Source organism: Physella acuta, unplaced genomic scaffold (assembly GCF_028476545.2).
Source record: "Physella acuta isolate Inbredline_101_S28 unplaced genomic scaffold, ASM2847654v3 ptg000698l, whole genome shotgun sequence".
Lineage (NCBI taxonomy): Eukaryota > Metazoa > Mollusca > Gastropoda > Physidae > Physella > Physella acuta.
In genome coordinates this window covers 155001-297500 of record NW_026732217.1, presented here as the reverse complement: position 1 = coordinate 297500, position 142500 = coordinate 155001, and the positions used below count along the sequence as shown (strand labels likewise).

General features: G+C 34.8%; 8 protein-coding genes and 3 long non-coding RNA genes across 13 annotated transcripts; 2 read left to right on the top strand and 9 right to left on the bottom strand.

Annotated features, from left to right (window-relative positions):
- Positions 1-22362: 22362 nt before the first annotated feature.
- Positions 22363-28703, bottom strand: LOC131949473 (uncharacterized). Its single transcript, XR_009388167.1, has 4 exons — positions 28552-28703; positions 24691-24793; positions 23137-23205; positions 22363-22432 (listed from the first exon to the last, which is right to left on the bottom strand). It is a non-coding gene; the product is annotated as an uncharacterized LOC131949473 (long non-coding RNA).
- A 2991-nt stretch (positions 28704-31694) lies between these two features.
- Positions 31695-38414, bottom strand: LOC131949474 (uncharacterized). Its single transcript, XR_009388168.1, has 4 exons — positions 38055-38414; positions 34442-34543; positions 31973-32041; positions 31695-31772 (listed from the first exon to the last, which is right to left on the bottom strand). It is a non-coding gene; the product is annotated as an uncharacterized LOC131949474 (long non-coding RNA).
- A 10157-nt stretch (positions 38415-48571) lies between these two features.
- Positions 48572-59354, bottom strand: LOC131949468 (mucin-2). Of its 3 annotated transcripts, none has more exons than XM_059311373.1 (6): positions 59097-59354; positions 54074-56070; positions 50786-53824; positions 50612-50693; positions 49389-49922; positions 48572-49158 (listed from the first exon to the last, which is right to left on the bottom strand). In XM_059311373.1, the coding sequence occupies exons 2-6, from the start codon at positions 55473-55475 to the stop codon at positions 49041-49043; spliced, it is 5175 nt and encodes a 1724-aa protein (XP_059167356.1). In that variant the 5' UTR covers positions 55476-56070; positions 59097-59354; the 3' UTR covers positions 48572-49040. The 3 variants fall into 3 exon arrangements, with proteins under 3 accessions (XP_059167356.1, XP_059167357.1, XP_059167355.1); XM_059311374.1 differs by having other exon boundaries at positions 59149-59354; XM_059311372.1 differs by lacking the exon at positions 59097-59354 and adding an exon at positions 56950-57260.
- A 1691-nt stretch (positions 59355-61045) lies between these two features.
- Positions 61046-68584, bottom strand: LOC131949470 (uncharacterized). Its single transcript, XM_059311376.1, has 7 exons — positions 68430-68584; positions 66329-66592; positions 65000-65248; positions 62890-63138; positions 62165-62413; positions 61864-62016; positions 61046-61333 (listed from the first exon to the last, which is right to left on the bottom strand). Exons 1-7 carry the CDS (start codon positions 68488-68490, stop codon positions 61077-61079), a joined length of 1482 nt encoding a protein of 493 aa, XP_059167359.1. The 5' UTR covers positions 68491-68584; the 3' UTR covers positions 61046-61076.
- A 1142-nt stretch (positions 68585-69726) lies between these two features.
- On the bottom strand, positions 69727-73826 carry LOC131949475 (uncharacterized). Its single transcript, XR_009388169.1, has 3 exons — positions 72489-73826; positions 70039-70569; positions 69727-69839 (listed from the first exon to the last, which is right to left on the bottom strand). It is a non-coding gene; the product is annotated as an uncharacterized LOC131949475 (long non-coding RNA).
- Positions 73827-74504: 678 nt separating this feature from the next.
- LOC131949472 (uncharacterized) lies at positions 74505-81553 on the bottom strand. The gene is made up of 5 exons (XM_059311377.1): positions 81399-81553; positions 79340-79603; positions 78414-78662; positions 76097-76240; positions 74505-75669 (listed from the first exon to the last, which is right to left on the bottom strand). The coding sequence occupies exons 1-5, from the start codon at positions 81457-81459 to the stop codon at positions 75425-75427; spliced, it is 963 nt and encodes a 320-aa protein (XP_059167360.1). The 5' UTR covers positions 81460-81553; the 3' UTR covers positions 74505-75424.
- A 2911-nt stretch (positions 81554-84464) lies between these two features.
- Positions 84465-93938, bottom strand: LOC131949469 (uncharacterized). The gene is made up of 7 exons (XM_059311375.1): positions 93785-93938; positions 90485-90748; positions 89593-89841; positions 88199-88447; positions 87471-87719; positions 87179-87328; positions 84465-86661 (listed from the first exon to the last, which is right to left on the bottom strand). The coding sequence occupies exons 1-7, from the start codon at positions 93843-93845 to the stop codon at positions 86396-86398; spliced, it is 1488 nt and encodes a 495-aa protein (XP_059167358.1). The 5' UTR covers positions 93846-93938; the 3' UTR covers positions 84465-86395.
- Positions 93939-95072: 1134 nt separating this feature from the next.
- LOC131949448 (uncharacterized) lies at positions 95073-99805 on the bottom strand. The gene is made up of 6 exons (XM_059311354.1): positions 98452-99805; positions 97496-98169; positions 96754-96940; positions 96578-96659; positions 95436-95939; positions 95073-95190 (listed from the first exon to the last, which is right to left on the bottom strand). The coding sequence occupies exons 1-6, from the start codon at positions 99803-99805 to the stop codon at positions 95073-95075; spliced, it is 2919 nt and encodes a 972-aa protein (XP_059167337.1).
- Positions 99806-114826: 15021 nt separating this feature from the next.
- LOC131949447 (uncharacterized) lies at positions 114827-118870 on the top strand. The gene is made up of 5 exons (XM_059311353.1): positions 114827-114923; positions 115320-115583; positions 117824-117967; positions 118131-118291; positions 118751-118870. Exons 1-5 carry the CDS (start codon positions 114854-114856, stop codon positions 118868-118870), a joined length of 759 nt encoding a protein of 252 aa, XP_059167336.1. The 5' UTR covers positions 114827-114853.
- A 3023-nt stretch (positions 118871-121893) lies between these two features.
- LOC131949487 (uncharacterized) lies at positions 121894-131440 on the bottom strand. The gene is made up of 6 exons (XM_059311390.1): positions 131222-131440; positions 127770-129504; positions 126193-127131; positions 125261-125423; positions 123305-123775; positions 121894-122703 (listed from the first exon to the last, which is right to left on the bottom strand). Exons 2-6 carry the CDS (start codon positions 128998-129000, stop codon positions 122586-122588), a joined length of 2922 nt encoding a protein of 973 aa, XP_059167373.1. The 5' UTR covers positions 129001-129504; positions 131222-131440; the 3' UTR covers positions 121894-122585.
- A 4457-nt stretch (positions 131441-135897) lies between these two features.
- On the top strand, positions 135898-138141 carry LOC131949446 (uncharacterized). The gene is made up of 2 exons (XM_059311352.1): positions 135898-137040; positions 138018-138141. Exons 1-2 carry the CDS (start codon positions 135898-135900, stop codon positions 138033-138035), a joined length of 1161 nt encoding a protein of 386 aa, XP_059167335.1. The 3' UTR covers positions 138036-138141.
- Positions 138142-142500: the final 4359 nt, after the last annotated feature.

The following is a 142500-nucleotide window of genomic DNA, read 5'->3' as shown; positions in this document are numbered from 1 at the left end:
TTGATTTCCTGACTGATTTAACTATTTTCTATATAACTTTTGACATTTTAATAAAAGCTGTAAAGAAACAATGATAAGTAAAAGGCGTCCCCACCCTTTACCAGTAGACAAACAGACAGACAGACATTCCCATATACAACTTTTTTTCCAAAAACATAGCTTCGCCTACTCTGGTTCTAATTTGTGGAACAATCTTCCTAATAAAATAAAGCTATCTAGATCTGAAAATATTATTCAAATCTAAACTAAAACTACAATTATTTAATGACCTCTCAAACTGACTCATTGTAACATTTCTCATTCATCTATTATATTCTCTTTTTTATCTCATTTTGTATTATAACTATGTAACCTTATTTCTTTATTCCACATTTTTAGTGCTATGTTACCGCTATGTGTTATTGAATTGTTTTATTTGTTTAAACGGCCAATGTGAAAAAAGACAGACAGACAGACAGACAGACAGACAGACAGACAGACAGACAGACAGACAGACAGACAGACAGACAGACAGACAGACAGACAGACAGACAGACAGACAGACAGACAGACAGACAGACAGACAGACAGACAGACAGACAGACAGACAGACAGACAGACAGACAGACAGACAGACAGACAGACAGACAGACAGACAGACAGACAGACAGACAGACAGACAGACAGACAGACAGACAGACAGACAGACAGACAGACAGACAGACAGACAGACAGACAGACAGACAGACAGACAGACAGACAGACAGACAGACAGACAGACAGACAGACAGACAGACAGACAGACAGACAGACAGACAGACAGACAGACAGACAGACAGACAGACAGACAGACAGACAGACAGACAGACAGACAGACAGACAGACAGACAGACAGACAGACAGACAGACAGACAGACAGACAGACAGACAGACAGACAGACAGACAGACAGACAGACAGACAGACAGACAGACAGACAGACAGACAGACAGACAGACAGACAGACAGACAGACAGACAGACAGACAGACAGACAGACAGACAGACAGACAGACAGACAGACAGACAGACAGACAGACAGACAGACAGACAGACAGACAGACAGACAGACAGACAGACAGACAGACAGACAGACAGACAGACAGACAGACAGACAGACAGACAGACAGACAGACAGACAGACAGACAGACAGACAGACAGACAGACAGACAGACAGACAGACAGACAGACAGACAGACAGACAGACAGACAGACAGACAGACAGACAGACAGACAGACAGACAGACAGACAGACAGACAGACAGACAGACAGACAGACAGACAGACAGACAGACAGACAGACAGACAGACAGACAGACAGACAGACAGACAGACAGACAGACAGACAGACAGACAGACAGACAGACAGACAGACAGACAGACAGACAGACAGACAGACAGACAGACAGACAGACAGACAGACAGACAGACAGACAGACAGACAGACAGACAGACAGACAGACAGACAGACAGACAGACAGACAGACAGACAGACAGACAGACAGACAGACAGACAGACAGACAGACAGACAGACAGACAGACAGACAGACAGACAGACAGACAGACAGACAGACAGACAGACAGACAGACAGACAGACAGACAGACAGACAGACAGACAGACAGACAGACAGACAGACAGACAGACAGACAGACAGACAGACAGACAGACATGTGGTTCTCATGTGGTTATTAGGTGCAGGCAACTCAATTTTCGAGATAACAAACTACTAGACGGAGTTAAACACAAACGTTTTTTTGTCAAAGTCTTGAGTTCGTGTGTGACGAAGGGGTGGAGTAGAGTTAGACATGGTGACAGAATGGTTTATGTGGCGTAGTGCAGCACATATAATCGGTTAAGTTCGTCTTCCAGTAAACTATATCAAATGAAAAAACATAAAAACGAGAATGACAATCGGTGAAAAATTATTGTCGGCACTCATTATACCTACAAGAGTTTAATGAAAGGTATTGATGAATGAATGGTTGATTGAATAGATGGACGCATGGAAGGATGGATTGATGGATGAATGGATGCATCGACGGATAGACGGATGGACTGAAAACAACAACAGAAACTATTATGTAATATAATTCGTTTTAATTCGAATGTAAGAAAAAAAATAAAGCTGCTTAATCACTGTTTTGCTTTATTGGAACGGCAAAGCTTCAATTCATTATATAATTCAACGCACACAATAGCCTCCTCTAAAATTAAAATACAATAAATTATATATATATATATATATATATATATATATATATATATATATATATATATATATATATATTTATATATTTATATATATATATAATATATATAAATAAATAAATAAATTTAAAAAAAATTATATATGTGTATATATATATATATATATATATATATATATATATATATATATATATATATATATATATATATATATACATACATACATATGTATATATATACATACATACATATGTATATATATATATATATATATATATATATATATATATATATATATATATATATATATATATATACGGCGAGAGAGAGAGAGAGAGAGAGAGAGAGAGAGAGAGAGAGAGAGAAAAAGAGAAAGATTTCAATCAATTATCACCCATGACCACCCTGTACAAAAAGCCGGATCGAGGACTCAGGGCGCGAAATTACACCCTGAAGGGTCACCATCTCTCCTTTCCTCTCATTTGACGTTTTATGAGTGTCAAGGCAATCAGATTATAGGTTTTTAAAATGCACTCACTCACGCTCTCTTTCACACACAACCAACACACATACACACACACATACACACACACACATATCTATATATATAAAAAGCAATGTATGTGTGTGTGTGTCCTTTATGCATTACTACACCTCTCATCACATCGCCGAAAAAAAAAAATTCAAATTCGCAGTGCTATGTTACCGCTATGTGTTATTGAATTGTTTTATTTGTTTAAACGGCCAATGTGAAAAAAGACAGACGGTATATAAAAATAAAAGTCGATTTTGGTTTAGCATCGTTCATCCGATAGCCATGAGACTTTGGGGAGTTCGTTATACCACTCTAGGGAAGGGTTCTGTAAAAAAATAATTTTTAATTTCGCAAGGGCGGCGCCACGGGAGGGTCCGATTTTTCTCTATATTCGGTTTATAAAAATAATAAAAGTGAATTGCAGTGACACCGTTCATCCGATAGGCATGAAACTTTGGGGAGTTCATTATAAAACTCTAGGGAAGGGTTCTGTAAAAAAATCATTTTTAATTTCGCAAGGGCGGCGCCACGGGAGGGTGCGATTTTTCTCTATATACGGTATAATTTTTAAAAAGTCGATTTTGGTGTGACACCGTTATCCGATAGCCATGAGACTTTGGGGGAGTTGATTAGAACAATTCAGGGAAGGGTTCTGTAAAAAAAAAAATCCTTTTTTAATTTCGCAAGGGCGGCGCCACGGGAGGCTGCAATTTTTCTCTATATACGGTTTATAAAAATAAAAGTCTATTTCGGTTTCACATCGTTCATCCGTGTACCATGAAACTTTGGGGAGATGATTAGATCACTTAATGGTAGGGTTCTGCAAAAAAAAAAAATTGTTTAATATTGCAAGGGCGGCGCCCCCAGGGGGGGGGGGGGGCGATTTTTTTTCTCTATACACGGTATATAAAAAATAAAACTCAGATGCGGTTCATCCGAGTGCGATGAAACTTTAGGAAGTAGAATATTTCTGCGAAAAAGAAAACTAAAGTTTCTTATGGGCGGCGCCATATAGGGTACAACTTTCGTCAATACACGGTTTGGCGCCCAGAGTTTTAGAGCGACTATGTTGGCACTTGGCATCAGTTAATCGAGCGTCCTGCATAGCGAGTAAGGGGTACTACTATATTCAGCGGTAAAACTACAACAGTCTTATAAAAATAACTTTGTAACGCGAGGAAATCCTTCTGTACAGTTTCGTCACCTTGCCAAAGATGAAAAACTAACTTTTTGAATATGAGGAGCCTACTGTAGAGTTTCGTCACTTTGCGAATGATGCAATAAGCATCTACTATTAGACAATCCAGTCAGAAATTGAGATCGAGCATCTAATAATAGACCATTAGTAACGCTAGCATATTGCATCAGTCACACTGATGTTTAAATGTCAAATACTTTTTTACGTGTTAAAGAAAAAAGCCTGTTCATTTGTGGCACTTTAGCGAATGTTGAAATCTGCATCATTATTAACAGGATACTATTTGGCACGATGGCGCCTATTACTTTTAAGGAGCCAGTGGTCGTACGCCACGCCTATGCGGTAGTGTAATCGGGGGGTGGGGGCCCTGAGAGCGCCCCTGTACGTCTCTGACACATGGGCGGTCACCGAAGTGTGTTCTAACATATTGTTTCGGTGAGTGATTAATGTACACTCAAAGTTTTCATGCGGTAGTGTAGGTAAACCCGTGTCCCGATATTTATGATCCAAGCGCAGGCATTGTTTACATTTAAATAACTCACTTTCGAAAAGACGGTCACGCGTCTAAGAACATATGATTGGTAACGCGTTGGTGAAATTTCTTCTAATACATTTCGTCAAACTTTCTTCTATCCCCGCGGCAACGCGCGGGGGACGGGTACGCTAGTATATATATATATATATATATATATATATATATATATATATATATATATATATATATATATATATATATAGGGTCAGCCGAGGTATTTCCACACACGGGGTAATTCCACGCACTATATACTAAATACTCTCTATTTTTAATGAGAGTAAAGTTTAATTAAAAGTTACTATTCCCTGTTTCTAAGAGGTCATTTCTTGTACTTTTTGATACTGTTAGAGAAGCGTTCATTTACAATCAGAGCAAGAATTTTAATTTTATCTGCATCTATCTTCAAACATCCTTGCGTAAGTACAACCCCTGCACTTTTTAAAAATAGTTTATTTTGTCTTATTTTTAATTGTTGTCAATTGAAGACCTTAGTGCTAAAAGTACTTAAGTCACAAAAACAACATTTTGAGATAAATGAGTTCAAAAATTAAAATTTACTATGAAACATTACGTTTTTATATTGTTTGTTTGTTTGGAAGAGAAATTTAAATAAATTCTTCAGTACCACTATTTGTTTATGAGAAAAAGTTAAACTAGAGGAATAAGGATCAATGCTTGGTTAGATTTTCACAAAAATGTGACTTAAGTACTTTTAGCACTGGGCTCTTCAATTATGTATTGATTTTATGAAAGCTTAATCATTTTTGTTAATAGTAACAGTTAATGATGCTAGATTCAGCCTTTAATTTAGAACAGGAAAGCATATTTTTTTCAATAGTAGGTGTGGGGCAATTCCACACACATGGTGTGGGGAAATTCCATACACTATAGTTTGGAATGTCCCATGTTGCTTTTGTAACGTTAACCTATCTATCAGCCAAATAGAAGGAGAACGTCCCCGGATTCTTTTTTCGGGGTCATATGCAAATGCCTTACGGCCTAAGTGGATGAACACTTAACACAACGACCACTAGGGCTCGAAATTTAATGTCTAGGGAAGCTAGTGATACTATTGTAATTAACACTCATCCAATCTACATACGACCTTTTAATCAGCGAACTCAGAAGTGGCAGAACACAAGGTTGAACTAAATAAAATATTTAATGTATAAAATATCAAAAACCCAACTTACACAATGTAGGAAAAAACACTATCACAGATTTCTACACTGTCAAATAATACAGCTACAGGCCACACAACACTGCTGTAGCTTCTAGACTTACTTAGCGACAAGTAATATTAAACTAGAAGACTAAATCAACTGAAGAAAGCAAGGCACACACAGGTCTTAAGTACTCTCACGCTCAAATGGTCAGAGTCTATAGCCGGACAATATGGACGGCTGCCTGATCGAGGTAAAACGGCCTCGTAGACTGCCAGGTCAAGATAAACTGCCTCGTATTGCGAGTGTGCAGTGCAATTAAAGACTTCTGTGACAGGGGAGGTTATCCTCAACTCATGTCGCCATTGGTTGGGATAATCATCTGATCAGAATCATTCAATCAGATTTTAATGGAAATTTTCTATGTCTCAAACACCTTAATAGTCAATGGAAAAACCCCAGGTGTTACACCATCATTCCATATAAGGAATTATACAATGTCAAAATAAAAATGACTCGACCTAAGTAGGTCACATCCCCTCCCTTTTTGGAAGTGACAGATAGGTTCCACAAAAACATACATAGGGAACCAATCTGGCAATGAAATAACAAAAATGTTTTACAAATGTAGGCAATCAAAATCATAACACCAGATGAAAATATCCCTGAACATAAAAGGGGAGTAACTCCTACTTTTACAATTGGTGAAAGGGGAGTAACCCTTCAAAAAGTAATTATACATGAAAATCCCTCAAAAAAGGGTATTACAATATTCCCATGTGGATATTAAAAGTGGTAAACCCGCCAGGGTATGACCTTTATTTCAATGACTAGCTACAATATCAATTGAGTCATATGAGACATATTATTATAAAAAATTACATATAATCAAAAACCACCTTTAATTAAGGTTCACCTGAAAATAAACAAAATATTCAACAGGATTGGAATTTTGAAAAAAAATTCAAAACTCACACCACTCATTTTCATATGAGTGACACTCAAACAAAACCTGTTTATGGTCCTAATGAACCACAAAGCATGTCACATGATCAATGTGTACAACAAGATTTTACATCCTTGACAAACAATCAGCCACAACATTATCACTACCCTTAATGTGTGAAATTTCCAGATTAAAATTTTGGAAGTATAAGCACCATCTCAATATTCTTTGATTTGTCTGTCCTAACTTAGAGGTAAATTTCAGGGGATCATGGTCAGAAAACACTCTGACTGGATTGGTTGAAGAAGAGACATAGACTTCAAAATGTTGTAATGATAAAACCAAAGCTAAAGCTTCTTTTTCAATAGTAGAATAATTCTTTTGGTTTTCATTTAACTTCCTGGAAAAAAAGGCAATGGGATGGTCAATTCCCATGTTGTCTTCTTGAAATAGGACTGAGCCAATGGCTAAGTTGCTAGCATCAATGGCAAGTTTAAAGGGCTTGCTAAAATTTGGTGCAGCCATAACAGGAGCATTTGATAAAAATGACTTAATGGTTAAAAAGGCCTCTTGACATTTATTTGACCATTCAAACTCAACACCCTTTTTCAATAATGCAGTAAGAGGTTCAGCAATAGCTGAAAAGTTTTGACAGAACCGCCTATAGTAACCAGCCATCCCAAGGAACTTTTTGATCTCTTTACAATTTGTGGGAGGTGGCAACTTTACAATAGCATCTACTTTAGCTTCAATGGGCCGAACTTGGTTCGTTCCCACTTGATAACCCAAATAGGTAATTGAAGCTTTACAGAAATCACTTTTATGTAAGTTTACAGTAAAATTAACTTCAGACAATTTTCTAAAAAGGTGAGTCAATTGAACAATATGTTCTTCAAAAGTATTAGAAAATACAACTATATCATCTATGTAGGCCTCACATTGGTCTATGTCAGCAATGACAGAGTTAATGACCCTCTGGAAAGTTTGACCAGCATTTCGCATACCGAAGGGCATGCGTTTGTATCTATAAAAACCATTAGGGGTTACAAAAGCAGATATTTCTTTTGCACGGTCAGATAAGGGGACTTGCCAGTATCCTGAAAGTAAATCAATTTTGGAAATTATCTTAGCTTGACCAACTTTATCAATAACGTCCTCTATCCGAGGTAAGGGATAGGAATCAGCTTTGGTGAGCGCATTCACCTTCCTAAAGTCGGTCACAAACCTGAAAGATCCACCGTCTTTCGGGACTAGGAGACATGGGGAACTCCAGTTGCTGAAACTGGGCTCAATGATATCATTCTTGAGCATATAATCAATTTCATCTTTTGTCAAAGCAGCTTTTTCCGGGTTAACTCTATAGGGGTGTTGTTTAATGGGTTTTGCGTCACCAACGTCTACATCATGAGGTGGAACCTTCGCTTCTTTGGGGATGTCCCCAAAGATAGAGGGAAATGTTTCAAATAACTGAGACAATCTATGGCTTTCCTCTGTGGACAAATGCATAAGGTGGACATTCAAATTATCTAAAAAGGAAGAATTTACCAATTTTGGGGGTTTCAATTTATCATGTATCACATCATCAGAAACATTTGAACATACAGGTAAAGTAATTTTAGCTGTGGAATGAAAATTGTTACAATTATCATAATACTTTTTCAGTGAGTTGACATGATACACTGTCTGTTTCTTTCTTCTGTCGGGCGTATTGACAACATAGTTCAAATCACTTAATTTTGAATGCACAATAAAGGGTCCACAATATCTCAAGGATAACGCATTGTTCAGATTAGGCACTAACACAAGAACTTTGTCGCCTGGATTGAATGTTCGTTTACAAGAACTCTTATCATACAGTTCTTTCATTCTAACTTGGGCCTTTCTTAAGTTCTTGTGAGCCATTTCGCACACGGCTTTCAGTCGAACGTGAAAATCGTCAAAGTTTTCCACTGGATGATCACTGGTACCTGTCCAACGTTCGTGTATCAGCTTCAGGGGGCCACGGACAGAATGTCCAAACACAAGTTGAAAAGGCGAGTAGCCTAAAGAGTCCTGGACACAGTCCCTCGCGGCGAAAATAATCCAAGGAACAGACTCATCCCATTGGGTGTTACTATTAGCGAATGTCCTTAGCATGGTTTTGAGGGTTTGGTGGAACCTCTCAAGTACGCCTTGAGACTGAGGGTGGTAGGCTGAGCTGGTGATGTGGGTAACGCCTAGCTTGGCTAGCGCTTCCTGAAAATGGTGACTGGTGAAGTTGCTGCCTTGATCTGTTTGCACAATTCTAGGTAATCCAAAGGTAGTGAAGAACCGGGTCATGGCTCTGACTACAGTCTTTGCCTTAATGTTCCGTAAGGGAATCGCCTCGGGAAAACGGGTACTTGAACACATAAAGGTAAGTAGGTACTCGTTGCCCGCCTTGGTTTTAGGCAAGGGACCTACACAGTCCATGACGATTTTAGAAAAAGGTTCTTCTAATACAGGAATCGGACTCAAAGGGGCTTTAGGAATTGTCTGGTTTGGCTTTCCGGCCAACTGACAGTTCGTGCAACTTCTACAGTAACGCGACACATCTTTTCTCATTTTGGGCCAAAAGAACAGTTCTTTGATCTTCGCCGTCGTTTTAGTGACACCTGGGTGCGCTGACATTGGATGGTCATGTGCCAGCTTAAGTATTTCGTGCCGATAAGGTGGAGGGACCCACAGCTGGTTTTTACCCAACCATGGTTCGGCTGGTGAGGCAATCACTGGTATAGCGCGACGAAAGAAGAGGCCGTTCTCGGAGAAATATTCTCCATCGTCAGATGATAGAGATTTTTCGACCGTTGCTTTGAGTTCCGCGTCGACTTGTTGAGCTTTAATGATGTCTTCCTGAGATATTCTCAGGGGTAAGCCCAGGCTTGTGTTTTCTGGAAGCATAGACTCCAGTTTGGGAGTCGAATTTCTTGACGATGATGGCGGGTGTGGTTCAGACGTTGTGTCAGCCAATTGTTTGGTCTGGCTTCTTGTCACCGCACATGCAGGATACAGTTCATAATCATTATCTGGAACTGTTGACAAAGGGTCTGAAACCGTACAGGGGTATACTTTGCTTCCCGCAAGGTCATTCCCTAGAAGTAGGTGTACTCCTGGGACTGGAATACTATCTATTACACCTAAAATGACCTCACCTTCGACGAGATGATGTTTCAGGGCAAACTTGTGTAGAGGGACGACAGTAGATTTTGTCCCCACTCCCTGGATAATGGAAATCTTTCCGGTGTTCGTCTCTGGTGTAATGTCCATTGAACTTTTCAAAAGGAGTGATTGTGACGCTCCTGTGTCTCTTAGAACGGTGATATTCTTCTGAGACAACGGATCACCTGGTTTGCTAATGATGGCTTCGGCAATAAAAGATGAAAAGTCAACTTTTCTCGATCCCTCGAGATCGGTAGACTCGGAAGAAACTGGATGGTGGCGAGAACAGTCAAAATGTGACTGCACATAATGTGTGGAGACTTGACTACCTTCTTGCGGACACTTAGGGTTAGAGTCCTTTTGAATTCTAGAGTTCATAGTTGAACTGGCTGCTTGAGGGGATAGAGCATAGTGCGCAGAAGTACGCACCACCTCTCTGTTATATTGACGACGTTTGTAACAGTCCTTGACAAGATGACCAGGCCTTTTGCAGAACTGGCATACTGCTCGACGATTGAGAGTCGATCTTGGTTTCTCTCTGGACTGTAATGCCTTCACGTGTTGGCCAACAGGAGGATTGCTGCCAAAAAGGGGAAGCACGGGGTTGAGGCGGTTTCCTGACACTGGTGGTTTCTTATGCACCAACATATATGTGTCAGCCGACTCAGCAGCCTTCTGGATGTCAATTATCTTGTTATCCAGTATGTGTAGTCGTATCTCTTCAGGTAGGGACGATAGGAATTCTTCCCTTAGGATAAGTGACCTGAGTTTCTCAAACTCAGAAACTTCCTCAGAGTGTAGCCACCTTGAGAATATTTTCTCCTTTTCAAAGAGAAATTCCACATATGATTGTGTGGGTAACTTGCGGAGTGTTCGGAATTTTGTCCGATAGGCCTCGGGCGTCAGTGCGTAGGCCTTTAAAATGGCAGTCTTGACCAAACTATAGTTATTTTGAACGTCGTGAGAGAGTGCCTGGTATGTTTTTGCAGCTTTCCCAGTAAGGACAGAGCTCAATAAAGCAGTAATGGAGGTTTCGGGCCATTCACATGTCTTCGCTAAACTCTCAAACGAGTTAAAGAAAACGACCAAATCTGTTTCATCAAATTTAGGAACTAATTTCCCAAATTTGGCAATCACTTGCCCTACCGACACCTTTTTTGGATCTACCGGAGAAGTGACATCACTAACTTGACCAAACTCTAATTCCAACCTCCTCTTATCTAAAGCAATTTTAGCCTCTAACTCCTGTTTCTCTAGAGCACTTTTAGTTTCAAACTCCTTTTCTTTTAATAGAAGCTCCCTCTCTTCTATAGATTTCTCCTCGCGGAGCAACACACTAGCTAACAAACTTTCGTCAAATACTCCTTCATTAATGAAATGAACAACAATTTTATCTCTCAACACCTCTGACTTCTGCGTAACAGAATAATCCAATTTCAATTCCTTAACAACACTAACCAAAACTTTTCTACTCAACTTTTCTACATCTTCAACAGTAGGATTAGCCAAAAACGACTCCATAACACTAACTTTCAAATCACAACAAGCCTAGGTTCACTAACTTAACACGGTGAGTTGGGCCGTGTACTTGACCTCTAAATGTAGGACGTGACACGTCTGCTTATTTGACCTAGATACTCTAGCCTGAGCGCGCGTTGTAAGACCACGGCGCTACACTGGATAAAAAAACAACTAGACCAGACTAAACTTAGTATTCAACTGATATAACCACCAACTGGAACGACAGATTAAATCCCGGACGGGCCCCCACTTTGTAACGTTAACCTATCTATCAGCCAAATAGAAGGAGAACGTCCCCGGATTCTTTTTTCGGGGTCATATGCAAATGCCTTACGGCCTAAGTGGATGAACACTTAACACAACGACCACTAGGGCTCGAAATTTAATGTCTAGGGAAGCTAGTGATACTATTGTAATTAACACTCATCCAATCTACATACGACCTTTTAATCAGCGAACTCAGAAGTGGCAGAACACAAGGTTGAACTAAATAAAATATTTAATGTATAAAATATCAAAAACCCAACTTACACAATGTAGGAAAAAACACTATCACAGATTTCTACACTGTCAAATAATACAGCTACAGGCCACACAACACTGCTGTAGCTTCTAGACTTACTTAGCGACAAGTAATATTAAACTAGAAGACTAAATCAACTGAAGAAAGCAAGGCACACACAGGTCTTAAGTACTCTCACGCTCAAATGGTCAGAGTCTATAGCCGGACAATATGGACGGCTGCCTGATCGAGGTAAAACGGCCTCGTAGACTGCCAGGTCAAGATAAACTGCCTCGTATTGCGAGTGTGCAGTGCAATTAAAGACTTCTGTGACAGGGGAGGTTATCCTCAACTCATGTCGCCATTGGTTGGGATAATCATCTGATCAGAATCATTCAATCAGATTTTAATGGAAATTTTCTATGTCTCAAACACCTTAATAGTCAATGGAAAAACCCCAGGTGTTACACCATCATTCCATATAAGGAATTATACAATGTCAAAATAAAAATGACTCGACCTAAGTAGGTCACACTTTTTATACTTTAGAGGGTTTAGCTATTATTTTAAACCATTTAAACTGGCTGTGGCTAATTCTGTATTTCACAACTCATGATTTAATCTTAAAAAGTACTTAAATAGTACTAGATCTAGAACTATTTATTTTTAAAAAGACTCTGCTATTAAAGTTAAGTAAAATTGCCACTGACTTATTTTATTTCTTTATCTATTATTATTTTTACTGTACCTATATTATTCATTATAATTTATGCAATATTTAGAGCTAAACATCCCCATACACACATTAGTAGTTAGACTTTCTAACATTTAATTTTGTTTTTATTTCAGAATGGTCCACAATTATAAACGAAAAACGTCGGCCTATGACAGATGAGAGCAGAATTCAGGAGGAAGAAATTGAGGATTTCTCTTCATCCAGTGATGAAGAGTGGTTGCCACCATGCAAAATTGTTTCCAAGGAGAAAAATGTTTTTTACAAATTTTTAAATACATGAATTTTGAAATGTTAATAATGTGTGTGGAATTGCCCCATTTGCCATGTTTTTACAATAAAAGTGAGATATTTAAAAATTGTATTTTATTTTGTGAATTATCTCTATATTTGTTTGCCATCATAAAAGTAATGCATGTCTCATTACACCCTCAATATTATATTGTGGTATTGTTAATTTTAGATTTTTTACAAATTTTTAAGAAAATTAGTGTATGGAATTACCCCGGGTTACCCTATATATATATATATATATATATATATATATATATATATATATATATATATATATATATATATATATATATATATATATAAATATATATATATATATATATATATATAAATATATATATATATATATATATATATATATATATATATATATATATATATATATATATATAAATATATATATATATATATATATATATATATATATATATATATATAAAGCAAAGTGGTCGGGTGCCCGATAGGGAACTTCCCGGCGCCGCAGGCGCGTCAAATTTGGCACGATGCTGCATTGGGGCGATAGAACACGAGGATCGGTGACGGTTGGCCGAAAAGTTCACGGAGAGGGGGTCAAAACTGACCTCCACTGACAGGCGCCTTATATAGGCTATATTACGAAATTTTTTTCCTCCGATGACCCCCCTTGAAATTTTGTGAGGTGGTAGGAGGACGCCTTGAGGTGTCACGAAAACTTCGTAAAGGGGTCAAAACTGACCAGTTGTATTTCCCAATCTAATCTTTGTATTTTATGGGAAAACCGAGGGTTATTTCAACGCGAATTTAAGGGTACTTTAACTCAGTATATCTGGCTAATTTTTTGCATATTCTTAGTTAAATGGCTTGTCCTTTAGGGAAAACTGTCGGTTTGACTCAAAGCCCTCGACGAGGACTAAAAAGTGACCGCGAGTAAAATTCTCTTTATATGAGCACTATTACGAAAAAAAATTTCTTCCGACGACCCCCCTTGGAATTTTGTGAGATGGTAGGAGAACGCCTTGGGGTGTCACAAAAAACTCGGCATATCTGGGAAAACTTCGTAAAGGGGTCAAAACTGACCAGTTCTATTTCCCTATATAATTTTTGTATTTTATGGGAAAACATAGGGTCATTTCATCGCGGATTTTAGGGTACTTAAACTCAGTATATCTGGCTAATTGTTTGAATACTCTTAGGTAAATGGCTTGACCTTTAGGAAAAACTGTCGGTTTGACTCAAAGCCCTCGGCGAGGGCTAAAAAGTGACCGCGAGTGAAATTCTCTTTAAATGAGCCACATTAGGAAAAAAAAATTTCCTCCGACGAACCCCGTTGATATTTTGTGAGGTGATAGGAGAACACCTTGGGGTGTCACAAAAAACTCGCCATGTCCGAGAAAAATCGGAAAATGGGTCAAAACTGACCAGTCGTATTTCCCTATATAAACTTTGTATTCTATGGGGAAAACAGGGTAATTTCTACACACATTTTAGGGTACTTACTCTTTGTATAACTGGCTAATTTTTTGCATACACCTCTATAGATGACTGGGCCGTATGGAAAAACAGCTGGACAGCATTAAAGCCCTCGAAGAGGGCTAAAAATCTCTGCGAGTGAAATTCTTATTATACGGGATTTGGTCATTTGGTCTATGAACACGGGAGGTAACTTTTTAATGTAACAATTTTTTAATATTTTGTATTCTCTTTTTAAGAAAAAACAAAAATCATAAAGTATAGCATTGTTTTAAATGGATATTTTGTTATAAATTAAGTTTTGTATTGTATTGAAATTGTAAAATTAATTGCAAAAGTAATTTAATATAATATTTGATTGATAATTTTTATGAAAGCCCTTTCAGTTCTGATAACCTTGCGAGTAATAAGTTTGCGAATATTCCATCAATTTATGGGCATATTAAAAGTACCCCACTGTATAAATTTAAGCCCCAAGCATATAAGATAACAGCCAATCACCTATTACTTAATCATTCAATTTTTCAACTTTTTTTGAAAACCTAAGCGAAGCTAGGCAGTATGCCTAGTATATATATATATATATATATATATATATATATATATATATATATATATATATATATATATATATATATATATATATATATATATGTATATATATATATATGTATATATATATATATATATATATATATATATATATATATATATATATATATATATATATATATATATATATATATATATATATATACCTATATCTATATGTATTTGTGTGTATGTGTATTTTGAAAAAAAATTGCAACCAAAAAGAATATTTACGTGCATCTTAGAAATGTGCAGCATGCTCCGTTTTTTGCACCACACCTTCTTAGGGCTTGTTTGCATCTGAAAGTAAAACAAATTGATTGAAAATGTTAGCTACTAATTAGGGCTGGTTTGCGTCTGAAAGTAAAAAGAAAATGGAATGAATATGTTAGCCACTAATTAGGGCTTGTTTGCATCTGAAAGTAAAAAAAAATGGATTGAATATGTTAACCACTAATTAGGGTTTATTTGCATCTGAAAGTAAAACAAATTGATTGAATATGTTAGCCACTTGTAATTCAAATCAAATAGACATTTAGGCTCCTGCTAATACGGCAGATTGTAGAACGGTGTGGTATGGCAGTAGAGAGCTAACCCGTAAGTCTCGAGTTCGAATCCGGGTTCAATTCAGTAGACCGTCCCTGAGACCACCCAGTTCTAATAATTACCTAGGGAAAGTAAAGGCGGCTGGGCATAGTGCTGACCACACTATCTCTTCATATGCCGAGATCACAGAAACAAGTGAACTCTACTTCACTAGCGCCATAGACCGTCAGGTTTGAATGAGGAATTTAACTTTACTTATAGTAAGTCACTATCACAAAATTTTACGTTCTTTACGCAAATATTAGCGGCCGCTTAATAAGTTGTTAATTTTATTAAGCATAGTAACGTTTACTTTTAAAAAATCGTAATGTAATTTTTCATTATTTGGGCTGAAAAGCTGTCGATTAAGAAACCGGGAGCGATTTCCCCTAAACTTTCTCAAATATTCTTATATAAAACAACAGAGGATGGCAACTGGGGATATAGACATGATTTTTAATCCATTTACTTAAACTTTTTAAAAATAGAATAAAATCTCGTAGAAAAAAGAATAGCGCACTAAGTAAACGCAAAACAAAATGTGTATAATAGTGCGGAATATTATTAGTACTTAATAAAATCACATAAGGTTTTTGAGACATCGGAAATAGTAAAAATTACTACTTCCGATCAACACACACACACACACACACCCAGACAGAAATACGGACAGAATTGCAAAGTCAATTTTTTTCCGACTGGATTAGGCATAAAACGCCAAAATTTTGTTACATTTCGACTTATAAGATTTGCCCGATTAAAGAAAGTCCTCCATACTCCGGATGTGATGAAGGACTGAGGTGTAAAGCGGTGAAAACTGTCAACATTTCATGTGATCTTTGTGCACGATTACAATACTTTCTATATACGCTCTATACAGGGCATCTAGTTGTAAACAAACAGAATATTTTTAGTGTTAAAATGTTTGAAACACAAATTTGAAAATAAAGTTTATTAGTGAAAGAAAAATTCACTTACGTGCCCTGAATGCCCAGGGTTGATGGCCGCCGAGGATAAAAAAAATATTTGACATCCTTGTATTGGGTATCGGGTAGGAATCAGTGTTGGATACATATAAAGCTATATGAAAACACGAACAATTGTTAGCACTTTCAATTTATTTTAACCGCTATAGCCACACTATTAACTGCTGTATCATACAAAAAAAGAGTCTGCATGGTTATGGTTCCAAAACCGAAAAGTCTCGAGTTCGAACCCTCGTGAAGATGAGGCTTACTAGCTGGGGACAGCCACTCTTCTAGGAGAGATAACATTATAGGTCTATTTTTTTTTGGTAGGGCAGTTTCATTGTTTTTTTACAAGCTGTTTAATTAATCGAAACGCCTGAGCGAAACTACCGGCACTTCTAACTGACAATTACGGTTCGTAGTTGGCACGTGGGTCAAAACGTGAAGACAATGCAGCATGACATTATATTTGACTTAATTGGAGGCTAATTAATTTTTTATGAAATTATTAATATTATTATGAAATTATTAATATTATTAATATTACTATTATTAATAGTACTTTAAATTTTAAAAATTTACAATTGAGTTTCATAACTAAAACCATTGCGCACCTAATGAACGTGATGACGCGCCTATAATAGTGCTGAATAGTTGATTAAAAATTATAAGTAATAAACAGTAGGGCCTACATTCAGTGAATAAAATAAATAAAAGATTGCCTTTTATCAATCCATGCTAATTATAATTTTCTAACAATAATTTCCTCTTACACATCCGAATAATTTGCATTCACATTTTGCTAATTATATTATTGCAACACTAATTCCTTCTATGACGAACGTATATTTGCATTCACATTTTTTATTAGCGTGAGTTTAATGTATTTTTAAATTACCTCCTTTGTCAAAATTAGAAAAGAGTTAAATTAATTTGATTTTTCTACCCTACTGTTATTATGTTATTAAAATGTATCCACTTTTTCTGATAGGCTAAACGAAAATGATATTTGACATTAATCTTTTTAATACGTTTTAGCAGTTTGCGTGTATTTAATATTTTCTTGACGTTATGCGAAAGAGTAAAAACCGTGGCATTTATAAAATAGCTCTATGCCGCTATATAAACAAACCCTACTCTATTACTTATAATAAGACACTGTGGTGCACTGAAAAGCACAGCATGGTGCGAATGTTTACTTTTATAGTCCCAAAATCTATAGCGATGACGGACGGACGGAAGGAAGGAAGGACAGACACAGCCCGCTTATATTATAGATTTTTAATAATAAGCTTTTTTAAGTTGATTTAAATTTTGACCAAATTAGTAGGCAGTAGTTCGGTTACAGGAGAGAATCTGCACTATATGTAGAGCTGTAAAATAGTATTTAGGCGGGTGGGGGCGCCTTTTCACAGACAGGAATAACTATATATAGAATTGGGAGAGAGTGGGGACAAAGTTGATAGTCAACGCCGGGCGCCGGTTTAGGTCGCTACGTCTCTGGCTAAACATCTAAGTAATGAGATTAGGGCTGCTAAAAATAACTATTAACTTAAAAGTAGTGAGGTAAAGGGTCGATAAACATTATATTGCCTTGATAGTCGTGAGTTTAAGTAGTTGACCTGTGAATTCATCAAACATAAATTAAAAAACGATTTAAAATTTAAACGTTTAGAAATAAAGTCTACAAAATTATTTTTGCTTTAGAATAAACACTGTGAAAAAACGAAGAGGCATTTTATAAAATCTTAACAATATAATGTTTCTATTTAATTTTAGTCGAATAACCATCATTTAGTGTTTTTACTTTTCATATTTAAATATAGAGGAAATTTTATTAAAATGGAATAATTTTTTATAACATTCAGGCTGCTTATAATATTTAAAATATTATTTTTCTTTAATCTCATATTTTTTCAGCTCTACTCCAAAGCCCAAGCCCCCTCAACCCATTAGCCATTGGAAAAGAATCCCTTGAATCACCATTTAATTACTCATTTGCATTTTCAGGTTTAAAATAAATTTGTGAAGTATTACTATTGTAAATTTGTATCAGTCCTCACAAGCCGATGAAAAAAACTGTAATACTAAGTAAACACGTCTTATATGTCTGAGGCAAACAAAATATAAAGGAAGTGTTGTAATAGTTTATATAAATTAAATGAAATTTTGATATATTTTTCGTTTCACACCTTCCTACTTTTTTAGTAAACGGAATACAAAGGATGTATTGTAATTGTGCAAAAATCTGAATCGAGATCTTGACAAATTTTGACGTTTAATAACCTTTCGGAGAAGGACAATATAATTGTATATAATCATGTGTGTGTGTGTGTGTGTGTGTCTACAAAAAGGATAAGTGCCGTTTTATTTATGTCAACGAAATTTCATAAGCAAGCATTATATCAACTTTTTTGTTTTCTCTCATCTTTAGAGCGGTTTTCGGTAAACCGCTATTGATCATTACTCTACTTTCTTTTTTCCAAAAGCACATAATTTGATTACCATATAGTTAAGTGGACCAAACTTTACATATATAATTATTTGACTGTATGTGCATGTCTCTATCAATGTTTGAATGGTTTCGTATAACCGGAAGTGGTATTTTACCCTATTTATGTAAGGAACACGATAACTTAAGTACACTTTCAGTATGGTTGACGAAATTTTAGGGCCTACAAAATCAGAAAACGAATTAGTAAACACAATGAAGTTTTCAATTTAAGAAGTATTGAGATTTTTTTTCCCCCTTAAATCAAATACAATCATCACAATTTTTATTGGTTTAAACATTACACATTCTGGTGTACGTATTACGGCCGCAATTTTCTGATAGGCATACGAATGCAAAAAGTGCATAGGCCATAAAAAGATAATGAAACGACCCTGCACCCCACCCCATTAATTACTTTCAAGATCAATTTCCCACCTGTACTTATCCCCGCAGAGTTGCAGTAGGACATTACCTCCAATCAATTACACACCCATCAATTTTAGAGAGATCGGGGGGGGGGGGGGGTCGTTCAAGAAATAGGTTACGTATAGATTATATGTATAGGTATTTGAATATGTTATCTTATGTTTATGGCATTGCTTATGCTCATGTTTATGTTTCTTGTATGTTTCTATTTATGTTTTGAGGTTGTAGGGAGGATTATGGTATATGTTTGTGTTTATGTTCGAGTTTAAGGTTATGTTTTTCTGGTTTTTTAGGCGTAGAAGTGTGAGGAGTGGAAAAGATTTATGTCTATGTCTGTTTGTTTATGTTTGTGGTTGTGGTTGGTTGTGATAGAGTTAGTCTTAGAGTTAGGTTTAGGATCATATATGTTTCCTAAAATGTCGTTATTTGCATTTAGATATTAAATAGAAATTTAATATAGTACTAAAAACCCGGAAAGCTCCGGGTTTATGCTGCTAAAAAACACACAATTCACGTTTCTTTACAGATTTTTTTTTACAAAAGCCACTGCTGTATCGGACCGGGACAGCTAATTCTAGTTTATGCATTGCATTATTAAAAAAATTAATAAAAACATTTCATTTATCCGACTGCATCCCAGATACTGTTTGAGGAGCTATTGTCAATATTTTAAATTGGTAGAATCTATTTTGAAAAAAACCCATCAAAACAAACACCATCACAATATTATTTTCTAACGTTAGTAGTAGGTAAAAAAAAAATATATATATATTTCTCACCTTCAGACCCGATGGTAAAAGCGACTACCAAAATCAGAAATAAGCTTGTAGATAATTTCATCTTGTCAACTGTTTTCCTTACTGTAATCACGACCGACCTCCTTCAGTGTGATCTAATGTTCAACAGGTGTCCACGCTAAGAACTCTATTTCAAGGTAATCCTCACAACTAGACGTGCGTGTTAAGTGACGCTAGTGCTATTTTTTAGGACGAGGTTCGTCTTTCTGACTCAGTGTCTTTCCGTCAGTGCTTCAGTCGGTTTCTTTAGCGGTACGACTGTCCGTTGTTCCATGTGTTTGTCTGTCTTTTCGTGTGTCTGTCTGTTTATCTATCAAACTATCTTTCTTTCTTTCTGTATGTTTGTCTACTTGTATGTGTGTCTCTTTGTATTTTTGTCTGTTTTTATGTCTGTTTCTCTGTTTACCTGTTTGTCTCTATTTTTCTCTATCTCTCCGTTTGTTTTTCAATGTTAAACTGATCGATCTAGAACTTAATTTAAAATTTAATTTAATTTCAATTCTTTTCTTAATCTCCTAGATATAATTGGTTTTAAAATAAATGGTATTAGAAAGCATTTACCGTAGAAATGTTTTCAAACACCTTGGTAATTTCAAACACAATTTGTAGTTGACAAACTAAAAGTTCGAATGCGGAAACGGACAGACAGACAGACAGACAGACAGACAGACAGACAGACAGACAGACAGACAGACAGACAGACAGACAGACAGACAGACAGACAGACAGACAGACAGACAGACAGACAGACAGACAGACAGACAGACAGACAGACAGACAGACAGACAGACAGACAGACAGACAGACAGACAGACAGACAGACAGACAGACAGACAGACAGACAGACAGACAGACAGACAGACAGACAGACAGACAGACAGACAGACAGACAGACAGACAGACAGACAGACAGACAGACAGACAGACAGACAGACAGACAGACAGACAGACAGACAGACAGACAGACAGACAGACAGACAGACAGACAGACAGACAGACAGACAGACAGACAGACAGACAGACAGACAGACAGTCAGACAGACGGACGGACAGACGGACGGACGGACGGACGGACGGACGGACGGACAGGCAGACAGACAAACAGACAGACAGTTAACAAAAATGAGTTCCATAAATCGTGTACTTTACCTGTTTTACGTAAGCAGCAACAAAGTAGAACAAAGTAGAACCAGCAGCCAGACGCCCAGCCCATAGACGTGATATAAAACAAGCTTGCTCAGTATGTTGGTGTGTGTAGGTGTTTGTGTGTTTGTCAGTGTCTGTGCTGCTCAGCAAATATTGGAATCTAAATTTAACCCATAACCATTGTCCGATGGAGCTGCAATTTGGCAGTGTTAGAACCAGTGTTTCTTAGAGAAGTTTTTTTTTTTCGAGGGGGTGGGTCTTGAAATTTCTTTTTTTGGTAAGGGGGGGGGGGGGATAAAATTTCGGGGGGTGGGAGGGCTTGGATGGGGAGCGGACGCTGTTAAAACTTTAATTTTCTATATATATTCCATTTTGTTCGGGGAGGGGGGAGCGGTAGACTTCCTTCCTTCGTAAGGGATCTCTCCTCCGATAATATGCCTGGAAGAAACTCTGATTAGATCTAGGATGAAATTCATGAATATCAATTTTTAATCATTAAAATTGTATCTAAAAATTAATTACTGATTTCAATAATAAAGAGGAGATAACTAGATTAAATCAAAATCGATCGCTTGATCAGAGGACCGTCGAAGCTGAACTCTATTCATTATACAGTCGGTTGTTTTCGTTATGTGGTTATAAGGGGCAGACAACTCAATTTTAGAGATCGCAAGCTACTGGATTGATTTTATGGCAAATAATTTTGGGTCAAAGTCGGGAGTTCGTGTGTGAAGAAAGGGTGGAGTAATGTTAGACATGGTGACAGAATGGTGGCGTAGTGCAGCTTATAAAATCGGCTAAGTTCGTCTTCAAGTAAACACTATCAAATGAAAAAAACAAAAAACGAGAATGACAATCGGTGAAAAATTATTGTCGGCACTCATAATACCTACAAGGGTTTAATGAAAGGTATTGATGAATGAATGGATGATTGAATTGATGGATGCTTGGAAGGATGGATTGATGGATGAATGGATGCATGGACGGATAGACGGATGGACTGAAAACAACAACAGAAACTATGATGTATTATAATTCGTTTTAATTCGAATGTAAGAAAAAAAAATAAAGCTGCCTAATCACTGTTTAGCTTTATTGGAACGGCAAAGCTTCAATTCATTAGCCTCGCTCACAATAGCCTCGTCTAAATTAAAAATACAATAAATTATATATATATATATATATATATATATATATATATATATATATATATATATATATATATATATATATATATATATACATATACATATATATATATATATATATATAATTATATATATATATATATATATATATATATATATATATATATATATATATATATATATATATATATATATATATATATACATATACATACACACACACATATATATATATATATATATATATATATATATATATATATATATATATATATATATATATATATATATATAAAGATGGCGAGCGGGAGAGAAAGAGAAAGATTTCATTCAATTATCACCCATGACCACCATGTACAAGAAGCCGGGTCGAGGACTCAGGGCGCGAAATTACACCCTGAAGGATCACCATCTATCCTTTCCTCTCATTTGATGTTTTATGAGTGTCAAGGCAATCAGATTAGAGGTTTTTAAAATGCACTCACTCACGCTCTCTCTCACACACACACCCACCCACCACACACACATACACACACACACACACACATATATATATATATATATATATATATATATATATATATATATATATATATATATATATATATATATATATATATATATATATATATATGTGTGTGTGTGTGTATTTGTGTGTATGTGTATTTTGAGTAAAAAATTGCAAAAAAAAAAAATTTACACGCATTTTAGATTTGTATTGCAGCATAGTCCGTATCTACCACCACACCTTGTTAGGGCTGCTTTGCATCTGAAAGTTAAAAAAAATGGATTGAATATGTTAGCCACTAATTATGGTTTGTTTGCAACAGAAAGTAAAAAAAATGATTGAATATGCTAGCCACTAATTATGGCTTGTTTGCATCAGAAAGTAAAAAAAAAATTCAATATGTTAGCCACTAATTAGGGCTTGTTTGCATTTGAAAATAAAGAAATTTGATTGCATATGTTAGCCACTGGTAAGTCAAATCAAATAAACATTTAGGCTCCTGCTAGTATGGCAGATTGTAGAACCGTGTGGTCTGGCAGTAGAGAGCTAACCCGTAAGTCTCGAGTTCGAATCCGGGTTCAATTCAGTAGACCATCCCTGAGACCACCCAGCTCTGATAATTACCTTGGGAAAGTAAAGGCGGCTGCGCATAGTGCTAACTTTATATGCCGAGATTACAGAAACAAGCGAACTCTACTTCACTTGCCCCAAATACCGTCAGGTTTGGAAGGGGAATATTACTTTACTTCTAGTAAGGCACTATCTAATTTTACTTTCTTTACTCAAACATTAGCGGCCGCTTAATAGGTTGTTAATTTTATTAAGCAAAGTAACGTTTACTTTTAAAAAAATCGTAATTTAATTTTTCATTATTTGGGCTGAAAAGTGTCGATTAATAAACCGAGAGCGATCTCCCCTAAACTTTCTCGAATATTCTTGTATAAAACAACAGATGATGGCAACTGGGGATATAAACAGGATTTTTAATCCATTTTTAATTACTTAAACTTTAAAAAAAAAAAATAGAATCTCGTAGAAAAAAAAAATAGCGCACCAAGTAAACGCAAAAAAATGTGTATAATAGTGCGGAATATTATTAGTACTTTATAAAATCACATAAGGTTTTTGAGACATCGGAAATAGTAAAAAATTACTACTTCCAATCAACGGAAATTACTTAAAGTTTGCCAGATGACATAGAATTAGATCTTTCACTTACGTGTGAAATTTCATTTATCTTTCTGAAATATTACTCCAGTTTAGGTTTTTGAAAAATTGAAAGTAGAAAAAGTTCCACTTCCGGTTATCGGAAATCACTCAAAAGTTGATATGGATCTACGATCTTTATATAATACTTATATATGACATTTTATCAACCTAGCTGTAACGGTACTAAGTATATCGTGTTTACACACACACACACACACACAAATACGGACAGAATGGCAAAGTCAAGTTTTTTCCGACTGGATTAGGCATAAAACGCCAAAATTTTGATACATAAGAAGTTATAAGTTTTGCCCAATTAGAATAAGTCCTCTATAGTCCGGATGTGATGAAGGACTGAGGTGTAAAGCGGTGAAAACTGTCAACATTTCATGTGATCTTTGTGCACAATTACAATACTTTCTATATACCCTGTATACAAGGCATCTAGTTGTAAACAAACAGAATATTTTTGCTATTAAAATGTTTGAAACACAAATTTAAAAATGAAGTTTATTAATTAAAGAAGAATACACTTACGGTCCCTGAATGTCCCAGGGTTGATGGCCACCGAGTTTCAAAAAATTATTTGACATCCATTTATTGAGGGTCGGGTAGGAATCAGTGTTGGATACATATAAAGCTATATGAAAACACGAACAATTGTTAACACTTTCAATTTATTTTAACCGCTATAAACAGCCACACTAAAAACTGAAACTGCTGTATCAGACAAAAAAGAGTGTGCATGGTCATGGTTCCAAAACCAAAAAGTCTCGAGTTCGAACCCTCGTGAAATTGAGGCTTGCTAGCTGGGGACAGCCACTCTTCTAGGAGAGACAACATTACAGGTTTATTTATTTGGTAGGGCGGTGGCATTGTTTTTACAAGTTTTTTTTTAATTCACTTACTCTGTCTGTCGTCAGTCGTCAGTCTGTCTAGATCGAAGCGCCCGAGCAAAATTACCGGCCCTAATAACTGACAGATACGGTTCGTTTTTGGCACGTGGGTAAAGACATGAAAACAATGCAACAAGACATTAAATTTGACTTAATTGGATGCCTAATTAATTTTTTTATGAAAAAATTAATATTTTGACCAAATTAGTAGATAGTTCTATCCAACTAATCTACACGCATCATCACGTTCAATAGCGCGTCATCACGTTCAATAGGTGCGCAATGTTTTTTTAGTCATGTAACTCTATTGTAAATAAAAACATGTAAAGTACTAAACTATTTTTCATAAAAACACGTTTCAATAATAAGCTTTTATGTAATAATGCACTAAAAAAGAGAATGGAAATTATAGACTACTATTTAAAGAACTATGAAGAAAAGCGTGTGTCTCTTCCTAAATATTAGTAAAGGTATCCAACAGATGCTAAAGTGACCCACGCTTTTCTTTATAGTTATTTATATAGTAGTGTAAAATTTATTTCTCTCGTTTTTAGTGTATTATTACATAAAAGCTTGTTATCAAAACGTTTTTTATGATTTTTTTTACAAACTTTTATTTAACTCACTTCCTCTCTCTGTCGTCAGTAGTCAGTCTATCTAGATCGAAACGCCAAAGCGAAATTACTGGCACTTCTAAGTGACAAATACGGTTCGTAGTTGGCACGTGGGTCAAGACGTGAAGACAATGCAGCATGACAATAAATTTGACTTAATTGGATGCGTAATTTTTATGAGTTATTTTAAATTTTGACGAAATTAGTAGGCAGTTCGTTTGGTTTCCTATTAGAGAATCTGCACTATGTGTAGAGCTGTAAAATAGTATTTAGGTAGAGAACAATTTTCGTTTTTAGACTGACTGTTAATTACAAATTTTTCAAACTGGGTTTGGATGGGGGGGGGGGGGGCTTTTCACGGACAGGAATATCTATATATAGAATTGGGAGAATGGGGCTCCAAGTCGATAGTCAACCCCGGGCGCCGGAATAGGTCGCTACGCCTCTGGCTAATCATTTAAGTAATGAGATTAGGGGCTGCTAAAAATAACTGCCTTGAAAGTCGTGAGTTTAAGTAGCTGACCTGTGAATTCATCAACATAAATTACAAAACGATTTAAAATTTAAACGTTTAGAAATAAAGTCTACAACCTTATTTTTGCTTTAGAATAAACACTGTGAAAAAAACGAAGAGGAATTTTATATAATCTTAACAATATAATGTTTCTATTTAATTTTAGTCGAATAACCATCATTAGGTGTTTTTACTTTTCATATTTAAATATAGAGGAAATGTTATTAAAATGGAATAATTTTTTTATAACATTCAGGCTGCTTATAATATTTAAAATATTATTTTTCTTTAACCTCAAATTTTTTCAGCTCTACTTTTAAGCCCAAACCCTCTCAACCCATTAGCCATTGGAAAAGAATTCCTTGAATCACCATTTAATTACACATTTGCATTTTCAGGTTTAAAAATACATTTATGAAGTATTACTATTGTAAATTTGTATCAGTCCTCACAAGCCGATGATGAAAACTGTAATACTAAGTAAACACGTCTAATATGTCTGAGGCAAACAAAATATAAAGGAAGTGTTGTAATAGTTTATATAAATTAAATGAAATTTTGATATATTTTTCGTTTCACACCTTCCTACTTTTTTTTGTAAACGAAATACAAAGGATGTATTGTAATGGTGCAAAAATCTAAATCGAGATCTTGACAAATTTTGACGTTTAATAACCTTTCGGAGACGGAAAATATAATTTTTATACAATCCTATGTGTGTGTGTGTCTCTCTCTCTCTCTCTATAAAAAGGATAAGTACCGTTTTATTTATGTCAACGAAATTTCATAAGCAAGCTTTTTTTTTTCTCTCATCTTTTGAGCGATTTCCGGAAAACCGTTATTGATCATTATTGTACTTTCGGTATTCCAAAAGCCCATAATTTGATTACCATTTACGTTAAGTGGACCAAACTTTACATATATAATTATTCGATTGTATGTGCATGCCTCTATCAATGTTTGAATGGTTTCGTATAACCGGAAGTGCCATTTAACCCTATTTATGTAAGGAACACGATAACTTAAGTACACTTTCAGTGTGGTTGGCGAAATTTTAGGGCTTACAAAATCAGTAAACAAATTAGTAAACACAATGACGTTTTAATTTAAGAGGTTTTGATATTTTTTTCCCTTAAATTAAATACAACCATCACCATTTTTATTGGTTTAAACATTACACAATCTTGTGTGGGTATCACGGCCGCAATTTTCTGATAGGCCTACGAATGCAAAAAGTGCCTAGGCCAAACAAAGATCATGAAACGACCCTGCACCCCACCCAATTAATTACTTCCTAAGATCAATTTCCCACCTGTACTTATCCTCGCCGAGTTGCAGTAGGACATCACCTCAAATCAATTACTCACCCATCAATTTTAGAGAGATGGGGGGGGGGGGTAGTTCAAGAAATAGGTTACGTATAGATTATAGATTATAGGTATAGGTATTTGAATATGTTAGTTTATGTTTATGTTTATGGTTATGCTTATGCTCATGTTTATGTTTCTTGTATGTTTGTATTTATGTTTTTAAGTTGTAGTGAGGATTATGGTATATGTTTGTGTTTATGTTTGAGTTTGAGGCTATGTTTTTCTGAATGTGGTTTTTTAAGCGTAGAAGTGTGAGGAGTGGAAAGATTTATGCCTATATCTGTTTGTTTATGTTTGTGGTTGAGGTTGGTTGTGATAGAGTTAGGCTTAGAGTTAGGTTTAGGATCATATATGTTTTCTAAAATGTCGTTATTTGCATTTAGATATTAATTACTACCATAATCCTTGGCAGCGCCCGGTTTATGCTGCTTAAAAAGCATACAATTAGCGGTTCTTTAGAGATTTTTTTTTACTAAAGCCACTGCTGATTCGGACCGGGAAAGCTAATTCTAGTTTAAGAATTAGATAATGAAAACATTTCATTTATCCGACTGCATCCCCGATACTGTTTGGGGAGATTACAGCCAAGTTATTATATTATGTTATTCTTTGTATGTAAGTAAAGTAAACTTTCCCTTTGAGACCTGACGGTCTATAAGGCAAGTGAAGTAGAGTTTACTTGTTTCTGTGACCTCGGCATATGAAGAGATAGTGTGGTCAGCACTATGCCCAGCCGCCTTTACTTTCCCTAACGTGAGTTAGGTACCCAGCAGAGTTGGGTGGACTCAGGGACAGTCTGCTGACTTGAACCCGGATTCGAACTCGAGACCTACGGGTTAGTAGTCCAGCTCTTCACCGCTAAACCACTCCGTCCCATTTTTTTGTGTGTAACTATTTTCAATTTTTTTAATTGGTAGAATTTATTGCAAAAAAAAAAGAAAACAAAAAACATCACAATGTTATTTTCTAACGTTAGTAGTAGGTAAAAAAATTATATTTCTCACCTTCAGACACGAAGGTAAAAGCGACTACCAAAATCAGAAACAAGCTTGCAGATAATTTCATCTTTTTCAACTGTTGTTCTTACTGTAATCTCGACCGACCTCCTTGAGTGTGATCTAATGTTCAACAGGTGTCGACCTTCAGTACTCTATCTCAAGGTAATCCTCACAACAGGACGTGCGTGTTTGGAAAGGCTAGTGCTATTTTTAGGACACGGATTACATGGATCGGGGATGTTTTGAATGTTATTAAAATTCTAAAGACATTCAATTTTTTAAAAATCTGTCAGTGTGTGTATGTGTGTGTGTGTGTGTGTGTGTGAGGCATTCAGTCAGTTAGTCTTTCTGACTGTCTGTCTGTCCGTCAGTGCTCTCTATTTTTCTTTCTCTCCGTTTGTTTTTCAATGTTAAACCTATCGACCTAGAACCTAATTTAAAATTTAATGTCAATTCTTAATCTCTTGGATATAATTGGTTTAAAAATGGATTTAGAAATCATTCACCTTGGTAATTTCAAACACAATTTGTAGTTGACAAACTAAAAGTTCGATTGTGCAGGGGCGCTAGGTACGGTTTAACTTGATTTCTCGTGCTTAACACTTCTTTGTGTATTGTTTATGGGTCGATATGAAGCTTTCATTGATATATATATATATATATATATATATATATATATATATATATATATATATATATATATATATATACTTTTAGTATAACTAATTAAATGTGTTAAAGCCAACATATATCTTTGAGGTTTTTAAAAATCTTTTTATTAATCTAATAAAACATCACATATACAAGAATATTTGTGAAAACTTTGAGTATATTTAATTTGGTCTTGATTCTAGTGTAGCGTAATATAACTCTTACACGATCCATAATTTTATGGGGAAGGCGTGGTCGAATGGTAGAGAATACGACTGCTAGCCCGAAAGTCTCAAGCCCGAATTCGGGTTCATATCTATTAGTCCACCCATCCCACGTTTGACTCACTTAGGGAAAGTAAAGGCAGCTAAGTAGTGCTGACCACACTAGCTCATATGCAGAGGTTACATAAAACAGGTGAACTCTTCTTTACTTACCACATGGATCGTCAAGTTCTAATGAAGCCTAATCCCTAAAACAAATGTCATTTAAGTAAAAAAAAACGTTTTTTTAAAAAACTCAGTCTATCACATTTACTTTTATTTTTACAAATGTACATACTAATCTATTTACATACAACTAAACATGTTAACAATGACAATTTTCTGCCTTTCATAAGTAATGACATTATGACTTCCTGAATAAAAGTTCCGGTTTCCATTTGTTGTCAGATAGTCGATTTTGTTAATGCTCATTTGCCTGCAGTGGTAAGTATAGTTCTTTACAATATTGCTGAAAATTTAAACAAATTACATTGTTTTCATTGTAACAAGTGAGTACTATAAATATAAACACTACAATGATATCTTTATTTTAGAGTGTAGCGAAGGGTGGGTGGGTGGGGTGGCCGAAGAAAGGGGTGGGGCATCTCATTCTGAGCTATATTACTAAATTTTAATCAAAGTTAAGAATATACACTACTGCTTTGCTTTCCTGACTGATTTAACTATTTTCTATATAACTTTTGACATTTTAATAAAAGCTGTAAAGGGACAATGATAAGTAAAAGGCGTCCCCACCCTTTACCAGTAGACAAACAGACAGACAGACAGACATTCCCATATACAACTTTTTTTCCAAAAACATAGCTTCGCCTACTCTGGTTCTAATTTGTGGAACAATCTTCCTAATAAAATAAAGCTATCTAGATCTGAAAATATATTCAAATCTAAACTAAAACTACAATTATTTAATGACCTCTCTAACTGACTCATTGTAACATTTCTCATCCATCTATTATATTCTCTTTTTTATCTCATTTTGTATTATAACTATGTAACATTACTTCTTTATTTCACATTTTTAGTGCTATGTTACCGCTATGTGTTATTGAATTGTTTTATTTGTTTAAACGGCCAATGTGAAAAAAGACAGACAGACAGACAGACAGACAGACAGACAGACAGACAGACAGACAGACAGACAGACAGACAGACAGACAGACAGACAGACAGACAGACAGACAGACAGACAGACAGACCGACAGACCGACAGACCGACAGACAGACAGACAGACAGACAGACAGACAGACAGACAGACAGACAGACAGACAGACAGACAGACAGACAGACAGACAGACAGACAGACAGACAGACAGACAGACAGACAGACAGACAGACAGACAGACAGACAGACAGACAGACAGACAGACAGACAGACAGACAGACAGACAGACAGACAGACAGACAGACAGACAGACAGACAGACAGACAGACAGACAGACAGACAGACAGACAGACAGACAGACAGACAGACAGACAGACAGACAGACAGACAGAAAGACAGACAGACAGACAGACAGACAGACAGACAGACAGACAGACAGACAGACAGAAAGACAGACAGACAGACAGACAGACAGACAGACAGACAGACAGACAGACAGACAGACAGACAGACAGACAGACAGACAGACAGACAGACAGACAGACAGACAGACAGACAGACAGACAGACAGACAGACAGAAAGACAGAAAGACAGAAAGACAGAAAGACAGAAAGACAGAAAGACAGAAAGACAGAAAGACAGAAAGACAGAAAGACAGAAAGACAGAAAGACAGAAAGACAGAAAGACAGAAAGACAGAAAGACAGATAGACATGTGGTTATTAGGTGCAGGCAACTCAATGTTCGAGATAACAAGCTTCTAGACGGAGTTAAACACAAACGTTTTTGATCGGGAGTTCGTGTGGTTTATGTGGCGTAGTGCAGCACATATAATCGGTTAAGTTCGTCTTCCAGTAAGCAATATCAAATAAAAAAACAAAAAACGAGAATGACAATCGGTCAAAAATTATTGTCGGCACTCATTATAGCTACAAGAATTTAATGAAAGGTATTGATGAATGAATGGATGATTGAATTGATGGACGCATGAAAGGATGGATCGATGGACGAATGGATGCATGGACGAATGGATGGATGGACTGTAAACAAAACAAAAGAAACTATGATGTATTATAATTAGTTTTAATTAGAATGTAAGAACAAAATAAATGAAGCCGCTTAATTACTGTTTTATCGGAACGGCAAAGCTTCAATTCATTCTAAAATTCAACGCTGACAATAGTTTGCTCTAAAATAAAAATAAAAACACAATAAATTATATATGTATATAATATATACATATATATATATATATATATATATATATATATATATATATATATATATATATATATATATATATATATATATATATGTGTGTGTGTGTGTGTGTGTGTGTGTGTTTTGTGTATTTTGAGTAAAAAAATTGCAACAAAAAAGAAAATTTACATGCATCTTAGATTTGGTTTGCAGCATGTTCCGTATTTACCACCACAAGATGCTAGGGCTGGTTTGCAGCTGAAAGTAAAATAAACCGGGAGTAATCTCCCCTAAACTTTCTCGAATAATTTTATATAAAAAGCAGGGAATGGGAACTCGGGATATAGACATGAATTTTAATCCATTTTAAATACTTAAACTTTTTAAAGTAGAATAAAATCTCGAAGAAAAAATAATTGCACACCAGTGAACGCCAAATAACTTGTGCATAATAATACTTCATAAATTTACATGCGATTTTTGAGAAATTGGAAATAGCGTAAATTACTACTTCCGTTCAAGTTATAGGCTTTTGAAAATTTCAAAGTAAAAAAAGAACCACTTCCGGTTATCGGAAATCGCTCAAAAGTTGGTACTGATGTACGATAATAATAAAATACTTATATTTGAAATTTAATCAACCTAGCTGTTACGGTAAATAAACCGGGAGTGATTTCCCCTAAACTTTCTCGGAAATTCTAATATAACACTACGTGGGATGGCAACTCGGAATATAGACATGATTTTTATTTACTTAAACTTTTAAAAGTAGAAAAAAATCTAGGAGAAAAAAGAATTGCGCACCAAGCGAACGCCAAAACAAAATGTGCATAATAGTGCGCAATATTATTAGTACTTTATAAATTTACATGCGCTTTTTGAGAAATCGGAAATAGCGTAAATTAGTACTTCCGGTCAACGGAAATTACTCAAAATTTTACAGAAGGTAGAGGATTAGATCTTTTACTTACATGTGAAATTTTATTTATCTATTTGAAATAGTACTCAAGTTATAGGCTTTTGAAAAATTCAAAATAGAAAAAGTATCGGAAATTGCTCAAAAGTTGATACAGATCTACGATTTTAATAAAATACTTATATATGAAATTTCATCAACCCAGCTGTATCGGTACTCAATTTATCGTGTTTACAGACAGACAGACAGACAGACACACACACAGACATACGGACAAGACTGCAAAATTATGTTTTTCCGTATTAATGAGGTGTAAAACGTCGAGATTTGTAAAAATCTCGATCTTTTTTGCACGATTACAAGACTTTCTCTATACCGCGTATATACGAGTAAGTAACAAAAAATGATTGAATCTGTTAGCCACTAACTAGGGACATTTGATTGAATATGTTAGCCACTGGTAATTCAAATCAGATAGACATTTATGCTCCTGTTAGTATGGCAGATTGTAGAACGGTGTGGTCTGGCCACCCAGCTCTGATAATTACCTTGGAAAAGTAAAGGCGGCTGCGCATAGTGCTAACCACACCATCTCTTTATATGCCGAGATCACAGAAACAAGTGAACTCTACTTCACTGCCCCAAATACCGTCAGGTTTGGAAGAGGAATTTTACTTTACTTCTAGTAAGGGACTATCTAATTTTACTTTCTTTAAGCAAACATTAGCGGCCGCTTAATAAGTTGTTAATTTTATAAAGTTTAGTAACGTATACTTTTTAAAAAGTCGTAATTTAATTTTTCATTATTTGGCTTAGAAGTGTCAATTAATAAACCGGGAGCGATCTCCCCTAAACTTTCTCGAATATTCTTATATAAAACAACACCAACAGGGGATGGCAACTGGGGATATAGACATGATTTTTAATCAATTTTTAATGACTTAAAATTTTAAAAATAGAATAGAATCTCGTAGAAAAAAGAATAGCGCACCAAGTAAACGCAAAACAAAATGTGTATAATAGTGCGGAATATTATTAGTACTTAATAAAATCACATAAGGTTTTTGAGACATCGGAAATAGTAAAAATTACTACTTCCGATCAACGGAAATTACTTAAAATTTGACAGATGGCATAGAATTAGATCTTTCACTTATGTGTGAAATTTAATTTATCTTTCTGAAATATTACTCCAGTTATAGGCTTTTGAAAAATTGAAAGTAGAAAAAGTTCCACGTCCGGTTATCGGAAATCACTCAAAAGTTGATATGGATCTACGATTATTATATAATACTTATAAATGACATTTGTATCAATCTAGCTGTATCGGTACTCAAGTTATCGTGTTTACAGACACACACAGACACACACACACACACACACACACACACACACACACACACACACACAGAGAAATACGGACAGAATTGCAAAGTCATTTTTTTTCCGACTGTCCGACTGGATTAGGCATAAAACGCCAAAATTTTGTTACATTTCGACTTATAAGATTTGCCCGATTAAAATAAGTCCTCTATACTCCGGATGTGATGAAGGACTGAGGTGTAAAGCGGTGAAAACTGTCAACATTTCATGTGATTTTTTTGCACGATTACAATACTTTCTATATACGCTGTATACACGGCATCTAATTGTAAACAAACAGAACATTTTTACTATTAAAATCAATCTTTGAAACACAAATTTAAAAGTGAAGTTTATTAATTAAAGAAGAATACACTTACGTGCCCTGAATGCCCCAGGGTCGATGGCCGCCGAGGATAAAAAAAAATTTGACATCATTGTATTGAGGGTCGGGTAGGAATCAGTGTTGGATACATATAAAGCTATATGAAAACACGAACAATTGTTAGCACTTTCAATTTATTTTAACCGCTATAAACAGCCACACTAAAAACTGCTGTATCATACAAAAAAGAGTCTGCATGGTCATGGTTCCAAAACCGAAAAATCTCGAGTTCGAACCGTCGTGAAGGTGAGGCTTGTTAGCTGGGGTCAGCCACTCTTCTAGGAGAGACAACGTTACAGGTCTATTTATTTGGCAGGGCGTTGGCATTGGTTACTTTTTACAAGCTTTTATTTAACTCGCTTCCTCTGTCTGTCGTCAGCCGTTAGTCTGTCTAGATCGAAACGCCCGAGCGAAATTACTGGCAATTCTTACTGATAGATACGGTTCGTAGTTGGCACGTGGGTAAAGACATAAAGACAATGCAACATGACATAAAATTTGACTAAATAGATGCCTAATTAATTTTTTTATGAATAAATAAAAATTTTGACCAAATTTGTAGGCAGTTTTATCCAACTGCTCCACACGCGTCATCACGTTCAATAGATGAGCAATGGTTTTTAGTCATGTAACTCTATTGTAAATAAAAACATCTAAAGTCCTAAAAAAAAAAAACGTTTTATTTTAAAGAAAAGCGTGGGTCTCTTCCTAAATATTAGTAAAGGTATCCAATAGATACTAAAGTGACCCACGATTTTCTTTATAGTTATTTAAATAGTAGTGTATAATTTATTTTCTCCTTTTTAGTGCATTATTTCATAAAATCTTGTTATTAAAACGTTTCTTTATGAAAAAAAATTTCTTCCATTTCTGAGATCTTTTACTTTTATGAAATTTCACATCATAAAATATTTTAAATAAACAAATGTTCCCTCTTTATTTTAAGTTTTGCTAAAACAAATGATTTAAGAACAATAACATAACAATACTCAGTGAAATGTAGTAGTAAGCCAACGAGCTAGTACATAGTGAGATATAGATAATAGACATATAAGCAGTGAGGTAAGTGACTAATGAATTATTACAACAGTGGCGTAGCTAAGGGAGTGTTGGGCAGGCGCCCCGGGCGACGATCTAAAGGGTGCGCCAAAGGAGTGTAAAAAATAATTTAAAAGTTATTTTAAGCTGAAGTATTGAAACATACACATCTAAAGTTAAGAAAATAAACGACTACAAGGCTTTACAAACATTTCAAACTGGAGGGGGGGGGGGGAGGGGGGCGCTTTTTCACAGACAGGAATAACTATATATAAAAATGGGAGAGAGGGGGCGCAAAGTTGATAGTCAACCCCGGGCGCCGGAGTAGGTCGCTAAGCCTCTGGCTAATTATTTTATAAGTAATGAGATTAGGGGTTGCTAAAAAAATTTATTGATTTAACAGTAGTGAGGGAAAGGGTTGTCAAACATTCTATTGCCTTGAATGTCGTGAGTTTAAGTAGCTCACCTGTGAATTCATCAAACAAAAATTACAAAGCGATTTAAAATTTGAACGTTTAGAAATAACGTCTACAAACTTATTTTCTTTTTAGAATAAACGGTGTGAAAAAAACGAAGAGGCATTTTATATAATCTGAACAATACAATGTTTCTATTTAATTTTAGTCGAATAAACATCAGTTAGTGTTTTGTTTTACTTTTCATATACAAATATAGAGGAAATGTTATTAACATGGAATAATTGTGTATTTGATATGTTTCATTGTGCTCATCATAACATTCCGCTTGCTTATAATATTTATAATATTATTTTTATTTAATCTCAAATTTACTTCAGCTCTACTCCAAAGCCCAAACCCCTCAACCCATTAGCCATTGGAAAAGAATCCCTTGAATCACCATTTAATTACACATTTGCATTTTCAGGTTAAAAAAAAATTGTGAGGTATTACTATTGTAAATTTGTACCAGTCTTCACAAGCCGATAATGATAACTGTAATACTAAAGTAAACACGTCTTATATGTCTGAGGCATACAAAATATAAAGGAAGTGTTGTAATAGTTTATATAAAATAAATGAAATTTTGAAATATTTTTTGTTTCACACCTTCTAACTTTTTTGTGTACATGGAATACAAATGATGTATAATAATTGTGCAAAAATCTAAATCGAGATCTTGACAAATTTTGACGTTTAATAACATTTCGGAGACGGACAATCTAATTTTAATACAAACATGTGTCTGTGTGTGTTTGTCTATAGAAAGGATAAGTGCCGTTTTATTTATGTCAACGAAATTTCATAAACAAGCATTATATCAACTTTTTTGTTTTCTCTCATCTTTTGAGCGATTTTCGGTAAACCGCTATTGATCATTACTCTACTTTCGGTTTTCAAAAGGCCCATAATTTGATTACCATTTACGTTAAGTGGACCAAACTTAACATATATTATTATTCGATTGTATGTGCATGTATCTATCAATGTTTGAATGGTTTCGTATAACCGCAAGTGGCATTTTACCCTATTTATGTGAGGAACACGATAACTTAAGTACACTTTCAGTGTGGTTGGCGAAATTTTAGGGCTTACAAAATCAGTAAACAAATTAGTAAACACAATGACGTTTTCAATTTAAAAAGTATTGAGATTTTTCCCCCTTAAATTAAATACAACCATCACCATTTTTATTGGTTTAAACATTACACAATCTGATTTACGTATCACGGCCGCAATTTTCTGATAGGCCTACGAATGCAAAAAGTGCCTAGGCCGTACAAAGATCATGAAACGACCCTGCACCCCACCCAATTAATTACTCCCTAAGATCAATTTCCCACCTGTACTTATCCTCGCCGAGTTGCAGTAGGACATCACCTCCAATCAATTACTCACCCATCAATAGAGGATCGGGGGGGGGGGTAGTTGAAGAAATAGGTTACGTATAGATTATAGGTATAGGTATTTGAATATGTTAGTTTATGTTTATTGTTATGCTTATACTCAGGTTTATGTTTCTTGTATGTTTGTATTTATGTTTTGAGTCTGTAGTGAGGATTATGGTATATGTTAATGTGTTTATGTTTGAGGTTATGTTTTTCTGTATGTGGTTTTTTAAGCGTAGAAGTGTGAGGAGTGGAAAATATTTATGTCTATGTCTGTTTGTTTATGTTTGTGGTTGTGGTTGGTTGTGATAGAGGTAGTCTTAGAGTTAGGTTTAGGATCATATATGTTTCCTAAAATGTCGTTATTTGCATTTAGATATTAATTAGAAATTTAATATAGTACCAAAAACCCGGAAAGCGCCGGGTTTATGCTGCTAAAAAACACACAATTCACGTTTCTTTACAGATTTTTTTTTACAAAAGCCACTGCTGATTCGGACCGGGAAAGCTAATTCTATTTTAAGAATTACAATATTAAAAAAAATTAATAAAAACATTTCATTTATCCGACTGCATCCCAGATACTGTTTGAGGAGCAATTGTCAATATTTTAAATTGGTAGAATCTATTTTGAAAAAAACCCATCAAAACAAACACCATCACAATATTATTTTCTAACGTTAGTAGTAGGTAAAAAAAATATATATATATATATATTTCTCACCTTCAGACCCGATGGTAAAAGCGACTACCAAACTCAGAAAAAAGCTTGTAGATAATTTCATCTTGTCAACTGTTTTCCTTACTGTAATCACGACCGACCTCCTTCAGTGTGATCTAATGTTCAACAGGTGTCCACACTAAGAACTATATTTCAAGGTAATCCTCACAACTAGACGTGCGTGTTAAGTTACGCTAGTGCTATTTTTTAGGACGCGGTTAGTCTTTCTGACTCTTTGTCTTTCCGTCAGTGCTTCAGTCGGTTTCTTCAGCTGTAAGTCTGTCCGTCGTTCCATGTGTTTGTCTGTCTGTTCGTGTGTCTGTCTGTTTATCTATCAAACTATCTTTCTTTCTTTCTGTATGTTTGTCTGCTTGTATGTGTGTCTCTTTGTTTTTTTGTCTGTTTTTCTGTCTGTCTCTCTGTTTTCCTGTTTGTCTCTATTTTTTCAATCTCTCAGTTTGTTTTTCAATGTTAAACTGATCGATCTAGAACCTAATTTAAAATTTAATTTAATTTCAATTATTTTCTTAATCTCTTAGATATAATGTTTTCAAAGACCTTGGTAATTTCAAACACAGTTTGTAGTTGACAAACTAAAAGTTCGATTGCGGAAACAAACAGACAGACAGACAGAAAGACAAACAGATAGACAGACAGACAGACAGACAGACAGACAGACAGACAGACAGACAGACAGACAGACAGACAGACAGACAGACAGACAGACAGACAGACAGACAGACAGACAGACAGACAGACAGACAGACAGACAGACAGACAGACAGACAGACAGACAGACAGACAGACAGACAGACAGACAGACAGACAGACAGACAGACAGACAGACAGACAGACAGACAGACAGACAGACAGACAGACAGACAGACAGACAGACAGACAGACAGACAGACAGACAGACAGACAGACAGACAGACAGACAGACAGACAGACAGACAGACAGACAGACAGACAGACAGACAGACAGACAGACAGACAGACAGACAGACAGACAGACAGACAGACAGACAGACAGACAGACAGACAGTTAACGAAAATGAGTTACATAAATCGTACTTTTCTCTGGTTCTATATATAGCACACATCCACCAGGTAATACAAAAATCAATTCAACATCCGTGGGGATTCCTCTTATCGTTTTATTGGCTTTTATTTGGCTGCTTTCTAAGTATGTATTGTGTGTGTGTGTTTGTGTGTTTGTGAGTGTCTGTGCTGCTCCGAAAATATTGGAATTTTAATTTAACCCACACCCATTGTCCGATGGAGCTGCAATTTGGCAGTGGTAGATCCAGTGTTTCTTACCGACGTTGTTTTTTCGAGGGGGTGGGTCTTGAAATTTCTTTTTTTTTTTTGAGGGGTGGGGGAAACTAAAATTTTCGGGGGGGGGGGGGGGGGGGAGAGAGCGGACGCTGTTAAAAATTTATATTTTCTATATATATATTCCATTTTGTTTTGGGAGGGGGGGGGGGGGCAAGCGGTAGACTTCCTTCCTTCGAAAGGGAACCCCCTCCGATAATATGCCTGGAAGAAACTCTGATTAGATCTTGAATGTAATTCATGAATCTAAATTTTTTAATTCAACTAGATATACAATTAACTATTAAATTTTATTTAAAAATTAATTACTAAATTCAATAATAAAGAGGAGATAAAGAGGAGTTTACAGTCGACTGATTTCGTCATTAATAAGGTTATACGGGGCAGACAACTCAATTTTTGAGATCACAAGCTACTAGACGGAGTTAAACACAAACGTTTTTGGTCAAAATCGGGAGTTCGTGTGTGACAAAGGGGTGGAGTAGAGTTAGACATAGTGACAGAATGGTCTTTGTGGCGTAGTGCAGCACATATAATCGGTTAAGTTCGTCTTCCAGTAAACACTATCAAATGAAAAAACAAAAAACGAGAATGACAATCGGCCAAAAATTATTATCGGCACTCATTATACCTACAAGAGTTTAATGAAAGGTATTGATAAATGAATGGTTGATTGAATAGATGGACGCATGGAAGGATGGATTGATGGATAAATTTACATGCGTTTTTGAGAAATCAAATAGCGTAATTAGTAATTCCGGTCAACGGCATTACTCAAAATTTAATAGAAGGTAGAGAATTAGATCTTCTACTTACAGGTGAAATTTCGTTTATCTATTTGAAATGGTTCCATGACAAATGATCTCAGGACAAATGATCTCAGACAAAATATCTCAGACAAAATATCTCACGGACAAATGATCTCAGGACAAATGATCTCAGGACAAATGATCTCAAGGACAAATGATCTCACGGACAAAAGATACCAGGACAAAATATATCAGGACAAATGATTTGTTCTGAGATCATTTGTCCTGAGATCATTTGTCCGTGAGATATTTTGTCTGAGATATTTTGTCTGAGATCATTTGTCCTGAGATCATTTGTCCTGTCACCATTTGAAATAGTACTCAAGGTATAGGCTTTTGAAAAATTCAAAGTAAAAAAAAACCCACTTCCGGTTATCGGAAATCGCTCAAAAGTTTATACGGATCTACGATTTTTATAAAATACTTATATATGAAATTTCATCAACCTAGCTGTATTGGTACTCAAGTTCTCGTGTTTACAGACACACAGAAATACGGACAAGAATGCAAAATTATGTTTTTCCGTATCAGTGAGGTGTAAAACGTCGAGATTTGCAAAAATATCGATTTTTTTGCACGATTACAAGACTTTCTCTATACTTCGTAAATACGAGAAAGTAAAAAAAAAATGTACAAATGGCAAGTTTGCATCAAATACTTATCGTCCATTGTTAAAACTAGACCGGTATCGTAATACGCAAACGATTTTAAGTACAATGTATATATTTCTGAAATGACCACGAAACATCGTTAAATAAACGCAATCACGGTGTCGTCCTTTTCGGCAACCATCATTACCATGACGACGTTAAAAAAAAAAGGTCAAGCGACAGGCTACACACAGTTTTCTCCCTTATACACATTGTTTACGTCACGGCACAGTTTGATCAATCGAGTGCACTATTTAGGTCACTGGGAAACCCCGATTTTATCTTAGCTGTTCAAAAACGAAGAAAATATTTATGAAAATAGATGCAAAATAATATACAGAACCCAAAACCTAACTGAGTTGAACCAACACTTTAGTAATCATCCTAACCAATATATAGTGCACAGTTATATAAAAACGTTATTGTCTTTTTATAACAATGCTTAATGTCAGTCATTCGACGACCTCTGAGGCTCTCGACGTTGGGGCTAAGGCTTGCATCAAAACAAGAACTATTATTGAGACACTAGTTCAGACACTAGTTCGTTTACGGGGATTAACACATTTACTAACAGTCATGAAATAAATTAAACTTGTAACAAAAACTATGTAGCTAAAAAGAAAATCAAAACAAAGCAATAAAGATCCATTTGCTGTTGCCCAAGAAACAACATTTCATGTGATTATTTTTAAAAGATGGCTGGGAAAATCACCCTAACAAACTGTCGCGAAGATTTCATTATGACAAAACTTTTTAAGTTAAACCTGCAACATCGGATATATACTAACATGGATGTTTATGTGGTTTAAGACATTAATAGTCGTTATGTCGAGGTAATTAGTCCTATAACTCTAGTCCTAAAGCCTAGGGGACAATATCTTGTCAACCAAACAGCAAGTCGTAGACACTGAATTAAATAACAATTTCAGAAAGAATAAAAAGTGAGTTATAATTTATGTTTATTCTTAGCATTGAGCGTCATAGTCCAGCAAAAGAACTCTTGTCTTGTAAACATAAAGCCACAAGCTTTGTATAGGTTTGGAAGCTGAAGGTCTTTTCAAGAGCTTTAAGTTGACTTGATCTTGGTACCTACACTAGGAGCTGATTTTCTTCTTTTTATAACGCCAATATCAACATGCAATTTTTTAATGCAGCAGTTTAAGACACATTTTTGGATGCTAATGCACAATAAATGTCTACATAGATTTACATGTAATCATGCTGTCAATCAACAAGATACCACTGAAAAAATATATCAGCACTAGTTTTAAAAATAATGCATTATTTTAGCTTAATTAAAATACAGTGGGCCCCTACATCTCAGCTTTGATCACAAAGTCAAATGAAGGGTTAAGTTTTTTCTTCCTTAATAATAATACTTTACCTCTAGCTCTGCTTTAACCCAAACAATAACTCTGATAGTATTTACGGCTCTTTCGCTAACCATAACAGCCTATAGTAATATCAAAACAAAAGTCGATGCGCTGCTATTTTGGGCTTCAGTGTTTCTTCCAGACTGATTTTTCAGGGCCGGGGGAACGGGGGGGGGGGGGGGGGGGGAACTTGAAATTTTCGGGGGTAGGGGGGGCGGACTAAATTTTCCAGGGGGGGGGGGTGGCGGGCACTGTTAAAAGTATGTGTTTTCGATATAAATTCCTTTTCGAAGTCATACTTGGAAGAAACTCTGTTAAGCTTTAAGCGATCATGATATACAAGCATTCCCAAATTCATACAAAAAATCTAAAGCTTATTTAGATCTATTAAAACAATCCTCACCTTTTCCTTCTTGACTTTGCAGACAACATAAAACAACACTTTCGATTCGTCTCAATATAAAGATGTAAATAACCTTCTTTTAACCGAATGATATAGCCTCAGACTGCACACACCATTGCCACAAAACATTGCGTAAACAGCAGCGATTTAAAGCAGACACAAAGCTACGTTGAGACCAGCCAATCAAAACTAAACACATCTAGATCTAAATCCTTTAGTACACACTCCATCTTAGGTTACAGGTAGGCCTAATTCCCCCCCCCCCTCTTGCTCTAGACAAATCTCCATGGGGAATTCCCGATCTATTACTAAACGTTGAAACTAAGTCTGCGTTACACAACAGTCTTTGTGTTAGCCACAAGAAACGATAAAAACAAATGTGAAACTTGCTTGCTTCATATTTAACAATAATTTATTTCATTGTCAACAATAATTTATTTCATTGTCAACATTAATTTATTTCACTGTCAACATTAATTTATTTCATTGTCAACATTAATTTATTTCATTGTCAACATTAATTTATTTCATTGTCAACATTAATTTAATTTATTGTCAACATTAATTTATTTCATTGTCAACATTAATTTATTTCATTGTCAACATTAATTTATTTCATTGTCAACATTAATTTATTTCACTGTCAACATTAATTTATTTCATTGTCAACAATAATTTATTTCATTGTCAACATTAAGTTATTTCATTGTCAACATTAATTTACTTTACTGTCAACATTAATTTATTTCATTGTCAACATTAATTTATTTCATTGTGTGTGATCAATGCTTGTGAATCCTCATTTAGTTTTTTTTGTGTGTGTGCCCGCTAATAGTTCAAATAACTTTAAGGTGGGTCTCAAAATGTGCCGCTATACTCATTGTTGTGCACACAAAACTAAGATAATTCTACTATGGTTTAAAGCTGACTAGCGTTGTTAAAGTACCCAAATAAGTTTCCTGACCCTAGCCCTGATCATTTTAACTTAATTCATAACATCTTATAGAGAGGATAAAATGAGATTCCCCTCATAACTTTTCATATACTAAGTAAATCTGAAGAGGATAAAATGAGATTTACATCATAGCTTGTAAATACATGAATTAACACGCAGTAGTATTTATCACAGGTAAAAAATTATAATCGTCTACCGTTTTACCAATCAGTGATTCTTCGAGACTATTATCTCCCGAGCGGGGGTGGGGCGCATTTTATATTTTCAGGGGGGCGGGGGGGGGGTGGACTTATTTTCAGGAAGGTGGGCGTACACTGGTAAAAGTATATATTTTCTGTATAAATTCCATTTCGTTTGTGGGAAGCGGTGGACTTTCTGTCGGGAAGAAACTGCGTTTTACTGATAATAATTTATGAAATATTCCACTTTAACCAGTAGGGTGGTTCTGCGTCACTTCCTGCTGGGAATAAAGTAGGTCAAATACGTCACATACTGCCTCGTGAACTGAGTCACAGGCAGGGAAAGCAGTTAATAAAATTGTAGTAGCTGGTAGAGCGCTAGACTACCCACCCGAAAGTCTCGAGTTCGAATCCGGATCAAAGTCAGTATAACGTCAGCAGTCCACCCTGCTGTGATGGTGCATAACTCATTATACAGAAAGTAAAGGCGGCTGCGCAATGTGATGACCACACCATCTCTTCAAGAGGTCAAGAAACATATGAACTCTACTTCATCTAGGTCTAGAGACGATTCTTTATTTAAGTAGTAACAATGCTGACAGCCCAGTCTGATGACCACTTGTCTTGCAAGGGTTTTCAGCCGGCAAGTAAACTTAATTAACAAGTTTGCGGCCCGTGTAAAAAATAGTATAAGTTGCTTATATTATCACAAAGTGAACTGCGATATGTGCATTTATTAGAGTAAACAAATATTGGATAACATTTGTAATTACTTTATGAGTTACAAAAAAAATGCTGTAAATAAAAATATAGGTAACAGAACCAAGAGCACGTTGCGTGCGAAAATCAGGTGAGCGTAAATATTTTTAACTGATAAAAATGAATGTGTGAACCAGTGTCGAATTATAGTACTCTCCCAATTATTCTTTATTAATGAAATGCCGCAATATAATAAATAGCGGAGCTTTATACCTTTCAACCCCATATAATACAATACACAATATTGATCCGCAACCCTCCTAAATTTCGAGTCATATTATGTTCGATCTCTTATGATAGTTTGGGAGTTGGTCGTTTTTGTGTTTACGCGCTTTTACTGATATCAAAATAGATGTCGTTTTTTCTTTTAATTTTTAGTGCACTTGAAAGCTTGTCTTTTATAGCTATCTGCAAGTTTTTTCAATACACTTAAAAGTGACACGACGTTTCGTTGCCTCCGGATTTCTGTACATCCTTTTCTTCTAAATATAGTTTGAAGACTTTTGAGTTGCGTATTTTGTCAACGGTACTTTTGAATTCATTTACACAAAACTTCTTCACCCACCATTTCTAAGGTTATTGTGATTTATTATATTGCGATAAATATAACAGCTCTGATGGTATATACATACGATCAAAATTAAAACACATTAATGTTTCCATCTATCATCTAATACAACAAAAAAAAATAATTTTCTTTATTAACCTTCATTTCATATTGTATCAATTTTGCTACAAAGTGAAATAACCCCAAATGAATCTACACAAATGTTAATGTCTGAGTTTTTAATATACCATACTCTAGCTTGATAACTTTTGACCCAAATTCATACCCGAAACAGACTATGTGTGTGTTTCGTTTCACACATTAGAGTTTGATTCCGATTTTTACACTGGTCGGACAGCTGTGATCGAGGTGGTTTTTTTTTTTGATAAAATAATAAAAATTTACAGACCGTGATTTTCTTCTTGAAAAAAAATATACCAATCTCAGGTGAGTAAATTTACCTAAAAATAAGTTTTTTTGTTATATTTGTGCTAATAATATCCAATTACTGTATGTAGCAAATTTAATACACCATGCATCGGTATGACAATGGCATCAGCTGGGACTAACGTATATTGACTTTTATGTAGTATAATTATTAGTTGATTGAACAATTCCTAACGTCTAGTAGGTAGACTCTAGTCAACTGTTGGTTCTTACACTAGCTTTGTTTTGTTTTTCTTTCATATTTTTATAATACTATGTAAATCAAAGTAGAAAAATAGTGTCAAAATCTGTAACAATAATAATATAGTCAATCATGAGGCTATTATATACTAATTTACTTAGATTTAGCACTTACTTAGTACTATATACATCCAGATGATTAGTGTTCTACTATAATAAGCTTATAATAAAGGGTGTACAGTGTAGTGCTACTATTAAAAAAAAATAAAGTGTCATATTGTATAACAATAGTAATATAGTATTAGACTGATATTCACTACCTGCTGCTTAGAATAACTTGCATATAATTCTCTAATCATACTAATTCATACATGTATAGACACTGTTTGGGTCTAATAAGCTTAGAAAGTTGTAGCCTATAGTAATTATTGATGATGAAAAATAATAATAATATTAGGCATAGACCTACATACTTAGTCTACTTATTATTTACTACATACCAGTACACAAACAATAATATTACTATCGGCAGTGGTGGTTTACTTATTTTTATAATAGTAATTAAAACTTAATTTATAAATCATGAAGTTCATGAATGATTAGAGATTGTTTTAGTGCTGACATTCTATTATTTTTTTTTACTGGATCTTTTTTGTCTAGAGTTTGTGATAAATTTTGTCAAGAATCAGTTCTGACTGAAATAGATGATAGACTTCAAGGAGAATGTAAATGAAAGGGAAATTGGTGTAATATTTGATTATTTATCTTATGAAGTTACAATCTAATAACTAGGCCTATGGTAAATATTTTAATGGTAATTATTGTTTAAAAAAATGGCATAATAATATTTGATTGACATTCTTACATATAGTACTTATACTTGCAAATAAAATAATAATCCTCCAGTATATAAAAAGCAGCAGTGTTACATTATTTTTATTTGAATTATAATTTAATTTGTGCATGTATGAAGATAAAATAAATCAATCTGGAAACAATATAGTTTGTTTTAGTAGTGACATTATTTTTTTTTACAGGATGAGTAAAGATTCTCACAAAAGAATTCTGTCTGAAATAGATACTGCATATTTCTTTGGTCACTAATGTCTAATTATTCATCTGTTTATTCACCTGATATTTAAGGTGTTACTGTAACTGAAATAGAACACTTAGAAAGTGATATAGAGAAAATAAAGGGATTGGTTCAGAGCAAGTAAAGCGGTAGACTTTATTCTGATATACATTCATAAGCTGTAGGCCTAGGGTTAAAAGATGTACATTTATAAGATGTAAGCAGATGCTAGTCTAGCAAATGGTTAACTAAAACACATGAATGCTCTCTAGTATTTGTGAGGAATAGGAATTGACCAACTTAGTTTTTAGTGCAAGGCCTTTCGGCTGTTCAAGATTATTTTATTTCACACCATGGATAAAGACTATGTTAGTATACTGGGTGAATATATTTTCTAGATCTACATTGTACAGAGGAATCCAGATAAAGCTTGAAGTCTTTGATATAGCAAATATAAATCAATTCATTGGCTTCTAACAGTCATGTCTCTGGTTTCATTGCAAAGGAAAAAGTTCTAATAATGGCCAAATATCAGCATTGTAGATATATTCTAATTTCTTTCCTATCAACAAGTTTGAGTAATTGAAAACCACTTTGCATTTTCAAACAATAACAATTTCAAATTATACTAGATAGACGTCCTGCTGAGAAAACTGTGGCTAATTATTGACTGACACAATAAAAAGATGCAGCATTACTAAGAAAGAGGACACAACTGGTGATAGCAATATTGTGCAAAAAATGTAAATTGCTATCTAGTAAATGAATTTCTGATGCTCCAGATTTGGGATGAATAAGTGTTTTACTCAAATCAATAATTACTCAATAAATTTTCAATGATAACTGATTAATCATTTTTTTTTCTATTTAAACATATTTTTACAAACAGCTGCATACTGTAGAACAATTGCTACGTACTGTTATTTTGCAAAATAAACATTAACTGATAAAATAATTCAATTTCCTCATTATTTGTGCTCTCTACACACCACAGCCCACTTTGTAAGATTTTTTTTTCTCAAAAAGCTTTAGCAAAACTAATTCATGAAATGAAGTGACAGTAGGCTATTCCACACAAATTAGTCATAGCTCATTATATATTTTAAACCATGTTGCGCATTCTCATTGTTTTAAAATCAGATACATCTTCACAAAATACATGTGTTCGTATATTAAAAATATTTTATAATTATTATTTCAGTGTTACATGAAACTACGTTTCAGTTAGCGGTTTAGTTAATATTTATAAAAAAAATATTCATTGGTAGTATTTACAAGTAGAATAATTGACATGAAAACAAGTTAATTTTCTTTTCTATTATAAAATATTGAGAACAAGTACGCTTACTAACTGGTGGCAAAGAATAACACAATGGACACCAATGAGTTGACGAAAATCCTTCCGTAATGTTGTTGACATGGAATAAAAATGTGATTTGTTTTAGATTTAGGACCGTAAAAATAATAAAAGATAAAATTTTATTAAAAACTTAAGCCTAAAATTAATTCAGAAATTTAATATTTTTAGAATCAATGCTATACAAGTTGCAGATCCAGAGAACTTGAAAATAGTTTGTTGAGTTTAAGGCTACATCTCTATTTATTTTCATCAAGCCTAAGTTCTAACTTGATGTTTCACTTTCGTAAGACAAAAATTGATTGGCTGTACATGAACTCCGTGGTCGATTTCTGACAGCTCCACTTTATAGTTTTTTTTTACAAAACTTTGCAGATCTATATTTAAATAACAATGAAAATTTAAACCCCATGACATAGTTTTTCTTTTTTTAGCTTACAATGTGTACAATAAAATTTATGGCAGCCTATCGAATAGCAGGATGTCATTGTTTATGTCCTTATTACACGTGAAAACCAAATTGTTTTTGCTTTTGTTTTTTTATTTTTATTTAGTTACCGAAAATATTAAAAACATCAGATACATCCAATCTTTATTAAAGTCCGAAAAAACCAGACAGGCAGGATTTTATAACCATATTAATTGTAACTACGCAGTGCATGATTTAAATTTAATTTATGGACCTCTCAAATACCTTTGAGACTTTTCTCGCTGGCGTCCATTAACCCAATTAATCGACGGACGTGTTTTAAAACGAAGGGAAGCAAAAGTATGCATCCTGTCTTCACTCTATGGTAGACGTGAAGATGTCAAAATATAGATGTCATATGTGACAGAAATGGTGTCACCAATCTGACTCTAGACATGCCCACTGAAGATGTCACCTTTTAGGTGTCACTATAAGTGGTGTCATCAGTCTGACTCTAGACGTGCCCAATGAAGATGTTCTGATTGCTGTCAGTAGCCAGGTATTTCACATTCTCGACATTCAACTGATTGCAATGGTGTATGATGTTTGGGGAGTATTTTAGATGGAAAGTTCTGAAACACAATAATTTAAACTAAAAAATCAAATGCATATCAATAAAAATAATTACTACACTATATATATATATATATATATATATATATATATATATATATATATATATATATATATATATATATATATATATATATATATATATATATATATATATATATATATATGTATATATATATATATATATATATATATGGTTATGTAAGTAAAACAATGCAGTATAACTCACACGACCCTCTTGCCAATCCCACTTGCTTTTCGTTTTTTAGATTTTATTTTCGTTGTTTCGGTACTTAGAGCACGCTCAATCAAATTCTGTACTGCCAACACTGGTAAAGGACCATCCATATCCGTCACAGATTTTAATCTGGCTTGTTTCGGTTCTCTGGGGTACCGGATATAATTGACATCCAATTCTTTAGCTTTTGTCAATATTTTCATTTTAACATTCATATCCTTTTTATTTGTTTTCTTCGTTTTTTTCTTGACATATTTTGATGAAATATTCACTTTATATTTCCAGAAGTATTTTCTCCTGGAGGCGTAGGCATGAGGCCCCACATTACTGTAATAATGCTTGTGAAGTTTATTCTTTGGGGCCTGTTTCTTGAAATATCTTGTAGTAGATTTTGGTGAGTCATTTTTTGTCCGACTATTTAAAAGTTGATATCCGCCATTTTCTGTGTTCTCAACGTCCATACTGTTTCTCATGCTGTTTGTCTCGTTTAATCGATCGTCACTAGTGCGGGTTCTAATCCATTTGCTGGAATGGAAAATTTTTCAATGTAATAAATATTAATTTTTTTTTTAATTCAAGAGTAAGACACTTCATCATTCCTACATTTTTTAATTAGTGAATTTAGAGGAGAGATCCTTAATTAGCGAAATGTAATTTACCTGTACAATTTTAAGAGCGTATGTGAATTGATTTCTTAAATTCAGTAACACACACTCTAGCGCCAATTCTTCTCTATATTTTCGTTTTTTTTAAATATTCCACTGATATTGATGTTCCCTATCCAGTGATTGTGAAATGATAGACCAGTTCAAGGATAATCCAAATAATTACCTAATTAAGACGTAGCTTCACATTTTGGCTTTTATAACCAACTACCACTTTTTGTGGGATAGGACGCACAACTCATACAGATCTCCAAAGAACAATATACGGCGCTAGAATATATATCTGCTGATTTGTCCCAGCATAGTTGCATCGTATGTATCTTTTGTTCTAAGAAACCCTTATTGAAACTGAATTTAACTTGTTATTTTAAGGATAAAATTAAAACTTTGACCATCAAAACGGATTGACAAACATAGAAATGAAAACAAGCGTTTTCATAAAAAATTAATGCCCCAATGAATACTACATTTAATTTAAAAAAAATAAAGAAATTACAGTTTAATAGCAAATATCAGATCGATGAAAAGTAATTTACATAGTTAACAAACCTGAGCATTGGTTTTCGTTTCGTTTCTTCCATTTTGCTATTTATGCTATTCTTTTCTTGTATGACCTTCACACTTTGCTTATCTAAACAGAAACAAGTTTCATCACTTAACTAATCAACAACTAAAACTCTTACGACTTAAGATAGTTTCAGATTGAAAGAAAGTCTACCATACCGTTCGTTTGACTTTCTCCATCTGAGCTTTCTTGGATAACGTCTGAGTTGTCCAACATATCCTTGTGTTTTTCAAAGAATGTCTGACCATTCTCCCCAAACGTTTCAAGGTTTGGTTGTGTTAAGTTTTCTTGAAGGTGTAGTGGTCTAAAATTATCTGGTGCGTTTTTCTGACTTGGTTGGCCCATTTCCGATGATTGTATGTGTGTACATTTATTATGTGCAATGTTTTGGTCGAGCTTAGTTTGAATTGTTTGCTTAACCGAGTTCTTAGTTGCTGTAGCATTGGTCAATTTGGTATTTTTTGTTGTTGTTGTGGTACTGGCTATTGGTGTTGAAGATCTATCATTCCTTGTGTTGCTATTAACATTTGGATCTGATGTGGATGTGCTAAAGGCTTTTGCTGCCGAAATTGTTGTAGTATTAGTGGTTGGTGGTATATCAGAAGTTAGTGGTATATCAGACGTTGGTGGGATATTAGTAGTTGGTGGGATATCAGTAGTTGATGGGATATCAGTAGTTGGTGGTAGATAAGTAGTTGGTGGGATATCAGTAGTTGGTGGGATATCAGTAGTTGGCGGGATATCAGTAGTTGGTGGGATATTAGTAGTTGGTGCTAGATCAGTAGTTGGTGGGATATCAGTAGTTGGTGGGATATCAGTAGTTGGTGGGATATCAGTAGCTGGTGGGATATCAGTAGTTGGTGCTAGATCAGTAGTTGGTGGGATATCAGTAGTTGGTGGGATATCAGTAGCTGGTGGGATATCAGTAGTTGGTGCTAGATCAGTAGTTGGTGGGATATCAGTAGTTGGTGGGATATCAGTAGTTGGTGGGATATCAGTAGTTGGTGGGATATCAGTAGCTGGTGGGATATCAGTAGTTGGTGGGATATCAGAAGTTGGTGGGATATCAGTAGTTGTTGGAATAGCATAAGTTGATGAAATATCGGTAGTTGGGGATGTATCCGTAGTTGGTGTTATATAAGTAGTTGGCGTCGTAATTTGAGTTGTATCAGTAGTTTGTGGTATAACAGATGTTAGTGTTATATCAGCATTTGGTGTTTTATCAGTAGTTGTTAGTATATCAGCAGTCGATAATTTATCAGTAATTGATGTTGTAGATGGCGTTGTATTAGTAGTTGTTGTCGTATCAGTGGTTGCTGTTATATCAGTACTTGATGTTGTATCAACAGTTGGCGGCACATAAGAAGTTGGCGTTATATGATTAGTTGATGTTGTAGTTGGTGTTTTATCAGTAGTTTGTGTTATATGAGTATTTGGCATTGTAGATGGTGTTGTATTCGTAGTTTTTAGTGTATCAGTAGTTCGACTTGTAGTAGTTTTATCAGTAGTTTGTGTTATATGAGTATTTGGCATTGTAGATGGTGTTGTATTCGTAGTTTTTAGTGTATCAGTAGTTCGACTTGTAGTAGTTGTTAGTGTCGTATCGCGATTAATATAATTAGTCGATGGTTTGATTGTTGTTGTTAGAGAAAGCAGTTGTATAGAAGTAATTGGTATTGTATCAGAAGTGTGGGGTATATCAGAAGCTGGTGTTGTATTTGGCGTGATTTCAATATTTGGTGTAGTTTCAATATTTGGTGTAGTATGAGAAGTTTGTGGTACATCATTAGTTGGTGTTGTATTTGGTGTATTTTCAATATTTGGTGTATTTTCAATATTTGGTGTAGTATTAGAAGTTTGTGGTATATCAAAAGTTGGTGTTGTATTTGGTGTATTTTCAATATTTGGTGTATTTTCAATATTTGGTGTAGTATGAGAAGTTTGTGGTACATCATTAGTTGGTGTTGTATTTGGTGTATTTTCAATATTTGGTGTATTTTCAATATTTGGTGTAGTATTAGAAGTTTGTGGTATATCAAAAGTTGGTGTTGTATTTGGTGTATTTTCAATATTTGGTGTATTTTCAATATTTGGTGTAGTATTAGAAGTTTGTGGTATATCAAAAGTTGGTGTTGTATTTGGTGTATTTTCAATATTTGGTGTATTTTCAATATTTGGTGTAGTATGAGAAGTTTGTGGTACATCATTAGTTGGTGTTGTATTTGGTGTATTTTCAATATTTGGTGTATTTTCAATATTTGGTGTAGTATGAGAAGTTTGTGGTACATCATTAGTTGGTGTTGTATTTGGTGTATTTTCAATATTTGGTGTATTTTCAATATTTGGTGTAGTATTAGAAGTTTGTGGTATATCAAAAGTTGGTGTTGTATTTGGTGTATTTTCAATATTTGGTGTATTTTCAATATTTGGTGTAGTATTAGAAGTTTGTGGTATATCAAAAGTTGGTGTTGTATTTGGTGTATTTTCAATATTTGGTGTATTTTCAATATTTGGTGTAGTATGAGAAGTTTGTGGTACATCATTAGTTGGTGTTGTATTTGGTGTATTTTCAATATTTGGTGTATTTTCAATATTTGGTGTAGTATGAGAAGTTTGTGGTACATCATTAGTTGGTGTTGTATTTGGTGTATTTTCAATATTTGGTGTATTTTCAATATTTGGTGTAGTATGAGAAGTTTGTGGTACATCATTAGTTGGTGTTGTATTTGATGTATTTTCAATATTTGGTGTATTTTCAATATTTGGTGTAGTATGAGAAGTTTGTGGTACATCATTAGTTGGTGTTGTATTTGGTGTATTTTCAATATTTGGTGTATTTTCAATATTTGGTGTAGTATGAGAAGTTTGTGGTACATCATTAGTTGGTGTTGTATTTGGTGTGGCTTTAGTATTTGGTGTAATATAAGACGTTGGTTGTATCTCACTACTAAAAGCAGTTGCTGTTGTAACAGGTGCATTATTAGTGGTTGGTGCTGTATCAGTATTTGATGGTATGTTAATAGGTGTTGTAGATGTTGTATCAATATCAAGTATTTTATCTTCAGAAGCTGAAACTTCTGATCCAGTAGCATTCAAATTAAGCTGTGTTTTGACTTCTGTATTTGTAGAGGATGTTGTCGATCTTGGAGAATTTGATTTCAAACTGTTTGCTAGATATGAATATCCTGTCTGTATAGCTGAAAAAAATATCAGTGTACTATTAAGACGATATTTTCTTTAGGTATTTACATTTTACTTTAAAATTAAAAGCATGAAATGGTTGAATGTGAGTCGCGAAAAATGATACGATCTACCTACTTTTCGTTTTATAGTTAAGAATCGCATATAAATAATCGCAACACTATTGTTTTAATATTTCATTTACAATAATCTGAAAAAAAAATAGAAGGGTACAAGACAAAAATGACAGATGAAAATAAACTTACCCCAAGTGGATGGAATTACTAGACTTCTGGTACAACTCCACGCTGCCATGAATTTATTTCTCTTTTGTTTCAACACCTTAGCGCCGTGTTTTCTCAGAACTGCAACAGCGTCATCGTTTGATTTTTCCGTGGCCACATCCAAGGCTGTCTGACCGGAAGTGTCAACAATGTCAAGGTTAGCGTCCTTCTGGGCGAGTACTCTGATTACGTTAAGATAGTTTGCTTCAGCGCTGTAGTGCAATGGGGTTTTCCCGTAATGGTCAGTGACGTCAACACCAGCTCCGGCTTCCACTAACGTCTTCACGACTTCCGTGAGGCCTCTCTGGGAGCTGTAGTGTAAAGCCGTTTTGCCGCAGTTGTCAGTCGTATCGAGAAAGTCTGTAAATTTCACCAGCGTTAAAGCTGTTTCTGTACGCCCTTTGATGGCAGCATAGTGTAAAGGTATTTTACCTTCGTTGTCTTTTAAGTTTGCTGAGGCTCCAGCTTTTTGTAAAATATTTGTCATGACGCTATTTGCTGTTTCTGCACAGTAGTGTAACGCAGTCTTTCCATGCTCGTTTCTACTATTAATAACAGCACCTCTTTCTAAAAGCAGCTTTACGATTTTATCACATCCACGACTAGCAGCATAATGGAAAGCTGTCTTACCTTGCCTATCAACCAGATTTACATCAGCTCCTGCACGCAACAACGCATCAGCAACATCTTCATGTCCATTTTCGAGAGACAAATGTAAAGCGGTTTTTCTTGACCAAAAAGTACGCTCATTGACATTCGCTTTCTTTTGTATCAATAGATCAACAAAACTTTTGTGACCTTTTTCAACGCTTATTTGTAAAGCTGTTTTCCCAATTCCAAAAAACCAGGTTTTTGTATTTAAATTTGCTCCCTCTTTAAGAAGCAACGCTCCCAGCTCTGTATTCCCGTTCTTTGCACACACATGTAAAGGTGTCCAACCCCAGGAGTCCTTACAATCTTTATACCTGTTTGACCCCTTAACACAGTCTTCTAAAAGAGTGTTGCTATTTTTCTCAGCTAACTGGTGCATGGGGGATCTCATATACAGAAAAAAAGAAACAAAACCCCTGAGGTAAGAACTATAAAAAATGTTGACCCTAGTTTGAATATGATACAAGAATACCAAAGAGGGGATACCAACCCAATACATTAAAGATTCCAGATAAATTGCTACGTATTCAGGAACCACAGATGTGATGAAACTTGTAACAACGTAGAATATACATTGCCAAAAAAATGCTTGCTTTTTAGGAAAGCCCAGAAATTGGAAAATGAATGAGAACAGCCATATCACTAAAGAGCTCTGGGTACTAATCTTGTTGTTTAACATTTTTAAAACTACAACTACTAGCTGGCTGTTGTCTACTTGATTTCCCAGTGACATCTTTGGTTTATTTCTTTATTTGCACACTTGATTCTTTTGTAACTTTATTTGTTTGTTTGTTGAAGTTATTTCTTTATTTGTTTTCTTGATTCCTTTGCTTGTTGAAGTTATTGCTTTATATATTCTCATTATTACTTTGTTTTTTAAGTTATTTCTTTATTTGTTCACTTTATTTGTTCACTTTATTTGTTCACTTTATTTGTTCACTTTATTTGTTCACTTTATTTGTTCACTTTATTTGTTCACTTTATTTGTTCACTTTATTTCTTTACTTTATTTCTTCACTTTATTTCTTCACTTTATTTCTTCAATTTATTTCTTCATGTTATTTCTTCACTTTATTTCTTCACTTTATTTCTTCACTTTATTTCTTCACTTTATTTCTTCACTTTATTTCTTCACGTTATTTCTTCATGTTATTTCTTCACTTTATTTCTTCACTTTATTTCTTCACTTTATTTCTCCTCTTTATTTCTTCACTATATTTCTTCACTTTATTTCTTCACTTTATTTCTTCACTTTATTTCTTCACTTTATTTCTTCACTTTAATTCTTCACTTTATTTCTTCACTTTATTTCTTTCATTCTGTATGACCTGAAGTTAAATAGGGAAAGTGAATGTATAAAAATGGAATTTTAAATTATCTATCTATAAATTTAAAAAGCTAGTATGTGGATGTATATCCTGTATGCATTACTAAACTATTAATCCGACCGCCATAAAACTTTGGGAATGTTTCTGAGAAAACAAATGTTTAAAATTCCGAGGGGCGTCGCAGGATCGATGCAGGGGGTCTGTACTGCACTTTCTTAATGCATGCAACGTCAATTTTTTTTTATTACTTGAACGATAACTAAGTCAATTAACTAAGATGAAAAACATTTGCTTTCTGATGTATAATTTTGTATCTATTTAAATAAAGGGAAGTAATTTGTATAATTTCTAAAAGATATAATTATAAATTCTGTGAAAAATGATTAGTTTTGGCTAATTTTGATATATGCACTATTTAAACATTAAAATATTTAGTTGAAGAAAGGTACTTTTTAAAAGAAATAATTGATATTGAATTTTCTATACATCAATTTAAATTTATGTACAAAAATTGAAAAATCTTTAAAAAAAAACAAGCACAGCGGCGATCAGCTAGAGGTTGTTGTTTTTACTACTTGCGAGTCAATCACACCTCTGTCCGCGTGTCCACCACCCACGGAGATACAGTCCATTTCATCTTTATACTTTAGAATTTCTAGTGTCGTTACCCTAACCCTAATCAAATTTTTAGCCATACCCTAAAAAATAGTCCCGACACCAAGTGCTGACACTTGCCTAACTAGTTAACATAAAAACCCCAATGTGGGGGGGGGGGGGGGGGGAGTTACATATTTACAAACTAGCCTTCTTGTAATTTTTAAAGCCTTGAATTAACGGTACATAATAAATGTATTGTAGATTTAATTAAATAAAACTTACATTTTCTTACTATGCCTTCAAGACCACGCAGCGAAGAATAACACACACACATCTTTGCTAATCCAATAAAATCGTCTAAACTTCGTATCGCATTCGAGATGGTTTGACCTGACCGTGTAGCAGTAAAACCCTGAAGCTAGCAATAAATCTAAAGCCAGCCAATGAAAACAACCCACATCTCTCGCGTAACACATGCCTTATCCTAGCACACAAACACTTGACTCAAAATTTATAGTAAGGGGATTCCCCCTTTGAATTCCCGGTTTTATTTCTTAATAATGAAGTCAAGGTTATGCTGTGTTCGTACAAAATAAAAGACCCTGACAGAAAATGCATTTAATAAGTATCACAAAATAATCTATATAATAAAAACCTTTGAAATGAACTGAAAAAACCCATAAAAAACTGTCTATTAGTTAACTTTCAAATGCACTGAAAAGAAATAAAACAAACGAATTTGCTTTCCTTCATAAAAGCTTTGGTTACTCATGAGATCTTTTACATATTTTAGCAACCAGTTTTTATGAAAGAAAACAAATTCATTTTATTTTATTTTCAGTGCATTTAAAAGCTTGCTATAAGAAAGGTTTTTTTTATATTTGTTTCTACTTTTTCGTATAATGTACCAATGCTGCAACAAAACATTTTTTTCCCCACGTTTTCTTTAACTTGCTTTCGTCTCTGTTTGTCTTTCCAATCAAATCTTGCGATAGAAATTTCTGGCACTTCCCAGTTAGCTAGCGCGCTGAAATTTTTAGGGATGCTTTGTTTTGGATGACAATAGAATATTCAATTGTTATTATTACTAAATTGATCCATGGAAACATTTTATTGATCATTTTAGACAGCTATATAATTGTACAAAAAACGCGGGGAAAAAGGGACATAATCCAGTAACTGTAATTTGATGAAAACAAGGTTCGGTACTCTCCCTCTTTGCTTACTGTGTAGTGTTCACGCGGTGTTTGTGTTCAAACAACCGTAACAACTGGTGGCCAGTATGGGGGAGACGATATGGTCGAGTGGTTGGGCACACGATTGCTATCCCACTCGACACGGGCTCAAATCTATGTGTTCTAGTCAGTAACGTATTCACACAACATGTTTTTTACGAGTTGTCTTTTTACGAGACTTTAATGCTATACAACTTTTATGAGATTTTAATGCAAACAAACAGACAAAGACTAAAAAGTAGAAAATAATAATCATTAAAAAAGTTAAAAAAAACCCACGTTTTCTGATTGAACTAAAAAGTAGAAAATAAATGCTATACATGACAATAATGCAAGCGATCACTCTACTATAAGCGATCAAAAACGTGGGGCGCCGTGATTTTCTTACAGTTTCTAATACTGTTGACTCTCTACAAGCTCCCTAATAAAAGTCAATAGTATTATCTAATCAATAGTAATATAACTTTTACTTCGGCGCCCCACGTTTTTCATCGCTTATAGTAGAGTGATCGCTTGCATTATTGTCATGTATAGCATTTATTTTCTACTTTTTAGTTCAATCAGAAAACGTGGGTTTTTTTAAAACTTTTTTAATGATTATTATTTGCATTATTATCCCCTCTACCCCGCAAAAGCAGCCATCCGTGACGATAGTTTACATACGACAGGGGACCACCAGATCAAGTAGATCTTATTACCTTTTCTTTGTTTCAAACCGTATAAAATTTATCTGCCCCTAATAGCGTCCACTAGATCGACCATCGCTACGATTGTAAACATTCTTCTGAACCACAGCTCACCAGAATGTTATGGTGGTCGCGTCTAACTAGTATTCTCCCCTTCTGTTCTTGAATATAGTAATCAGTGATTTAATATTGTGATCTCCCCTTATTTTCGAAACCGTTTACTTAATTTTTAATGACTAACTAAACATACTATTAAATAATTTTTTTATATAGACTTGTACTGTCATCGAAGCGGAACGTATCTGGAAAGTTTGAATGAAATCGCTGCATTGGAAGTGGTCAACATGGAGTTACAAGATTTGCCACAAACCCACAAAAAACAAACAAACAAACAGACGATGCAAACCAAATAAAAGCTTGTAAAAATATATAAGAAGCACTTGCCTCCTTTAATAAAAGCATTGGTCGTTAAAATATGTAAGAGATCTTATGAAACACAATTACTCACACCAAAATAACAACACATATGGTAGCCTTTGATTTGTCTGTAGCCTACCCACCACATAAAACCTGGTGTAGTCTCTGACTTGTATCTAGCATGCACACCACTCTAACGAGCCTAGTGTAACAGAGATTTAAAGAAAAAGGGAACACCACTACGCAATAGATATCCCTAGCCAAGAAAATGAGACCTTGACCTCTACGATAAACGTCTGCAATAATTTGTTTTCTATCTACAAGTAGGACCAAGTGTGTACTTCTTCGGGAACTCCCGATTTATTACGTAGCACTAAACCTAAGCCGTGTGTACTTCTTACCAACACAAGTCGATGATGTTAGGTTGCTTCAAGTGGGTTTTATATAAACTCTTTCTGAGTTCTCGGTCACAACGTTAAAAAACATACTTCCTGCTCGTACTCAGTGTTTCTTCCAGACTTTTTTCTCCGGGGGGGGGGGGGGGGGGGGAGGCGGTAGACTTTCTTCGGATTGGGGGCGGACACTGTTAAAAGTATATATTTTCTATATAAATTATATAAATTTCATTTCGTTCGGGGGGGGGGGGGGGGGGGAGAATTTTTTCGGGGGGACTTTGCCCCCCCCCCGAAGAGATACATGAAAGAAACTCTGCTCGTTCTAATCGCAACCTCCGCCCACATCCTCTGCTGCACACCTCCTTGCTTTTGCTCACAACACACTCGCTGTCACTCGTCCAGTCGCTTCCCTTGTTACCCTCGTTCACTCCGTACAACAAAATACACATTAAAAAAACCAGGACACGACACTGCCTACATTACTCTGCTAAAACCAGTGTTTCTTTCTGACTTTTTATTCGGGGGGGGGGGGGTACATTTTAAATTTTCGGGAAGTTACTAAGTTTTTCGGTGGGGGGGGGGGGGGGGAGGGTGGGCACTGGTTAAAGTAAATAGTTTATATATATTTATTTTGTCCGGGAGTGGGGGTTAGGGTTGGGGTAGCCTTGCTTCGAGGAGGTGCCTGAAAGAAACACAACTTTCCCATCACCACAACAACACTTCATCAGACCCACAAGGGTCATATATTTCACAACTAAAGTTAAAGAGTTAAAAAAATAACACAAAGGGTAAAGGGTGTTTATCATTTTATTATGTGGAAATGTAATGGTTCGGGATGTTATAGAAGAATACTTTAAAACACTCCTAAAATCTTTACAAAATCTTATTTGACTTGATTCCTCATGTTTATCTTCTCTTGGGGTCGAAACTCGCGAGTGAAAATTTCAACTACTGCCGAATAAAGTGCCGAACCGCCTTTTTTTCTAACTTGCCATGTAGGTCATGACCAGAAGACATTGCAACGTGAACTAAATTTGTCTTTAGATGATTAGCTATCAAAACTTCAAAATGGATGTTAACTTACTAGTGATATATAACTATGTAAAAAAATTGTGCTACATTTCATTAGTTGTGCAGATAATGAAGGGAATGTAGCGCTCCCAAATATCATTACATTGGTTTCATCTTTGTGAATGTAGACTAGCCCAAATCAAGGTATCACCAGAGTCGTCGCGAGGCGGGGGAGGGGGGAGGGGTGCGGACCGCACCGGGTGGCACCATTTAAGGGGTGACACTAAGAAAAAAAAATTGCAAAATATATAGAATTAACACTTTTTGTCAGTTTAATTAATGGTTAATTAGGGTTAAAAACTATTTAAGTACATATTGAATATCACGACAAGTTGGGGTGGGAGTGACATGAATACCGCAATGGGTGTCACCTTACAGGTGTCAGTTGTCACAGCAGTTGTGTCACCAATCTTTTATTGACCAGGCACACTAGTTATTGTATTTAAAGAATGAAAAAATCCTCCTCAAAAACTACCCGCCAGTTAAAAAATTATAAACATAGAAATAACATTTTTTAAACTGATGAGTCTACACATGTAAACATGTATTAATATTCATTCCATTTTTAACCCCCTTGTATTCCTACTTGGATGTCATCAATGCAATTATTTTAATTCGACTGGTTCCTCTTCTTGTATTTCACGCTTAGGAACACTCTCTCTCAAGTCGCCTGAAAGTAATGGATCTTTAGCGGAAGAGTTAGCTTCATCTGACTGTATTGCATTATCTCTCGAGACAGTGATCAATGCTTGTGCTTTAACTCTCCCGATATCACCTCCAGTGTTTGGTGTCCTGCTTCTCCCCTCGCCATTGCTATTTCGCTTGTTGTCATTATTCTCCTCTATTCCACCTCCTCTGCTTTCTGCAATTTTAAAAATTCGAGCTTACAATTAATGTCCTTAATGAAAACATAAAGAGATAGTATTAACTATGTGCAACTTTTAAGTAAAAAAATTATAAGTATTAATACTATCAACAATGAATAATTTAAAGTAATAACACTATCAAAAATTAATAATTTTCAATTATTTCCATAATAAAAATGGGGTGGGGATGGGGAAGGGGGTGGGTAACACCACGTTGAGTTTCTGCATCATGTGACATTTAACATATGACACTGAAGCGTAGCGACCCCTCCCGGCGCCCGGGGACAAACTTTCAATTTGACGCCCCCCCCCCCATGTATTTTTTAAATATTTCTAATTCAAAGCTGTAACTAAAATGAGTTTTTAATTTTTTTTCTAACCCATTTTGGCGCCCCTAGAGCCGGCGACTGGGGACATATATACCCCACCCCCTCCCCACACCGTCGCTACGCCTCTGATGTGACACCTAACATGTGACACCTAACATGTGACACCTCTGATTCTTTAAAAAATTTAAGACAGCTACCTGGTGTTGGATTTTCTGTTTCTTGTTTACACCAAAATCTAGAACATATAGAACGTATCTGATCTCGTTTTTTCCAAACTAAAACGCCCGCTGCTGCCATTACTAAAACAGCTAAACCAGTAAACAGATAACTCCAGATTCCGTTTTCACCACCTGATTAAATAGACAAAAGTAAAACAAATTTCATGTCATCGAAATTTTAAAAGGTAAACTAACAACAACGAAATAATAATTTAAATGACATTTTTTTTAGTTTTTTATTTAAAGAAATAGCAAATAAATCAATTCAGTAAACAGATACCTTTACTAGAGAGAGAATGGAATCTAGCATGACAGGCTAGTGTGCAGGACAATTGCGGAAACACACTGACGTCATTCGGTTTTATGTCTCGACACCACTGCAGGATTTCATTCTCCGACATACTCTCGTCAAAACACGATTTCTTTCGTCCGGCATCGCAGAACTCGTCATAACCATGGCAGACGCCATCGAGCAGACATTTACATGGTCTTTCTTGTGGGCATCTTTTATTAGCCAACTGATCTAAAGCTGTTGAAATATGTTGCTTACAGCATTAATTAGTCAACAAAGTAACTGCAGTAATTAAATTTACGTCGTTGAGTAATGAATTATGTGAACCATGAACATTTAACAATTTTAAGTCACTTCTTTAAAGCGCATGTGTGACTTTTAGTGGCTTCACAAGACGGGGCGGGATGCTGTCCGCAATGGAATATACCATTAGAGAGAGTGACACCAAATAAATAAATCGTGAAATTTACTGTTTTAAACAACTAATCCAGTTAATTAATGGCAGGGGAAGAGGTGACACCAAACCGAAAATGGAAAATAGAGAGTTCACCTGTTTCTACAACCGCTGCATATGAAGGGATAGTGTGGCCAGTACTATGCCCATCCGCCTTTATTGTTACAGATATAGATATAGTGTTATAGATACTAAACTAAAGTTTACATTATCAACATATAATGCAAGTTTTAAAAAATATCTTAAAAAATTAATTTACCTGCACGAAATAAGTTTGGATATTTAGATGGACAGGCGAACTGGCAGGCTTTGTCTGGCATAGAAGTGACGTTAATCACTACCTTATCGATACACCACTGCAACTGTTCTTTCTCCATCATTGTCTCGTTGAAGCACGACGTAACCACACCGTGATGGCAGTACTCATCCAGACCGTGACAGATGCCGTCAGGCAGACATTTTAACGGTCTCTCCAGTGGGCACGTTTTATTTGCTAGTTTCTCCAAAGCTGGTGTTAGGAAACAATACAAGAATTTATAATTTTATTTTTGTTTGGGAATATTTTTTTCCTGCTGGAAGGAACTGGTACATTTTGTGTTGGGTAAGTGCATATATGACATAACACTTTAGAGAAAGTGTGATCAAACGACTGGTATTAAGAAAGTGTGACGTCATATTTTACATTAAAAAAAAACAATTCTTTTGGAAACACAGTTTTAGAATGTATCTCATGTTTAAAAATGTTTTTAAGGTATAATGAAAAGTGATTGTAAATCCATAATTTACACTGTTTTTTTTATTTGTAAATAAATCTAGTAATTAGCGATAATGTCAGGTAAGTCTAACAAGCAGTTCTATTAACTTTGCGATTTTCTAAGTCAAGGGACATTGCTTAATTATAATGTACAGCAAAATCAACCTAGCTTGGTTATATCCTCTTACAGAAGATTAATAAATACAATTAGATAAGGCTAAAGATCTAAAAAAAATATGATGTTCCATTCGGATTTATATTTCGTTTACTTAAATTTTTGCTGTTTATGTTATAATTAAGCCGTCTTTTTATTTAAATATTCATATATAGCCATTACTTGTAGTAAAACTACAATGCATTCGGGAAAAAAAACGTATCGTTTTAGGAGAGCACCTGAATTTGAATTTTTAATCGAAAAATTATATTTGATAGCAATGCAAAAGTGCTAAAATTAAAAAAAATGAAGATTCGAACTAAATCTAAGTAGAAAATCTTTATGTAGTCGTGTGGTTTATCCGTAACGTGAGAAAAAAAAAGAAACATCACAATTGGAGATATTAGTTATGTAGGAGACCAAATAGTTAAATATATACAACATATGTGTACAAAAAACCATATACATTTATTACATTTACATTAAAAAAAATTCTAAGAGTTGAAGCTTTCTAACGGTATCAAATACACTATTTTAAGGCAATTCGAATTCTATTATCAATGATGTAAACACGTAAAATTATTATAGAGACATTGCTTTAAAATTGTTTTAAAAATATTGAAGAAAATAATTTTCATGTTATGTTTTTCCCTTTTGAACGAATAAATAAACCGGGAGTGATCTCCCCTAAACTTTCTCGAATATTCTTATATAACACTACGTGGGATGGCAACTCGGAATATAGACATGACTTTTAATTACTTAAACTTTTAAAAATAGAATAGAGTCTCGTAGAAAAAAGAATTGCGCACCAAGCGAACGTCAAAACAAAATGTGCATTATAGTGCGGAATATTATTAGTATCTTATAAATTAACATGCGTTTTTTGAGAAATCGGAAATAGCGTAAATTACTACTTCCGGTCAACCGAAATTACTAAAAATTTAATAGATGGTAGAGATTTAGATATGTTACTTACAAAAAAAATTTCATTTACCTATCTGAAATAGTACTCAAGTTATAGGCTTTTGAAAAATCAAAGTAGAAAAAGTACCATTTCCGGTTATCGAAAAGCGATCAAAAGTTGATACGGATCTACGATTTTGATAAAATACTTATATATGAAATTTCATAGACCTAGTACTCAATTTATCATGTTTACGGACACACACACACAAACACACAAATGCACACACATACACACAGAGATACGGACAAGATTGCAAAAATATGTTTTTCCGACTCACGAAGGTGTAAAACTTTAGGATTTTTAAAAATCTCAATAATTTTTTTGCACGATTACAAGACTTTCTCTATACTTCGTATATACGAGAAAGTAAAAAAATGTTGAAAAAAGCAAATTTTCACATTTTAGCTTTTCTCATGCGTACCTCCCATTTACAGTACTTGTAATGTGCTAAAGTGTTTTAAAAGTTAAATAAACATATCTTGCTTAGTTACCTTCATGATGCAGCGATGGAAATTTCGCCTGACAAGCAAACTTGCAGGCTGGGTCCGGCATTAATGTGACGTCACTCTGTCCCTCGTCTTGACACCACTGCTTCAGTTCATCCACCGACATCGTCACGTCCAAACACGATTTGTTTTGTCCAGCATGACAGTACTCGTCAAAACCATGACAGATGCCGTCTGGCAGACATTTTAACGGTCTGTCACGTGGACATTTTAAGTTGACCAGTTGATCCACAGCTATTTAGAAAAAAAAACCCAGTTATAATCCGGTATTTGTATTATTGTATTCTTCAGCCTAACATATTCAGAAAATAAAGCTATATAAATTGTTATCAGTTCCTGGTAAGTAAAATTCAAGAGTACAAGCTACGCAATTTTATAATAGCTTGTCATATTGTGATTTAACGTTTCGGCTTTAGCGATTAGTTATTAATGACATAATTCTTCAGTCACCCTCCTTTCGTCACATATTTAAAAAACATCCCCCCCCCCCCAATTTATCAATGTGAACACCACATCTCAGAATCCCCCACCACCTCGATTTCAAATGTTCTTGTTTTTGACAGTTTTTATTTTGAATGCAATTAATTCGTCGTTTGTATAGGCGTACCAGTAATATTTACTTTTTGCAAGCAGTTGTTGTGCTAAAAAACACTATTCACCAAATAATACTAAACATTTTAGCAATTACAAGTCGGAATATAATACACTGACCATATTTTATTACAATTTAATGTTAGTAAAACCTGCTAAAATTCATAAAAAAATGTTTTTAATCTGCAAAGACTGAATTGGCACTTTTTTAACTCCTATCCACCGTATCACACTTTTTCACAAATGTCATATTTACTTGTTTCCCTGCTCTCCACTAGATTGTACAAAAATACATTTAAAAAACACAAACACTCATTTATTTTCAATTTTACTTGTTACAAATTATTTTCTAAAATGTATCCAAAATCGAATATATTCACATTATTAAAATTAGTATGAATGGAAATAAATAAAATCGACTTTAAAATTCTCACTTTAATAGAGACTCATAAAAACCAGCAACTGACCGTTGGCGAGATTGAGTGAATGAAACCATATAAAACCATATAAATAGACACATAAAAACCAGCAACTGACCGTTGTAGAGATTGAGTAAGGGAAACCATATCCATGTAAAATCGACTTAAATCTTCCCACTTTAATAGACACATAAAAACCAGCAACTGACCGTTGGAGAGATTGAGTAAGGGAAACCATATAAAACCATGTAAATTCGACTTTAAACTTCCCACTTTAATAGACACATAAAAACCAGCAACTGACCGTTGGAGAGATTGAGTGAGGGGAACCGTGCCTGGCAAGCGAGAGCACAGAGCTTGGGGTCTCTCATCAACTCGGGTCTGAACTGACCAGTGGTCTTGCACCAGTTCTCCAGCTGGTCGGTGGTGATGTTTTTAGGGAAACACGACTCGACATCTCCAGCAACACAGAACTGGTCTGCGTTGTAGCAGACTCCATATGGCAGACACTTGAATGGTTTGTCTGAGTTACACTTTAGCGCTGTTAGTTCTTCCAAAGTTGGGGGAGCTGAAATTAAAATTTTAAAAAGTTTAATACAATGTCGCATCTCTTTAAGTTATCCTGTCGATACTTTACTATTTTTGGAGCAGGTTAAGTAAACTTCATCTGTTTCAGTGACGTCATAATATAAAATGATAGTGTGGTCAGCACTATAACCAGCAACCTTTACTTTCCCTAACGTGAGTTAGGTACACATCAGAGCTGGGAGGTCTCAAGAACGTTCTAAAATGTCAAGCCCGTGATCCGAACTCGAGACTTTTGGGTTAGCAGTCGGGTTGGTTAAGCTCATGGCTGCTAAACCGCAAAGTCCCGAGTTCGAACTCCCGGTAAGATGAAGTTCGTTCCCTGGGGACAGCAACTCTTCTATGAAAGACAACCCCATAATCAAACAACTGCTGCCTTGTAGTTTGTTCTTGGTTGGACAAAGGCTATGGAAGCAAATCCTAAAAGAAAAGCAGGCTGAAATCTGAGTAAAGGCTAAATAGCGCATAACCAGTTGACACATTATACTTTATTGTGTTAGAGGGAATCCCTAAACTAAAAATTAAGAAAGAAGAAGAAGAAGAAGAAAGAACCACTCTGTCCCTCGATACAGTAATAAAATGTAAACTACCAGTTCAGTCCTAATACTTTAAGGCGGAAAAAATGTTCTTTTTCTTTCACATCGGACTAGCAATGGATTGAGACGTAAGTTCCATATCTATAATGTAAGCCGGTTGGTAGTGTGTCAGTCCTTCCTTCCTTCCTTCCTTCAGTCATTGCTATACAGTCGCCTTACATTTAAGCTAGTAGAGTTGTACCTGGGTAGGTTCGACTACTTACTTTCGACTACACTATTCGATTACGTAGTCATTCTTGATGACAACTCTGTGATTTTGAGTCTGATACTCAGAACTATTATGCCCCCTCCTTAAGACAGTAGTGACCGGTTAAGAACATAATATTAAACTGTTATGCCAGTTAAAATGGTAAGCACGGAGGCATATTTTCACGTTGTTCGCAATTTAAAAACAAATACAAAGAATTGAATGAAATAGCCATTGAATATTAAAGACTTAGTTACTATAGTTACATGTCATACTTTTAAACTTAAAAAAAAAAAAAAATTTCACACTACTTTAAAATATATTTTTTATGTAAATTGTTAAGAAAATGTATCAATAAATGTTAGGCCTGATTTACATTATTTACAGGTAGCAAATAGTAAACAGTACTACTTTATTTCATTTTAAAGGGAAAAGACTGAATTAATATTTTCAGCAAAACAACATAAATGGATTTTAGCCGCTTACGTAAGGGAGACAATTCATAAAATAATAAAAAAAAGGGAGGGGAAGAGGAGGTGGACTAAGACACGGAAGTGTGACGTAATGTGTAAGGTAAATTTTTGTGACATCGTGTATCGATGGAAGTGTGTGTGTGTGGGGGGGGGGGGGGGGGGGAATGGGGGAGGGATTAGGTGGAGATTTTGAAAATTTAAAAATTTGCAGAAAAACAAACAAAAGCATGACGACATACATAACAGAGTCATAACTAACCGACGTTAACTTGCTGACTCATGGGACAAGGTGATGAACTCCAAAATGGCGGAAGCCACCTCTAGAATAAAGAAATTGTTTTTTTTTTTACTGTCTGAGACGGCAATTCGTGTCATGATTTTGGTCAAAGTCAGGGTTATGGTAGCTGCAATAGCACAACAAATATTTTAAAAATTGTATTCACACAATTGTATGAACGTTTGCTACAAATTTTCCAAATTTGTTATTTTAAATGTTTTTTTTCTTTTTTTCTCTTTCTGGGAAATACATGTTTTGTCAAAATCTGAAGCAGCTAATTTCCTTACCTGCGTCGATTAAAGTGATCATACTTAAAAGAATCCAAAAACAATTTCTAATACAATCCATTCTGATTTCCGATGTTGATAGACTACTGGAGCTTCTGTTTTAAAAACATTTTCACATAAGAAATAAAATTACACCATACTAATATCTGTACAGGTGTACATATATTTTCGGATAAACCCAGTTCCGAGAAAGAACTAAAAATACTTTTCCAATAGTTGTATAACCTTTGTGTTTAAATTCTGACGCTGTCTCACTAAATCTATATAATACGTATGCACAAAATATGTGCATAATAATATATAGACTACTCCAAAATACCTAATCATTTATAATTTAGTATTTAGTCTCATATTAAAGCTCTCGCCAAGTACATACAAGATAATCCCTAAATGTTACAATTAACCACACAGGGAATTTCCGATTCCGTTTTAAACGGGCTGGAAAACAAATTCTTTATGACCTAATCTTTTAGCTTTACAATTAGTGATACAGAGTTATCTTTACAATAAACTCATTGCGTTAATAGAGTTATCTTTCTATTAAACTCATGGCGTTAATAGAGTTATCTTTCTAATAAGCGCATTGCGTTAGAACAGAGTTATTATTCCATTAAATACACATTTACATGCAGCAACTTAGTTTTCTAACCATATTTTAAAAATAATATATTAATTTCGTTATACATAAAATGTACTAACTTAGTCATGTGACTATATTTTTAATCACATATCTATTTCAATATATATATATATATATATATGTATATATATATATATATATATATATATATATATATATATATATATATATATATATATATATATAAAATGAACAAAAAAAACCAACTAAGCTTGCACTCTTAGAACTAACGTTTTTAGATATAGCTGTGCAGTTTTACCTTTCCAACAGGAACTCGGTATATTAGCGGGTGTAACATTCACAGGTGTTACATAATAGTAAACACTATATATTTTAAATACCACAAATAAACTCGTTTACAGACATAAACATACGTATATTATAATTTTTAACAGACACATCTACACGTTATATTTACACATATTTTTATTAGATTTAAGGCATTACATATGATGAGGATTTGTATTAATAAAAACAGAGGAGTACAAATGATACACTTGCCCGAAATATAAAATTCGAACTGAATTTTAAATTTTTTTATTTTTATTTTGAAACAATTTAACCCCGTTGTTGATTATTACAAAGTATTGCATAGAAGCAGACATGTTTTTCATTAAGTAAAAATCAATTTAAAACACAATTGAATCCGCTTCTAGACATGCCCAATGAAGATGTTCTGATTGCTGTCTAAAGCCAGGTATTTCACATTCTCGACATTCAACTCGCTACAATGGTGGATAATGTTTGGGTTGTAATTTAGATTGAAATGTCTGAAATGTATAAATACAACTCAATTAACTTGGTCTTGTCGATGAGAAATTCATAACTAAGCAAACATAAAAAAAATACATACACACACACACACACACATATATATATATATATATATATATATATATATATATATATATATATATATATAATTCTTAAGCTTTAGATATGTAAGTAAGACAATGCAAAGCAACTCACACTACCCTCTTGCCAATCCCACTTGGTTTTTGTTTTTTAGATTTTATTTTCGTTGTTTCGGTACTTAGAGCACGCTCAATCAAATTCTGCACAGCCAGCACTGGTAAAGTACCATCCATATCCGTCACAGATTTCGATCTAGTTTGTTTCTATTCTCTGGCGTACCCGATATAATTGATATCCAATTCGTTTGCTTTTGTCAATTTTTTCATATTAACATTCATAGCTTTCTTTTTTGTTTTCTTAATTTTTTTCTTGACATACTTTGATGAATGATTCCATTTATATTTCCACAAGTATTTTCTCGGGAAGGAGTAGGCATGAGGCTTTACAACACTGTGATATCGTATGTGAAATTTATTCTTTCGGGCCTGTTGCTTGCAATATCTCGTGGTAGTTTTTAGAGAGTCATTTTTTGTCCGACTATTTAAACGAAGATGTTCACCATTTTTAGCACATCCGACTTCCCAATTGTTCCTCAAACTATTTGTTTTGTATGATAGATCATTCCTAGTGTGGATTCTACTCCATCTGTTGGGAGTTTGAAAATATTATCATAGTTTTAAGTGTTAAAACAGAAGTTTTGGTGAAGATGTTTCAAGTTTTGTCTGTATAAGCTCGATTTCCGATGATTTTATGTGTGTGCATTTCTTATCAGTAGCTGCTAGGTTGAGTTTTGTTTTTATTGTTGACTTTAATGAGTTCTTAGTTTGTGTAGCATTGGTTACATGGCTATTAATGGTTGTTGTTGTATTAGCTGTTTGCGTTGAAGGTCTGTAATTACTTGTGGAGTTAGCAATCGAAGTAATAACAGCTATCACTACCGGATCTTATACATTAATTAATCTATAACTTGATCGTCTATTTTTCGCATTCCCTTCTTGGGGGGTTCTTGATATGTGATAGATTTAATAATGCGTGTGTGTTTATCTTTAATTATAATATATTTCTTTTCGTCTTCGTTTATAGAAGAGTAAGCGTGAATTGTAAACGTGTAGGTATTATTTAAAAAAAATCTATTGCAGATTATCTAGACTATTTTTAAATGAATGCATAGTTACATGAATACCATGGGAATAGAAAGGTTGGATGGATAGGAAAAGCTGTCGATGCACGGTTTCCCAAAGTTTTGTTTTAGTGGAGCCCTCAAGAAATATTTTAACGGATCATGTAACCCTTGCTGTTATAAATTCGATTAGTGGCAATATTGTAGAGAGTGTTGTACGTATTTAAATCTGAAAAATTATCGTGTAAATAGCCTCTCCACTATCAAGTCAGTGATCTTTAACAAAAACACAGATGCTAACTACAGTTTCGATAATACTAACATAGATATTAAATACAACACAAATCGTGATAAGTCATTTTATTTTTTTCGTATACAACGTTGAAACTATAAAACATTTTGTCATAACTTGCACATTGATATTTTTTAATTAAAAAAAAAAAAAAACTCAAGTTAGTTCAATGCAAGGGATGTAGTAGTTTTTTGTTTTAAATCTTAAATATTTTCTCAGAATTTGGTTGAACTTTGCGGCCACCAGCAATTATTTAGTGAGACCACAGGGTTAAACGGAACTCACTTTGGGAAACAATAGTGTGGTGTGCAAGAAAAAAAAACATACTGGTTTTGCTTTCGCAAATGTATATATACTACTTAAGCATTTAAAAAAAACCCATCAAAAAAGTAATTAAATGAGTATCGACAGGTATGTATTTAAGTTACTTTTTGAGCAAGTATCGCCACTTTCATCCTAACTCTAGTCTAACCCTTACTACAACTCTGGTGCTTACGCTGGCCTTAACAGCCATATGGCTCAATGCCTGTCTGTGATCGTATAGACAACTGAAACACGGCCTTAGTGGCGATGAGGTGTAGTGTTTTTAAGGGCTGGCCCTGAGAGATTACACAATCAACGACGCTTATTGCTGTCCGATCCTGATTTATTGCATGCAAAGTGCTAGTACAAGTACTAGTACTAAAATCAGTCCTATGAGAAGTCCGATGACAAATTTACATACAGCAACTCCATAAACAGCAAATTCATAAAAGGTTTAGCATATAGCCGTAAAACAAATGTAAACAAACAATAGGTTACATATCTGAATACACCACCACGTATAGGCTATAACATAAATATACTGGTGTTATAATATAGAAGGTTACGGATGACTAACATTAAAAGCCTAGGCGCTCAATGGTGGAAATGTAACATAGGTCTTATATTATGTTATAGAACACACACCTATCAGGGTAATATTTTTTCCATAATTGAGCGCCCAGTCATTGTTTCATTGCGTTATTGCATGCAACATTGTTATCAAAGATCTACAACTGTGCCAGTTAAATCAGACACAGGGGAGTGGGTTAAATTAAGATTCCAAAATTTTCAACTCAAACTCACACATATACTGATCGAACTAAATGAAAGCCTTTAAAAACAACTCACGTCTACTTTTTTTTAGACCACGCAGCAAAGAACAGACGCAGTATCTAATTAATAGATGTGTATCTAGGTAAAGATGCTGTCGACATGTTTTAACCAAGTGATGGGGGCCTCAGACTGCACACACCCCAATAACAGACGATTCGAAGTCACAACAATTGGAAGAAAGGTCCATGCCGCGGGCAAATGAAAACTACACACGCGTAGCAAACAGTTCACACACCACCTTGACACGTCTGCAGCTGCAAGCCCCACCCCGCAACACACAAGTCTCGTTTCGGGAACTCCCGATTTATTACAAAACATTTACACCAAGGGCTGTGTTGTGTATCAGACAGTCTAGGCCTATGTGCTTTACTCATCAGAAGTCTCTTTTATTTAGGTGATAAACCTTCGCCAAAACTATATTCTAGTATATTTAAGATTTCAAACCGTCAACAGCCTAACCTGATAAATCTAATTCTATTGAAAAATTGCTTAGAATACATGTTGAAATTGAAAAAGACATGGTGGTTATCGGAAAGCGTCTACTGGACGGGCTGATTATCACATTGTACAACATAATATCAAAAAGTGCAGGTATATTTTTAAAAAAATTAAAACATACGTATGTTTAAAAAAAAATAGTGTTCTTACTATAGCTACAAACAAATGAGTATTTCATGTAAAATGGTATAGATAAAATTGCATTTAGGAAAGAAGATAATACATTTTAAAATTAAAAAAAAAACGTTTTAATATAATGTTGCGCTAAAAAGTTAAAATAAATGATTTTCTATAAATATATATTATAATTCACTATTTAAATAAATATAAAGAGAAGCGTATGTTGCTTCTTAAGTTTTAATGAAACTGAATAATATATTGACCCGCGCTTTTCTTTACAGTTATTTAAATGATCACAAACTTTTCCCATTCGTGCCCAAGACACATGGAGCTAATAAAGCAAAATTCATATATTAGTGCATTATTATACAATTATAGACAATCATTTATTTTCTACTAATTTGTGCATAATTATATAAAAAATATCTCAATTCTTATAACTTTTGAACACAATAAAACTTCATGACTAAAATTAATTGCGCACCGAATGAACATGAAAAATGTGCGCGGTAAATAGTATTTTACATAGGACATTTTAATTAATTCTTAATAAATTAATACAGCTTCTAATTAAATTAAATTTGATGTGAGATTGCATTGTCATCGAGTCTTTACCCACGTGCCAAGTTTCAAGGAAAGTGGTTGGTTGGTTTGATCAATGACGACAGACAAAAGGCAGACAAATGCACGACAGACAGAAAGATGACGCATGGTAAATTGACGGCGCCGCTTAAGATTTTAAACGTCATTATTATTCATGATGACTTAAACAATTTATTTACCTACAAATTGATACTAATTTTAATCATTAAATTTAATAGGTAGCCTAGAAAATGATTTAAAAAATTAAAAAAAGTGTTTGTTTTTAAATACTACGATGCTCTGACTGATACGGTTTCCAGAAAAATGCGCAATCGGAAAACTGCACAAACAGAAAAATCCGCAAATACAAACTCATTATACTAATGCAATTTAATTTTGTCATATTTGAGAAAATATGATTTATTATTTTATAATGTGCATGTAGTCACTCTTTGTTAATGACTATAAATACTCGATTTAAGAAAACAAAAAATTCTATAGTTTAGAATGCCTTTTCCTTTGCGCATCTTTCTGGTCACCCGCTGATACGGTGGGTTTGTTTTTAAGGAGTGTTGTTACAGTAGCGTAGCGAGGGGGGGGGGGGACATATGTCCCCGGGCGCCGACCTTAGGGGGCGCCAAAATGGGTTGGAAGAATAAATTGAAAGGTTGAGGGGGTGCAAATCGAAACCTTGAGGGGGGGGGGGGTGCAATCAAAAGTTTGAGGGGGGGACGCAAATCGAAATATTGAGGGGGGGGGGGTGCAAATCGAAAAGATTGTCCCTGGGCGCCGAGAAGGGTCGCTACGCCCCTGTTTTGTTATGATGCAATTGACCGTTCAGTAGAAATATGTCATCTGTTCGATTTCTTCTCATTTAAATACACAGCCGGCAAAATGGGCGGGCTTAATTGGCTCTTGTCCCGATCAAGTTATTTTTTACAGGTTTTGTTTTTACCCTGGATGATTGTTAAAACATTAATGAAATTAGTTTTGTAGAAAGCAAGTTATAATTTTCTATAGTTTAGAATATATTTTTAGTACGTTTAGAACAATATTAGATAAAGCAATTCACGTTAGCATATTTTTATTACGTTCTGCTCGATATTCCAAGCGATTAAACAAAAACAAATGTACAAGTGGCAAGTTTGCATCAAACACTAATCAACCATCGTTAAAACTAGACTGGCATCGTTGAATAATACGCAAAAATAACGATTTAAAAGATATATTTCTGAAATAACCATTAAACGTTGTTTAAGAAAAACGGAATCTCGGTTTTCGGCAGCCATCATTACCATGACGACGGTAAAAAAAAAGTAGGTCAAGCCTCAGGCAAGTATAATAGTATAATAGTAAGTCCCCCTACTTTATTTAGAAAATTTTAATTAATTCATAAAAAAATTAATTAGGCATCCAATTAATTCAAATTAGATGTCCGATTGCATTGTCACGCGCCAAATCGGTCAGTTATAAGTGCTCAAAATTTCGCTTGGCAGTTTCGATCTTTGTCGACAGACAGAAAGACAGACAGAAAGTTAAAAATAAAAACTTGAATAAATGGAAATCATTACCATAACAACATTTTTTTTAAAAGTAGGTCAAGCGACAGCCTAAATTAAAATAAACTTTGTAACATACAAAACATATTATTTAGACCTACATGCATTATTATTCGCTTGATTTTTTAAAAAAATCCCCTCAAAAATATATTTTCTTGTAGGCATATTTGGATATACTATGACATATTATAATTAGACTTCCTGATCATGTTTTGCATTTGCATCTGCTTCTTCATCGGGCTTTTCTCGAATTAAAAGTGGATTCGCTTCAACAATAGGCTCAAGATCAATTACTACCTCTTCAGTTTTTCTTGCTGCACTATTCAATGCCCGATTCTGACCTTTCGCGATATCCCCTTCAGTTTTTTGTATCATGCCTTCTCTCTCACCTTGTTCCAAATTAGCATTATTTGCATTATTTTCGCCTTCTGGTCCTCCTGAAATAAAAATAATTCGAATTTAAAATGTCGTAAAGAAAATAGTATATGAAGTTTGTTAACCGTAAAACTATCAGTTACACTTCGAACATAAATTAAATGAAAACATAACATAAGATAATCCTATTAGTAGCGTCACAAGTGTGTGTCTTGTGTGCGTGTGTCTTGTGTGTGTGTGTCTTGTGTGTGTGTGTGAAGGAGGGTGGGGGGAACCATTGTTTTATCTACTTAAATTCATAACCTCGAAGTGGGAGTCCGCTGAAACAAAAAAAAAATATTTTTAAAAAGTGGTATGAACTGCGTATATAGGGTGTGTGTGTGGGGCGGGGGGGGGGGGGGGGGGACGACGGATTAGCACTCTGAGTTACTACACCCTGGAACACATGACTAGTGACGCCACTTATGCTTCTGAAACTTAAGACGGTACCTGGTAATGCATTTCCAGCTGTTTTCTTCTTACAAAATCTGCTATGTATCTTTTCTCGACTCATCCACACTAAGTAGCCCATGGCTGCTGTGATTAAAACAACTAACCCTATGCTTAAATAAAGCCAAACTGCATTTCCACCACCTGATTCAATAATAAAAAAAATAAAACAAATTTAACTTCAAAGTCAAATAAAAACAGAATTTTAGATTGTATCTCATACTTAAAAATGTTTGTAAGCTATAATGAAAAAGTTATGTATCAGTCCGTCATCGCTATAGATTTTGGAACCATAAAAATAAACAACACATGTCGTGCTTTTTACTTGCATCACAATGTCTTATTGTAAGAAATAGAGTAGGGTTTGTTTATATAACGACTTAAATTTATATTATAGTTGCCACTGTTTTTACTCTTTTGCTTTACGTAAAGAAAATATTAAATACACGCGAATTGCTAAAACATATTAAAAGGATCAATGTCAAATATCATTTTCGTTTAGTTTCCAAAAAAACTGGTATGTTTTAATAATAATAGGGTCGAAAAAACTAATTAATTAAACTGTTTTGTAATTATGCCAAGGGGGGTAATTAAAAAATAAATTCAACTCACGCTAATAAAAAACGTGAAATGCAAAATCTCTAAGAGGGAATTATTGTTGGAATAATATAATTGGCAAAATGTGAATGCAAATTCTTTAGACGTGTAACATGACATTATTGTTAGAATATTATAATTAGCATGGATTGATAAAAGGCTATCATTTATTCATTTTATTCACTGAAAGTACTGTTTACTAATTATAATTTTTAATCAAATATTCCGCACTATTATACACACGTCGTCACGTTAATAAGGTGCACAAAGGTTTTAGTTATGAAACTCTATTGTAAATTTTTAAAATTTAAAGTACTGGAAAAAAATGCATGAATTGATAAAGTGCAATATAGTAGGTAAAATACGGACATTTTAAATACTGCCTTTCATTTATTTTATACACTGAACGTACTGTTTACTAATTATTATTCTATCTTTCCGTTTGAGAACAAGCTGGGGGTTACAGTCATTCGATGAATCAGGCGCGTCCGTCGGCGCTTGGAAAGGTTGCGATTTGGCGCCACGGGTTAGACTGTGAGCACTATGCGTTTATGTTTGCATTTAAGTTGTGTTTATTGTGTGAGTATTGTGTTTGTTTTTTCGTTTGTGTTTTTTTTTTGCGTTTGCATTTGTGTTTGCATTGCGATTGTGTTGTATTTGTGTTTTGTGTTTGTGTTTGTTTGTTCCGTTTGAGTTTTCGTTTGTTTTTGCATTGTCTTTGTCTTTTAAGTTTGTAAAGCGTTTGTGTTTTCTTTTGTGTTTGTGTTTAATTTTGTTCTGTTCCCAAGTTGGTACATTAAAAATGATTCACCGTGGCTGTTCACGGGTATGCAGCTAGACAACTCGGGATATAGAAAACATTTAAAATCCATTTTTAATTACTTAAACTTTTTAAAATAGAATAGAATCTCGTAGAAAAAAGTATTCCACACCAAGTAAACGCTAAACAAAATGTGTATAATAGTGTAAAATATTATTTGTACTTTATAAATTTACACGCGTTTTTTGAGAAATCGGAAATAGCTAGAATTACCTTTTCCGCGTAACGGAAATTACTCAAAATTTGATAGAAGGCAGAGAATTAGATGTTTCACTTACATGTGCCATTTATCTTTCTGAAATCTCGAATTTTTTTGCACGATTACAAGACTTTCTCTATTCTTCGTATATACGAGAAAGTAAAAAAAACGTGATGTCATTCACAGACGACTACTAAAGTTAGTGTTCCATTCGGATTTGTATTTCGTTTATTTAAATTTTTGGCATGGAGAATTATCGTTTTAATTTTAAATTTCGACCGTCTAAAAAACCGTAGTAAAAAAAACTACTATGAATTCGGTTGAAAAAGTGTACTTTTATGAGAGCACTTAAATTTGAATTTTTAATCGAAAATTATATTTGGTATAAAATGAAAATTCGCTAATATAATAAAGACGATTTGGACTAATCTAAGTGGAAAATCTGTCTGTAGACGTGTAGTTGATCCGTAACTTGAGATAAAAGGGGAAAGAAACATCACAATAGGAGTGCTTTGAAATTGTTTAAAAAATTACTTTACAAAATAATTTTCTTGTAATTTTTTACCGTTCACATGAATAAAAAAATGTTGAAAAATACAAATTTTCAACTTTTTAACTTTTCTCCTGTGCACTTCCATTTACAGTACTTGCAATATGCTAAAGTGTTTTAAAAGTTAAATTAAAATTTCATGCTTAGTTACCTTCATGATGCAGCGATGGAAATTTCGCCTGACAAGCAAACTTGCAGGCTGGGTCTGGCATTGCCGTGACGTCACTCTGTCCCTTGACCTGACACCACTGCTTCAGTTCATCCACCGACATCGTCACGTCCAAACACGATTTGTTTTGTCCGGCATGACAGTACTCATCAAAACCATGACAGATGCCGTCTGGCAGACATTTAAACGGTCTGTCATGTGGACATTTAATCTTGACCAGATGATCCACAGCTATTTAGAAGAATGCGTTAGAATACGGTTTTTTATTGTTGTATTCATCAGGCTAAAACATATTCAAAATATAAAGATCTTTAATTTATAATTGGTTCTCAGTTCCTGGTAAGTGAAATTCAAGAGTACAAGCTACGTCATTTTATTATTTTATAATACCTTCTCATATCGGCTTTAGAGATTAGTCATTAATGACATCATTCTTCAGTCACCCTCCTTTCTTCACATATTTTTAAACCCCCAGATTTCAAATTTGCTTGTTCGACAGTTTTTATTTTGAATGTAATTAATACGCCGTTTGTATAGGCCTACCGGCATTTACGTTTTGCAAAAGGTTGGTGTGCTAAAAAACACTATTCACCAAATAATACTAAACTTTTTAGCAAATACAATTCGGAATATATTACATGGACCAAATTATATTACTATTTAATGTTAGTAAAACCTGCTAAAATTCAACTGTTTGCTTGTTCCCCTTGCTCTCCACTAAATTGTACAAAAAACATTTAAAAAAAAATCTCAGGTATTTTTCAATTTTACTTGATGCAAATTATTTTTAAAAGTGTATCCAAAATCGAATATATTCAATTTTGTAAGTTACTTTAGTATGACTGGAAATAAGTAAAATCGATTTTAAAATTCTCACTTTAATAGACACATAAAAACCAGCAACTGACCGTTGGAGAGATTGAGTGAGGGGAACCGTGCCTGGCAAGCGAGAGCGCAGAGCTTGGGGTCTCTCATGAACTCGGGTCTGAACTGACCAGTGGTCTTGCACCAGTTCTCCAGCTGGTCAGTGGTGACGTTCGTAGGGAAACACGACTCGACAGTTCCAGCATGGCAGAACTCGTCTGCGTTGTAGCAGACGCCGTACGGCAGGCACTTGAAAGGTTTTTCTGAGTTACACTTTAGCTCTGTTAGTTCTTCCAACGTTGGGGGAGCTGAAATTAAAATTTTAAACAGTTTAATACAATGTCGCATCTCTTTAAGTTATCCTGTCGATACTTTACTATTTATGGAGCAGGTTAAGTAAACTTCATCTGTTTCAGTGACCTCATAATATAAAGGGGTAGTGTGGTCAGCACTATACCCATCCACCTTCACTTTCCCTAACGTGAGTTAGGTACACATCAGAGCTAGGAGGACTCAAGAATGTCCTACGATGTCAAGCCAGGGGTCCGAACTTGGGAGTTTTGGGTTAGCTGTTGAACTTTCTACTATTCAACCACATCGTCGGGTCGGTTAAGCTCATGGTAGCTGAACCATTAAGTCCCGAGTTCGAACCCTGGGGCAGACGAGGCTCGTTAGCTGGGGAACATCCGATCATCTAGGAGAGACAACTCCATAATCAAACAACTGCTGCCTTGTAGTTTGTTCTTGGTTGGACAAAGACTATGGAAGCAAATCCTACAAGAAAAGCAAGCTGAAATTGGAGTCAACGGCCTAAATAGCGCATAACCAGTTGACACGAATACTTTATTGTGTTAGAGGGAATTACAACACTAAAATTAAGTACGAAGAAGAAGAAGAAGAAAGAACAACAGTGTCCCTCAATCTCTGTACTACAGTAATAAAATGTGAACTAGCAGTTCAGTCCTAATACTTTAAGGCGAAAAAAATGTTCAACTTTTTCTTTCACATCGGACTAGCAATGGATTGAGACTTCAGTTCCATATCTCTAATGTAAGCCGGCTGGTAGTGTGTCAGTCCTTCCTTCCTTCCTTCCTTCCTTCAGTCATTGCTATAGAATCTAAAATCTGGGTTAACTCGACAACTTACTTTCGACTACACTATTCGATTTTAGTCGTCACTCTTAATGACAACTGAGTTTTCTTGAGTCTGAGACTCATAACCATTATGCCCCCTATTTAAGATAGTAGTGAACTTGTTGAGAACATAATAATAAAAATAAAACTTTATTTTTACAACAGGCATGAAGGCATTTTTTTAACCTTGCCCATTGAATATTAAAGACGTGGTTATAATACTAATATGAACACTTAAAAAAAAGTATTTTCACAAACTTTACTTGCTTTAAAATAAAATTTTTATGTAAATTGTTAGGGAAAATATATTTGATGTTAGGCCTGATTTACAGTTAACAGTACTTCTTTATTTTCATTTAAAGGGAGATAACGGAATAAGTATTTTCAGCAAAACAAAACAACATAGTTTGAATTTAGCCCCTTACGTAAGGGAGACAATGCATGTAATAAGAAAATGAATGGATGGGGAGTGGAGGTGCACTAAGACATGGAAGTGTGACGTCATTGGCGCGGAGGTCAATTTTTGTGATATTGTGTATAGACGGGTGGAGGGGTGAGGTTAGGTGGAGATTTTGAAAATTTGCAAAAAAAAAAAAAAAAAAACCAAAAAAAAAACAACAACAAAACAAATAAAAAAACAAACAAAAGCATGACGGCATAGACAGCCAACTCGTTAGATGTTATATCGCTGACTCGTTAGACAAGGTGATGAATTCCAAAATGGCGGCAGCCACCTCTAGAATAAAATAATTGTTTTTTTTTTTACTGTCTGAGATGGCAATTCCTGTCAAGATTTTCGTTAAAGTCAGGGTTATGGTAACTACAATAGCATGAAAATTATTTTAAAATTTGTGTTGACAAAAATGTGTGAACGTTTGTTACAAATTTCCAAATCTGTTAATTTTTTTAAAAAAATTATTTCTAGGCAATACATGTTTTGACAAAATCTTAAGTAGTACAATTTTCTTACCTGCGTCGATTAAAATGATTATGCTGAAAAGTATCCAAAAGCTATTTCTAATACAATCCATTCTGGTTTCCGATGTTAATAGACTACTGCAACTTCTGATTCAAAGACATTTTCACGTAACAAATAAAACTACACATACGTTTATGTGTACAGGTGTACAAATATTTTCGGAAAAACCCAGTTCCAAGTAAGAGCTAAAAATAATATTCCAACAGTTATATAACCTTTGTGTTTAAATTAGGCCGTGGATTCAGACGTATTCTCCCTTTCTCTATCTACATATGTACATAATAATATATAGGCCTACTCCGCAATACCTAATAAATCATTCATTGTTTCTACTTTAGCCTCCTATTAAAGTTCTCGTCTAATGCATAAAAGAGAATACCTAAACTTTATAATTAAGACAAATAGGGAATTCCCGATTTCCGCTTTTGTTTTCGTTTTACACGGTCTGGAAGGAGGAAAGGGGGAGGGGGGAAATAGAGGGTAGGGTCGAATTCAGAAATTATAAAATAATGAAAAGTAGCTAATAAAACAACTAAATAGCGGCGTATGCCTACGGCGCGGGTCAGCTCGTTATAGATACGGAATTATCTTTATAATAAACCCATTCCGTCAACAGAGTTATCTTTCCAATAAACTCATTTCGTTAATAGAATTATCTTTCAAAATAAACTCAAGGTGTTAATAGAGTTATCGTTCCAATAAGTCCATTGTGTTAATAGAGTTATCTTTCCAATAAACTAATTGCGTTAATTGGGTTACCTTTCCTATAAATTCATCGCGTTAATAAAGTTATCTTTCCGATAAACCCATTGCGTTAACAGTTATCTTTCTATTAAGCGCATTGCGTTAGTGCAGAGTTATCTTTCCTTGAACTAATCTAAAATAATCTACATGTACTTAAGCAATACTTTGTAGGAAATGCCTTTGTTTTCTTTTCTACTTCATCCATACACATTTACATGCAGTAACTTAGTTTTCTAGCCATAATTTTAAAAAAAGATATATTAATTTTGTTATACATAACCTGTACTAACTTAGTCATACGACTATATTTTAAAGCACATATCTATTTCTATATATATATTATATAACCTGTACAAAAAAAACCCAATCTAAGCTTTCACTCTTAGAACTAACGTTTGTAAATATAGCTGTGCAGTTTTTACATTTCCAAGATTAGCGCATTGAGTAAGCACATAGTTATTATCCCTTGAACTTTTCTTTTTTTTATTCCATCCCTACACGTTTACATCCAGTAACCCTATTTTAAAATAATATATTAACCTTGTTATACACAACCTGTACTAACTTAGTCGTATGATTATTTTTAATCAGACACACACACACACACACACATACATACATACTCACACACACACATATATATATATATATATATGTTTATATATATAAAACCTGTACAATATATATATATATATATATATATATATATATATATATATATATATATATATATATATATATATATATATATATATATATATAAAACCTGTACAAAAAACCAACTAAGTTTGCACTCTTTGAATTAACGTTTGTATATATAGATGTGCAGTTTTATATTTCCAATTGGAGCTCGGTATATTAGCGGGTATAAATTCACAGGTGTTACATAATAGTAAACACTATATATCAAATCCCACATATAAATTCGTTTACAGTATATGTTTTAACAGACACATCAACACTTTATTTACACATATTTTTATTAGATTTATGACATACAACATGATGATGATTTGTATTCATAATAAAGCAAGAGTAATCTCTCCTAAACTTTCTCGAATATTCTTATATAACACTACGCGGGATGGCACTCGGAATATAGAAAACATTTTAAATCCATTTTTTTATTACTTAAACTTTTAATAATAGAATAGAATCTCGTAGAAAATTTTTTTTACATCGTATTTACAGACACACATACACACATACATGCACACACACACAGACATACGGACAAAATTACAAAACTATGTTTTTCTCCTCAGGGAGGTGTGAAACGTCGAGATTTGTAAAAAAAAAGATCTCGATGATTTTGTTTTGCACGATTACAATACTTTCTATATACTTCGTATACGAGAATGTAAAAAGATTCGTAAAACTCCACCTCACACAAGCGAGATATTGTGACATAAGTAGTTTGGCGTGGTAAACAAACATAATGTCGCCCTAAGGTAAGTTTAAAACATGTAACACAATAATTTTAACAGTAGTTTAGTATTAACATAATGCCTGATGAAGAAATGTTGTCAGACGTTTGAGTAAGCTGTCTTGTATTTGTCATGGAATTTGAGAGTATTATGTACATGCTCAGCTTAAGACCAGGTCTCAGCAAGTGACTATAATCATATAATTAAATATCACACATAATACTTTGCTGCTAGATAATTATTATTTGAGTTAAATTTGACTTTAACACACACATTTATGCAGTTAACTATCATCAAGGAATATTGTTGTTGAATGATGATTCATTCTGTTAAAAGTTTACTGTAACATATTTAAGGAGATGATACTCAGGAGCGAAACGGTAAAATATAAAAAAAAAACACACATTCTTTTCTTATAGGAAAAAAAACGATTTGTTTAGTAGCTTTAACAACTGAGTTTAGTAGTGTGCATCTTTCGCCCAAGAGGTTTAAAACTTTACCGAGACAATAATTTTCTTTTTAATTTGAATAAGTGAGCACAGTTTTTAAACGCTTGATTTTATGGGTGAATCCAACATCGCAGAAAAACTGTACAGTTGTCACCAGAGGCGTAGCGACCCTTCCCGGCGCCCGGGGAGAAACTTTCAATTTGGCGCCCCCGTCGGGAGCAAATGTTCAATTAGCACCCCCCCTCCCTCAATTTTTTGATTTGCATCCCCCCTCAAACTTTCGATTTGCAACCCCCCCCCCCCCCCTCAAACTGCAAAAGATGCAGCTAAATTGACATTTTAATTTGTTTTTTGCAACCCATTTTGGCGCCCCCCTAGGTCGACGCCTGGGGACATATGTCCCCCCTGCTCCCCCCCCCCCCCAATCGCTACGCCTCTGGTTGTCACCAGCTGAAAACGTACTTGGTAAAATTAATCTCTGAATGGGATGTTTTGGGCCGAGATTCTAGACCGAGACTGTTGGTATACTTAAAAAAATTACATTCAGATAGATTATTATTACACATTGCACACAATTTGATATTCGATAAAAGAAGAACTGGAAAAGAGTGTCACAAATTAAAAACAAGGAATTTGCTTATAGGTTTATAGTATAACACAACATTAACAGTTAAATCCACAAAGGTTAAGAACAAAAAAAAAAGAACAAAAAAATCCTGGCGTGGAGATTTGATAAGGACATGAGAGTTATTGAAAAGTGTTGGGGAACGATTTAGTTGGACGGGATAGAGTTTAATTGCCAAAAGTCATGAATTCGGACCCCTGAGCAGATGAGGCCTTGCAGATTGTTTTTTTTTTTCAATGGACAAAGGCTATGAAAGCAAATCCAGAAAGAAAAGCAGTCTGAAGTAAACAAATACTTCTTGATAGTGTTGGCGGATACTCTAATATTACAAGGAAAAACGAAGAAGCAGAAAAGAGTTGGAAATAAATAAATAACAAAGAATAAAAAATATAATTGGAGAAGAAAAAAACACCAACAGCAACAGAAGTGAGGGGTGACAACACAATAAAAAAATTGGCTAAATGACTAGTCAATGGTAAAGTCTTTATCAAGCACATGGCCTCCGATTGTGTGTCACTGTACACGATCGGGGGGTTATAAGTGCACCAGATAAAATTGTTTATTTATTTGCACAATCTTGCTTAATATAGCGTCAATACGTTGAAAAAATAATTATTTAACGAGCGCTTATTTAGTGACCCCATCCCCATATTAACCAAAGGCTGGTGTACAGTGTTCATGACAATAAACGTTTTTAAATGATATTTTCTGTTGCTGCGTCGTATATAGTAGACTACATCGTGTTCGTTACATTTTACGTCTGTTTCTTGGCATAAGCAAGATAATTTAATGAAATACAAAGTAGTAATATGGTAATTGTTGTAGTATATACATTTTGTCATGTTTAAATCATCAAATGGACATTTACATAGACTAGATTCACCTCCCCCCCCCCTCCCCGATTATACTAACTTTAAAAAATCGATATTTCGGGCACCCGTTTTCTTTACTGTCCGTGTAATTAAAAACGCAAGGCTTTTTAGTATTATAAGAAAGATCACATATACACAGGAACTACTCTACAACAAAGACTGTACAGTTAACTAGAAGGCTAAATGGTTACAATGTACAAAAACTAAAAAAAACGACAGTGTATTTATGTTTTTAAAATTAAGTATACATACCGTTTTGAATACTAGTGGCTTCACAAAGATACTGAAAAATGTGTATTTTCCCAAAAAAAAAGGTAATGATAAAATGTTAATTCATTGGCAATAAAAATAATAAAATTGTAAAATTCAAATATACATTTTTGTTGAATGATATATATTATTTTATAATTAAAAACTGCTTTAAAACCATGGTTATAGTATAAATACTTTGAATTAACCAAATCAAACATACATTAATTAATTATTTCATTGTTAACATGTGATGAAATTTAATACTATTGTAAGCACGAAGTTCCAATCAAATAATTTATATGTAAAAAATAATATAATACACTCTAAAAACTGTTATTATTACTAAACATAGAAATAGCATTTTCAAACAGTCTTGCAGAGAGTTAGTTGAGGCGAAAAAAAGTTATTAAATACGTATGAACTTATATCCATCTGATATGTCCATCTCAATAAACAAGTCCAAATAAAAACGATTTTTTTCCTTCTGGTAATTGAATAGCATAAGACAACCTTTAATTCTCAATACACATCTTTCGCTAAAATAATACAATTTATTGTTATTTATTTGATTTTTTTTTTTGTAATCCACATACTTGGATGTCTTCAATGGCATATTATATTATACGATTTCCTCGTCCTCTTCTGCCTCTTTACCTTCTTCTGCCACAGGCACTGGAACATACTCTCTCCTTTCGCCGATAAGTTGTTCGTCCTCAGAAGATTGTGCTTCAATTTTTGAGGTGTTTTTCACAGCTTTGGTTCCTCTTTTATTGATATCATCTCCAGCATCACCAGCATCCATCATCATTCTTCCTTTCTCACCAGTGTTATTATCCGCATTGTCATTGATGGCATTATTTTCATCGATTTCAGCTTCTATTGTTACTGAATTGGAAATAATTCAAACTTAAAATTAAAATTATTTAAATAAAAACAAGATTAGATATTATTGACTAAAACATTATAAATTACAAATGGAGTAATTTTATATGTAAATTGTTTTAAGTAATAATACTACCAAAATGTACCATTTCCTAATTCAAGAACCAGAGTTAAAATCATACTGTAAGTCTATTAACTATAACTAAATAAAACACAACACAATCTTATATAATGCTTCACTAAGTGTGTTTGTGTGTGTGCGGGGTGTGGTGGTGGTGGGGGGGGGGGGGAGTGACACCAAATCTAAAAACAGAGCAAAATGTACTAAAAAAACCATTGTTTTATCCATTTAAAATCATAGGCCTTAAATGGTGATACTGAAACGAAAAAAAATGTCGAGAGCTGTGTGTGTAGAGATGGGGGGGGGGGGGGAGAAGAAAGGGAATGGCACCTTAGCTATTGCACCGTGGGACACCTGACTTGAGACAGCACTGATTCTTTAAGAACATTAAAACGTTACCTGGTGTTTCCTTCTTGCAACACAAAAATCTAGAGCATACAGGAGGTATCTTGTCTCGTTTTTTCCAAACTAATCCAATTACGGCAGCCGTTACTAAAACTACAACAATTAATCCTATAAATAGATAAAGCCAGATTCCGTTTTCACCACCTGATTAAATAAACAAAAGTAAATTTAATGTTTATTAAATTCTTTTTAAAAGGTAAACTAATTAATATTAATTTAAGTGACCTTAAATTTTAAGTGTTAAATAAAAAAAAAGTTTCATAAATAAGTTCAGTACAATAAATACCTTGGCTAGACATAGAAGGGAATCTAGCATGACAGGCATGAATGCAGGACAATTGTGGATACACACTGACGTCATTCGGTTTTATGTCTCGACACCACTGCATGAGTTCATTCTCCGACATACTCTCGTCAAAACATGATTTGTTTCGTCCGGCATCGCAGAACTCGTCATAACCATGGCAGACGCCATCGAGCAGACATTTACATGGTCTTTCTTGTGGGCAGCTTTTATTGACCAACTGATCTAAAACTGTTTTGAATAGTTTAGTTTCAGCATTACTTTGTCAAAAAAGTGACTGCAGTAATTAAATTTACGTCGCTGAGTAATGAATTATGTGAACTATGTTCATTTAACCATTTTATTATTTAAGTCAGTTTTTTATTAAGCGCATGCGTGACTTTTAGTCGCTTCACAAGACGGGGCAGGTGCTATCCGCAATGGAATATACCATTAGGGAGGGGGCGACACCAAATCGATAAATCGTAAAATTTACTGTTTTAAAAAACTTATCCAGTTAAATAATAGTAGGGGAAGAGGGGACACCAAACAGAAAATGAAAAATAGAGAGTGCATCCGTTTCTACGACTTCTGTACATCAGGGGATAGTGTGGCCAGTACTAGTCCCATCCGCCTCTATTGTTATACATATAGATATAGTGTTATAGATACTAAACTAAAGTTAACTAAATCAACATATAACACAAGTTTTAATGGAAAAAATAATATACCTGCACGAAGTAAGTTTGGGTATTTAAATTGACAGGCGAACTGGCAGGCTTTGTCTGGCATAGAAGTGACGTTAATCACTACCTTATCCATACACCACTGCAACTGTTCTTCCTCCATCATTGTCTCGTTGAAGCACGACGTAACCATACCGTTATGGCAGTACTTATCCAGACCGTGACAGATGCCGTCAGGCAGACATTTTAACGGTCTCTCCAGTGGGCACGTTTTGTTTGCTAGTTTCTCCAAAGCTGGTGTTAGGAAACAATACAATAATTTATAATTTAAGTTTTGTTTGGGAATATTTTTTTCTCTTGCTGGAAGGAACTTTTGTGTTCGGTGAGTGCATAAATGACGTCACACTTTAGGAAGGGGGTTTCAAACAACTGGTGTTTAGAAAGTGTGACGTCACAAGTGTATATTTGCAAAACAGTTCTTTTGTAAACACAATTTTAAAATGTATATCAAGCTTAAAATGTTTGAAGTTATAATAAAAAGAGAATGATTAATCCATAATTTACACTGATTTTTATTTGTAAATAGATTTAGTGATTAGAGAAACGCCAGTCAAGTCTAACATGAAGCTCTATTATTTTTGGAATTTTCTAAGTCAAGGGAAACAGCTAAATTAAAATGTACAGCGAAATTAAACGAGCTTGGTTATATCCCCTTAATGAAGATTAATAAATACAATGGGTTGATGCTAAAGATCTACAAAGTTTGTGTTCTTAAATTTTGGCATGGCTAAATTGTTGTTTTAATTATATATAGCACTTACTCTATAGTAAAAAAAAACTACAATGAATTTGGGGGAAAACGTGTGGTTTTTAAAAGGGTACTTGAATTTGAATTTTTAATTGAAAGTTATATTTGGTAGCAAGGCAAAAGTGCTAAAATAAGAAATGAAGATTTGGACTAACCCAAGTAGAAAATCAAATCTTTATATAGAAATGTGGTTTGAGAAAAAAAAGGTGAAAGAAACATCACAATAGTGAATATTAATAATGTTGGAGATTCCTACAGACAATTACTATAATTAAATATAGTCGAAATGTGTGTAAGAAAAAAAAACAATATATTTGTTATATTTACAGCGTTCTAAGCTTTCTAATGGTATCAAATACACTATGTTTGGACAATTTAAGCCCTATTATGAATAATGTAAACACGTAGTTTAAAAGTTACCACAAAATTTGGAAAATGCTTTAAAATTGTTTTTCAAATATTTTACAAAATTATTTTCTTGTTATTTTTTTCCTTCCACATAAATACAAAACGTTGAAAAATACAAATTTTCAAATTTTCAACTTTTCTCCTCCTTTTCACCTCCCATTCAGAGTACCTGCAATGTGCTAAAATGTTTTCAAAGTTAAATAAATATATCATGCTTAGTTACCTTCATGATGCAGCGATGGAAATTTCGCCTGACAAGCAAACTTGCAGGCTGGGTCCGGCATTAAGGCTAAGTCACTCTGTCCCTTGTCCTGACACCACTGCAAAAGTTCTTTATCCGACATCGTCACGTCCAAACACGATTTGTTTTGTCCGGCATGACAGTACTCATCAAAACCGTGACAGATGCCGTCTGGCAGACATTTTAACGGTCTGTCACGTGGACAGGTTATATTGACCAGTTGATCCACAGCTATTTAGAAAAAAAAACAGTTATAATCCGGTATTTTTTTATTGTATTCTTCAGGATAAAATATTCAGAAAATGAAGAACTTTAGTTTATAAATTTGTATAAATTTGTATTAGGTACAAGGTACCTAATTATTTTCTTTTTATACTCCCTTCTCATATTACGATAAAATATTTCGGTGTGCCGAAAAAAAAACCACTATTCACTATTTTATACTCATTTTTTTTTTAGAAAATACAAGTCGGAATATAACACATTGAAATATTTAATCTCAATTTAATGTTAGTAAAACCTGCTAACATTCATTAGCAAATGTTTTTATACTTCAAAAGACTGAAGTCACACTTTCTTGACACCCCCCACCCGTATTACACCTTTTTACAAATGTCTGACCCCTTACCCCTTCTATTTAATTTGTAATGAATTATTTTAAAAGTTTTTATCTATAATCAAATATTCTATATTTGTGAAGACACTTTAGTATGTCTAGAAATAAATAAAAACAACCAAAACTTATAAATTAAAAAGACGCATAAAAACCAGCAACTGACCGTTGGAGAGATTGAGTTAATGAAACCATATAAAACCATATAAATTTGACTTAAAACTTCCCACTTTAATAGACACATAAAAATCAGCAACTGACCGTTGGAGAGATTGAGTGAGGGGAACCGTGCCTGGCAAGCGAGAGCACAGAGCTTGGGGTCTCTCATCAACTCGGGTCTGAACTGACCAGTGGTCTTGCACCAGTTCTCCAGCTGGTTAGTGATGACGTTCGTAGGGAAACACGACTCGACAGTTCCAGCATGACAGAACTCGTCTGCGTTATAGCAGACTCCATAAGGCAGACATTTGAATGGTCTGTCAAAGTTACACTGTAGAGCTGTTAGTTCTTCCAACGTTGGGGGAGCTGGAATTAAAATTAAAAAAAAAGTTTAATACATTACTATCCTGGCAGGTAAGGTAGACTGCATCTGTTTCAGTTATCTCGAAATATAAAGAGATAGTGTGGTCAGGTCCGTGTGCCAGGTACCCATTAGAGCTGAGTAGACACATAAACTTCATACGGTTTCGAACCCAGGATCAGAACTCTGGATCTTTGGGTTAGCAGCCAAACGTTCTATTGTTCAACCACACCGTCCCTCGATCTATGTAACATAGTAATAAAATTTGAACTACCACTTTAGACCTAATACTTTAATAAGGCGGGAAAACATATTCATCTTTTTCTTTCACATCGGACTAGACGTCAGTTGCATATCTATAATATAATCCGGCTGGTATTGTGTCAGTCCTTCCTTCCTTCCTTCAGTTATCGCTATCTATCTTTCTTTATACTACTAAAACTCAAGTTTCTTTACATGTTTGAATATTTATTTGTTTGTCTGATTGGCTACTGGAGAGAATTTGCACTATTTGAGCTGTAAAATAGTATGTACGTAGAGAACAATTTAATTTTTGTTTTGAGACAGACTGTTAATCATAAATTTATTTAAAGACCTTAATTAATTAATTGATTTATTCATTGGTAGATTAACCACATTAATTATAAAAGTTTAAAACATTGGCGTTACTTTGAGAGAATAGTGACGTTACATGATTTGTTTACTTAAATACTTGATATAAATCTTTGTGATTTATCTATCTAGATCTAGAACAGGTCTAATCTAGAGCAGAGTGTCTTCCAGGCATCTCTTCGGGGGGCCTTGCGCCCCCCCCCCCGAAAATTTTTTACCGCCCCCCCCCCCCCCCCCCCCCCGAACGAAATGAAATTTATATAATTTATACAGAAAATATATACTTTTAACAGTGTCCGCCCCCCCCCCCCCCCCCCCGAAGAAAGTTTACCGCCCCCCCCCCCCCGAAGATTTCAAGTGCCCCCCGGAGAAAAAAGTCTGGAAGAAACACTGATCTAGAGCTAGCAAGAGTTACGCAAAAACTAGACTTAAGCAAACCAATCGTAGAATCTAGATAATTCTATCTAGATCTAGATAATAATGAGTTTCTATACTAAACTATTTCAGCCCTTCATTATTTTATATAAATCTTTGTTTGTTTAGCTATGGAATTGGCTAATTTAAGATAGGGCCTATGCGCGTAAATCAAGTTGCATATAAATTATACCACAAAAAAACATCAGTGAAGTCACGAGTTTAGGTAGCTAAGTTTGGGTGTAGGTGGCACGGATTCTAGACACATCACGTCAATGTTAAAAAAAATGTTTCGATTTTTTATTTATTTTTTAGATGTGAATGATAAAGTTGCCTATCTGAAATTGGCGGGATTCAGGAAAGAAGAAGTTGAGTTCACCTGTTTCTTTGTTCTAAGCATATGAAGGGATAATCTGGTCAGAGACATGCAAGACCGGAATAGTTTTTTTTAAACGATAAAAACATGTTGTCTGAGACTTGGCGGGACACTGCGCAGGTGAAATAGAGCTGAGTAGGTCACCTGTGACGTCAGTATATGATGTGATAGTGTGGTCAGATTTATTGCTCAGCCGAAATAGGTATTTTTAAAAGATAAAAAAAAAAACGTCTTTTGGAATGTGGGATCTGGTTTTTTGTGACGATATTTGACAGACGTGATGTTTTTTTATGGATAAACCCCGAAACCCACAGTCATCCAAGGGATGACGGGTAAGTCTTGTAGAATCTAAAACTTGAAAAAATTATCATTGAATTTTTAAAAAAAACCACGTTTTCTGATTGAACTAAAAGTAATTACAATTACTAGGTTATGTCCCTTTTTTGTACAAATCAATAGGAGTCTAAAAATGATCAATAAAATTTTTCCATGGATCAATTTAGTAATAATAATAATTGAATATTGTATTGTCATCGGAAACAAAGCTTCCCTGAAAATTTCAGCGCGATAGCTAACTGGGATGTGCCCGAAATTTCGATCGCAAGATTTCATGGAAAAACAAACAAACAAACAGACGCGAAAGCAAGTTAAAGCAAACGTGGGAAAAAAGATTCACAGTGGCGAAGCACGGGTATGCAGCTAGCACTATATATATATATATATATATATATATATATATATATATATATATATATATATATATATATATATATATATATATATTCGCCCCGCACTTATCCGAGTGGAATGGTACCTGGGTGGACTCGATTATTTACTTTCGAATACACTGTTCGATTACGTCGTCACTCATAATGACAACCGAGTGCCCTAGAGTTTGATAATCATAACCATTATGCCCTCTCTTTGAGACAGTAGTAGTTACTTACTTTAGAATACTTATTTTTCTGTAAATTGTAAGAAAATGTATCAATACATTTAATGTTAGGACAGATTAACATTATTTTCCGCTAGCAAACAGTAAGCAGTACTTCTTTAACTTCATTCAAAAATTAGAAAACTTAATTAATAGTTTCTGCAAAACAATATAGTTTCATTTTAACCCCTTGCGTAAGGGAGACAATTCATGTAATAATAAAATGAAGGAAGGGGGAAGGTAGGTGGACTAAGGCACGGGCGTATGACGTCATATTAATGGGGTGGAGGTCAATTTTAGTTACAGTGTGTATCGATAAGGGGAGGGGAGGGGAGGGGAGAGATTTTGAAAATTTGCAAAAAAAAAAAAAAAAAGCGATATGGCATAAAAAACCGACTGATAAGTCGCTATCTCGTTGATTCGGGTGAAAAGTTGGTGAATTCCAAAATGGCGGCCGTCAGCTCTAGAATAAAATAAATGTTATTAATGTATGAGGCGGCAATTCGAGTCGTGGTTTGGGGTTGGAATCAGGACTATGGTAGCTACAGTAAACCAAAAAAAAGTATTAAAAAACAACAGTGTCGACAAAGTGGTGTGAACGTTTGTTACAAATTTTCGGTTTTTTTTAATTAAAAAAAAATATTTATTTTTCTTTATAGGCAATAGTCATGTTTTGTCAAAATCTTAAGCAGTAAATTTCCTTACCTGCGTCGATTAAAGTGATTATACTTAAAAGAATCCAAAAGCTATTTCTAATACAATCCATTCTGGTTTCCTATGTTGATAGACTACTGGAACTTCTGTTTTAAAAACATTTTAACGTAAGAAATGAAATTACACATAGGTATATGTATACAGGTGTACATATATATTAGGAAAACCCCAGTTCCGAGAAAGAACTAAAAATACTTTTCCAATAGTTGTGTTGTTTGTGTTTAAATTCTGACGCTGTCTAACTCTCTCTATCTACTTAATATGTATGTACACAATATGTGCATAATAATATTTAGGCTACTCCAAAATACCAAACATTTATAATTTCGTATTTGCTGCCCTATTAAAGCTCTCGTTTAGTGCAGAAAAGATAATCCCTAAACTTTACAAATAGGGAATTCCCGATATTCCACTTTCGTTTTCGTTTTACACGGTCTGAAAAATAAAACTCTTCATCACCTAATCTTTTAGCTATACAATTATGGATACAGAGTTATCATTCCAATAAACTCATTGCGTTAATAGGGTTATCTCTCCAATAAACCCATTGCGTTAATAGTTATCTTTCTATTAAGCGCATTGCGTTAGTGCAGAGTTATCTTTCCTTGAACTAATCTAAAATAATCTACATGTACTTAAGCAATACTTTGTAGGAAATGCCTTTGTTTTCTTTTCTACTTCATCCATACACATTTACATGCAGTAACTTAGTTTTCTAGCCATAATTTTAAAAAAGATATATTAATTTCGTTATACATAACCTGTACTAACTTAGTCATACGACTATATTTTAAAGCACATATCTATTTCTATATATATATTATATAACCTGTACAAAAAAACCCAATTAAGCTTTCACTCTTAGAACTAACGTTTGTAGATATAGCTGTGCAGTTTTTACATTTCCAACAGGAACTCGGTATATTAGCGGGTGTAACATTCACAGGTATTACATAATCGTAAACACTATATATTTTATATTTCACAAATAAATTCGTTTACAGACATAAACATACATATAGTATAATTTTTAACAGACAAATCTACACGTTATATTTACACATATTTTTATTAGATTTAAGGTATACACATGATGAGGATTTGTATTAATAAAAACAAATGAAGACAAATGATACACTTGCCCAAAATATAAAATCCGTACTAAATTTTTTATTTTGAAACAATTTAAACCCATTGATGATTACTGCAAAGTACTTCATAGATGCAGACTTTTTTTTACAATAAGTAAAATTAATTAAATACACAACTAAATCCACTTCTAGACGTGCCCAATGAAGATGTTCTGATTGCTGTCTGAAGCCAGGTATTTCACATTCTCGACATTTAACTCGCTGCAATGGTGTATGATGTTTGGGGAGTATTTTAGATTGAAATGTCTGAAACATAAATAATAAACTCAGTTAAATCATAAAAAACTATATATATATATATATATATATATATATATATATATATATATATATATATATATATATATATATATATATATATATATATATATATATATATATGTATGTATATGTATATATATATATATATATATATATATATATATATATATATATATATATATATAAGTATGGATTTAGTTATGTCAGCAAGAAAATGCAATACAACTCACGCGATCAATCCCGTCAAATTTTTTTTACTAGATTTTATTCTCATTGTTACGGTATTTAGAGCACACCCAATCAAATCCAGCACAGCTAGCGTGGGTAATGAGCCTTCCATGTCAGTCCTAGTTTCTTTCGATTCTTTAAAATTGAAATCTAATACGTTTGCTTTTGTCAATTTTTTCACATTAACATTCATAGCCTTTTTATTTGTTCTCTTTATTTTTTTCTTGACATACTTTGATGAATGATTTACTTTATATTTCCAGATGTATTTTCTCCCGTAGAAGTAGGCATGAGGGTTTACAGCACTGTGATTGACTACGTGAAGTTTATTTCTTGAAGTATTTTGCTTAAAATATCTTGTGCTATATTTTAGAGAGCCATATGACCGACTGGCTAAAGGCTGGTATCTGCAATTTTTAGCACTACCGACCTCCGCATTGTTCTTCATACACTTTGTCTTGTTTAATAAATCGTGACTAGTGCGGGTTCCAATCCATTTGTTGTTGCTGGAATATATGTTTTCATGTGTTACAAGTTGAAGTAAGACTTACAAAGGTAGATTACATCTCTCTTAGGGTTTATTAAGTTACGGATGCAATGTGGGGAGGGGGGTGAATTTGGCCGACGTTCTGTTAAACTAGATTGTGTTGTTAGTTATCTGAAAAAATATTCCACCCTCACGCTTTGCCCCTTTTAAAAGGTAATTTATTGATAGAGCGGCTATAGAAGAAACGCAATGCAGTTTAACAAATAACTTAAATTCATGTGCGAAATCCAACACAAGAAACTAGATTTGCTAACGTATTTTAGTACTTAGAACGAACTAAATTTTTCTGATGGGGAAATACAATACACATAGATTTCTATCGAAGAAAGAATGACGCTTTGATCATATAATTGTAATCTGCCCAAGTATAGTTGCATCCTGTTTGTCTTTTGTCAAGCATAAGCCACAGTCAAAAGTAAATTTTATTTACATTCCAGCCACTAAATAGAAAGGTGTATGACAAAGTAACACATACAGAAAAGCTTTTTGTGCACCCCCTCCCCACCACACAAACACAGTTTTTTATCGTAAAAAAGAACATCAGTTTTATAATGTATATCAGATACTTAAACAATATAATTATAATATTTAACAAACCTGAGCATTGTTTTTCTTTTTGTATCCTTTATTTTTCCAACCATGCTGGGTTTTATTTGTTTGATCATCGTATTTTCAGGATCTGAAAAGAAATAGTTTTAACTAATTAACTGACAAGCAGAATTAGTTTTTAATACTAAAGATGGTTTCTAATTGAAAAAGGTTTTATACACTACCGTCTGTTTGACTTTGTCCAGGTTTAGTTTTCTGTCCAGTATCTGAATCGTCCATCTCCTTATGTTTTCCAAAGAATGTCTGATGATTCTTCCCAAACGGTTTACATTTGGACTGTGTTAAGTTTTCCTGAAGGTGTCGCGGACTGGAATTACCTGGTTGGTGTTTCATGCAGGGTGATTTTATTGCCTGTGACGTAGTTTGTGCACAGTTTAAATCTGGAGGTGTTTGGTGGCTTTTTGCTTCAATCGCTGACTTAACAGATGTTCTAGCTTGTGTAGCATTGGTATTTGTTGTTATTGTTGTGGTACTGGTAGTTATTGAAGTAGTATACTTAAAAATTACTGCTGGCTTTTTTGCAATTGTTGATGTTGTATTTGTAAATGGTATTGTAACATTAGGTGCTGTTGTATCATTAGAAGGTGTTGTATCAGTAGCTGGTGTTGGATCAGTTATTAATGTGATGTCATTAAGAGATTTTGTATCTGAAATTGTATCCGTAGGTGCTGTTGTATTATTAGAGTATGATGTATCAGTAGTTAGTGGTTTATTAGTTGGTGGTGTTGTGGTTTGTGTTGTATCAGTAGTTGGTGTTGTTGTTGGTGTTGTATCATTACTTGGTGTTGTATCAGTAGTTGTTGTTGTATCATTAGTTGGTGTTGTATCAGTAGTTGGTGTTGTATCAGTAGTTGGTGTTGTAGTTGGTGTTGTATCAGTTGTTGTTGTTGTTGTTGTTGTATAAGCAGTTGGTGTTATATCAGTAGTTGATGTTGTATAATTAGTTGGTGTTGTATCAGTTGTTGTTGTTGTTGTATAAGCAGTTGGTGTTGTTTCAGTAGTTGGTGTTGTATCATTAGTTGGTGTTGTATCATTAGTTGGTGATGTATCATTAGATGGTGTTGTAGTTGGTGTTGTATCAGTAGTTGGTGTTGTATCATTAGCTGGTGTTGTATCATTAGTTGGTGTTGTAGTTGGTGTTGTATCAGTAGTTGGTGTTGTATCATTAGTTGGTGATGTATCATTAGATGGTGTTGTAGTTGGTGTTGTATCAGTAGTTGGTGTTGTATCATTAGCTGGTGTTGTATCATTAGTTGGTGTTGTAGTTGGTGTTGTATCAGTAGTTGGTGTTGTATCAGTAGTTGGTGTTGTATCAGTAGTTGGTGTTGTATCAGTAGTTGGTGTTGTAGTTGGTGTTGTATCATGAGTTGGTGTTGTATCATGAGTTGGTGTTGTATCATGAGTTGGTGTTGTGTAAGTTGTTGTATCAACAGTGGGTGTTGTATCAGTAATTGTTGTTGTAGTTTGTTTTGCATAAGTAGCTTCGATATTTTGTTGTGTTTTGTCTTGTACTTGTGTAGAAGATTTACCAAAACATGATCTTCTGAAGTTTACTAAATATGAATACCCTATCTGGGTTACTGAAGAAAAAAGAAAAAAAAAACAATACGAATTAATAAATAATATAGTGTACATAAATTCTTATATATTTTATTCTACAGATAGTGGGGCGTGGTGGATTTACATTGAGGGGAGGGGGGGGGGGGTAGAAGCAGTACCCACTCCCATGAAGGCAACTCGTGAAAGAAGCTCTGCCAGTGTTAGGCTGGGGGTGAAGTATCGTTTACTGCTTAGAGTAATACTAGCTATACGAATATCTATGTATATGTCGAAAGGCCGTGTAATATTAAAAAAAAACTTACCCAAAGCCAATTCAACTAAAAGAAGTCTGATGTAATTCCATACTGTAATCATTTTATTTCTCCTGTGTTTTGATGAGTTCGCGCCGTGTCGCCTTAGAACTGCAACAGCGTCATCGTTTGATTTCCATGTTGCCACGTCTAGCGCTGTCTGACCAAAATTATCTGCAATGTTGATGTTAGTGCCCCTTTGAATCAACACTCGTATAGCGTCAGCAACGTTATTTTCAGCGCTGTAGTGCAACGGGGTTTTCCCTAAAACGTCCTTGACTCCAGAGTCGGCTCCGGCTTCCAGTAAGGTCTTCACGACTTCCGTGTGACCTCTCAGGGAGCTGTAGTGTAAAGCTGTCCTGTTCCAGCTGTCTGTCGTATCGATAAAATCTGTAACATTCACCAGCGTTAAAACTGTTTCAGTATGCCCGTTAATAGCAGCATGGTGTAAAGCTGTTTTACCTTCGTTGTCTCTGATATTTGCTGAAGCTTTTGCACTCAGCAGAAGGTTCAAAACGGCGCAATATTTTGTATCCGTGCAATAGTGTAAGGCTGTTTTGCCGTAAATATCCTTGCTATTAATAGACGCACCTCTTTCTAACAGCAGTTGGACCATTTTCTCGCTTCGACGAGTAACAGCAAGATGTAAAGCTGTCCTACCTTCGCTGTCAGGCAGATTTACATCAGCCCCCGCTTCCAACAGAATATCAGCTACTTTGTATTGTCCATTTTGAACACATAAATGTAAAGCTGTTTTTCTAGACCAGAGCGTCATATCATCCATAGGTACTTTCCATTTCAGTAAGAGTTCAACAAATTCTGTGTGACCTTTTTCGGCACTTATTTGTAAAGGGGTTTCACCAAAACAAATGTGCCCAGATCTGTTATTAATACAAGCACCTTCTTGTAGCGAGTATTCACCGAATTCTCTGTTATTGTTCTCTGCGGCAATATGTAGTGGCGTTTTTCCACAGTAGTCTTTGCCATCTTTAAAGTGATTTAACCCTTTAATACAATCTACCAAATGAGTTTTGCAATCTTTCTCTGCTAATTGATGCAAAGGCGTGTGCCCATAAAACAAGGAAAGTAAACTTTTTCTATAAGGACGATTGTAAAACACATTTATCCTTACATGAATATATACAATGAATCCCATAAATATAAACATAAATAAAAAGAGCATATACAGAATGAAATTTGCTCTGTCTATAGAGTTGGGCAGGTTGTACTTTAAAACTGATAGAAAAAGTTTCCAATATACCTCTGCTTCACCGATATCATCCTCTCGGTTATCGTAGTTTCCTATGCTATCCTTAAATATCTTTAATAATGTTGGCGGCTTACGAGGCAATAGAATGGACACCATCTTCTATTAATAGTTATTTGAGGTAGTGTTATGAACTTGACTTCACTCCTAAATGTACAAAAAAAATTAAGAAATTTTAGATTTGTGATCGAGAATATACTCGTACAATTTATGAAGGTAATACTGTTTTTTTTTGTTATATGTCCTTTAGAAATAGAATGGGGCTAAATTTTTCAGGGAGTAGGTGGACAATGTTGAAAGTATATATATTTTATATTAAATCCATTGGGGGGGGGGGGGGAGGGCTGTGCCCCTCCCCCACAAAAGATGCCTGAAGGAAACTCTGAGTGAGCCCAAGGAAGACAGTACATAGAGACTGCAGCTAACTTTAACGTTTTAACCCACATAATCATAAGGCTAAGCTTTAAGGATCAAGTTAAATACGACTCAAATCAATTGTATAGGTAGGAAACTGATCATTGTGGGTTTTTAAAAAATGCCTCCATTATATATATATATATATATATATATATATATATATATATATATATATATATATATATATATAGTTTAATCTAAATCCGACTTAATTCTTTATCTGGAACAAGTATTTCACCAAACAAAACCCATCTTTTATTACCCAACCCTTAACGTAGGCTTAAGTATTTATATATCACAATTAGCTAGGCAATTTAATTCAAGAAAATGTGCAAACGAAATGGATCGATGTTGTATTTCTTGGGATCACAAGAAGCGACACACCAAATATGACTTGCGCTGACTTTGAATAACACATAACCGTCTGTTAGTAAATTCTGTATCCGTATTTTAAAAGTTAAAAAACGTTTTCATTTAGATCTAGATATAACGAGCCGACCCGCGGCGTATCATACGCCGCTATTTAGTTGTTTTATTTTCTACTTTTCAGTAATTCATAATTTGTGAATTCGACAGTACCAATACTGCCACTGAAAATATTTGCTTTAAAACACTAACACCCCCCCCCCTTTCCCCCAACCCCTACCCTACGCCCACCCCCCCCCCCCCCCCCCCCCGTGAAAGCAGCCTCCTCTTAGTTACCTCCTCTTAAGTTTAAAATAGTTTCAAACTAAATTATCTGCCCTTAATAGCCGTCACTAAACACGGCTCTATGATTGTAACATTTAGCGTGAACCACAGCTCACCAGACCATGTGGGGGGGGGGGGGGTGGCGGCGGTAGTGTTAGAGAAGAAGAGAAGGGACTGCAAGGCGCGCTTGCAGTTTGTTTTCTAACGTCTCCAAGAAAAGAATTATTTATATATATATAGATATTCGTATATGGCTTAGATAAGTGAGAACTGTTATCTATGTGATATAAGACCTCTTGATGTTTTCGATATGTGAAATAGATAAATACCGTCATAGTCATTGATCATAAGTTTATAACTGATCGTCTATTAGTTTCTGTCGTTTTTACTCATAAAACCTAAGTTACTATTTTATTTTTTTAATTTAATAATTTATCAAATCAAATTGCCAAGAACGCTGACCGGACAAAGTTCCCTTAGTTCAAGCTAGCAAATTGTGAGATTTATTAGTTAAAGTTATCATCTATTCAAAATTAACATTTACATCACGGAAAAATCAAAACTAAATTAAATGTATATTTTCTTATTAAATCTCACAGACATATGTTTCAATAATTCCAAATTTAGCTACTCACGATATAGTTCTGTGCGCAAAAAATAACCAGAACCAAATGACAGAGTAATAAGTCCTTGAACGAGTATTTATAAATCTGTTTCTCGTAGATATTGCATACTGTAGATGTTTCTGCTTCGAAGCCAATGATCACAACTATTGCGATAAGCGACCCAGTCACCAATAAATATTTATCTTTAGCAGGCCATCTGCCACTATAAAATCGATTACGATGAATTCTTTTCAAAGGCGTATACACGTTTTACAGTATTGGGGGACTTTAACCAAAGTGTGCATGTTGTAAGCGGCTAATAACTGAAATAAAATACAAAACGAAACACGAACAACTTTTGCATAAAAGAAAACTTAAATAAGATTGTTTATTTAAAAACGTAATTCAATAATTGTATCAAGGTAGTTAGACAAATGATTTAAACTGTCAGCTTGGATAAACAAATGAAAAAATCTCCTGATTTTGACAAATTTCCTTTATTACAGTGACAAGAGTGTTGATAATAAATATATAAAGAGTTCATTTTTTAGTTGTTTACAATATTTATGCGCGGGTGAATAACTATATAGTAGACTACAGAAAACACAATTGTTCGTTTCATGGGATTTTGTCTGAATGACGTTCCTCGGTCCTAAGTTGAACCCTTTTCTTTATTACAACACACCAGAGGCGTAGCGGGGGGGGGGGGGGGGGGGGGGTGCGGACCGCACCGGGTGACACCATTCAGGGGGGTGACACCTAGGCAAAAAAGAGCAAAATATATAGAGAAAAATGATAATTCCACTTGATTAAGTGATTAATTTGAGTGTTAAATAGTCTTTTAATAACAGGTGCAAATCGAAAGTTTGAGAGGGCGGGTGCAAATCGAAAGTTTGAGCGGGGGGCGGGGGGGTGCAAATCGAAAATTGAAAGTTTGTCCCCGGGAAATGTCGCTACGCCTCTGGGGGGTGACACCATTAAGTGCCGCACCGGGTGACACCCGACCTTGCTACGCCACTGAAACACACTAACCCTAAAGTTCCCAGTCTCGCATATAACCTGTACACCACGGTAATAAAACCTGGTGTAGCCTTATGGCTTGAACACATTGATTTCACACAAACAACAGGAGTGGGCTATAAATAAACCCGGCTAATATAAACGAAACACATTCATGGATTTATCCCATTTAACAACTGTTGACACTCGACCTTGACCCCAAGATAAGCGTCTGCTGTAAATTACTTATTCTTAGGATATCAAAGTAGAGTGTTCTTTCTAATTTGACGGTCCATGGGACATTGTGGTATGTACTATTCCAAACCGACTGGTGATTTTCGGGTTAGCAGTAATGCGCTCTACCATTCCACTATCTACACCATCCCAGTCATTTGGGAACTTCCGATTTATTACCTAACATTGGGAATTCCCGATTTATTACTTTACATTTACACCTAGGCTGTGTTGTGTAACAATGTCTGTGTTGTATCCGCTACGAACATATTCTTCATAAGTAGAACGTCGCAAATCTATGTAAATGATACGAATGGGGTAGAGGGTATTTTACCATTTATAATTTTTTGAAATACAATTATTCAATGTGGGATATATGAATACATTGCTAATTCATTACTAAAAAAATATTTCGTATGTTTTTATTCTATAATGATTATGCATTTCGTTACTCATTAAATACAATGAAAATGGTTAAATAACCACCGCAATCTATTTTTAATCACATATAATACAACTGTAGAGTTTAAAAAGTCTACAATGCAAATAAATTATTACAATGTACAAAATAAACTTTACTGCAAGATTTATATTAAATATCAGAATTTAAAAAAAAATAATCACTGATCTTAAAAGGCCGACACCAATAGCTCGGTTACGATTGCTCATGATTAGAGCAATGTCTGTGACGGCCTATACCTCCGTTCATGTAAACGAGAGTATAAGCAATATCTCACAACAGCTAATGGTAATGTTTATATCGCATAATATGTTATGAATTAACTACATTGCAGAGAACTATATAGTTATTAAACTAAAATTGTAAGTACAATATAATATTTGTGTCGAATTATTGTGTTTATATAAATAAAAACAACTGTAAAATAAGGTTTAAACAATTTGAACCAAACCAAACTCAACCATTCATACACAAAATATTTAAGTGATAAAGCCACTAAAAGCGAGTACGCCCAAAAGAACCATGGGAGAAGATCTATGGAGAAAGTGTTGAAGGAGAGAGGCCTAACATTACAACAGGCTAGATGCGGGATGAACTGGCACTAAAATATTGAGGCCTGAAGGGGCGTTGGTGGTGATGGTGATAATGATATAAGCCCCTATCAAAGCCACTATCAAAGCCACTATCAAAGCCACTATCAAAGCCACTATCAAAGCCACTATCAAAGCCACTAGCAAAGCCACTATCAAAGCCACTATCAAAGCCACTATCAAAGCCACTATCAAAGCCACTATCAAAGCCACATTCAAAGTCACTATCAAAGCCACTATCAAAGCCACTATCAAAGCCACTATCAAAGCCACTATCAAAGCCACTATCAAAGCCACTATCAAAGCCACTATCAAAGCCACTATCAAAGCCACTATCAAAGCCACTATCAAAGTCACTATCAAAGCCACTATCAAAGCCACTATCAAAGCCACTATCAAAGTCACTATCAAAGCCACTATCAAAGCCACTATCAAAGCCACTATCAAAGCCACTATCAAAGCCACTATAAAAGCCACTATCAAAGTCACTATCAAACTATAAATAATGGTTTAACTTTTCTATTTTATTTATGGTCGGAGTTTGTGCTCTACACCCCTCCCCCCCCATACACATTGCGTGGTTGGCGCCACAACAGTCTCGCCACTGCTTCAGCCGTAGGGTTTAATTTTCGTATCAATAGTATGATTATGTTTCTTTCAGCCGAAGTGCAAAGTTGATCTGATTGATCTTAACTTGTTTGAAGGCATCTTGTAGAGAATATTCGGAAAAATTTCGAGTGTCATTTGCTAATAGTAGCATCATTTCCAGTGTCATATCAGTTTTTTCTCCGGCAGTTCCATTACCTGAAATAAAAATAATTTTAATTTACAGTTTAAATAAATTTAATGAAAATGAAAACAATGCTATATACGAATACACTATTAACTATAAAAATGCTTACAAAGTTTGTGCGACTCGATTTTAGTTAGTTTTTTAATATAAAAACCAAAATTAATCATAATATGGCAATTCTTTTAACTCTAACATATAAGTAGTGGCGACACTAAGTGCAGTAACAGATCGGTTTCTCGCCAACCCCCCCCCCCCCCACCCCCCACTCCTCCGAAAAGTTTGGATTTTCGAGTCACTCGTCATCCCTATTATTTTAACATTTTTTCATTAAAATTTAGGATTTTTTTGTGTGTCAACCTCTAAATTTTACACCCAATGCGGATCCCCCCCCCCTTCCACGACTTGTGTCGCTCTGAACACAAAACATTATTATCAGTACCGTCACAAGTATGTGTATGTGTGTGTGGGGGGGGGGGGGGGAGAGGGGTGTCACTCACTAAAAAAAAATAGAAAAATATAGTTAAAATTATTTTTTTCTGACAAAATTAACAGAGTAAAAGTGGGTGTAAACCGAAGCTGAAATAGAAATTTTTTTCATAAAAAATAATTAGACACCACTATTAAAATTACTATAAAGAAAAGCGTGGGTCACTTTAGTATCTATTGGATAAATTTACTAATATTTAGGAAGAGACCCACGCTTTTCTTTATAGTAATTTTAATAGTAGTGTCTAATATTTAGGAAGAGACCCACGCTTTTCTTTATAGTTTTTTAAATAGTAGTGTATGATTTATTTTCTACTTTTTAGTGCATTATTACATAAAAGCTTGTTATTAAAGGATTTTTTATGAATTGTTTTTTTCAGTACTTCACATGTTTTATTTACCAAAAAATAGACCTGTAATGTTGTCTCTCCTAGAAGTGTGGCTGTCCCCAGCTAACGAGCCTAATCTTCACGAGTGTTCGAATTAGAGACTTTTCGGTTTAAGAACCATCACCACGCAGACTCTTTTTTTGTGTATAATACAGCAGTTTATAGTGTGGCTATAGCGGTTAAAATAAATTGAAAGTGTTAACAATTGTTCGTGTTTTCATATAGCTTTATATGTATCCAACACTGATTCCTACCCGACACTCAATACAAGGATGTCAAATATTTTTTTGAACCTCGGCGGGCATCAACCCTGGGGCATTCAGGGCACGTAAGTGTATTCTTCTTTAATTAAAAAACTTCAATTTTTAAATTTGCGTTTCAAAGATTGATTTTAATAGAAAAAAAATATTCTGTTTATTTACAACTAGATACAACATGCGATTAGAGTTTCTTTCAGGCATCTCTTCGGGAGTGCACCCCCCCCCCTGAAGAACGCCACCCCCCTCGAAAAATTAAACCGAACCCAGAAAAAAAAGTCCGAAAGAAACACTGCTTGTGACGCCACAGTTTTTTATGTACATTTAGACTGTACCTTGAGTTGTATGTTCTGTGTCCTTCTTCGGTGTACAGTGGTTAGTCCATGTTAAAACACCTGTAACTACGGCGCCTACTACAACAAACGCACACACCAAGACGTAAAACCAGATTAGGTTCTCATGACCTGATAAATAAATAAGAATAAAAAACATGTTTTAACTATTATCTTGTTAAAAGATTAACTAACATTATATTATTTTAAGTGACCTTCAATTTTTCAGTATTTAATTAAAAAACAAGTAATTAGCATCAATTATTAACTCGGTACAATAAATACCTTTCCTGGGTAGAGAAGGGAATCTAGCATGACAGGCATGTATGCAGGACAATTGTGGAAACACACTGACGTCATTCTGTTTTATGTCTCGACACCACTGCAGGAGTTCTTTGTCGGACTTTGTCACATCAAAACATGATTTGTTTTGTCCGGTTTGACAGTACTCGTCAAAACCGTGACAGATGCCGTCTGGCAGACATTTTAACGGTCTGTCATGTGGACAGGTTTTATTGACCAGTTCATCTAAAGCTGGTTTTAAAATAATATAGTTTTGTTGCAGTATTATTTTTCTTAACTTAGTAATTGCCATATAGAATTAAAAACGTTGAAATATGAAGTATGTAAATTATGATTATTCAACTATGTATTCACTGCAAATTACAGAATATACGAGACAGTTAAGGGGGGTTCAAGAACACCATAAGAACTTCGACTTCATAATGTTATTGAAAATCTTTTTTTTTTTAAATAAAAAAAATAAAAAACTGTCCATTGGCGAGATTAAGTGAGGGAAACCATATAAAACCATATTAAACCACATTAATCCATATAAAACCATATAAAACCATATTAAACCATATAAAACCATATAAAACCATATTAAACCATATTAAACCATATAAAATGAAAAAATTGACTTAAAACTTCCCACTTTAATAGACCCATAAAAACCAACAACTGACCGTTGGAGAGATTGAGTGAGGGGAACCGTGCCTGGCAAGCGAGAGCACAGAGCTTGGGGTCTCTCATCAACTCGGGTCTGAACTGACCAGTGGTCTTGCACCAGTTCTCCAGCTGGTCATCTTTCATGTTACCATGGAAACACGACTCCATACGTCCAGCATGACAGAACTGGTCAGCGTTGTAGCAGACTCCGTAAGGCAGGCACTTGAATGGTTTGTCTGAACCACACCGTAGAGCTTTCAGATCTTCCAACGTTGGAGACGCTAGAATGAGAAAAAATAAACATTGTATTATTGTATATTCTGCTGTTGAGATTACGGTTCAATAGCTCAGCACTGATTCTTTGAAAAATTAAAAAAAATTGTTTATGGTTTATAGTTAATCCTTCTCGCAAGTTTGCCATTATAGAACGATACTAAAATTGCTTAGAAAATAGTTTTAGTTATAAGGAAGGCGGATCCCGAATTTGAGTTAGACAACAGAAAAAAATAAAATTACATTTTATTTTAATTTTTAATATATCAACTAATCCCATCTTAAATATTAATGTGCTGTGTTGTCTAAAATTCATTTTTAATTTTTTTTTTTGTTCGTGCGTAAAATACATGGGACAAATGAAGTGGAGTTCATTTTTTTCAATGCCTCAGCATATTGGGGATAGTTTAGTCAGAACAATCCCCCAGCCCCCTAAGTTTTCCTATCGTTATTTAGGTACCCATTAGAGTTTGTTTTGGACTCAGAGACGTCTGAAAGTCTCGAGCCCGGGTTTAGAACTCGAGACTTTCGTGTTTACAGTCATAAGCTCTACCATCCGACCACTCCGTCCCCTTGTCTACAAATTACAAAGTATTAAAAGTTCATGTTTAAGACATGTTGTAAATCGCCTTACCTGTTATGATACTGAAGAAAACAACACTTGAAACCAATGCATTGAAAATCCTCTTTTGACTCATTTCAAATCACAGTTAAAACTTTGGTTTAAGAACTACTTAAAACGGATATACAGATCTATCTGTCTCTCTCTCTGTTAGTAAAACATTTCACAGTTTAAACGGAAATACAAGTTCGTTCACGAGTGTAGACTTTAGTCTATAGGGTGGAAAAGAAAAAAAAACAAGGTTCGTGGAAAAGCTAAAAATAATGACAATAGGCAAGCTTTTGAGTAATGTGGTCTATGATGCAAGACTGTTCTGTAAGTCCGGTTTTGACGAAGTGAAGCGTAGCGAGGCATATATCTATGAGGAAGGGGGGCGGCGGTTCAGACATTCCGTGTTGCTGTTGTGAATTGAAGGCATTAATTTGTTTTTAAAGAAACAGCATTCAGATGGCCTTGTGAGATGGGCGTAGTGGGGAACGAGGGGTAGAGGGGGGGGGGGGGGTTACCTATAACGTTAGTACGTATTAGTAATTGTAATTATATAATAAAACAATATTATATAAGATGTTATAATATTAGTATGTAACCGGCAAAGTCGTAAATGCAGACATAATTTATTTAAATAGGATTTTAGCAGCGGTTCTAGATATTTCAAAACGATTACATTATATATATATATATATATATATATATATATATATATATATATATATATATATATATATATATATATATATATATATATATATATATATATATATATATATATATATATATATATATATATATACATATACACACACACTAGCGCTTTTATCTCAGGGTATCAATGAAGAATTTAAGAGAAAAAATTATAATCAACTGTTTATGTTCAGTGAAGCCAACATGTTTATAATGGTACCCGAAAATTCTATCTATCCTAATATATAAATCCCCACGTTCGCACATCTCTCTCTCTCTCTTTTTCTCTGTCCGCAAAAAATGTTCGCCGGACATCACGTCAGAATCGGCAGCGGTATATGGAGAACTTTTTACGGACTTTTGTTGAAAATAATATATTAGATGTTTTAAATGTATAACCACAATTTTACTTAAAGAAGAAAAATAAAAATTAAAGGCGTATTCGAATGTAGAGAAACAGTATTATTTATGCAACCGGAAAAGCATTAATACATGTGAAAAAGAACGCATAAAACTGTGACGTCGCTATTGCTTATACATTAACTAATGACGTCATCTGCTGCTTCATACAAAAAATGAACTTTGACGAATCATAGGCCTATAAAAAAATTCGCATAAATAATTTCAAAAATATTGGATTAATTTCATCTCTACTTATTTAAACTCGTGTGTATTTCCATTTGGAACATTGTGTGTGTGTTATTTTTTTTTCCTTCACATTTTATACATTGTAAGTACTTTTTTTCTTTTTTATTTCTTGTGTGTGTTGCCTGGCCCCGGGTGGGCCTCACGCACAACTATGTCGGAAAAATACATCAAACGGCTATTCCTGCCTAAGTTTGGCATGGCAGGACATGCGCCAAAAACTCTAGAGATTTTCATAGAAGAGGGTTTTTCTTTAGCTACTCTCACAGCTGACGAACTAAAAAGAGAGCTATGTATGTTATGTAGCCTATCACCAGCTGAATTTGAAGGTCTGTATAACTATGGGACACTGCGTAAATGGTATGTCACCATTAGATCAAAGGAACTATATGAGAAAATGCACCTAAAAGAATTTCACAGAGATTTGTCACCTGGAGTAACATCCAGATACAGAGTGCAGAGAATATCAATAACCCACGCCGATAAATCTGGGCAAAGGGGCATGCTGAAATGGCTGCCTTCCAAGACAAGTGACGATGATATAATGGCGATTCTGAAATCTATAAGCAGTCAGGACTCAACACCAACATTTAAGAGAATAGACCAATCAAATGTGGTTCAATTCACCATCTCTCTGGAGAAAGAAGATGTGGAGAGTGTCCCACACTATATTATACTTACAAATGAGGCCAACAAGGAGAGCAGAGTCCTTATAATCCTCAATGGGAGGAGGATGCAATGTTGCCATTGCAACACAGACAGGCACCTGCCTAAAATGTGTGAGCATTTGAGGACTCGCGCTCTTGACGGCGTCCAGCTAGTAGATGGACAGTACAGGGCAATTGAGCCTTGGGATGCAAATGATAAAGAAGAAGTTAGGGAGCATCTAAGTAACAATAGAAATTTCTTAAAGCATTGGGACAGTTATGATGTTGACGGAGAAAGACAAAATGAAATGCTTAGAGAAGCAAGGCACAGAGAGGTACAAGATGCCTTTGAAGTAGATGGCCAAACTGAAGCACATCATACTACTGCAGCACCGCAGCAAGTTAACGAAAGCGTAACAGAAACCACCATAGAGGCCGAAGCCATGGAGACAATAGCAACCAGGAATTCCATAGTAACCGGGTCTCAAAAAGATGGGAATCACGAAAATTTGGAGGCTGTCGACGAAACAATAACTAATATTCTTCAAGATAACTCTAGTTCAGAAAACATAACGAAACCGCTAAAGGAAATTAAAAGCTCACAAAGTAAGTCAGCAACAAAGGTATCAGGTCAACTGTCATATAGTCAAGCAATCAGTTCAAGTAAAAATCAATTACCTACAGTAAAGCCACCTCAAAGGTTCGTGACCAGGGCCCAACGGGATAGCAAACCAACGGCTGGAAGGTTTGGAATTAAAAGACCACCACCATCCAGCCCTCCAGAAACAGATGTTCGAAAGAAAACCCCAAATAATGCATGCTAAATCTGGCAACATTGAACATCAGGGGGGCTAGGGACAAAACACATTATATAAACAACATAATAAATAAACACAATATTGACATCCTACTTTTACAGGAAACTAAAATTGGAACTACAGAAGAAGCAAATAAACTAGATGCATAATTAATATCGACAGTCTCAAGCAAAACATCACTCGATCAGCCCCCAAGTAAATTAACATTAGAACAGTCTTCTGTTTCCCAGGTTTTTAAAAGTGCACAACCTGAATGGTAGAAAGAGATACACACCTCACCCTCCCCCCCCCCCCCCCACACACACACACTTCCCTCCACTCAGCCAGACTGGCGGATTTTTCAGGGTGGCGTGCCCTCTTTGCCAGGGGTCAATTTTGTGTCATGGAAAGTTTTGGAATGATAGATCAGTAATGTGTATTACAGAGACACTTCTCCCACGGTGGTTTCTATTTCTGTCTACAATGTGAACTTTTGACTCCTCAGCTAAGGACAGAGCACAGTAAACTAAGCAGTCAAGAGAAACCTAGTTTGCACACCTTATTTTAGTCTAGTTCTTATGCCATTTTATTTTCTCCATTTGATTATTATATATGCAATTGATGTTCATGTCTTTGATGCTGTGTAAAATCTATCAAATAAATTATTATTACTGATTTAAAGGTTTAAAACAATTGAATTAATAATAATAAAAAAAAAAAATAAAAAAAGGAAAAAAAAAAACTAATTGAGGACTGTATAGATATAGATGTTTGAAAGGGAAGAGTGTTTGCTTTTACGTGTCTCATTGTAATAACATAACTTTTCCGATTGCTTAAAATTTGTATCATTTTAATTCTCTGTAATCCCAAATTCATTTCAGCTCTACTTTTAAAAAAAAAAAAAATTCAACCCTCTCCCCCCTTCTCGTCCCCTCAGCCCACCACGCTGATGGAAAAAAAATCCCTTGAATCATCATTTAATTACACATTTGCATTTTCAGTTTCATGTTGGTTTTTAATTTTTATTTTTTCTTTATATTTAGACGTTTTGTATTAGATCTATGTATAAGTAAACCTTCTTAAATGAATGAAAGTAGGCTACAAGTAAGAAAGAAATATTACTATTGTAAATCTGTGTCAGTCCTCACAAGCCGGTGATGAAAACTGTAATACTAAAGCGAACACACACAACTGACGCTGTAAATTACATGTCTGAGGCAAAAAAAAAAAAAAAAAAAAAAAAAAAAAAAAAAAAAAAAAAAAAAAAAAAAAAAAAAAAAAAAAAAATCTGCTGTGTTTTGAATGAAAAGAAATGAACTATTTCATTCAAATTTGATTTAGATCTACGTACACTATGAAAAGTATACAATACAATTTTTCCGGCCTAAACTCATAAAATTTATTTTATTTATTTGGATTCTAGATCTAGAGATTCTAGATCTAGACTAAATCTAAATCTAAATCTACGCAATAACTAGATCTAGATCTAGACGTAGACGCTAAGATCTAGATTTAGACTCTAACTTCTCTAAAATCAATTCCAAAAATAAATTTCTATATTAGGACTAAACTATTTCAAGACTTATTTATTTTATACAAAATCTTTGTTTGGAACTGGCTAATTTGGGATAAAAAATTAATTTGAAAGAATAGGCATATTCGCGTAAGTTAAGATTTTAAAATACGTGTTTCATTCTCCGTATTTTATAAGGTGCCTAAATAGCGGAGATGTTAGTGTACCACGCAGGTGGTGCGGGTTCGAGACACAGCAAGTCAACTTGGTTAATGTATTATTTTTTATTATGCTCGGGCTAAACTTAAAAAAAAAATTCTTTTAGGAATCTAGCTCTAGATCTAGATTGTCGGGTGTCCGATAGGGCACTTCCCGGCGCCGCAGGCGCTTCAAATTTGGCATGATCTTGCCTTGGTGCGACAGAACACGGGGGCCGGTTGGCCGAAAAGTCTACGATGTGGGGGTCAAAACTGACCTCGACTGACCGGTACCTTATATGAGCTATAAATCGAAAAAAAATGTCCACGGAGGAACCTCTTCATAACTCTTGAGGTCGTAGACCGACCTTCGGGCGAATTAATTAAGCAAACAAATTCTCAATGTTTTCGAAAGCCTAAGCGAAGCTGGGCAGCATGCCTAGTGTATTATGTTCTGTCATTACAGTAAATACTTATCGGTACATTTGTCAAGTTAAGACGTTAAAAATAACACTATAGGTATAATATTATTTTCAAATTACTGCGTCTAGGAAAAAAAAAGAATTGTAGACCACTTCTATGGGTTTGCATGGGCTACTGAGCATACGTAGTTTTTAAAGCATCGAATGTTGTAGATTGCCAACGTTTCAAGAAAAAATATCACAACTTTTTGAAATAAGATCCATTCGAATTTTTCAATACATAATTAAATGTGCTTAAAAAGTTTGAAAGGTGTCTAGCTAAAATTCATCTGAACCTAAATGTATATAGGATATTCCCTGACCAAATTAGCAATGGTCATGGTATTAATTTAGTAACTTTATTTTTATCTTTAGATCAGCAGCCGAATTACTCAAGCGTAAAATAGACATTATAACTTTACCAATTTCTTTTTTCCATTATTAAACTTTATGAAGAGGAATATCTATTTTATTATTGCTTTCAATTCAATCAGAAATAAGGTTAAGGTTGTTAAGGTTGCGATATATAATTCGTCTTATATTTACCAATTTTTTTTTTACTCTACACAGTGTCTAGTTTTACCAATTAATTTTTGAAACCGTTCATTCTTGTATATTTTTGTTTAGTAAAAATTTAAAAAAAAAACTTTTAAGGGTTGTTAGCTAAAATATATAAGAGATTTCATAAGCAACAAATTATTTTAGTTATGAAAGCAGGTGTTTAAAAAAAAACCAATACATCTTATTATTATAGAGGACTTTTAATTTTTCCTTTTTTTGTAGTAATTCGTTCTTATTGGAGAAGTCACCAAAAACATATTTTAAAACCAATTTGAAGCGTGTGATCTCTAAAACCAATGATTGTCTTGAACTTAGTCCGGGGTCGACTCTCAGGCAAGAAATAAACAATCTGTGACCATCAATTTACCGCCTTAGGCTTACCGATCAATTGATCGCTAGTAATTAATCTTCTTAATGCCTCTATTATTTTTTTGGGTTTAGAAATCTTTACATTAAATTTTAAATATAATTTAGTCTAATAATAATTCCAAAGGTAGATTTAAAAATGAGATATTGTTGCATTTCGCAGGAGACGATTTTATCTGGAAAAATTAATCGAAATCGCTGAATTAGAAGTGGTGGGTTAAGTAAAGTTACGAACTCACAAACAAACAAACAAACGAAAAAAAAAACCCTAGTTATAAAGTATATAACTCTTGATTTAACGTATGAACTGTTCGAAAACACAAAATCCGTTAGCATGAATCAATGTAACGCGTGTTTCACCAGGAAGGTTTAGTCCTGACACTGCCAGTGTTCCCCGTAGCAGCAGCGCACAAAAGACTGGTTAATTTGATCTGACTTAATAGACAGGTAATAAATATCTTTTTATTCTTGCCGGTGCTGTAATATATAGGTAATATGTAGGTTTTTCCAGTGACAAAAATAGAACAGTAACACGTTGTTTCTTGAAAAACAATCTTTAGTATTTACTCTCTCTGTATATATATCTTTATATATATATATATATATATATATATATATATATATATATATATATATATATATATATATATATATATATATGAAGTATCTTACATATTTAGCGACCAATGCTGAAAAGGTTTTTATATTTGTTTTAATAAACAAAAATAAACGCGAAAAAACGGTTTTGAATTTAACAGTATAATTAGGCCCAGTGTAGAGTAAAAAAAAATGTAAATGTAAGACGAATTATTCAACCTTAACAATTAAATAGCTGAACCTATTTCTTTTTATTCATAATGGAATTAATAGCAATCATTAAATAGACACTGCTCTATGTAAAAATGGAAAAGTAACATTCGGTAAAGCTGTAATGTGTATTTTACGCTTCAATGCATCACCATAAATCCTAGTCTGGAACGAAACATAGTAGACACCGTTACAAAATCAATACGCTGACTAATTTATTTATGGAACAGGAATATCCTATGTGGGTGTAGGCCTATATAAGATTAAGTGTAGCTGAATTTTAACTAGATGCATTTGAAACTTTTTGATAAAGATTATGTAAGCTCATCAACGTAAAAAAGTGCATTTTAATTGTTAAAGTTTGGAAAGTTCAAATGCATCTCAATAAAAGAAAAAGTGTAATATTATTTCTTGCAAGTGTTTACTTTTTCCTAATCGAAGCACGTAAGGCAACTTCTAATATTTTATATAATTAAAACTACATAATCTCAGCGTCACAGCAAGTACATAAAATAAAATGTTTATTCTTTTCTAGTTTTTGTTTTAAAATAAAAATATTAAATATTGATATTTCAACATCTTAACGAGTCAAAGATAAAGATATGTGTTTACTTCAATGACAGAACATAATAACCATATAGAATTTGTTTGTACCATTACAAGCGGTAAATACATTTTGGCTTTACTGAACGTAAATGATTGATTATAATTTTTGTCTGAGAAAATAGCACGAGTGTGTGGGTATGTACGCAAATTTAATAATCGGTTAATTGTATCGAAAGGTCGCAAAAATAATTGAGAGCAGAACAGAGGTTTTTAAAAAATATTTTCTGATTCTAGAGGAGCCCACTTTGAAGGAAATAACAGAAAGAGAATGTAGTTCAGACAAACCATTCAAGTGTCTGCCTTATGGAGTCTGCTACAACGCTGACCAGTTCTGCCATGCTGGAACTGTCGAGTCGTGTTTCCCTAAGAACGTCACCACTGACCAGCTGGAGAACTGGTGCAAGACCACTGGTCAGTTCAGACCCGAGTTGATGAGAGACCCCAAGCTCTGTGCTCTCTCTTGCCAGGCACGGTTCCCCTCACTCAATCTCTCCAACGGTCAGTTGCTGGTTTTTATGTGTCTATTATAGTGGGAAGTTTTAAGTCGAATTTATAAGTTTTTATAAGGTTTCATTCACTCAATCTCTCCAACGGTCAGTTGCTGGTTTTTATGTGTCTATTATAGTGGGAAGTTTAAAGTCGAATTTATAAGTTTTTATATGGTTTCATTCACTCAATCTCTCCAACGGTCAGTTGCTGGTTTTTATGTGTCCCTTATAGAGAGAATTTTAAAGTCGATTTTACATGGTTTTAAATGGTTTCCCTTACTCAATCTCTACAACGGTCAGTTGCTGGTTAGGTTTTTTAACTCTGTACAATCTAGCAAACTAGACAAGTGAAGTTATTCGATAAAATCTATAAAATAAGTTCATAAATACTGTCATAATCTCGAGAGGAAAGCGGTCATGAGGACTATTCTGACGTTAGGGGGAGGGAGATGTACAGAAGGTGTAACCAGTGGCGTAGCGAGGTTGGGTGTCACCCAGTGCGGCACTTAATGGCGTCACCCCCCCAGAGGCGTTGCGACCCTTCCCGGGGACAAACTTTCAAGTTTTCGATTTGCACCCCCCCCCCCCTTCAAACTTTCGATTTGCACCCCCCCTCAAGTTTTTCTCTATATATTTTGCTATTTTTTGCCTTGGTATCACCCGCCTCAATGGTGTCACCCGGTGCGATCCGCACCCCCCGCCCACCCCCCCCCCCCCTCGCTACGCCCCTGGGTGTAACGTCTGAGTTCAATTTAAAAGTATGAAAAATAGCATAATTTTTTTAAACCGATTTTATCAAATTTTCAAAGTGTAGTGCAACAAAATTAATTTAACTACTTACACCCTGATTTTCTAAAATGGTCTGAATTAAATAAGAATCGAAGATGTTTTCTGCACATTAACACAGTAGGATCATAATATCTAATGTTTTGCTTTTCTAAAATAGTTATTTTTAGAAAAATAGGGCGATGTCAAATAACAGTTTTTTTTAAAATCAAAGACGTGGGTGCGAGTGAAAGCTAGCGTGTGGAGTCTTTGTAGAGAAGTTTGGAGGTGTCTGGCTTTTTACAAGCTTTTATTTAACTCACTTCCTCTGTCTGTCTGTCTAGACGGAAACGCAGGAGTGAAAATTCGGACAGTTCTACTTGACCGATACGATTCACAGTTGGCACGTGGGTCAAGACATGAAGACAATGCAATCTGAAACTAAATTTGACTTAATTGGATGCCTAATTAATTTTTTATGAATTAATAAAAATTTGGACCGAATTAGTAGGCATGTCTAGCCAACCACACCACACGCGTCATCACCTTCAATAGCTGCGCCATCACGTAATGGCTGCGTTCAAAAACCATTGCGCGCCTACTGAACGTGATGTTCAGTAGGCGCGCAATGGTTTTTAGTCATGTAACTCTATTGTAAATAAAACATGTAAAGTACTGGAAAAAAAATTCATAAAAAACGTTTTAATTACAAGCTTTTATGTAATGATGCACTAAAAAGTAGAAAATAAATTATAGACTACTATTTAAATAACTATAAAGAAAAGCGTGGGTGTCTTCCTTAACATTAGTAAAGGTATCCAATAGATACTAAAGTGACCCACGCTTTTCTTTATAGTTATTTAAATAGTAGTCTATAATTTATTTTCTACTTTTTAGTGCATCATTACATAAAAGCTTGTAATTAAAACGTTTTTTATGAATTTTTTTTGTTGAGATTGTGCGGTGCGTAGTACAATAAAAGGAAGAAAAAAGCTTGACGTCATTTGAAATCGTTTTAGAAAAGGGGAAATTTTATACAATAATACATTATCCTCTTACATTATTAATTCTCAAGCACTTTTAAAGTTTATCTTTCACCGATTATCTAAACAATATTTTGTGATTTCTTCTTGTTGTTCCTATTAGGCTAAAGTTGTTTTTATAAAGTTGTGGATTTATTCATACTGGAAGAAAAATTAAATCAGTGCCGTAAGAATGTAAAAAGTACTTCACCCTTAATGAACTCAATTATTTTCTTTTTGTACATTAATTTTTTTTTATTTGTCGTATAATCACTGGGTTTATCCCCCCCCCCCCAGCCTGCAAGTTTCCTTGTCAGGAGAAATTTCCATTGTTATTAGATTCAGGTAATTTGTTTATTTTTAGTTGCGATCTAAATGTAAAGGTAAATCGTACTTTATTCTGCAACCAACTTCTTGAAGATTACTGTTAAAATTATTTACCCTTTCATTCTCTCATTATCAGGTCATGCAGGAAAATACTGGCGTGATGTAAGCATCGGAGTAAGTGTTCCTCTAGGGATTGCAGTCGTCTTTATTTTTGGTTTAGGCTGCTTTCTAATACGGAGATCATGTTGTAAGGAGAAATCAAACGATAATTTAGCACCAGGTACCATCTTGATTGTTTTACCTTGTCTTCAGTTAATCTCTGTTTGTTTAGTTATAGATGAGTAATTGTATTTTTTCGAATGATATATTAATATAAAAAATTTAGGAAATACGAATAACGAATGTAAGTTATATAGGCTATATATATAAATACATATTTTTAGGTGAAAACCATAAAGCAAATCCACCAGACGGAAATACAACTGAAATGATACAGCTTCGCCCGGGCCATACTGACGATACAAGCATAACACATAAAGGCATCTTAAATCACCAAACACCACCCAATGGTCAGTGTGATGACGCAAGGTTGCGTCGAGCTCAGGTAGATAGCACAAGCAGGCTATAGCAAGTTGGTCAGACTAGTCAGAGAGAGAGACCAATAAAAATACGTGAACTGACCGGTCACGTGGGACGGTCAGCTGACCACTGAAGCGTGGGCCACTGTTAGGCCGAGAGATGATGATTAGCTAGCGAGGGCAGAAGGTGTTAGGTTGTAGAATGGAGCAGACGTAATTATGTAGAGAACAGTTAGAATGTAGATAGTGGTAGGATTGGTTATGGAAGGGCGTGTTAGTAGAGTTAGTAAAAGTAGTTGTAGTAGATAGTATTCAACAGTCTAGTTAGGTAGGAAATTGATTTATAATTTTAATAAAGAACTTTGTATTTAGAACTTGAACTGTGTGTTATTGGATTCATTCGTTACGCCTTTTAAAAATCCCCACCCTCACAACTGGTGCAACAAGAAGAACCTCAAACAAAGATTTCTTTCGTACCATCACAGTCAGGCACCACCAATGGTCAGACAGCACCCAATGGCCAGGATGCATTAGCTGGCCAGGCACCACCAATGTTCAGACAGCACCCAATGGTCAGACAGCACCCAATGGCCAGGATGCATTAGCTGGCCAGGCACCACCAATGTTCAGACAGCACCCAATGGTCAGACAGCACCCAATGGCCAGGATGCATTAGCTGGCCAGGCACCACCAATGTTCAGACAGCACCCAATGGTCAGACAGCACCCAATGGCCAGGATGCATTAGAGAGCACAGAGCTTGGGGTCTCTCATCAACTCGGGTCTGAACTGACCAGTGGTCTTGCACCAGTTCTCCAGCTGGTCATCTGTCATGTTACCATGGAAACACGACTCGACAGCTCCAGCATGACAGAACTGGTCAGCGTTGTAGCAGACTCCATAAGGCAGACACTTGAATGGTCTGTCTGAACTACACTGTAGAGCTTGGAGATCTGCCAACGTTGGGGACGCTGGAATAATATATTCTTTCTAGTTAGGGGTCATCCATAAATGACGTCACGCTTTTTTGACGATTTTTACCTCCCCCCTCACCTCTGTCACACGTCATCACAAAAAGCCAGACCCCCCCTCCTAAAATAACGTTACATCCCAGCCTACAACCCCACCCCCCTCAAAATTGCTGTTGAATTTTTTTTTTTAAAACATCGAAATTTGTCTAAAATATTGTCTGAACTCAATCAATTCCTATTACAATTTATTAAAACAGTTTTCTAAAACGCGAAATAATTTGTTTTTTAAAATTGCTTTTTTTATAATGCAAAAGTGTGAAGTCGCACCATCTGAACCCCCCCCCCCTCCCCCTCATCACACACCGTCACAAAATTACGGACCCCCTCCCCCCCCCCCCCTACGAGTGTGACGTTATTTATGGACGACCCCTTAATCTACTATTGGGGTTGGAACTTATTTCTTGATTCTATAAATATTTTTATTGGTCTATTGTTTATATCGTATTTACTAGAAATATGACAGCGAGTTGAGCCAAATTGGAAAGATTTTAAAATAACAGCGTAAAAAGTTTTAGTTGTAATAAATCTGTACATAAAGTTTCAATTTACAACGCATTATCATCATCTTTTCTAGTTCGTACTCTAGACATATGGGGCAGATGGAGTAGAGTTCATCTGTTTCCGTTATCTCGAATATGAAGAGATAGTGTGGTCAGCACTATGCTCAGCCGCCTTAATTTTTCCCAACGCGAGTTAGGTACCCATTAGAGCTGGGTGAACTCAGGGACGTTCTACTGTCTTCGACGCGGATTCGAAAACTCTAGAATTCCGGTGAGCATTCTAGTGCTCTACCGCAAGGCCGCGCCGTCCCAAACTACGCATTATATATCATATTTTACTTAACCATGTTAGAATACACTTACCTGCTTCGACTACAAAGAAAAATATAGTTGATACAAACACATTTAAAATCCCCTTTCGATCCATTGCTAAGTTTCTGACTTGGCGGGTACAGATGTAATTCAAGAAAACCTTGAAGCGGATAGAGAATCTACATATTATGTCCCTATCAGAAAAAAAATATCTTCAAATAACTACAGATTTACGCACGTATGTAACTAGAGTCTAGTATATATTAGTGGGAAACGAAAAACAGTTTCGTAGAATAGATAAAAATATGGACAATAGATAGGCTTTTGAGTAATGGGCTATGATGCAAGACTGTATTAGCTTTCCGGTTTTGGCGAAGTGAAGCGTAACAAGACACATATCTTAGGCAGAGAGTGCGGTAGGTTCAAACTTTCCGTGTTGTGATTGTGTAGTGAGGACATTTAAATTTTAAAGTTTTATCATTCAGATAGCCTTGCGCGGTGGTTGATAAGGGCGTGGGGGGGGGGGGGGGGGGAAGGTGTTGATGGCAACAGTATGCAACAGTTTGTGTAGGTTTATGTATATTCTAAAACACTTATAAAAAATATGATATATTATTGGTTATTTAAATAGATATTTAGTAAACGGTTCCAGATGTTTTAAAGTGACTGCATTATTTTTGCTCCGTATATATCTATATCTATCTATATATTATATATCTACACATCATATATATATATAGGCCTATATATATATATATATATATATATATATATATATATATATATATATATATATATATATATATATATATATATATTCTGTATATCTTCTAAAGTTTTAACTATTTGTGACATTGACAAAATGTTTATGTATTTTTTTATCCCCTTTCCCTGTCATCACGCCGCATCCAGTAGCTATGTTTGTAAGAAGTGCATTGCTTTGTCTTCTAATGCATACATGGACATTTACATGCGTTTACTTGGTCGTCTTACCATATTTTAATCACATATGTACTTCGAATACAAAAACCTGTTATTAAAAACAACAAAGATAATATTGTACTCTCTGAACAAAAGTTTATGGACCTAGCTGTGCAGATTTACCTTTCCAACATGAGTTCTTTATATTAGCTAGTCTAACTTTCACTGTCGTCATATAAGTCTCTCCACGGACCAGCATTGTTTATTTAACCACACAAATACATGATAAACAAACGTACCTAAACAATGTCACCGACAGGACAGTTGGAACGAAAACATCAACACTACCTGTATTACACCTATTTTAATTAGATTCAAGACAAACAACATGATGTTGGTCTATAATTGAATATGATGTAGATATATAAGAATAAAAGTAAGTAAATTTGAGGTTGATGATACACTCATTTTTTTTTAAATTTCCATTTCAAAGAAATGTTCAAACACCAATTTTGATGGAGATTTATGCAGTACCCCTTAGACATAGTCTTTTTTAAAATAAGTAAATTGTTAAATGCACAATGTATTCAATATGTATATATATATATATATATATATATATATATATATATATATATATATATATATATATATATATATATATACATATATATACATATATACAAAACTATTATTTATATTTTGTACAATACATATTTCATTTATACAATACATACAATATAGAATTAAATAATTATATACTATATAAATAAATATATATATAAATATATATATATATATATATATATATATATATATATATATATATATATATATATATATATATATATAACATCTAGATTATTAAAATAGTAATCGTATAATTATTTTAAGTACATATATTGTAAGAGAGATAACTGGCTATTTTTTTAAAATACCTAAAATCTTGTCGTACTTTGTTTTGACATAAGGTGCCATTGTTGTCTTTCATTAGTTAAGTATAAAAGCTTTACAGTGTAAATGTGGAAGTCTATCTAAATATAGATAAAAACACAGATCTCTTACAAGTGCCAATCCTTTAATAAAATGCAGTGACTGGTTGAAATATAGAAAAAAAAAATATATTAAGAATGCCCTAGTTTATAACAATATAATAATATTTAAGGCCTCCGTGTTATCACACTTGTTATATCTGTACTTAAATAAACATTTGGACCGGCTGCAATAACATAACAATTTACATTAAACAAACACAATAGTATAACAATACGGATTAAAATGCAAAGGTGTACATTATTGAAAATTTAAATAAAAATATCAAAACAAATAACAGAGTTTATTGATTTCACATTGTAATCCCAGGGAGACCGATGAGGATGTCAACAGTGCATATGTCAGATGTCACTAAAGTGGTGTCACTTATCTGACGGTAGGCATGCCAAATGAAGATGTCACCATACAGGTGTCACTAAAATGGTGTCATCAATCTGACTCGAGACGTGCCCAATGCAGATGTCACCTTTTATGTGTCACTAGAGGGGTGTCAATAATTTGAGTCTAGACGTGCCCAATGAAGATGTTCTGATTGCTGTCAGTAGCCAGGTATTTCACATTCTCGACATGCAACTCATTGCAATGGTGTATGATGTTTGGGGAGTATTTTAGTTGAAAAGTTCTGAAAAAAATAAATAAAACTATTTAAATATGGCTCTACATATACATACAAAAACATAATCGCATATCAAATGATGATTTTATAGATCTATCTATCTATATCTATATCTATATCTATATCTATATCTATATCTATATATATATATATATATATATATATATATATATATATATATATATATATATATATATATATATATATATATATATATCAATCTATATCTATCTATATCTATCTATATATATCAATCTATCTATATATATAAATATGTACATACATAAATACATGCATACCGACCTTATGCAATATGGGGGCTGGGAAAGTAGAGATAATTTTTATCATTAACCTCAGCATATGAAGGGATAGTGTGGTAGAATTATCGGCTACCCAGCCACCTTTACTTTATCCAACGTAAGTCAGGTACCCATAAGAGCTGGGTGGACTCTGTGACGTGGTATTACTCGAGCTTTGAATTCGATCTCGAATCTTTCGGGTAAGCAGTCAAACTCTCTATCATTCGTTTACATCATACCCTCTATGCATACACACATATAAACATATAATTTATAAAAGTGTCAGCTTAACACATAATTAAACTCACACAATATTCTTCCCAATCCTACTGGCTTTTTGTTTCCCAGTTTTCTTGTTTGTCGCGGTACTTAGACAACACTCAATCAAATTCTGCACAGCCAGTACCGGAATGCAGCCGTCTGTATCGGTCAAGGAACCCGTTCTGGTTGGTTTGTTTTCTTTAACAAACCCAAAATAGCCCACATTCATTGAGTCTGCTGTGGTTGAATTTTTTTTCTGATTCTCCGTGTCCTTTTGTTTTGTTTTGTTTATAGTTTTCTTGTCAGTGTTTTGATTGTGTAGTTCTTGTTTGTTTGCTGTGAGTTGTTTCCTGGTTAATCTTGTGTTAGTTTTTAAATAACCAGCTGAGCAACCATCTACCAGTTTACATCCGCCGGTTTTAGCGTTACCAGAGGGTATATTATTTCTCAAAGCGTTTTCCTCGTTGCGCAACTTGCTACGACAAAGGATCCTACCTCTTTTAGTAAACCTGAAATTACTGAAGTAAATAAAAAACTGTTAAAGTAACACATTTAAAGTTTACTGACATAACATATTTATGGGCTTAATTACCTCGATGGTCGTACTACCATAAATAAAACCACATTTGCTACATAAGAATAAGGAGATATGTGGTAAATTAAATCTTTGTCAAAATATCATCATAGTGTAAAAACAAACTATATTTGTAATTTAAGCTCTGCCCATAAGGAAGATTTTCGATTATCAATCATTGCATATATATCTATACCTATACTAGGCATGCTGCCCAGCTTCGCTTAGGCTTTCGAAAACATTGAGAATTTGAATGCTTAATTAATTCGCCCGAGGGTCGGTCTACGACCTCAGGAGTTATGAAGAGGTTCCTACGTGGACATTTTTTTTCGATTTATAGCTCATATAAGGCGCCGGTCAGTCGAGGTCAGTTTTGACCCCCTCATCGTAGACTTTTCGGCCAACCGGCCCCCGTGTTCTGTCGCCCCAAGGCAAGATCCTGCCAAATTTGAAGCGCCTGCGGCGCCGGGAAGTGCCCTATCGGGCACCCGACAACTTTGCTTTATATATTATAGAGATTAGAAAATTGAATAGATAAACAAAGATTTCAATAAAGTAATTAAAGGCTGAAATACTTTAGTATAGAAATGTATTATTTGAATAGGTTCTAGATCTAGGTAGGGTCTACATCTGTGTAAGTCTAGTTTTTCCGTAGATCTAGGTAATCTAGATCTAGATCAAGAATATATAGATCTAGAATATCTAGATTTAGAATCCTAATAGAAATTTTTTTTAAAGTTTAGCCCGAGCAAAATTGTATTGTATAAATTTTATAGCGTACGTAGATCTAAATAATATTTGAATGAAATAGTACATTTCTTTTTATTCTAAACTCGGAAGATGACGTCATCAGTTTCGTGCTCTTTTTTTTAGTGTAAACAATAAGCGTCGTCATTGTTAAATGCGCTCTTGTCCCAAGTTTAAACACTTTTCCGGTTGCATTATTAAAATTGTTTTTCTACATTAGAATACGCCTTTATTTTTTATTTTTCATCTTTAAATAAAATTGTGGTTATACCTTTAAAACAGCTAACATATTATTTTCAACAAAAGTCCGTATAAAGTTCTTCATATATCGCTGCAGTTTCTGATGTGATGTCCGGCGAAAATATTTTGCGGACAGACAGAGAGAGAGAGAGAGAGAGAGAGAGAGAGAGAGAGAGAGAGAGAGAGAGAAGTGCGCACGGGGGCCATTATATATTAGGATATGTAAATCTATACTTAAGTAAGCCTAAGCCTAAGTCTAAGTCTAAGTATGTCTATGTCCATGTCCATGTCCATGTCCATGTCCATGTCTATGTCTATGTCTATGTCTATGTCTGTGTCTATGTCTGTGTCTGTGTCTGTGTCTACGTCTACGTCTACGTCTACGTCTATGTTTAAATTATTAATACATTTTTTAAAAAGTCTATTTAATAATTCAACCTACTTGGCCATTTGGTTGTCAATTGATCTGGCCAAACTGCTCTTATACACAGATCTCCTTCGTTGTCTTAACCGGAACTTGTACAAAACGAATCTATTTGGTGACCTCTGAACTTTGAACTGCTGATTCTCAAGATGGTTACCATAACAGAGACAGTCCTGATCAGCTGGGTTAAGTTTGAAAATAAAATTGCAATATCAAAATTAGGAAAACAAAGATGCTACGGTATTCCAAAATTAATTATGTTAATGCATTTATTTAGTAATCGGAGGAATTTATAATGCCTCCGTACAATTTAGTGTCAAGATTGGGGTCAGAATTATGTTTAACCTAATTTTTATGGTCGTGATAGCACAAAAGCATAGCTTTGCTATTCTAGACAAAGTGTAAAAAATGTAAAGCTCCACTTTCAGAAATAAAGATCCATATGTTCATCCATTTCTTGACCTTGGCATTTGAAGGAAGGGTGAGATCAGCACTATGCTCAGCCGCCATTACTTTCCCAAACGTGAGTCAGGTACCCATCAAAGCTGGGTGGATTCAGGGAAGGCCTACAGTCCCGATTCAGGACCGAGATCCGAACTCGAGAACTTCGAGCAAGTAGCCAAACTGCCTACCATTCGACCACGGCTTCCAAGAATTTTGATCAGAATTAATCTTAGAGTTATGTTTGTGGGGCAGATGAAGTAGTGTTCTTCTGTTTCAACGAAACGGTCATATGAGGGGATAGTGTAATCAGCAATATGCCCAGTGTCTTTGGTTATCCTAAAATGAGTTAGATACCCATCAGAGCTGACTGGACTTGAACCCGGATTCGAACTCGAGACTTTCGGGTTAGCAGTCAAGCTCTCTACCGCTAGACCACGCCAGATACATGACTGGGAACAGAATGATGAAAGCTCATTAAAAACATCATAAAAAATAAAATTCATTACCTGAAGAAAATTCTCTTGTGTTTTCTTTCCTCCATGTTTCACCACATTCCGTGGATCCATCTTCTCCTTCCATTGGGCATGTAACTTGGTTGTTTCCCTTGACTACCCCGTCCAGGACATCTCCTGCCACTACCTGTCCTGAAACTTGTGCACCTGTGCTACCTGCAGGAACTCCTGTTTCTCGTTGTCCTATGCTGTCAATTCTATGCCCTGTTTTATCAGTCCCTTGAACATACATCGCCATATTTGACGTTGTTGAGATTTTGTTCTGGTAATTTGTAACTGCTGTATCTGGAAGTGTTGCTGGACAGTTGTTGTCGTGGTGTTGCACATCTGCTACGCTTGAATGATCATACTTCATCGAGATTGGTCCGTGGTCAGTGATATTCAGAACAGTTTCATCAAGAGGTGGTGACTGGCATTTTTTAGTGGATTTAGAATGTCTAGTTTTAATGCGTCTCTTCTGGCGTTTGCCCGACGGTCCTGATCGGCTTGTATTTATAGGTCTAATCTGGCTTGAACCAATCATGGTATTACCACCGATGACTTCAACTTCACTGCTTGTATGAAGGTCACATAACAACAAGCCTCCGTCATCTACGGGTGTTCTTGTACCCGTGTCGAAATAGGCAGAAGTGCCCGTGTCAAAGGGCATTGAGAGAAAGACGTTGTCTTTATCCAATCTGGAACAGCGGGCACTGTCATGATAAAATGGAGTCGAATGCGGAGATTCATCGCCATAGAAAGAAAACGGTGAGTCGAGCCCCAGAGGGATTACAGTACTGTTATCATTCAAAGGTAGACGACATGGGAGTTTAGGGCAGCGGCCTGATGACGATTTAGGTTGTGTCTTGTGTGTTTTGGTTGTAGAAGATTTTTTTGTTGGGAACAGGTTCGGGATTTTCCATTTGGATTCTGTCGATCTTTTAATACGAAATTCTGAAATATTTCACATAAACAATATAAAACTTTGAATGAATACAATTTGATTTAAGGAATACCCCACTCAACCTCTAGTTATATGCCTGTATTTCTATTAGATAAAGGTTCCGATTTGTATCCCAAAGTGTTTTTATTTACTTATGTAATTATTTTGCCATAATAATATTTATTACAAATTATGTATACTATTTGGAATTTCCTTTTCCTTGAATACACAACGCCATTTTTACAAAGGGCAAAGCAAATCAATCTACTGTTTCTCTTCCCCCCTCTCTCTCTCTCTCTCTCTCTCTCTCTCTCTCTCTCTCTGTATATATATATATATATATATATATATATATATATATATATATATATATATATATATATATATATATATATAATATATTATATATATATATATATATATATATATATATATATATATATATATATATATATATATATATATATATATATATATATATATATATATATATATATATATTATACACACACACACACACACACACACATATATATATATATATATATATATATATATATATATATATATATATATATATATATATATATATATATATATATATATATATATATATATATATATATATATATATATATATATATCTTACCTGGATAATTTCTCAGTATAAAAATTTTCGGAAATTTCCATCGACACTTGAAAGCACCGATAGATGTTTTCTTTCCACCTTGATTGTCACATGACCCTTTCGCCCCGCGACCCCTAAGCACAGCCACTGCGTCATCGTGATTTTGTTTCCGCGCCTCATCCAGGGGCGTGACGCCACAGTTGTCCGTGACGTCAACGTCACCCACTCTCGGCAGGAGCAATCTCATGACGTCAACGGCGTTGGACCCGGCGCTGTAGTGGAGCGGGGTTTTCCCGAGCACGTCCCTGACGTCAACGCCGGCTCCGGCTTCCAGTAACGTCTTCACGACTTCCGTGTGACCTCTCTGGGAGCTGGAGTGTAAAGCTGTTTTGTCGCTGTTGTCTCCGGTGTCGATAAAATCTGTAACCTTTACCAGAACTAAAACTGTCTCATTGTGTCCATTGATGGCAGCGTAGTGTAAAGCTGTTTTACCATCACTGTCGCGGATATTTGGCGACGCCCCTGCGTCCAACAGCGCCCGTAGAATGTCTCCATGACCCTTCTCTGCGCTGTAGTGTAAAGCCGTTCTCCCCATAGAGTCCTTTAACTTCACGCAAGCCCTGGCTTCTAGCAGCGCGTCTACCACTCTACCACACCCCTTCTCTGATGCTAAATGTAAAGCCGTCTTCTTATCCAAGCCCTGCACATCCACAGACGCCCCACTTGCAATCAACATCCGCACGAACTCCGCGTTACCATTTTCAGCTGCGATCTGCAAAGGGGTTTTCCCGTGTCTAAAAATACCACTCTTGGCGTTGATTTCCGCACCGTTTTTGACGAAGATCGCGCCGATTTCAACATGGCCGCTTTGGGCACACAAATGCAAAGGCGTGTTACCGAGGACGTCCCGGACGTGTTCGTACTGACGTAAGACGTCATCCAGCACGACGTAGCCGTTCTGGGCCACAAAATGGGACGGCGTCCGGCCCAGTATGAGATGCTTCAGGCGCCTCTTGCATGGGACTCTGAGCTTCGTCATCTTGTAGTAGATGATGTAAAAAAGAAGGAAAAAACACATCAGTAAAGATAACCTGGTGCTGTTTTTTACGAATTCGGGATTTCGTTTGTAGTGCAAATACAAGACCCGAGCTGTTGTCGTCGCTAGCTCAACAGCGGTCATGTTCTGAGGGTGTATTTTTAAATCATGCATTATGCTATAAAATAGCTGATGCAAATTGTCGGGGTCCCACATTATGAAAAGTGTGTAAAAGATTTTATTTTTTAAAAATATTTCTTTTTTATCTCCGCTCCTGAATAGATTGCTGAATCCGGTCCTTAGTGGATTGTTAATTCTTATATATTGTTACTTCCAGGCATTTACAGATCCACAATCCGAATGTAATTAGAGACTGTTCTTTCTAGCTTCCAGTTCTCATCTGATCGTAAGTGCGGTTATCAACAGACTGCCACTTCCGGTGTAAGAAGATTGTTACTTCTGATGTCATCAGATAATCACTTCCGGCTTGAATTAGATAATCCATTATTGAAATTCAACTTCCAGTACCCTTTTTATCGTTATTCCCGTTTTCTACACCTCATTTTTTTTTTACTTCCGGTCCCAACAGTTTGTTTCTTCCGGTCAACTGGAGATTATTATTTTTGGTCCTCAGCAGTTTGAGTTGATCAGACTTTAACACATTGTTTTATCCGTTAACCAGCAACTTGATCAACCTAGAACATTCAACGTCTACTTCGGCTGTGGATAAAAATATTTTGTGTATGCAAGTAAAACAAAATTTTAACCACGAGGCAAGTTTACGTGTGTGTATATATGTATACACACACACACACACACACATATATATATATATATATATATATATATATATATATATATATATATATATATATATATATATATATATATATATATATATATATATATATATATATATATATATATGTATGTATATGTATATTTTTCAGAAACAATGGCGGCTAGGCAAAGTGCTGACCACAATATCCTTTTGTATGCCGAGGTCAGTGGCACAGATGAACTCTACTTCATCTGCTCCTTGGATAACCTGTTTTTATTTACCTCTGAACAAAGAATTAAAAAAAAGATGGCATACTCATTTGTCCTTACCAGAATTCGCTTTAATTTTAATATGAACTTTAAATAATAATAATTGAATAACGTAAACAGTAGTGTTATTAGGTTGGGTGTCACCCTCTGTCCATCTATGTGACGGTACTAAATGTGATCAAGATTTAAGAGATCAATCTTCACATTAAATGCTGAGTTGGTCTTCGATGAGCAGAAATAATTTTATAATATCCAGGAAATATTACGCCATTTCTATAAAAAGAACTAGCAGAGCCTTGACCTAGTTTCAAGACAGTCCATTCATTCGCTTATCATGGTACTACTTCTATTCGAACGATTAACTTCTTCTAACTACTGCGGTAACTACAAGTACATCCACATCTATTTAAAACAGTAATAATAAACACAACACACTAGTAACAGCAACAATACATTAATCAGTGTAATGTAAAAATAGCCAGTAGGCCTACAGACTAGTTTTTTTCAAGCAAGCAAAAACACAACACACCAGTAACACGTCTGCTATTTTTTCATGACCTTGTGACGTCACTCAGATCACGTGATATTGTTATTGCTTACACAGTGCAATTGAGATAAGGCTTGTAAATAATGGCTTGTCTGTTTCAGGCCTACGTGCGTCAGGTGGAGAGTCTAGTGAATGGGAGGAGTCGAGAGACGCATTGTGTCATAGATGAAACAAACAGTGTAGCTAAGATTTAGATTCTGCACAAGACTACGTAAAGCAGTAGGCCTAAAAAGAAGTAGAAATATGGATGGATAAAGCCAAGCCTATATATATATATATATATATATATATATATATATATATATATATATATATATATATATATATATAATCATTGTTATGTATTCATAATTATTTACTTGTAGTAGTTTAACTTGTAAAATTGCATGTAGGTATAATGACCACAATTAAAGCTTGTAAAATGTACTTTGTCCAGCCTATTTAATAGTACTTAAACAATCTGACCGTCACTAATTTAATTGCATAACAACCAAAAACAGCAGTAAAATATCAATACGCATCATCTTCGATGTAGACTAAATGTGTTGCATTATGGTCTGTACCTAAGTAACACAATCTAAAATAAATATTAGTAAAAGCTGCAATATTTTAACACTGTCGTTTGTATTTGAGTGTATGTTTATGAGTGTGTGAATGTGTTGTGGGGGAGGGCTGGTTCGATGTTAACATACATGCAACAGACTTTTATTGTGACCTATCCGCTAAAATTGCACATTTCTAGTATAAGGAACAAATCTGGTCTTCGGGGGAGAAAAAACCAATGTATTATTTTAGCAGTTTATCTAAACGACGATTCAGGAAATAAAATGTGAACATTACCTTCAGCCTTACAAGACAGGAAAACACATCCAGTGTAAACTAATGTTGTCCTGAGACATCAGAGCGTTGGGATATAGAATAAAAACATGCACCACTTGATAACCATCAGCTGAATAGTACCACTAACTGGGCAGCACTAACTGGGCAGAAATAACTGGGCAGCACTAACTGGGCACCACTGGCTGGGCACCACTCTCATGCCACAACAACTTTGGCACAACTGACTAGCCCTTCCCACGCTAAAACTAAAAACAAAAGCAGCCAGTGGGGTGATAAGTTACGTAGCCTCGAACTCCTGGCAGATTTATTGGGGTCACTAGCTAAATTTTGGAAATTTCCGTTTACTAAAAAAAGCTCGTCCTACGCAATCCCTCTTACACTTACGTTTTTCAGGAAAATGCATTTTATTCAGTCCAGGAGAGGCAGATTGTTGCAGCCCAACAACATTACAAAATACATTAATCTGAAGAATAAAAAAGTGGGTCTTGGTTTTGAATGAGAAGACGAATTTCTCCACTAGTACTGGTCTGATACTTAACCAGCAACAAAATAATAATTTAGGGCTAGCCACACATTGTCGATTAGGGATAGTTTTAGCAAATTTAATAAAGGTAGGGTTATGGATAGGGATAAAGTTTGTGACACTAGCAATATATATATATATATATATATATATATATATATATATATATATATATATATATATATATATATATATATATATATATATGTATATATGTATATGTACATCATCACTTTTTGCCTAAAGATGGACGAGGCGAATAACTATTTATATTAACTGGAGAAAGTTGAATTCCTTAGTAAAAATAAATAAGTAAATAATTCACTAAGATGTCATCCCTTGCAGTCGACCTTACTACCGACCCCCCCCCCCCCCCCCCGTCACCCACACTACTGTATTGCTTTTTGTGCGTTTAGTTTATAAACTCTATACAAATCGCCTACAGCAATGCCGCATCAACCGGCACCATTTGACACTAGTGCTACATTTTTCTAAAGAAAAAACTCAACATTGTTTACTTGTCTAGACCTTAGACAAATCTAAGCAATGTTTAACATATCCTCGTCCTACGAATCTGTTAACACACCTTTTTCTTTTGGAGTAGGTCGCTATGGTCAGTGATATACAGTTATGGTCAGTAATCACATGAGGTAACTTCTAGCACCAACATGCGCACCTGTATAAAGACACCACTGGAATGTCTGATCTAAATCTAGTTTGTATTGACTGTCTACCCTGAGTCTCCAGACAGTACGTGTGAAATGGTAAGCTTATTATTATAGACAAACGCTGTTCATATCTATCAGATACAGCCACTAAATTAATACTTGAACTTCAACCTGTAAGATTTTAAATGATACGTAAAGTTACCCTGTTTTACCTGGTGTTCAATAGGGCAGATGAAGTAGAGTTCATTTGTGTTTGAACTATTCGGATTAAGGGATGATGTACTTAGTTCTATGCTCAATCGCATTCAGTTCTCTAATTTACCCAGGTATCCGGAACTGGGTGGGTGTGGTTAGGACTCGAGTCTGGGATACGAACTCCAGGCTTTTGGTTAGCTGGCGTCAACTCTACCGTCCAACCATGCACATGCCTTATCTTTAAATGCTTGTATATCTCCATTATCCGAAATGGATGTATCGTCGTGTCGTTTTTCCGTTACTTTTGAAACCGTTATCGTGACCATTAGGTTGAATTGTTTATCAGAATTTAAACAACTTTTTGGACTGTATAAAAAGAAAAAAAAAGAAAGGAGTGTGTGTCTGGGGGGGGGGGGGGGGGGAGGAGATTTGCTATGACGTCGATAGAACGTATTCGAGTCTTATTTTCTCGCTAGACTCGTTACTCTAACTTTAACTTTGATACTTTTTTTGTTTAATTTTGTTTTATACTGCCAACATGAGCAGGACATTAGAAGAAAATATATTTCATATGGCAGGGATATACAGTTTCCATGTTGATTTGATTAAGAGGAGTGTTAGTGTGAGTTATGTGTTAGAGTTTAGGTTAGGGACTTTAGGGTAGATTTATGATAATAAAAAGGTAATTATTCCTCTTTAGACCTAGCGATCAAATAGGCAGATAAAGTAGAGTTTACATGTTTCTTGACCTCGGCATATGAAGGTATAATATAGTCAGCACTATGCCCAACCGCTTTTACTTTCCCTAACTTGAGTTAGGTACCCATCTGAGCTGAGTGGACTCAGGGACGTTCCACTGCCTTGAATCCGGATTGGAACTCCAGACTTTCGGTTTAGCAGTCTAGCGCTTTACTACTAGGCCACACAATCCCACAACTTACTGATAGTCGTGCTGTAAAAAAACATTTTGCAAAATAGTATTCTTTAAACAATCTATTTTGCGAATGTTTACGATGTTTATTTTACATGAAAAAAAATATTATGTTTTTATAATTAAAAAAATGAACATGTATGTTGCTTACCGTTATTCTTTTCTTTCCTTTTCTCTAGATATATTATCTACGCGGTTTGAACACGGTGTTGACGAGGCGGAGTAGTATACTAGATTACACATTCCCTTTAGTCATCTTCTTAGGGGTCGGCTTATCAGAGGAGGAGACGCCTCTGATGCGATGTGCGGCTGGGCAGTACCTTCATACACCTAATAACTGCTCGCCCTGTCCAGTGGGGACCTATATACTGGACACCAACCACAGGCTGACCACGTGTTTTAACTGCTCGCAGACGACAGAGACTGTACCAGAATGTACGAACGGTAAGATATGCGGGGATGGGATGTATGCGATACCACATAACGAGAAAAACTGGACTTGTCTACCGTGTTCGACGTGTTCAAACTTCACACAGTCTGATTTTAAACCCGTACCTTGTGGGGAATACACCGACACGGTATGTTGTCCTGAAACGGGAAAGGTGGTCGTCCCTTGGAGACTTGGAAAATATATCTGCGCGTCGCATTGCGAGCGTGGGCAATTTCTTCTCAGCAACGGGAGGTGTAGTATCTGCCCAGAAGGGACATACATGCCGCATCCAAAACACACGAACTTGTCGTGTAAGCCTTGTAGTGTGTTGGATCTACCAAAGACGGAGTGGAATTCTTACACCGAGTGCAACGCCACGCACGATGCGGCGGTGCAATGCGCACCGGGGTATTACCGAAAGGATATCACCACCAAGTGCGCGTTTTCGAAGACGTGTACGCCGGAGAGTATTGAGAAACTGGAGGCGCTGAACTGTCATGGGGTTGGGAGTGACGCCTGCTGTTTGGAGCTCAACTGCTCGAAGTGTGAGGAGATGAGTAGGAAGATAGAAGGTCTAGGCGTGGTTGTTTGTAAGTTTTGGTAGCCATAGTTTTTTGTGGCGATAGTTTTTTGTAGCGATAGTTTTTTGTAGCGATAGTTTTTTTGTAGCGATAGTTTTTTGTAGCGATAGTTTTTTGTAGCGATAGTTTTTTGTAGCGATAGTTTTTTTTTGTAGCGATAGCTTTTTGTAGCGATAGTTTTTTTGCAGCGATAGTTTTTGGTAGCGATAGTTTTTTGTAGCGATAGTTTTGTCTCTCGATCAATCTGCGTGGTAGGTTTGTCTGGTATAACTAGTGTGTTTAATTTGTCTGTTAAGTTTATCTTCTGTGCCGAATCTGTGCATGTCTGTTTGTCGGTCAGTCCGTCCGCTTGTCTGTCTGCATGCCTGTGTGTATGTTTGTGGGTGTTTGTCCTGCTTTCCACAACATAAGTTCCACAGTCGTATATGTGCTATCAAAACTCCTCACTCGCACGTATTATTGTCTTCTTTGTATTCATTCAAACGTATGTACCTTGACATAAGTCTCTACTGTATATCATCACATACATCTCCTCTGTATCTCTATCTTCACATACTTCTCTGTATACCCTCACAAACATACTCTCTGACATATACATACATCACCTCTATATATCTTCACATTCATCGTCTATGTATATCTTCACATACATCTCCTGTATATATATTTACATACCTCTACTCTATATATCTTCACATACATCTCCCATGTATATCTTCACATACATCTTCTATGTATATCTTTGCATACATCGCCTATCTATATCTTCACATACATCTCTCATGTATATCTTCACATACATCTTCTATGTATATCTTTGCATACATCGCCTATCTATATCTTCACATACATCTCTCATGTATATCTTCACATACATCTTCTATGTATATCTTTGCATACATCGCCTATCTATATCTTCACATACATCTCCTATGTATATGTAAATCCTTACATACATTTCTCTAAATATCTTTACATACATCTACTATCTATATCTTCACATACATTTCCTATGTATATCTTCACATACATCTTCTATGTATATCTTCGCATATATCGCCTATCTATATCTTCACATACACCTCCTATGTATATGAAAATCCTTACATACATTTCCCATGTATATCTTCACATACATCGCCTATCTATATCTTCACATACATTTCCCATGTATATCTTCACATACATCTTCTATGTATATCTTCACATACATCTCCTATGTATATGTAAATCCTTACATACATTTCTCTAAATATCTTTACATACATCTCCCATGTATATCTTCACATACATCTCCCATGTATATCTTCACATACATCTTCTAAGTAAACCTTCACATACATCTCCTATGTATATCTTGACACACCTCTCACTCTCAGATGCGAACGGAACCAAGTCTAGCAAAGGCATCGTACTCTGCGACTACAATGAGTACGTCAACAACGGGGAGTCCTGTAGACCCTGCCCCCCGGACACCTTCATCGACAGCCGCGAACACACCCTGACGCGGTGCCACCCTTGCGACGCCATCAAAATAAACCAACTACCCAGCCGCTGTGTCGACGAGCATTTCCTCTTCTACCTCATCGTCCTCACCATCATCGGTCTTCTCCTGACCCTCATCTTAACAGTCTTCGTCGTGAGAGCGATCTTCAATCGATCCAAACCCAAAAGAAAAACAACAACCAGCGAGCTCAAGGACGAGTCGGATATTGAAATCTCCAGCGTTTTGAAAAGAAACGTAAGTTCAGAAGATGTTGACGCCAGTATCTCTGATGTTGGTGCTGGCAAAGTGGAGAACAGACAACCATCGGATAACCACTTGCTGTCGAGTATACGACAGTATTTTATTGTAGAAAATAAAAAATTAATCGAATCGGAACCGCTGGTTCGATTAGAATCTTTCGACAAGGAGCCAGTGGAGATGTTAGAAAAACAGTACATTGGATCTCGCGTGGAGGAGACTTCTATCAACGACGACGAAGAATCTGCGATCGAGCTGGTTGAGGAAAGCTACCCCGCATTGGGTGACGGTCCGTCGGGGGTCGAACCCCACAATACCGAAAGTCCCATCGCCGAAGAAGAGATTACTCCGACTGCCGCGTCATCGAGAGGCTCCCTAGGAGACACGGAAAACGTCAAGCGATCGGAGTCGTCGAATTTAGTACTTTCCACTACGCCGTCTGAGAAATCGATTTCTTCAAAACCATCGATGATCCTCTCCCCAAAACAGTCGGGTACGCTAACTTCTACACCATCAGCCACCCTGACTCCAAAACCATCAGTTACGCTACTGCCAAGGCCGTCCGTCGAGACGACTCCAAAACTTAACATTGGTTCCAGTGTGGACAGTTTTGATTCTAGCGTAGACGATGAGACAAAACCCAAGGAAAAGAAACCTTTAACAAGTAGCCTGGTCAAGAGGGACGGTAGAGGATTGCCGTTGTCGTCGAAGGGGAAGAAAGTGAGGCTGTCTATCCCCATTGAACAGGTGACTTGGTTTCTTCTTTGTTGGTTTTTTTTCTCTCGGTTTCTATGTATGGTGTGTGTAGTGTAATGGTTATGTGTGTAGTTAATGTGTGTAGTGTAATGGTTTTGTGTAGTGTAATGGTTTTGTGTGTAGTTTATGTGTGTAATGTAATGGTTTTGTGTAATGTAATGGTTTTGTGTGTAATGTAATGGTTTTGTGTAGTGTAATGGTTATGTGTGTAGTGTAATGGTTTTGTATGTAGTGTAATGATTGTGTGTGTAGTGTAATGGTTTTGTGTGTAGTTTATGTGTGTAGTGTAATGGTTTTTTGTGTAGTATATGTGTGTAGTGAAATGATTTTGTGTGTAGTGTAATGGTTATGTGTGTAGTTTATGTGTGTAGTGAAATGATTTTGTGTGTAGTTTATGTGTGTAGTGTAATGGTTATGTGTGTAGTTTATGTGTTTAGTGTAATGGTTTTGTGTAAAGTATATGTGTGTAATGTAATGATTTTGTGTTTAGTGTAATGGTCATGTGTGTAGTTTATGTGTGTTGAAGTTGGTGTGTGTAGTGCTTCCGTGTGTTGTGTTTAACATGTTGTTTCCGTGTTTTTGTGTTTAATGTGGTACATTTTTATGTGTAGTGTTTAAAAAATTATACCTGCTGGTGTTTTGTTTAATTTTCTGTGCGCAGTGTTTTTTATATTTTGTGTTTACTTTATAATATTTCTGTGTGTTGTGTTTAAAATGGTATATTTATATGTGTTGTGTTTAATGTGCTATATTTTTGTACGCTGTTTTTAATGTTATATTTCTGTGCGTTGTGTTTAAAGTTATATTTCTGTGCGTTGTGTTTAATGTTATATTTCTGTGCGTTGGGTTTAATGTTATATTTCTGTGCGTTGTGTTTAAGATATTATGTTTCTCTGTATAGAGTTTGTACTTTTTTGAGCATCTCTTTATTTATAAACACCCAACAACTTTGTTTACAACTTTCTCAGGAAGAGGATGAAAACTGACAACCAGATTACGACTACTACCAGAAACATGAAAACACTCTTACACTCGGTACACGGACCAAGACTACATTTATTTGTGAACGCTGGGACGTCAGGGGCTCCATACAATTCAATGCTGTTATTGTTCCTGTAACTTACGGAAAGTTTTGATTAAAAAATTTATTAAATAAAACAAAGAAAGAATTCGAATTTATTATTTATTTTTACAAGCTTTTATTTCTCTGTCTGTCGTCAATCTAGATCGAAACGCCGGAGCGAAAATTCGGACACTTCTACTTGACCGATACGATTCACATTTGGCACGTGGGTCAAGACATGAAGACAATGCAATCTAAAATTAAATTTGACTTAATTGGATGCCTAATTAATTTTTTATGAATTAATTAAAATTTTGACCGAATTAGTAGGCATTTCTAGCGAACCGCACCACACGAGTCATCACGTTCAATAGCTGCGCCATCAGGTTCAATGGCTGCGCCATCACGTTCAGTAGGCGCGCAATGGTTTTTAGTCATGTAACTCTATTGTAAAAAAAAACATGTCAAGTAGAGAAAAAAAATTCATAAAATACGTTTTAATAACAAGCTTTTATGTAATAATGCACCAAAAAGTAGAAAATAAATTATAGACTACTATTTAAATAACTATAAAGAAAAGCGTGGGTGTCTTCCTTAACATTAGTAAAGGTATCCAATAGATACTAAAGTGACCCCCGCTTTTCTTTATAGTTATTTAAATAGTAGTCTATAATTTATTTTCTACTTTTTAGTGCATTATTACATAAAAGCTTGATATTAAAACGTTTTTTATGAATTTTTTTTAACTTATTTTTATGCAAAGTCATCTCGGAAATTCCCGTATGACGTAAGCGTTCACTGAAGCCATGAAAGAAGTAGTTCTTTGAAGAGAAAAAAACAACTGGAAAATTGGCCTATATTCTAAATTCCGTAAGGAAACTCATAATATTTTAAAATTTGTTTAGAATCCCACGGTATTTACCAAAGCCAAAGAAACCATGCATGCAGATATGATTATTATACACCGTAACAGCAAGATTTGATATACCCTGTAACATCAAGTGAATTCCTTCCTGGATCTGGAAAATTTCCCCTTAGTAAGTCTTGTATATAGTTTGTGATAGTTTATCCCTGAAAATGTTTATTTTTATATAATTTTCGCATTTGAATTTACACAAACAAAAATTGTGTAGGCACTGGTATCTTTGGGTGAAAATATTGGGAAAAAGGTAAACAAGAGTTAAAATATATCCTCTATGAAAAATTTTACTGAGTAGTTTAACGCTTGATATCCGGATAATTCCTATATAGCTCGAATCAAAATAACAATGTTTATAAAAATTTTATTATTCGGTAAACTGACATTTAAATAAAACATTTTTTTTTTTTGGAATCAAAATGACCCAATTGTTTTTTAAAAATATTGTTTACCGTGGTTCGTGATTTAGACCAAACAATGGCCGACATTTTGGCGCGTTTTATGGTAATATTTCGTTTTAGTTTTTATGAATATTATTTACCTATTTAAATAGGTTAGGTTTGATCTATTCCTTGAGATGTTACCTTAGTTCAGGCTGAGCTCCTAAAACTAATGTGTGAATTTAAAATGTTACGAAAAAAATAAAATACAAAATAAAAGAACGAAAAAATCTCGGAAGTAAAAAAAAAAAAATGGCCGCACTTTCTGTTTGTAGCATTAGAGCCATAGAACACTAAAATGCGTGCAGATTACGGATTTAGTTTAATAAAATTTAATACTTTAGAGGGATTTCATTTTAAAGATTAGACAATCTGTTTGTTGCATCTAAAGATGGATTTCACTTAAATCTAATTTTTAGGATTTTCCCACTGTGATGTGGCACTGACAACTCTAAAGCTTCAACTTTTAAATTACTAATTCAGATAATGCCAATCAGGGGATGTAACCTTTCTACTTATATATAATTCATAAGCTAATTAAGATACCTAAAATAATGAAGTTTAAACTTTCTACTCATATCTAAATTATAAAATTTAATTTAAAATTTTTTTTTCGTCATTTTAACTGATAAAATGGAATCACTCTAGTTCCGGGTCCAAGCTAGTAGAACGTCTTTTAGTACACTCAGCTCTGATGGGTACCTAACTTACGGTAGGGAAAGTAAAGCCGGCTGGTCAAAATTCTGACCACACCTTCCCTTCATATGCCGAGGTCAAGAAACATATGAACTCTACTTCATCTTCCCGACTGATCACTAGGTCTAAAGAGGAATTTTTACTTTTCTTCTACTTAATTACTTTTAGGGTTAATACATTTTTTTTCTCACAGAAAGAAGTATTAAAACATAAAATATAAACTTTTACTCATAGAAAATGCGAATATACATTTTTGCAATTAAAATAACTGTACACATTTAATTAAAACATTTCCCCTTGTTAATTTTTTTAAAATTACTATGTACACACCCCACTCATAGAAAATCTAAAAGATAACTTTAATTTTTAAAAATTACTATGTACACACCCCACTCATAGAAAATCTAAAAGATAACTTTTTTTTAAATATAAAATATCTACTACCATAATAGTTAAAAGATAAAATATTTTAAAATCTAATTTTAAAAATTCTTATTGATGCAATATAAAGTTTCCAATTATAGAAACGCTGTAAGATTAAATTGAGACCCTAGCAGGGCCGGCGCTACCTATAAGGAGAACTAGGCGGTCGCCTAGGGCGCCATCTCTAAGGGGGCGCAAAAGGTTTAATCACTATTATCAAAAAGTACCTAATCTTCTTCTTCTTCTTCGTTCTTAATTTTAGTATTGGAAGGGATCCCCCTCCAACACAATTAAGGATACGTGTCAAATGGTTATGCGCCATTGAGGCCATTGACTACGATATCAGCCTGCTTTTCTTTTTGGATTTGCTTTTATAGCCTTTGTCCAACCAAGGACTAACTACAAGGCAGCAGTTGTTTGATTTTTGGAGTTGTCTCTCCTAGAAGTACCCAATAATTAATAACTTTTATCAAGGCACCCAGGACAAATTATTAATTTTGCACCCCACCCCAAAATTAGGTCTCTATAGGCCTATATTTATTCGTGATGGTGAAAATGCAACCCCACCTCCCTAATTTGGAAAGGTCACATTGCCTTTTTAATTTGGTGTCACATAATTGATGTAGAAAACGATTAAATAAGTTCGTTATTCAAATTTCGAACATTTCAAAAGGTTATCTAATTTTAACAGGGCTTGTAAGTCTCGTTTTCTCTGACTTTGAATAAGAAATCTGTTCTGGTGTATAACGTTTTGTATTGACGGGATGTTCAAAGCATTGTACTTGTTAAGTAAATTTTGATGAAACGTTTAGATTTGGGAGTAACGGCGGAAGGCTGTTGCTGATATGGTTTCTTAGATCTAAAGTATCGAAGTGTTAAGGTGTCATAATTTTTATTCGGCTGTTTTGTAGTTTAAGATCTAGTGGAATCTGATTGGTAATAGAGAAGTGAGAATGCAGGCGATGAAGTATCGTAGTTCGGGAGTTCGGGAGTATTGATTCTTGTGGTATTAAGGTATCGAATTATATTGATTGTTAAAGTGTAGTAGTAGGTCCAGTGAAATCGTTGTTGATAATGAGTACCGCTTGTATAAATTGGTGAAGTTCAACGAGGTGGTGTCGTAGTTCTGGAGCATCGAGTCTAGTAATGTTTCGGTATCGATATTTGATATGTGTTGTGAATGTTGTAGAGTATATCGAGTAGTCGAGTTTATCGTAAGTTAGATCTTTTTCTTCTTCTTCTTCGTTCTTAATTATTAGTGTTGAAGGGTGATCGAGATTTATCTGCCAGTGGGTTTTGAACTCGAGACTTTGTTCGAATTTATCAACCATGAGCTTTTTGCCGACTCGACCACGCCTCCAACACAATTAAGCGTTACGTGTCAACTGGTTATGCGCCTTTGAGGCCATTGACTCCGATTTCAGCCTGCTTTTCTTTTTGGATTTGCTTCCATAGCCTTTGTCCAACCAAGAACAAACTACAAGGCAGCAGTTGTTTAATTTTGGAGTTGTCTCTCCTAGAAGAGTGGCTGTCCCCAGCTAACGAGCCTCATCTGCCCGAGGGTTCGAACTCGAGACTTTTCGGTTTAGCAACCATGAGCTTTACCGACTCGACCACGACGACCCCTTAGATAAGTTAGATAATTTCATTTCAGTACGGAACACACTACAAAGAAAAGTAGGCGTTCTCTAGTAGAGAAATCTTTATTTTTTTAGGAGTCTATATTACCACTCTTAAAGTATTAATATATAATATCAAATAGGATGGAATTTGCAACTAACTGTAAACTTTGTTTTTTCAAATTATAATTTTTTCACATATTTAAACAATAATTCTAGCAAGTCTAAAACAATTACCCGTGATTGATCTTTTAATGACGTCCCTTTATTTATGGGATCCAAAATTTTACT

Excerpts from the sequence above, each read along its gene's own strand:
- LOC131949468 (XM_059311373.1), bottom strand. The coding sequence starts at position 55,475 with ATGTCACTGGGAAATCAAGTAGACAACAGCCAGCTAGTAGTTGTAGTT. Across the intron at positions 50,694-50,785 it reads TGGAGAAAGTCAAACGAACG|ATAAGCAAAGTGTGAAGGTC; the intron begins GTATGGTAGACT and ends GTTTCTGTTTAG. Across the intron at positions 49,923-50,611 it reads AAACGAAAACCAATGCTCAG|CAAATGGATTAGAACCCGCA; the intron begins GTTTGTTAACTA and ends TTTCCATTCCAG.
- LOC131949470 (XM_059311376.1), bottom strand. The coding sequence starts at position 68,490 with ATGGATTGTATTAGAAATTGTTTTTGGATTCTTTTAAGTATGATCACT. Across the intron at positions 65,249-66,328 it reads CTCACTCAATCTCTCCAACG|CTGTGGATCAACTGGTCAAC; the intron begins GTCAGTTGCTGG and ends TTTTCTAAATAG. Across the intron at positions 61,334-61,863 it reads AACAGAAAATCCAACACCAG|AAAGCAGAGGAGGTGGAATA; the intron begins GTAGCTGTCTTA and ends TTAAAATTGCAG.
- LOC131949472 (XM_059311377.1), bottom strand. The coding sequence starts at position 81,459 with ATGGATTGTATTAGAAATAGCTTTTGGATACTTTTCAGCATAATCATT. Across the intron at positions 79,604-81,398 it reads AATCATTTTAATCGACGCAG|CTCCCCCAACGTTGGAAGAA; the intron begins GTAAGAAAATTG and ends TTTTAATTTCAG. Across the intron at positions 78,663-79,339 it reads CTCACTCAATCTCTCCAACG|CTGTGGATCATCTGGTCAAG; the intron begins GTCAGTTGCTGG and ends TCTTCTAAATAG.
- LOC131949469 (XM_059311375.1), bottom strand. The coding sequence starts at position 93,845 with ATGGATTGTATTAGAAATAGCTTTTGGATTCTTTTAAGTATAATCACT. Across the intron at positions 87,720-88,198 it reads CCCAAACTTACTTCGTGCAG|TTTTAGATCAGTTGGTCAAT; the intron begins GTATATTATTTT and ends TATTCAAAACAG. Across the intron at positions 87,329-87,470 it reads CCCTTCTATGTCTAGCCAAG|GTGGTGAAAACGGAATCTGG; the intron begins GTATTTATTGTA and ends TTATTTAATCAG.
- LOC131949448 (XM_059311354.1), bottom strand. The coding sequence starts at position 99,805 with ATGGTGTCCATTCTATTGCCTCGTAAGCCGCCAACATTATTAAAGATA. Across the intron at positions 96,660-96,753 it reads TGGACAAAGTCAAACAGACG|ATCCTGAAAATACGATGATC; the intron begins GTAGTGTATAAA and ends ATTTCTTTTCAG. Across the intron at positions 95,940-96,577 it reads AAAAGAAAAACAATGCTCAG|CAACAACAAATGGATTGGAA; the intron begins GTTTGTTAAATA and ends CATATATTCCAG.
- LOC131949447 (XM_059311353.1), top strand. The coding sequence starts at position 114,854 with ATGCATCTCAATAAAAGAAAAAGTGTAATATTATTTCTTGCAAGTGTT. Across the intron at positions 114,924-115,319 it reads CTTTTTCCTAATCGAAGCAC|AGGAGCCCACTTTGAAGGAA; the intron begins GTAAGGCAACTT and ends TTCTGATTCTAG. Across the intron at positions 118,292-118,750 it reads CAAGGTTGCGTCGAGCTCAG|TCAGGCACCACCAATGGTCA; the intron begins GTAGATAGCACA and ends GTACCATCACAG.
- LOC131949487 (XM_059311390.1), bottom strand. The coding sequence starts at position 129,000 with ATGTGGGACCCCGACAATTTGCATCAGCTATTTTATAGCATAATGCAT. Across the intron at positions 127,132-127,769 it reads TATACTGAGAAATTATCCAG|AATTTCGTATTAAAAGATCG; the intron begins GTAAGATATATA and ends GAAATATTTCAG. Across the intron at positions 125,424-126,192 it reads CACAAGAGAATTTTCTTCAG|CTGATCAGGACTGTCTCTGT; the intron begins GTAATGAATTTT and ends AACTTAACCCAG.
- LOC131949446 (XM_059311352.1), top strand. The coding sequence starts at position 135,898 with ATGTATATCTTGACACACCTCTCACTCTCAGATGCGAACGGAACCAAG.